This window comes from Nycticebus coucang, chromosome 9, assembly GCF_027406575.1.
Source record: "Nycticebus coucang isolate mNycCou1 chromosome 9, mNycCou1.pri, whole genome shotgun sequence".
Classification (NCBI taxonomy): domain Eukaryota; kingdom Metazoa; phylum Chordata; class Mammalia; order Primates; family Lorisidae; genus Nycticebus; species Nycticebus coucang.
In genome coordinates this window covers 36,674,777-36,790,420 of record NC_069788.1, presented here as the reverse complement: position 1 = coordinate 36,790,420, position 115,644 = coordinate 36,674,777, and the positions used below count along the sequence as shown (strand labels likewise).

Below are 115,644 nucleotides of genomic sequence, written 5' to 3'. Positions count from 1 at the left end.
CCCAGCTGCTCGGGAGGCTGAGGCAGGAGAATCACGTAAGCCCAGGAGTTAGAGGTTGCTGTGAGCCGTGTGATGCCACGGCACTCTACCCGAGGGCGGTACAGTGAGACTCTGTCTCTACAAAAAAAAAAAAAAAAAAAGAAAAACTAGCTGGGTTTTGTGGTGGGTGCCCATAGTCCCAGTTACTTGGGAGGCTGAGCCAAGAGGATCGTTTATGCCCAAGAGTTTGAGATTGCTGTGAGCTGTGACACCATAGCACTGAACCAAGGGGGACAAAGTGAGACTATGTCTCAAAAATAAAAAATAAAAATAACATGTTGATGCAAACTGCTATAGCTGCTGGGCATAGTGGCTCACACCTGTAATCCCAACACTGGAAGGTCAAGGCGGGTGGATTACTTGAGCTCAGGAGTTCAAGACCAGCCTGAGCAAGAGTGAGACCCTATCTCTACTAAATACAAAAAAACTAGCCAGGCATGGTAGCTCTCACCTGTAGTCCCAGCTACCAGGGAGGCTGAAGCAAGAGGATTGCTGGAGCCCAAGAGTTTGAGGTTGCTGTAAACTATGATGACACCATGGCACTCTACCCAGGATGACAGAATGAGACTCTTCCTGGGGGGGGAAAAAAAGCTGTAGTTGGCCCTGGGGTCCTTGTCTCATCAAGGCTTACAGTCCAGGGACAGACATGAAGACAACTAATTATTAGTCAACTAGTGTATGTGTTATCAAGGAGGAAGGGAGTTCTAGGGAAGTACAAAGGAAAGAGGAGGGAAAAGTTGGCAGGCAGAGGTGGTGCCCAGAGGAAAGGATTGCCAGGCAACAGAAAGAAACCAGGCAGAGTTGGATGGGCGACAGTTGTATTAGAGAAATTCTGAGTGAGGTCATGGGGCAAGAGTGGAGAGTCTGGAGGAGACACAGTGGAAATGGGGCTGGAAGCCTACGTCAATGTGAAATTGCTTGGATTTTGAGCAGGGAGTGAGGCATCAGATTTGTGTTTTTAGGTGAAAAGAATGGATGGGAGTAAGGGAAGTACCATTGGAAGCTATTGTAACGGTTCATTGGATAAGTGATAGGGTTTGACCAAGAGCAAGGGAAATGAAATGGAGGTTACTTAAGAATGATTTGTACTTGAAAGCCAATCTGTGAATTTATAAGGGACATGAACTGACCCAATCACTGGAATGATTCAGTTAGCTGGCCAGAACACTGCTTTTGAAATTGATGGACATTAATAATCAAAGGATTACTTGGTGAAAATGGAGTTAAGGCAAAAAGAGTTGGATAGTCTCGTCTCAAAGGACCTTAATCAATGGCAGTTCTTGCATAACAATACTAATAAAGCTTTAGTCTCTGATGAGTTGTTATTCTCTGGAGCGATAGGTGGCCACAGTAGGAGGTGCCCCCCTAGCCTGATCTTTGGGTTGCAAGAAAAGGAACTAACTGGAAGATGAGTTAAAATGAGGAATAATTATCAGGAAAAGGAAACTTTTTTGCAGTTTTTGGCCGGGGCCGGGTTTGATCCCACCACCTCCACTATATGGGGCCGGTGCCCTACTCCTTTGAGTCACAGGTGCCGCCCAGGAAAAGGAAACTTTTAGGCCCCAAGCTAGAAAGCCAGCCAGGTGTTGGGACTTCGATTATCATCAGGCACTTTCTCCTTCCCTCTGCCCTTGCACCACACTCCTTGAGAATTTGTTTTCTTCTGACACACTGACCTTCCTCTGCCCATCCACTTCCCCAGGCCCTATTTCAGCTGCTCCAAAATGACAACCTTGGTTGTTCCGGCCTTGTAGTCTGCTCTCCACAGCTGACCCTGTTTCTAGGTCCCAAGTACTAACACCCAACAGAGAGGATCGATTCGTCCAGTTGGGGCAGGCACCTAAAGATGTGATGTGACAGATTCTTTGAGAAAAAAAGTCAGTAAATGATGAATAAGTCTAGCATACTTTAAACACTTTTAGATTCATGTTAACCTAGTGTATTAGTTATCTATTGCTATATAACAAAGTACCCTAGAATGTAGCAGCTTAAAACAACAAACCTTTTATTATATCACAGCTCAGTGAGGCAGGAATCCAGGAATAGCTTAGCTGACTGTTCCTGTCTCTGAGTCTCCAGTGAAGCTGACCCCTGGGGCTGCAGTCATGTGAAGGGTGGGCTGGGGGATGATCTGCTTGCAAGCTTACCCATATAGTTATCTGGCTGTCAGCTGGAAGCCTCACTGGGTATTGGCTGGAGACCTCAGTTCCTCACTATATTGAGTCTCTCCACAGACCGAGCATCCTCATGATATGGCAGCCAACTTCTCCCAGAGAGAATGATCCAGAGAGCAGTAGTCCATATGGAAGCTGGAGCTTCTGCCCTATTCTGTACAGACCAACCCTTGTACATTGTTGGGGGAAGAGGGCAGGATGCCCAAGGGTAAGAATACCTGGAGATGAGGCTCTTTGGAAGTCATTGAGGGTCAGTTACCACACGGTCAGTCAATAAACATTTCTTTGAGCCACAGGTGCCGCCCTCAACAAACATTTCTTACTGCCTACTGTGTGCCAGGTGCTGGGAACTCAGAGCTGCATGCCTTTAAGGGGCTCACTGTCTAGGGCAGCGGTTCTCAACCTGCGGGTCGCTACCCACAGGAACTGTATTAAAGGCTCACGACATTAGGAAGGGTGAGGAAGCCTCACACAAATGCAATACACGTGTCTTCAGAGCCCTCCCTCTGTCCACTCACCTTTCATAGTGCAACCCCACTTATCCTCATGGAATTCAAGTCTGTTCATAGCATTTTCTTATTGGGTCCTCTTTGTCTAGACATTTTTGTTGTTGTTTGTTTTATTTTTTAGAGACAGAGTCTCACTTTATCGCCATGGGTAGAGTGTGATCTGGAGTCACAGCTCACAGCAACCTCCAGCTCTTGGGCTAGGGTGATTCTCTTGCCTCAGCCTCCTGAGCAGCTGGGACTACAGGTGCCCACCACAACGCCTGGCTATTTTTTGTTGCAGTTTGGCCGGGGCCGGGTTTGAAACCACCACCCTCGGTGTATGAGACCTGCGCCCTACTCACAGTATTCTGATATCTTTTAATCTAGGCTCTTTCAGTTTTGTTTTGTTTTTGTTTTTTTGAGACAGTGTCTCACTTTGTTGCCTGGGTAGAGCGCTCTGGTGTCACAGCTCACAGCAGCCTCAACTCTTGGTTTTAAGCAATTCTCTTGCCTCAGTCTCCCGAGTAGCTGGGACTACAGGCTCCCAAGGCAAGGCCTGGCTATTTTTTAGAGCCCAGGTTATCACTCTGGCTCAGGCTGGTCTGGAACCTGTGAGCTCAGGCAGTCCACCCACCTTGGCCTCCCAGAGTGCTAGGATTACAGGCGTGAGCCACCCTGCCCGGCCTAAGATCTTTCAGTTTTGATAAAAGCTGGTGCCAAGCTTATGAATTTCACAGCTGATTGCATTGTGACCAGCAGTGTGGAAAGCAGCAGCCTAAAGGGTCATCCAGATTCTTGGCCATGGTGTGCAAAGCCCCTCACCATCTGCCAGTCCCCCTCCATTTATATTTAAGGGCATCCCCACATATAAGGGCCTCTTCTCTCTTTCCCCACATTATTTGGAGAACTCTTATTCGTCCTTTAAAATCCAGCTTTTGAGTGCCTGCCCTTCTTTCCACTCCTTGGACAGCACTGCCTGCCCTCTCCTCCCCCTCCCAGAGCATTTCACAGACACTTGAGGACTGCCAGGTCCCTCCTCCCCTTCTAGCCTGCCCCGGGGCCAGCTTCCCCAAGCCGCAATAGATTTTCATTTAATCTCTGTAAGAACGTTTACAAGGACATTGAGTAAATTAGCATCACTCAAATGACGATGCTGCAAATGGGCGGTGTGCAGAGTTGGGGGGTGTTGCAGGCAGGTTTCCTGTGGATGTAGCCACGTGCCACATAGCAAGGATCCCTCCCCCTGCGGGCCACTCTCTCGCCCCGCGCAACCGTCACAGGTACAATTCGCCCCGGAACTTACCGCCCGGGTTCATTACCGCCGTTCATTTTCGCTGCTCTGGCTTCTTTTGGTTTTTGGTTTTGTGTTTTTTTTTCTACTTTTCTCATGTGTTTGTGTTGATGGGGACAGCCTAGTGAGAAATGGAGCTTCAGACAGCACAGAGAGGCCTCTGTAGCTGCACCCCCTCCCCCCTCCCCGCGGGGGTTTCCTTTCTGAAGTGGTACGGAAGGAGGGTTTTGAGGTTTTTGAATATTTGCTTCTAAATATCTAAGTGAGAGATTTGTTTGCCCACATATGCACTATCTTGGCAAGCTAGCAACTCGGCAAAATATTTTCTGATGGTTTTGCGTGGATGTGGTTTTTATTTTTGAGGGGGAGAATACTTTACACTTTGGTTAAACGGTGCTGCGATACAATGGCTGTTTTTAAAAATTGCCGTTAACTGAAGGGTGGACGCTAATGTAATTCCCAGGCCCAGCCTCTTGTGAGTTGCCAATAAACTATTCTGTGATCTGTAACCAGAAAAGAAAAAGAAAAATCGACGCCAGCAAAGCAAAGCAAAGCAATTAAAGTATTCTTTCTCCAATTTCTCATTTCTGCATTTGTTGACGGCTGTGTAACTGCAGAAAGACGTGCTGACTTGGTTGTGGTGTGTGCCTATTTGGGGGAGGGGAGTAGGGGGTGAAGACAGACTGTAAACAGATAATTACAGTAGAGTGTGTTAAATAGGATAATAGAGGTATGTATCAAATGCATAGAGAAGGGAGTCATCTATTTATTTTAAGCAGTGTTTTTCAAACGAGGGTCACCTCCATTTAATGGGTCATGAAATTCTTCTAACAGCATATTTTGAAAATGAGATAGCATAGAATGAAATATATCAAGTTAAAAAAAATAAAAATAAAAGAAATAGGGCGGCGCCCGTGGCTCAGTCGGTAAGGCGCTGGCCCCATATACCGAGGTTGGCGGGTCCAAACCCGGCCCCGGCCGAACTGCAACCAAAAAACAGCCGGGCGTTGTGGCGGGCGCCTGTAGTCCCAGCTACTCGGGAGGCTGAGGCAAGAGAATCGCGTAAGCCCAGGAGTTGGAGGTTGCTGTGAGCTGTGTGAGGCCACGGCACTCTACCGAGGGCCATAAAGTGAGACTCTGTCTCTACAAAAAAAAAAAAGAGGATCACTTGAGCCCAAGAGTTTGAGGTTCCTGTGAGTTGTGACGCCAAGGCACTCTACCCAGGGTGACATAGTGTGACTCTGTCTCAAAAAACAAACAAAAAGGCATACAGATTCATTCATGAGGGACTAGCAGGAGAGTGATTACCCAATAACCTAATGAGGTCCAGGTGCTCATATACCCTTCTTCATAGGGGGAGAGGAGCCGGTGGGTATAGCAGTTTTGAGGGGTAACAAATGATTTTTAGGGAGAATAAATGGTCCAGGAGGCAGAAATTAACTTGTAAATGATTCTCTTTGGAATTTGAGTGACAAGCAGACATTATCTTGGGGAAAAGTCCATCTGGGAATAGTTGCATTTTTCAGTCTTCTTTTCTGTGACAGATAATGAGATTTCATGGGGGGCGGGGGGCGATTGTGTTTCTCTCTGGGAGTCTTGTTTTTAGGTAGATAAGAGAACCTCAGAGAATAGATTCATCCTGTACTTTGGTAGAGAGAGAGGATTAAGAAATGGGGTGTGTGGGCAGTGCCTGTGGTTCAAAGGTGTAGGGCGCCAGCCCCATATGCCAGAGGTGGCAGGTTCAAACCCAGCCCCAGCCAACAACTGCAAAAAAAAAAAAAGAAATAGGGTGTAGGGGAAGGTTAGAGAGACCTTAAGACTGCTTCTTCAGGGCGGCGCCTGTGGCTCAGTCGGTAAGGCGCCAGCCCCATATACCGAGGGTGGCGGGTTCAAACCTCAGCCCCGGCTGAACTGCAACCAAAAAATAGCCGGGCGTTGTGGCGGGCGCCTGTAGTCCCAGCTACTCGGGAGGCTGAGGCAAGAGAATCGCTTAAGCCCAGGAGTTGGAGGTTGCTGTGAGCTGTGTGATGCCATGGTACTCTACCGAGGGCCATAAAGTGAGACTGTCTCTACAAAAAAAAAAAAAAAAAGACTGCTTCTTTAGAGGCCAGGCATGGTGGCTCATGCCTGTAATCCTAGCACCCTGGTAGGCCAAGACGGGTGGATTACCTGAACTCATGAGTTCAAGACCAGCCTGAGCCAGATCGAGACCCCCATCTCTAAAAAATAGCCAGGCCTTGTAGTGGGCACCTGTAGTCCCAGCTACTTGGGAGGCTTAAGAGAATCACTTAAGGGGGCGGCACCTGTGGCTCAGTGAGTAGGGTGCTGGCCCCATATACCGAGGGTGGCGGGTTCAAGCCCAGCCCCAGCCAAACCGCAACAAAAAAATAGCCGGGTGTTGTGGCGGGCGCCTGTAATCCCAGCCGCTCCGGAGGCTGAGGCAAGAGAATCGCCTAAACCTAAGAGCTGGTGGTTGCTGTGAGCTGTGTGACGTCACGGCACTCTACCTAGGGGGATAAAGTGAGACTCTGTCTCTACAAAAAAAAAAAAGAGAATTACTTAAGCCCAAGAATTGGAGGTTGCTGTGAGTTATGATGCTACGGTCTACCAAGGGTGACCAAGTGAGACTCTGTCTCAAAAAATAAATAAATATGGGGCAGCACCTCTGGCTCAGTGAGTAGAGCACCAGCCCCATATACCAAGGGTGGCAGGTTCAAACCTGGTCCCAGCCAAACTGCAACAACAACAACAACAAATAAATAAATAAATAAAGGAATGCTTCTTAAGTTCAGCAGGTCAGTGTGCCATATTTCTTTTCTTTTCTTTTCTTTTTTTTTTGGCCGGGGCTGGGTTTGAACCTGCCACCTCTGGCATATGGAGCCAGCGCCTTACTCCTTTGAGCCACAGGTGCCGCCCAGTGTGCCATATTTCAAGCTATCATTTTTCTTAGCCCCAATATTTTAATAGCTTGACAAACCTAAAATATCCAGGGGATTGGTCCAGGTAAATGGTGGGTGCTACAAACAGAGAAACTGGAGAGAAAGGGCAAATTCAGAAGGGAATATGATTTCCTGAGTTTTGATGCATGCCTGTGGTGGGACAGGAATAATTTACCAAGTTGTTTTTTTTGTTTGTTTGTTTTTGTTTTTTTGAGACAGACTCTCACTTTGTTGCCCTCAGTAGAGTGATGTGGCACCATAGCTCACAGCAACCTCAAACTCTTGGGCTGAAGCGATTCTCTTGCCTCCGCCTCCTGGGTAGCTAAGATTACAAGCTCCTGCCACAATGCCTAGCTATTTTTAGAGATGAGGTCTTGCTCTGGCTCAGGCTGGTCTTGAACCTGTGAGCTCAGGCAATCCATCTGCCTCAGCCTCCCAAGTGCTAGGATTACAGGTGTGAGCCACCGCGCCCAGCAACTTACCAAGTTTTCACCAGGCCCCATGTGAACCATCCCTCCAAAGCATCATGCCCTTTGCTCTGGCTCCCAGTCTCTGTACGTCTTGATTGTCTTACACCTGACTCAAGTTAACCTTACTCATAAAGGACTGATAAATACTGTATATCACACTGGTGATTGATTAGTGTGACTTATGGTGAGACAAATGTATAATATTTTGGAGTATAAGAGTACTTGGACTCAGCACCCGTAGCACAGTGGTTACACTGAAGTTGGCGGGTTCGAACCCAGCCTGGGCCAACTAAACAACAATGACAACTGCAACAAAAAATAGCTGGGTGTTGTGGCAGGCGCCTGTGGTCCCAGCTGCTTGGGACCCTGAGGCAAGAGAATTGCTTAAGCCTGGGAGTTTGAGGTTGCTGTGAGCTATGACACCATAGCACTCTACCGAGGGCGATATAGTGAGGCTCTGTCTCAAAAAAAAAAAATAGAGTACTTGTACCTTTGTTCCAGGTGTCACTTTTACAGTTAGGGTATTTGGGAAGTGAAACTAGTAATTCTAAGATTTAGGAAAGAAAGAATTATATTGTCTGAGAGGTATTTCATCATGTTCTAAAAATGCCTAACTAACATTCTCCAAATAAGAATGTGGCTCTTTAGCGATCAAAATACTTGTAGACATTACACAGTGTCTCTACTCCCTTAGTTTCTTTTTCATCGTTCAGGATATTTTTTGGTGCTTGCTTAGTACCTATTTCTTTGTCTTCAACTTGATTTACAAGTAATCTTTTCAAATGGGTCTGTCTTCAGATATCTTACCTCTTAGTGGTTTCATTTTCTGGAAGAACACTGACAATCATTGAGCCAGTCCCTTTACATGGTAGCTATCTCAGAGGCTGACTTTCTCACCAAGTTTTAAGGGTGCTTTGTATTAGCACGTTAAAGCCTGGTTATGTGACCTCCATTCTACTTCCTCTACAATTCACTGATTCTCCTGGGCATAGTGGAGTGGAAGAAATGCTCTGTTTAGAAGAGGTAAGGAGTTCTGCTAGCGTACCAAAGGGGACTGGGAGCTGTTGAGTGACGCATCCTAGGCACGCCTTCCAGCAGCATGTGGTAGCCCCATAACCTGATGGCTTCCTCCCCCTCACATTCTCTGTGGGGAAACAGGCTAGATGTGTAAGACAGGAAGGCCAGTGGGAGTGCTGAATGTTTCTCTCTCTCTTTTTTTAACATCTCTGCTATGTTGTATTAATTCCTTATCCTTGTACTAGAAGCTTGTAGGAGTTCACATTCTTTTAACAGTCTGTCAGGGAAATAACCAGCTTGAAATATGTCATGTCTGGAATAGCCTTAGTCTCTTTCTACAAAGATAAAGTGTTTTTTATATTCATATAATAATAATGTAGACAAGGTATTGAAAACATTTTTAACTGCTCCAATGAATTGCTTGTTTATCATTGTTTTGAAAGCAATTCCTTTTTTTTGCAGTTTTTGGCCGGGGCTGGCTTTGAACCTACCACGTTCGGCATATGGGGCTGGCACCCTACTCCTTTGAGCCACAGGCACCGCCTGCAATTCCATTTTTTTTTTTTTTTTTGAGATAGAGTCTCACCCTCTGTACAGTGCAGTAGCATCATAGCTCACAGCAACCTCAAACTCTTCAGCTCAAGTGATCCTCTTGCCTCAGCCTCCCAAGAGCTGGGATTATGTGCCCCCACCACAACGTCCGGCTATTTTTAGAGACAGGGTCTCACTCTTAATCAGTCTGGTCCCAAACTTATGAGCTCAAGCAATCCACCTGCCTCGGCCTCACAGAGTGCTAGGATTACAGGCATGAGCCACCATGCCTGGCCCTACCTTTTTTTTTTTTTTTTTTCTTTGAGACAGAGTCTCAGTCACTTCTGAGTAGAGAAGTAGAGTGTCATGGTGTCATAGCTCTGGTAGAGTGTTACTGGTGTCATAGCTCATAGCAACCTCAGACATTTGGGCTCAAGAGATCCTCTTGCCTTAGCCTCTGAAAAGTAGCTGGGACTATAGGCACCACCACAATGCCTGGCTAGTTTTTTTTTTTTTTGAGACAGAATCTCACTTTGTTGCCCTCAGTAGAGTGCCATGGCGTCATAGCTCTTAGCAACCTCCAACTCTTGGGCTCAAGCCATTCTCTTGTCTCAGCCTCCTGAATAGCTGGGACTACAGGTACCCGCCACAATGCCCAGCTATTTTTTAGAGACTGGGGTCTCACACTTGCTCAGGCTGGTCTTGAACCTGTGAGCTCAGGTAATCCACCTGCCTTGGCCTCCCAGTGTGCTAGGATTACAGGAGTGAGCCTCCATGCCCGGTTTACTTCTTTTTTAAAAACTCATGCACCTTGAGGGTGGTGCCTGTGGCTCAAAGGGGTAGGGCACCGGCCCCATATGCTGGAGGTGATGGGTTCAAAACCAGCCCTGGCCAAAAAAAAAAAAAATCATGCATTTTACACAATTCCATATGACTTTTAATAATAGCAACAACCACAATAATGGTAACTATTATTGAATATTTACTATATTCCAGGCACTAAAGCAGGAGTTTTATATACCTAATATTTAAATCTCACTAACCTGAAATATAGGTATTGTTATCTCCATTTTACAGATGAGGAAACTGAAGTGAGAAGTTTAAAAAAGTAGGCTAAGGGTGGCACCTGTGGCTCAAGGAGTAGGGTGCCAGTCCCATACGCCAGAAGTGGCGGGTTCAAACCCAGCCCCAGCCAAAAAAAAAAAAAAAGTAGGCTAAAATTACATGGCTAAAAAGTGGCAATGATAAAACTAACTGGAGAGAGAAAACTAATCCATTAGGCTGTCCAGTACTGCCTGTGATCAGTGGCAATGGATTTATGTAGTTTACACTGTTTTTTTTTTGTTTATTTATTTGTTTTGAGACAGTCTTACTATGTCACCTTCGGTAGAATGCTATGGCGTTATAGCTCACAGCAACCTCAAACTCTTGAACTCAAGCGATTCTCTTGCCTCAGTCTCCCAAGTAGCTGGGACTACAGGTGCCCACCACAATGCCTGGCTATTTTTTGCTGCAGTTGTCATTGTTGTTTAGCTGGCCTGGGCTGGGTATTAACCTGCCAGCCTCGGTGTATGTGGTCGTCGCCGTAACCACTGTGCTACCAGCACCCAGCTGAGTTTACACTTTTAATAGATAAAGGGTCATTAGATAAAGATACACTCTATTTTTTTATTCTTGTAGATCTTGTAGGCTTTATCCCAAAAATGTTGATTGTGAGCTCACTATATACAAAGTACTCTGCCAGGACTTCAGAGAGTATATAGATGAAGGTGATGTGACTTGGTGCCCTTGAAGAGCTCCCTATCCAGAAGCAAATATAAGAGAAAAATATTAGGTTGAATTATGAGTGTTGACATGGGAAGATTTCACATGGCTCAACTTGACACATAAGATAAGGCAATATGGGCGGCGCCTGTGGCTCAGTCGGTAAGCCACCAGCCCCATATACCGAGGGTGGCGGGTTCAAACCCGGCCCCGGCTGAACTGCAACCAAAAAATAGCCGGGCGTTGTGGCGGGTGCCTGTAGTCCCAGCTACTCGGGAGGCTGAGGCAAGAGAATCGCTTAAGCCCAGGAGTTGGAGGTTGCTGTGAGCTGTGTGATGCCATGGCACTCTACCAAGGGCCATAAAGTGAGACTCTGTCTCTACAAAAAAAAAAAAAAAAAAGATAAGGCAATATAACATTAGCTGGATGTGTTGAACTCTCATTATGTTTCAGGCACCCTGCTAAACATTTTATATGTACTTGTTCCTTAAAATAACTCTCAGAAGTAGATACTATAATTACCTCTGTTTCATAGATGAGGAAGTTGAGGCTTTGAGGAGTGAAATGACTTTCCCGAAGCCACACATCAGTGACAGCAGTGGAATTTGAGCCGAGGTCAGTCTGAGTACAGAGATAGTATGTTTAAAAGCTGAATATAAATAGCCAGGCGTTGTGGTGGGCGCCTGTGGTCCCAGCTACTTGGGAGGCAGGCGACTCGCTTAAGCCCAGGAGTTGGAGGTTGCTGTGAGCTGTGATGTCACAGCACTCTACCCAGGGCAACAGCTTGAGGCTCTGTCTTAGAAAAAAAAAAAAAAGCTGAATATAGTCTTGGCGCCTGTGCTCAAGTGGCTAAGGTGCCAGTCACATACACCAGAGCTGGCAGGTTCGAATCCAGCCCAGGCCCGACAACAATGACAACTACAACCAAAAAATAGCCGGGCGTTGTGGCAGGTGCCTGTAGTCCCAGCTACTTGGGAGGCTGAGGCAAGAGAATCACTTAAGCCCAGGAGCTGGAGGTTGCTATGAGCTGTGATCCCACAGCACTCTCCCACAGCTTGAGGCTCTGTCTCAAAAAATAAAAATAGAAAATAAAAACTGAATATAAATACCTCTAGAGGTACAAATAAAGCTATATACCTTATTTATACATATCAAGACATTTTTATTTTACAGACACTCTGTAGAACACTTACAAACTATTTTGGAATGTTTTGGTATTTTTGTGCTCTGGACACATCTATCTGATCATGCATATCGCTACGTAATCTCCAGTTTTTGCATTCTCCCCTTCTAGAATGGCCAACCAATGAAGGAGAACATTTAGAGGTAGGAAATAAAACACTCATTCACTTTTAATTGTTATATGGACACTGGGCCTGTTTATTTGAGGGGCCAAACACATGCTAGAAGATTTCAGGTATAATTACGTCCTCCTTGTTTTCTTTGTCCAGTTACCCTTCTTTCTAGGTCACATATAGAGTTGGGAATCATAGGAGTGACCATTTAATTATATATAATTAAATTGCAAACAACGCAAGATTATTTGCATCCAGTAACACCATTTTAAGAATCTTCCTCTGAAAAAATTTCCTAATCTTCCATTCACATGCCAAAATCCTGTCTCTATACATCATAATTTTTAATTTTACATATAAAAGCATATACCTTAGTTAAAATATTTTGTTATATGGGGGGAAAATTAAGCTGTTTTTTGTTTTGGCATATTATTATTATTTTTTTTTTTGTAGAGACAGAGTCTCACTTTATGGCCCTCAGTAGAGTGCCGTGGCCTCACACAGCTCACAGCAACCTCCAACTCTCTGGGCTTAAGCGATTCTCTTGCCTCAGCCTCCCGAGTAGCTGGGACTACAGGCGCCCGCCACAACGCCCAGCTATTTTTTAGTTGCAGTTTGGCCAGGGCCGGGTTTGAACCCGCCACCCTCGGTATATGGGGCCGGCGCCTTACTGACTGAGCCACAGGCACCGCCCTGTTTTGGCATATTATTAAATGATTGGTGTTAGGTGGTGAATCTGAGATTCTTCCCACTATAGTCCTGGTATTTTGCAAACCCTTCCCCCAGATTTAAAATTAGACTGGAAAACTGGCATTCTCAAAAGTAGCTCTTCACTAATTAGAAGGTTGTCCCCTCTGCCTATGCCACACAAGTGGACTCCAATGTTAACTTTCTTTCTTTTTGAGACAGAGTCTCACTTTGTCACCCTTGGTAGAGGACCATGGCATCATAGCTCACAGCAACCTCAAAATCTTGGGCTCAAGTGATTCTCTTGCCTCGGTCTCCCAAGTAGCTGAGACTACACATGCCTGCCACACGCCTGGCTATTTTTTTTTGTTGTTGTTGGCCAGGGCTGGGTTTGAACCCGCCACCTCTGGCATATGGGACCAGCGCCCTACTCCTTGAGCCACAGGTGCCGCCCTGCCTGGCTATTTTTTATTATTTTTTTTATTTTTTAAAGATGGGGTCTCCCTCTTGTTTAGGCTGGTCTTGAACTCATGAGCTCAGGCAATCCACCCACCTTGGACTCCCACAGTGCTAAGATTACAGGCGTGAGCCACCTGCTCAGTGCTCTAATGTTAATTTTGAAACAGCAAGGACTGTGTGTTCCCAAGATCCTTTTCAAGTCTGACTGAGGGCAAGTTTTGGAGTCAACCAGACCTGGGTTCTCCCATCTTCCCTGATGACCCCAGTTCAATTGCTGAAACCATTGGGAGCCTCATCTGTAAAATAAGGATAATTAAAGCTTATCCTAGGGGGTTAAATGAAGGTTCCTGTGATAATACATTTAAATATCTAGTCTGATGCACTTAGTAGGCCCTCAATAAATGTCAGTGCTCTTATAATTGGGCATTCTTTAGAAAAGCTTGCAATGCCCTAGATTCTCATGAGTATATAAATTCAGTTTTGTTCAGTCATCTTTTAAAATTAGATTTCTGAATTGAACCAGTTATTTGGGGTTTTGGCCAACTTGGGAGGGTATCTTTCTGAAATTCATTAATATTTCATTGGAACGGTGGAGCAACAGCTGTAAAACTTGCTTGGGTCCTAATTGCAATGAATAATCCATGGACGCTTTTGAAATGTAATTCTTCGAAATGGGTATTGTAATTAGATCCCAGCCAATCCAAAGGCACTTTAAAAGATGTTTAAAAATTTCTCAAGCCAATTAGAAATACCATCAAGTGTAGAGAAATATGTTAATTTATGCAAAGACTACTGTTCCAGGAAGGCCTTGGCTGCATTTGAGGCTGAGGTCTGAGAAAACACCTTGATGATACTATGTGATACTGAATCACTAAATGTATTTTTAAGGAACATTTAAATACAAGACATACATTATGAATGATAGAATGGAAGCACCAGAACAAGATAGGGTTTGTTTTTAAAAAGATTTTCTGTCAAATATGACAACATTGTATGCCAGGCTTGACACATTTATTTTGTACCATATAGTCTAGTTACAGTGTCCTTACCTGAACAAGAAAGGTATACCACCATTAAGTTTTTTAATGCTAAGGGGGTATCCAAATGAAACAACTGGAAAACACCTTCATGAAATCGTCACCTAGATTTAAAATAATTTTAATCTAGAAATAATTTTATTTAGAACTTACCAAATATTGGGGGACACGGGTTTGACCATTGCTATACACATTACAAAGTCATTTTTAAAAATTTTAGAATATTTCTGAGGCTTACATATGTATTTTTTTAAACTTGAATTACATTCTTGTACATTTTATCATTTACCTATTCTTGATTTTTATTTCAAATAAAAGACAATTAACAACCCCCCTCCCCATGTAGTTTATGGGCATTTGCATTTAATCTAGCCTTACAAAAGCACCCACTCTCATTCCATACCATCATAATTTAGACATTTGGATACTAAATTATGGAGAAGTCTCAACAATTTGAGATTAAATGCAGGTGGTAGTTAATACTTGAATCAAGGAGTGTAAAAGGTTGGGTAGATATTTTTAAATAGGGGTTATGTAATGAAAATTCCATAAATATGGCGATAAAAAGTATCTACAGAAAGAGAAGACGGTAGGAAACGAATGTTTTGAGAGTGATTTACTCAGCTCCTCACCTTCATTTTAGTCCCTGGAGTTTTGTTTTCCTTTATTAATGTTGACATACAGGTTTTCCGGCATTTTAGAATGGAAAAGAGAATGTTGTAAAGGAAAGCTTAGTACATTTAAAAGTTAAAATGAACCAGTTATTTGCAAAATAACTAATTTAAACATGGATTTAATTTTTAAAAAGGATATGCAAAAAAGTATTACTGAGGCTTTCTCTAATTAGAGTTCTAAACAAATGTCGTGGTTTTTACTTTTTGTTTTTTTTTCGGTCTTTTTCTTCCCCACCCGTGTCAAGCTGAAACTGAGGAGAGAGGGAGAGAGAGAGAGAGTGTGTGTGTGTGTGTGTGTGTGTAAGGCGTCTGCGGAGAATTAGCACGCGCCTTGTAGATTTTAATAAAAAACAAACCTGTTTCTTGGATAAACCAATACATTTGTGAAGTTAAAAAGATTCCCAAAGGAAACAGGAATTAACATCCTCGAAGCTTGATTATAAAAAAATTTTTTTTAAATTAAAATCCTAATCTCCACGTTTTTTGCTAGGCGAGAACCGAAGTTTGGAGGTAGACGAGCAGGCGAGCGGTTTGCCCGGGCGCAGAGCATGAAGGCCGGGCGGGCGCGGGCAGCGGGCGCCCGCCGCCCGGCGCGGGGGTGAGCGAGAGAGAGAGCGGAGCGCGTGTGGCCGGCGCCGCTCGGCCGGGAGCTCCCGCGCCCGCGCCCCGCGCCCCGCGCCCGCCGCCGCCGCCGCCGCCGCCGCCGCCCCTGGTGCGATGGCGCAGAAACCCCGTTGACAAGGCACTGCTTTTTCATGACGGTGAGTTTCCCTTTGAGTGTATTATAATTTTGTGATAAAAATTTCAAGGAGAAAAAAAAAAAACACACAACCTCCTTCCTCTGCCTCTTTCCTTCAGGGAGGGGAGAACCGAGGGCGGGGGGGCTGGAGATCTATCTCCAGACAGACAGAAAAGAAAGAGGAGCAAATTAAACACCGAGTTGCCAAAACCAGGATATTAGGTTTCAGCCCAGAGAGCTATTGGCTAAGGCTGTGTTTTTTTTTGGGGGGGGGTGGGTTTGTGGGTGGGTGATGGTGGTGGTGGGTGGATGTTTAATGGACACGGAGAAAAGGGGAATCGAGTGTTTATGCCTTTCCCAGCGCCGCCGGGGCCCCAGGAAGACCAAGTTCAGTGTCTGCGGCGGGGCCGGGCCGGGGGCGCCTCGCGGGGTGGGGGCCTTGGCGCCTTTCTTTCTCTTTTTTTCTTTTCCGCGGATGCAAATTTCTGGAGCGGGGAGAGGGAGAGCCCGGGAAGGGGGGTGGCGTGGCGGTTGGTGGTGGGGAGGGGAGGGGAGGGAAGCCTTTTAATGACTCATTGATTGAGCCGGTTTAAAATTAGTTGTGTGCGCGAGTGTGTGTGTTTTCCGCCCCCCGGAGCCGCCGGGAGCCGGGAAGGAGGGAGCGGGGCTCGGCGAGGGGAGGACGGCGCGGCGGGGCAGCGAGCAGGGGGCAGGGAGGGCCTGGAGTGACGGCGGGCGAGGAAGAAAAATAAGCTTTTCCAATCTCCTCCCCTCAGTTTCCCCCCCTCGTTTCTTTGCTCTCTCGCAAGCTCTAGGGTGTGAATCGCATTTTCTTTCTTCTCGGCAAAATGGACCCCCGAGTCGGGGGAGGAGGGAGGAGACGGGCTGGGGAGGTGGCGGCGGGGACAGGGCTTATTTTTCATTCCGGCTTCCTCTTTCGCGCCGCATCTTCGGGCGGTCGCGGGGAGGAGAGCTCGGGGCCGTCTCCGGCTCCGGCCCCGCCGCGCACCTGCCGGGGACACTGCCTCTTCCCGGCCGCCTCGCTGCCTTCCCGACGCACCGCCGACGATCCGCGGCCGCGCCGGCCGAGCCCCAGCGCTCCGCGGTTTCCCGCGGTCCAGCCAGGCGCCTCCCGAAGCCCGCGCTGTCCGCCGGGCCGGCCGAAAGAGACCCATGCGGCAGCGGCGCTTTTTGGGCCGAGAATGCGCGGGCCTGACGCCGTCCTCGCCCCCCACCCCGCAGTCGCCCCGAATGTGGAATGGGGGGGTGGCGGTTGGAAGGCACTAAGATGGCGCTGGGCCTGGCCCGTCGCCAGGGCTGGTGGCGCAGTTGCTCGGCGGTCGCCATCTTCCCTCGCGGGGCGGGCGGTGTCCACAGCGGACGCCTGGAGAGCCCCGGCGCCGCGAGGCCTCGGGCGAGGGGGAGCTGCGCCCCGGGTGCCCAACTCTGGAGATGGGGCTGGGGCCGCCAAACCTGGACCTTCCCCTGTCCCCAAAACCCTAAAAACGAGGCCGCCGGCTCGGAGCTGGAAGGGCCCCGGGGAGGGCGTCTGGCTCCTTTCCACGTTTTTCTGGGGGAAGAAGTGGGCCGAGGGTTCTGTCGCGGCTTATGGGTTCTGTCCCTGACCCCGCGTCCCCCCGGGAAAAATTGGCGGAGAAGAGCTCCTGACATAGCGTCTCCTGCGACCTGCGAGTGAAGGGCTTTGTCTTCTCTGGTCGGCTAGGGTAGGGCGGTGAGGCTTTTCCTTCATCCTCTCCCAGTTATTGAGAGTCAAAAAGGTTACAAAATTGTAAAAAAAAGTCGAAGATAGTGTCTGCCTTCCGGTAACACGTTCCCATGTAGGTACTCTAATTTTTTTAGTTGTTTGTATTGTGAAAAACCCTAGAGAAGCATTTATCTAGTCTTCAGGTTGTAGGAAGGTGGTGGGTTCCAGTGATTTGAAACTTCTTGTTGGCTTTCATGATCAAATGACAGTAAGTTAAAAGATTTTTAGAACTCTGATCTGAAAAGTTAAACACGCTGTGAAAGGCGACTTTTCCCTTTCTAAAAAGCAAAACTGCGTTGAAAAGCATCCATATAATCATTTGCACGTATCTGCCTGGTAGTAGCTCTCTGTAGAGATGGGGGTAGATGTAGATGGGGGTAGTAGCTCTCTGTAGAGATGGTAGAGATGGGGAAGGGTTAATTTTAAGTAGTTACTAGAAAGAGAAGGGGAGCTCTGATCTCTCTAGGCATCCTCCACAGAGATGGAAAGTAGTTAATTTTTTAGTGGATAAGCCTAATATTAATATAGTGGAGCCAGTAGGTATGTCTTTGTGTTTATTAAACATGTATATAGTGGATATTTTAGACCCTTTAAGACTTTTTTTTTTTTTTTTTTGGCTGGGGCTGAGTTTGAACCCACCACCTCCGGCATATGGGAGGCATATGGGACCGGCACCCTACTCCTTGAGCCACAGGAGGTGCCCCCCTTTAAGACTTTACTATCTGTTGAACACCAGCTGTATGCTGGGAACTGTGTGCTTGGTGCTTAAATTATTTCTCACATCAGCCCTCCAGTATTGATTATATTATCATTTTTTTAACCAGGGAAGGAACTAATGTTTGTGAAGATGTAATAATTGTTCAAGGTCTTAACAGTTTTTTTTTTTTAGAGACAGAGTCTCTCTTTGTCACCCTTGGTAAAGTGCTGTGGCATCACAACTCACAGCAACCTCCAGCTCTTCTGCTTAGGTGATTCTCTTGCCTCAGCCTCCTGAGTAGCCGGGACTACAGGCACCCACCACAATGCAGGGCTATTTTTTTGTTGCAGTTTGGCCGGTGCGGGTTTGAACCCGCCACCCTTGGTATATGGGGCCGTTGCCCTACTCACTGAGCCACAGGCACTGGCCCGGTCTTAGTTTTAAGTGGTACAAATTGGCATTGGATTCCAAAAGCAGTTCTGGGCTCTCTACCTGTAGTTCCAAATCTTAGCACCAGAATCAGCTGGGGAGCTGTTTTTAAATATAGATTTGTAACAGTCACCTCTTCCTCCATTATTTGCTTGGGATCGTTTAGTAATGTGTTAGGCAATCTGATTTTTTTTTTTTTTTTGAGACCGAATCTCACTCTGTTGCCCAGGCTACAGTGCCATGGCATCAGCCTAGCTCACAGCAACCTCAAACTCCTGGGTCTAAGCGATTTTCCGGCCTCAGCTTCCCCTAAGTAGCTGGAACTACAATGAGTGTGGCACCACTCCCACTTCTGTTTTTCATAGAGATGGTGTCTCACTCTTGCTCAGGCTGGTCTGGAAGTCCTGAGCGTCAGCAATCTACTCACCTTGGCCTCCCAGAGCATTGAGATTTCTAAGTATGAGCCTCCACACCTAGCTGCTGCTGGGTTTTTAAAAAATTTGAAGTCCATACCACTTGAATTTGAATTTCAGCAGTTCTGTTGCTTATCTCTCTCTCACTTTTTTTTTTTTTTTAATTTCTAGAGACAGGATCTTGCCCTGTAATCCAGGCTAGAGTGCAAAGGCATGATCATAGCTCAATGCAACCTTAAACTCCTGGCAATCCTGCCTCAGCCTTCCTAGTAGCTGGGACTACAGGTACCCACCACGACACCTGGCTTATCTGTCTATTTTTCTTGGAGATGAGGTCTCCACGAAATTTCTTTTTTTTTTTTTTGTAGAGACAGAGTTTCACTGTACCGCCCTCCGGTAGAGTGCCGTGGCGTCACACAGCTCACAGCAACCTCTAACTCTTGGGCTTACGCAATTCTCTTGCCTCAGCCTCCTGAGCAGCTGGGACTATAGGCGCGTGCCACAACGCCCGGCTATTTTTCTGTTGCAGTTTGGCCGGGGCTGGGTCCGAACCCGCCACCCTCTGCATATGGGGCCGGCGCCCTACTCATGAGCAACAGGCGCCGCCCTCCACGAAACTTTTTAAGGAGCAGCTGTCCAAGCTGGTCTTGAACTCCTTACCTCAAGGGATCCTCCTGCCAAGGCCTCTCAGAGTGCTAGGATTATAGGCATGAGCCACTGTGCTGGGCCCAGCGCATTATCATGTTTGATAGTTACTAGGCAGAGTGGTTAAAAAGTTAGGTTTTTGGCAGTGTGGATGGCTCATGCCTGTAATCCCAGCGTTTTGGGAGGCCAAGGGCAAGGAGGATCGCTTGAGTCCGAGATTTTGAGGCTGCAATGAGCTATTGTGCCGCTGCATTTTAGCCTGGGTGACAGGGAGACCCTGTCTTCAAAAGAAAAATAGTAAGAGTTTTGTTTGAGACAGAGTCTCTGTTGCCCTGGATAGATCGCTGCCCTAGGGGGAGTGCCCTGACATCATAGCTCACAGCCACCTCCAACTCCTGGGTTGGAGGGATCCTCTTGCTTTATCGTCCCAAGTAGCTGGGACTACAGGCACCTGCCACAACACCTGGCCAGTTTTTTCTATTTTGAGTAGAGATGGGGTCTCCCTTTTGCTCAGGCTTAAGCTGTCCACCTTTCTTGGCTTTCCAGAGTGCTAGAATTATAGGCATGAGCCACTGTGTCCAGCCAAAAAAAAACACAGGATTTTGTTTGTATATGTCAGAATGATACCATCTTTGCATATGTCCACACTTCTCTTTCCTTACACATTTGGCAAATTTTTTAAGGAGCAGCTGTCCAACACCTGTGTGCAGTCTAGCTACCTAGGTAGATAAAGTACATTCTAGTTTTTGAATGTCTCTTGTGGTTTTTCTCCCCTTCTCGTGGTAAGTGCTAAAGTAATTACAATTTGAGTAAAATCCAATAAAGCTTGAAATGAGGAGAAATCTAAATACACATAAACCTGCTTAAAGGAAAAGAATATCTTCTTTATTTAAAAGTAACTGGCCTCTTTGCCTACTTGCCCTGGCAGTGGAGGCCTATTCCCTGTGTTTGTTCTGTAAGCCTACCTTTGTCTTCCTCAATAAACTTTGTTCCATGCTTGCCTTTAAATAAATAAATAAAGTCACCTTTAGTGGAATTCAAGACAGAGAATGGAATTTACAGTATAGTGGGGAACATAGGAAATAAGTAAACACAAATAACCAAGTGAATGACAGATTAAGAAAATTTATGAGTAGGGTGGCGCCTGTGGCTCAGTCGGTAAGGCGCCGGCCCCATATACCGAGGGTGGCGGGTTCAAACCCGGCCCCGGCTGAACTGCAACAAAAAAATAGCCGGGCGTTGTGGCGGGTGCCTGTAGTCCCAGCTACTCGGGAGGCTGAGGCAAGAGAATCGCTTAAGCCCAGGAGTTGGAGATTGCTGTGAGCTGTGTGATGCCATGGCACTCTACCGAGGGCCATAAAGTGAGACTCTGTCTCTACAAAAAAAAAGAAAATTTATGAGTGGCTAGCAGATCTAAAAGGGGTATGTTGGGAATGACCCACCTTAGCAAATAAGGGTCAAGGAGAGGCTGTAAAGAGGTGGCATTTGAGCTGAACTTGAAACATGAGCTTGTGTTAGCCGTGTGAAAAGCTGGGGAGACATTCCAGGCCTGGGAACAAGTGCTGGGTGTTAGAATGGAGAGAAGTCTCCTATGAGCCTTAAACTCCTGGCAATCCTGCGCTAGGAGAGAATGGAATGAAATGTAATTAGAGCGATCCTTTAGGGTCTCTTGTATTAGATCTTAAGGGGATATTTGTATTTTATTCTAATGGCAATGAGAAGGGTTTTAATTAGGGCACTGGCTACATGGAGAAGAAGCAGAGGGAAGTTAGGCCATTGCAGTGTACTCACCCCAAGACTGTCTTAGGCAGGTAGAGTGGCAATGAGATGGAGAAGAGCAGATGGCAGGTTTCAGAGACGCTTTGGAGATTGGACAAGAAGGATTTGCTTAATGGGTTTGCTGTAGAGGTAGATGGAGGAATCAAGGGTGCCTTCAGATTTTGGGCCCAAGTCTTGGGTGGTCTTTGTTGCTGATTAGAGAAGTCTGGAAAAGAAACAGGTGGGGAAGGGGTGGATTAAATAAGAGGTCCTGTGGAACCTGTTATGTTTTTTCAAATACCTGTTAGACATCTAAGTAGAGAGCCAAGTAGGCAGTAATATTCCAGTTGGGCCGAGAGAGGAGTGGGCTAGACTGAACATAGATTTGGTAGTTACTAGCATACAGAGGGTAAGCTATGGAACTCACTGAGATCATTTGTGATCCTAGAAGCTTTAAGATCCTACCCTAAAGTACTTCCAATGGCTAACGCTTGGGCAGAGGAGACTGAAAAGGGTTAGCCAGTAAAGTCTGAGAGTGTATATTTTATCCTATTGGAGAAAAAGGAAATGGCTACCTCTGCCAAATGCTACTGAGAAGTTAACTAGAATAGAAACATGTCCGTTTGGATTTAGCAACATGGGGGTGACTGTTTCCACAAGTAGTTTCAATGGCTTATGAGGATGGAGAGATTGGAAAATGTAGAAGAGACAGTGAGAAGTGAACTGAAGTAGGTAGCTTGTTAGGGAACTTTTGCTGTAAGACGAGGATAGAAATAGCCTCGCAGTGACTAGAGAGAGAGATGGAGTCAAAGTAGAGGGCTTTTTTTTTTAAACAATGGGAGATTAATTAGCATTTTCAAGTAGGCTAATGGGCATATCTAATAGCGAGGGAGTGACTCATCCAGAAGAGAGAAGGTCAGAAGGAATTGTAGTTACGGTAGAGTTTTTGCCTTTGGGAGAAGCAGAAAGACTTGCAGTGTAGCAGAGAAGACAGACTATGGGCCTGAATGCAAGGAGCTTTACAAATTGCAGGTAGAGGGCGGCGCCTGTGGCTCAGTGAGTAGGGCTCCGGCTCCATATACCGAGGGTGTTGGGTTCAAACCCAGCCCTGGCCAAACTGCAACATAAAATAGCCAGGCGTTGTGGCGGGCGCCTGTAGTCCCAGCTACTTGGGAGGCTGAGGCAAGAGAATCACCTAAGCCCAGAAGCTGGAGGTTGCTGTGAGCTGTGTGATGCCATAGCTCTTTCCTGAGGGCAATAAAGTGAGACTCTGTCTCAAAAAAAAAAAACAGGACAATTAATGACAATTAAGGTTATGGGGGGGGAAGCAGAAAGAGGGATGGAGGGAGTGGGGTGGGGCTTTGGTGTGTGTCACCCTTTGTGGGGGCAAGACATGATTGCAAGAGGGACTTTGCCTAACAATCGCAATCAGTATAACTGGCTTATTGTACCCTCAATGAATCCCCAACAATAAAAAAAAAAAAAAAGAGAAAAAAACAAAAAAAAACAACCAAAAACAAATTGCAGGTAGAACACATGGTATCCAGGCATCCTCAAACTTTTTAAATAGGGGGCCAATTCACTGTCCCTCAGACCATTGGAGGGCCGGACTATAGTTCAAAAAAAAAAAACTATGAACAAATTCCTATGCACACTGCACATGTCTTATTTTGAAGTAAAAAAACAAAACAGGAACAAATACAATCACACCACTTCATGTGCCCCGGGGGCCATAGTTTGAGGACCCCTGGATAGGCCTTCCATTCGGATAGCTTCTGTTTTCTCAGCAAAGTCTGAGGCAAGGCCAGCAGCTTTACATAAAAGTGGTGAATGGTTTCAGGAGAGATGAACACTTAACCTTGGGCAGCAGGACAAGGCCTCCAGGTAGGATTGCTGGGGATTGTTGGATGCCTGGCTGGGGCTGTGAATTTCTATGAAACTAATCACCTGATCTAGTTGTGTTGTTTTTCTGCCAGAAACATTCAACTGTTAGGAGAGCAGCAAAGAGCAGGCAAGTGATCAGTTCAACCAAGGTTGGAGTTTTACATCACAGGTGTGACAGAGGAGGAGGGAGCTCTGGAATTCAAGGAGAGTGTAAGGGGTAATTTCAGTGATGCACCCTTGGAATGTTAGCTGAGTAGGAGAGCAAGAGAAGAATATGTGGGTGGAGCCATGAATTTAACCATGGAAATCATCCATTTAAAAGGAGTTAATGGGTACAGGGTTTCAATTTGGGAAGATTGAAAAAATTCTAGAGCTAGAAGTGACAGCTGCACAGAAATACGAATGCACTTAATGCCCTGAATTGTACACTTAGTGGTTAAAACGTGTATTTACCATAGTAAAAATGAATTAACTTTGTAAACACTTGGGGCAGATATAGATGTTATTTGCATACCCCCTTGGACTATTTGCACAGTACTGTGTTTTCTATGGAAGAAATCTGCTTTAGAAGTCAAATCTCGGGCGGCGCCTATGGCTCAGTTGGTAAGGCACTGGCCCCGTATACCGAGGGTGGCGGGTTCAAACCCAGCCCCGGCTGAATTGCAACCAAAAAAAAAAAAAAATAGCTAGGCGTTGTGGCAGGTGCCTGTAGTCCCAGCTACTCGGGAGGCTGAGGCAAGAGAATCGCTTAAGGGCGGCGCCTGTGGCTCAAGGAGTAGGGCGCCGGTCCCATATGTCAGAGGTGGCGGGTTCAAACCCAGCCCTGGCCAAAAAAAAAAAAAAAAAGAGAATCGCTTAAGCCCAGGAGTTGGAGGTTGCTGTGAGCTGTATGATGCCATGGCACTCTCCCAAGGGCCATGAAGTGAAACTCTTGTCTCTATAAAAAAAAAATATAATAATAATAATAAAAGAGGTCAAATCTCAAATTATTGAAACTAAAGAGAAAATATCCTTGCTTATCAGACCGAATTTGAGTGTATACAGTAGTCACCAGTAGACAGAGTTTCTGGAATGGGACCTATGAATCTTGCATGATTTGTTTCTATGTTTACTGTTAGAGTCAACATTTAAAACAAGCTGGGTACTCAGCAAACATATCTGAGAGAATCTAGGTAGCTAGAGTCGGATGATGGGAATCAAAAGGGAAAACAGTTATTTTATTTTATTATTATTATTTTTTTTTTTGTAGAGACAGAGTCTCACTTTATGGCCCTCAGTAGAGTGCCGTGGCCTCACACAGCTCACAGCAACCTCCAACTCCTGGGCTTAAGCGATTCTCTTGCCTCAGCCTCCCAAGTAGCTGGGACTACAGGCGCCCGCCACAACGCCTGGCTATTTTTTGGTTGCAGTTTGGCCGGGGCTGGGTTTGAACCCACCACCCTCGGTATATGGGGCCGGCGCCCTACCGACTGAGCCACAGGCACCGCCCGGGAAAACAGTTTTTTGAGATAGGTAGAGATCAGCCTTATACTATTAGAGGGATCTGTGAGAATAAGAATCACGAATATTGGGCCACGCCTGTGGCTCAGTGAGTAGGGCGCCGGCCCCATATGCCGTTCAAACCCAGTCCCGGCCAAACGGCAACAACAAAAAAAATAGCCGGGCGTTGTGGCAGGCGCCTGTAGTCCCAGCTACTCTGGAGGCTGAGGCAAGAGAATCGCGTACACCCAAGAGTTAGAGGTTGCTGTGAGCCATGTGACGCCACAAAAAAAAAAAAAAAGAATCACGAATATTTCTGAACAAAGAGGATCCTGCCACCTGTCACTATCAGCCAATATGCAGAGACAGGGTTTAGGTCAAACAAGCTTTATTATCGGAAGGCCAGTGATTCTGGAGAACAGCTACAGTAGTCTTCTCAATTCTGTTCTGCCTAATTACAATTCTAATAGTTTTTTTTTGTTTGTTTGTTTTTTTTGTAGAGACAGAGTCTCACTGTACCGCCCTCGGGTAGAGTGCCGTGGCGTCACACGGCTCACAGCAACCTCTAACTCTTGGGCTTACGCGATTCTCTTGCCTCAGCCTCCCGAGCAGCTGGGACTACAGGCGTGTACCACAACGACCGGCTATTTTTTTGTTGCAGTTTGGCCGGGGCTGGGTTTGAACCCGCCACCCTCGGCATATGGGGCCGGCGCCCTACTCACTGAGCCACAGGTGCCGCCCACAATTCTAATAGTTTTTATAATGGGAATACAGGGAATCAAGCCTAGAAAATTTTAACTTTATCTGATAAGAGGTAACATCAAAGTGATCTTCACTCTGACAGTGCAAAATGTTTAAGCCACAGAAAGGTAATTGTCACTTAACAAAACATCTAAAAATCATTAAAACATTATATCATCAAAGTAAATAACTTTTATTCTGCCAATTCACACCTGCTGTCTGTGTGACTACTTTCTCAAGTGTCCTCACAATCATGGAGAAACCTTAACTACATAACCCGGGAAGGTGTGTAGGGAGAACTGAGCAGACTAGGTCAGCTGCATTGCTTCAGCTTAGCTTCTCAGATTCCAGGGGAGAGAGGGAGAAAAAGAAACAATTGTTGAGAAAATTATGTTTTAAAGATTTAGATAATGCCATCTGGGTACAGTGGCTCATATCTGTAATCTTAGCACTTTGGGAGGCCAAGGCGAGTGGATTGCTCAGGAGTTCAAGACCAGCCTGAGCAAAGTTGAGACCCTTTAGTCTCTACTAAAAATAGAAACTAGTCCAGCATTCTGGTGGGAGCCTGTAGTCCCAGCTACTGGGGAGGCTAAGGCAAGAGGATCACTGGAACCCAGAAGTCTGAGGTTGCTTTGCCCTAAGACAGCCCCATGGCACTCTACCCAGGATGACAGAGTGAGACTTGGTCTCCAAAAATAAATAAATAAAAGGCCTTGCATGGTGGCTCATGTCTGTAATCCTAGCACTCTGGAGGGTCAAGGCAAGTGGATTGCCTGACCTCAGGAATTTAAGACCAGCCTGAACAAGAGCAAAACCCTGACTCTTAAAAAAAAAAAAAAAAAAGCCAGGTGTTGTGGCCAGCACCTGTAGTCCAGTTACTTTGGAGGCTGAGGCAGGAGGGTCACTTGAGCCCAAAAGTTTGGGGTCACTGTGAGCTATGAAGGCATGGCACTCTAGCGAAAGTGAGAAAGTGAGACTGTGTCTTAAATAAATAAATGGGTAAGTAAATAAATAAGATTCAGATAACGCCAAGGGAAAGTATGTAGAACTCCCTTAATTTCTTTTCCCCTTTCTTTCCTCTTTGAATCTGCTGTCATTCACTTTTTCATGAGGTTCCTCTGCTGCCCAAATTTGCTGCAGAATAATTAACAGTAAAGTCAAATTGGAGTAGAGGAGAATAAGGTAAATGATGGGATTCAAAATAAATGTCCGCAGTCTTCTCTGAGAGGATAGACAGCAAGATCATTTGTCAGGGAGGAGGCAAAAAGTTTTGAGTTTAAGGAAAGAGGTGCAAATCTGTGGAATGCCTCTGATGTGTAGGGAAAAGGGTAAAAACTACATGTGTGGAGGGCAGTGAGGCAACACCACGTAAGCAGCATACCCGAGGCATCTGCAGGCTCGCTTCCCTCAGTGAACGATCTGAGCACAAATGGAAATAGTGAGGGAGGGAGCTAGTAGAAAGGTGGGTGTTGGGAGAGTTAAATTGGTGTGGAGGAGTGAGAGCTGACAGAAAGGAGAAGACGGTGTGGACTTTAAAGGAAAGCTCTCCAGCGAAACGTCTGTGGTATTTGGCCAAAAGGTGAAGAAGCTCCAGAACTCAGTGCCTTGTGCTAGGGAGGGCTTTCCCCTTTGTAGTTCATTTGAAGTGAGCTCTGGGGCCTATAAAGGTGTAAGAAGGAGGTCCTGGGGAGGAGCAGTGGGGGGGGAGCTTTGTCTGTTTTTTTCTTTTTTCTTTTTTTCCCCCTTCCCTACCACCTATGGGCTTCTGATTCAGGAAAAGATCCTGAGACCGACAGCACTGGACTCTAGATCTTCTTACACCCAGGTTCCCCTTAATCCTAACAACTTAAATTTATAAAGTTGTGATTGGTTAATTATAAATCTCTTTTTAATAAAGTTGTGAAATTGAACATTTTCTGTTTTTGTGGCTTCTTTGGCTCTGTCTTGCAAACACATTATCTGAAATTAAAGCCAGGAATGTGAGAATATGAGGGAATTAACGTACAAAAGATATTAGCTCAACCAAAATCCAAGATACTTCCTTACAATATCAGAAATTAAATTTTGTGTCCTGGCCTATGAATGAGGCCTGGGCCCGCCCAACAACTATGACAACTAGAACCAAAAAATAGCCAGACGTTGTGGCGGGCGCCTGTAGTCCCAGCTACTAGGAAGGCTTAAACCCAAGAGTTGGAGGTTGTTGTGAGCTGTGACACCATGGCACTCTACCGAGGGCAACATAGTGAGACTCAGTCTCAAAAAAAAAAGCTGGATGTGGTGGCACATGCCCTGCTATACTCCTAGCTCCTCAGGAGTCTGAGACAAGAGGATCACTTGAGCCCAGGAGTTTGAGTTTGCAGTGAGCTATGATGAGGCCACTGCATTCCAGCCTGGGTGGCAGAGTCAGACCTTGTCTCTAAATAAATAAATAATGCATATTATGGTAAATACTTAAGGCTGTAACATAGTTGTTTATTATCATTATCAAGTATTGTGTATTGTACATAATTATATGTGCTATACTTTTTTTTTTTTGTAGAGACAGAGTCTCACTGTACCGCCCTCAGTAGAGTGCCGTGGCATTACATGGCTCACAGCAACCTCTAACTCTTGGGCTTACGCAATTCTTTGGCCTCAGCCTCCTGAGTAGCTGGGCCTACAGGCGCCTGCCACAACGCCCGGCTATTTTTTTGTTGCAGTTTGGCCGGGGCTGGGTTTGAACCCGCCACCCTTGGCATATGGCCAGCACCCTACTCACTGAGCCACAGGCGCCGCCCATATGTGCTGTACTTTTATACAGCTGGCAGTGCCCTAGCTTTGTTTATACCAGCATCATAACAAACACAAGTAATGCACACTAGGATGTTAAGAATTTTTCAGCTCCATTATTTTATTTGACCACTATTGTATATTGATTTAGTGTGACAATATTATGCAGCATGTGACAATATTATTAAATTCTTACAACCACCCTATAGGGTAGGTTTTATTTCCACTTTGTAGATTATGAAATAGGTTTAGAAGGTTTGTAATTTGCCTAAAGTTACATTACTAAGGGACAGAGCTGGGATTTGATTATAAAATACAGATCTGTGCATCATAACATTTTGCTATTATACTTAAACTCGTGTAAATTTAATCTGTATCTTAAGGCCTTATATCGAGAGGCAAAAAAATTAAAATCAGTTTAATTTGTGAATGAATTACCTACTAGCTAAACATTTTTTGAGACAGTCTCACTGTCACCCTTGGTAGAGTGCCGTGGCGTTACACTCAAAGCATCCTCAAACTCTTGGGCTTAAGCGATTCTCTTGCCTCAGCCTCCCAAGTAGCTGGGACTACAAGTGCCCACCTCAGCTACTTGGGAGGCTGAGGCAAGAGAATCGCTTAAGCCCAAGAATTTGAGGTTGCTGTGAGCTGTGACAACACAGCACTCTACCGAAGGTAGCATAGTGAGACTCTGCCTAAATAAATAAATAATTAGGGCTGGGTGAGGTGGCTCATGCATGTAATCCTCGCACTCTGGGAGGCCAAGGAGGATCACTTGACCTCAGGAGTTTGAGATCAACCTGAACAAGAGGGAGACCCTGTCTCTACTAAAAACAGAAAAATTAGCCTGATGTTGTGGAGGCCAAGTGCCTATCATTCCAGCTACTCAGGAGGCTGAGTCAGGAGGACCCTGCGAGTTCAGGAGTTTAAGGTTGCTGTGAGCTATGGTGATGCCACTGCACTCTAGCAGGGTGACAGAGTGAGACTCTGTCTCAAAAATTTTTTTTCTCTTTAAGTCAAATTGGTTATTTTATCCTTTTATTGATAGCTCCACTTTTATTTGCATAGTATGGTGACCCAAATATGGAGGCCGTTTTAGCTATCCTGTGTATTTTAGCATGTTTGCTGCCAATCAGAGATTGAGTCACATCTTTCACTTAAAAAAAATTCTAACTGGATGAGTGGTGCCTGTGGCTCAGTGAGTAGGGCGCCGCCCCCATATGCCGAGGGTGGCCGGTTCAGACCCAGCCCCGGCCAAACTGCAACAGAAAAATAGCCGGGCGTTGTGGCGCGTGCCTGTAGTCCCAGCTGCTTGGAAGGCTGAGGCAAGAGAATCGCATAAGCCCAAGAGTTAGAGGTTGCTGTGAGCTGTGTGACGCCATGGCACTCTACCTGAGGGCGGTACAGTGAGACTCTGTCTCTACAAAAAAAAAAAAAAAAAATTCTAACTGGAAAAGAGAGGACACTTGGGGCCTAAATTAAACATTTTATGGTATAAATCAAGTTGTTCCCTTGCTGGAAGTATTGTCACTGTAAGCCCAGTACTTAACGGTGCGCATGTGAGGGGGAAATTCTGTTTGAAGTATATAAGGGGCAATTCTCTTTAAAAAAACATTTTTATTTTTTTTCCTTTTATTAAGTCATATACACATAGATCATGAATACATTTATGCTTTCCTGGGGTACAATGTGTTGATTTTTTAAATACAATTTGGAATGGTTACATACAACTAATCAATATAGTCTTCACCTCATTTACTTAATTATTGTGTTAAGACGTTTATGTTCTATACTTGGTAGATTTGACTTGTACCCTTACAATATGCTCCATAGGTGTCGTCCCAAAGAAACTTTTTTTTTTTTTTTTAAGAAACATTTTTTTAAGGCCATAAATAGGGTGAATGTTAGAGATATTTACTAAGTTATGGCCAATGAAATAATACATCCAAAGGAATTTTTTTCCTTTTTTACTCTATAAGAAAGATTAGTCCTGATAGGCAACAGTAGGAAAAAATCATGAAACATTCTTTATGTGACCTCTCGTGTTCACTGGTGCTGACCCACAGCTCTTGAGGACCATATTTGTTGCTCTTTAAACGGTTTGAGGTACTGCAAGAACTGTTGAGTTTTCCTCCTCATCTACTGAGATCCAGCCCTCCCCACTACTTACTAGTAGTAGGCCTAGTTAGGAAAGATGAAGAATTTCAAAATCTGGTGGTAAGTCAATTATGGCAGGCTTGGTGCAGTTCATACCTGTAATCTTAGCACTCTGGGGGGCCGAGGCAGGTGGATTGCTTGAGCTTAGGAGTTCAATACCAGCCTGAGCAAGAGCGAGACCCCATCTCTAAAAATAGCTGGGCGTTGTGGCAGTTGCCTGTAGTCCCAGATACTTGGAAGGCTGAGGCAAGAGGATCTCGTTAGCTCAATAGTTTGAGGTTGCTGTGAGCTATGACGCCCCGGTACTCTACCCAGGGCATCAAAGTGAGTCTCTGTCTCAACAACAAGCAAAAAAAGGAAAATTACTCCCCTTAACTATTTACTATGAAAGAAAAAGTCACTGTACTAATGCTTCATCAAATATTAAATGCTAATTTTTTGAAAGAAAAAATGCTGATTTTTTACAAAACCCTGGGAAGGCATAGGAACACATAATCTAGGGAGGTGGATAATATGTACATAAGGAAAAATACACAACAGTATGGGTAAGTGCCAATGAGTAGTACAAATGAGAGCAAAGAAGAGAGAACCTTTGAGGTGGTGTGAGAAGATTTGCTCATTCATTCATTTAGCAAATGTTATCGAGGGCCAGGTATGGTGGCTTACATCTGTAATCCTAGTGCTTTGGGAAGCTGAGGAGGCAGGAGAATCTCTTCAAGCCAACAGCTCGAGACCAGCCTGAGCAATAGCAAGACCTTGTCTCTATAAAAACTTTAAAAATTAATTAAGTTATTAATAGTCCCAGCTACTTGGGAGGTCAAGGCTGAAGGATGTTTTAAGTCCCGGAATTTGAGGCTGCAGTGAGCTATGATTGTACTCCAGCATGGGTGACAAAGGAAGTATCTGTCTCAAAAAAGACAAAAAGATATCAAAATCTGAAGATGTTCAAATCTCTTATATGAAATAGGATAGTATTTGCTTATAATCTGTGCACATCTTCCTGTATACTTTATTTTTGTTTTGTTTTTTTAGAGATAGAGTCTCACTTTGTCGCCCTCAGTAGAGTGCTATGGCATCACAGTTCACAGCAACCTCCAGCTCTTGGGCTTAGGTGATTCTCTCACCTCAGCCTCCTGAGTAGCTGGTACTACAGGTGCCTGCCACAACGCCTGGCTATTTTTCTGTTGTTGCAATTTGGCCAATTTGGCCGGGGCCAGGTTTGAACCCGCCACCCTCGGTGTATGGAGCTGGCACCCTACTCACTGAGCCACAGGCACCACCCTTCCTGTATACTTTAAAACATGTCTAGTTGGAAACAGCCTAAATGCCCACCAACCCAGGAATTGATTAACAAGCTGTGGTATATGTATACCATAGAATACTATTCAGCCATTAAAAAAAAAATGGAGACTTTACATCCTTCGTATTAACCTGGATGGAAGTGGAAGACATTATTCTTAGTAAAGCATCACAAGAATGGAGAAGCATGAATCCTATGTACTCAATTTTGATATGAGGACAATTAATGACAATTAAGGTTATGGGGGGGGAGCAGAAAGAGGGATGGAGGGAGGGGGGTGGGGCCTTGGTGTGTGTCACACTTTATGGGGACAAGACATGATTGCAAGAGGGACTTTACTTAACAATTGCAATCAGTGTAACCTGGCTTATTGTACCCTCAATGAATCCCCAACAATAAAAAAAAAAAAAGTCTAGAGTACTTACAATACCAAATACAATGTAAATGCTGTGTAAATATTTGCTACTCTGTATTTTTTATTTGTATTACTATTACTCGTGGTTTATTTCTTTTCCTGAATATTTTTGATCTGAATTGGTTGAATCTGGGGATGCAGAGCCCACAGATAAGGAGAGCCAACTGTATTAACCATGCCTGGAGGCTGAGTACAGTGGCTCAGGCCTGTGATCCTACATTCTGGGAGACCCAGCTGGGTGGATCACCTTTGCTCAGGAGTTTGAGACCAGCCTGAACAAGTAGAGACCCTGTCTCTACTAAAAATAGAAAAATTAGCCAGGTGTTGTGGTGGGTGCCTATAGTCCCAGCTACTTGAGAGGCTGAGGCAAGAGGATGACTTGAACCCAAGAATTTGAGGTTGCTGCAAGCTATGAGGCTACAGCACTCTACCCAGTACAAGGGAGTGTAAAAAAAAAAAAAAGTGCCTGGGAATTTTATAGCCAGTAGAAATAATTTTACCTCACATTATATTTACAAATATCTTGAAAAATGACTGTCTTACAAATTGTAGTAATTACTAGACTCATTGCTAAATCTTGTATTTTTTTTTTTTTTTTGTGGTTTTTGGCAGGGGCTGGGTTTGAACCCGCCACCTTCAGCATATGGGACCAGTGCCCTACTCCTTGAGCCACAGGCGCTGCCCCAAATGGTAATTTTTTTTTTTTTTTTTTGTAGAGACAGAGTCTCACTTTATGGCCCTCGGTAGAGTGCCATGGCATCACAAAGCAACCTCCAACTCCTGGGCTTAAGTGATTCTCTTGCCTCAGCCTCCCGAGTAGCTGGGACTACAGGCGCCCACCACAACGCCCGGCTATTTTTTTGTTGCAGTTTGGCCGGGGCCGGGTTTGAACCCGCCACCCTCAGTATATGGGGCCGGCGCCCTGCGGCGCCGCCCAATTTAAACATTTTTATAGCTGCATTTCACTAAAATCTTATGTAGGTTATGCACCATGAAATACTATTTCAAGTCTGGCGCCTGTGGCTCAGTGAGTAGGATGCTGGCCCCATATACTGAGGGTAACAAGTTGGAATGTGGCCTCCGCCAAACTGTAACGACAACAAAAAAATAGCTGGGCGTTATGGGGGGCACTTGTGGTCTCAGCTACTTGGGGAGGCTGAGGCAAGAGAATCACTTAAGTCCAAGAACTGGAGGTTGCTGTGAGCTGTGACGCTGTAGCACTCTATCAAGGGCGACAAATGAGACTCTGTCTCGGAAAAAAAAAAGAAATACTATTTCATGAAGGGATCCATAGGCAGCGCTCGTAGCTCAGTGGGTAGGGCGCTAGCCACATACAAGGAGGCTGGTGGGTTTGAACCCAGCCCAGGCCAGCTAAACAACAATGACAACTGCAACCAAAAAATAGCCAGGTGTCGTGTCAGGTGTCTGTAGTCCCAGCTACTTGGGAGGCTGAGGCAAGAGAATTGCTTAAAGCCCAGGAGTTTGAGGTTGCTGTGAGCTGTGACATCACAGTAACACAGTAACATAGTAAGACGCTCTCCAAAAAAAAGAAGAAAAAAGGAATCCATAGACTGCACAAGATACAAAAGGCACCCTTTTCTGTGCCTTTTGTATCTTGTGAAGTCTGTAGATGCGTAGCTCCATGAGGCACTTGTAGTGGGCTGGTGGTCTGCCTTCAGCTCTTCACCTTATTGCTTGCTGAGGTTGGTTTTAACTGATGGGCCATGGATCCCTTGTCTTCCCTCAGCATCTATCTTGAAGCTGCCAACTTGGAGGAAGAGAATGCTTTTCAAAGAATAGACTTTTTAAAATTGTACAACTAGGCAGGGTGCAGTGGCTTAATCCTATAATCCTAGTACTTTGGGAGTCTGAGGGGAAGGATCACTTGAAGCTAGGACTTTGAGATTAACCTTAGCAACATATCAAGACCCTATCTCTGCAAAAAAAAAATGGTAAAATTAGCCAGGTGTGGTGGTATGAACTTATAGTTCCACTTGCTCAAGAGGCTAAAGCAGGAGGATCACTTGAGCCCAAGAGTTGAAGTTGGAGTGAGCTATCATGATGCTACTGCATTCTAGCCTGGGGAACAGAGTGAAAACTTAATTTCAAAAAAACCCAAAGTAGACAGAGCCTGTAGCTCAGTGGGTTGGATGCCGTCCACATACACCCAGGCTGGCCGGTTCTAACCCAGCCCAGGCTTGCTAAACAACAATGGCAACAACAACAACAAAATAGCCTGGCATTATGGCAGGCACCTGTAGTCCCAGCTACTTGGGAGGCTGAGGCCAGAGAATTGCTTAAGCCCAAGAGTTTGAGGTTGCTGTGAGCTGTAACACCACAGCACTCTATCCAGGGCAACAGCTTGAGACTCTGTCTCAAAATAAAGTAGTCAGTATGGTAGCTCAGCCTGTAATCCCAGCATGCTGGGAGGCTGAGACAAGTGGATTGCCTGAGCTCACAGGTTTGAAACCAGACTGAGCCAGAGCGAGACCTTTCATCTAAAAACTAGACAGGCATTGCTGAGGGCTCCTCTGGTCCAAGCTACTTGGGAGGCTGCAATAAGAGAATTGCTTGAGCCCAAGAGTTTGAGAGTGCTGTAAGCTAAGACACCATGCCACTCTACCAAGGGCAACAAAATGAGAATCTGGCTCAAAAAAAAAAAAAGTGCGTGAACCAGTAGTTCAAAGTGAGGTTAAAAGAGAGAAAAAAAAGTACCACTAGTTATATTTAAACAAGTCCTTACAATCTTTTTAATTTTTAATACAAATATTCATCAATACTTTATTTTTTATTGTGGTAAGTTATATATAACATAAAATATATCATTATTAATGATTCTTAAATATATATTTCTGATATTTAGCATTAATAATATCCTAATTAAATCTAATATATAGATTCTTAAATATATAGCATTAAGAACATTGACATTGGGCGGCGCCTGTAGCTCAAGGAGTAGGACGCCAGTCCCATATGCCGGAGGTGGCGGGTTCAAACCCAGCCCCGGCCAAAAACCACAAAAAATAAATAAATAAAAAATAAAAAGAACATTGACATTATTGTGCAACTTTCACCACCATCTTTTTCTGGAATGTTTTCATCTGCTCCAACTGAAACTATATCTCATGCATAGTCGTTTGGTAAAAATAACTACAAAAATAAAGTTCAGTTCACATGGCCTTTTTTTTTGGTCGGGGCCGGGTTTGAACCCACCACCTCCGGTATATGGGGCTAGTACCCTACTCCTTGAGCCACAGGCACAGCCCCATTTGTAGTTATTTTCATAGGGCTTGTTTTTCTTGGAACATGCCACAAAACCAAAATATTTTGAATGTTACTCATTGTCAGAGAGCAATGAGAGTCGAGAGTTTGCGTAATAACTTTAAACAGATTGCCAATACTAATGCTTAGTAAAAGAATAATATATTTTATTTGTAATTACTGCCATTTCCAAATATTTTTAAATAGTTCCATACATAGGGACAAATGATATATACAGATCGCACTAACATTGAGCAATGGTGTCCCTCCATTAGGCAGTTTTGATTTTAATAGCTTAATTTTTACCATATTGTATTTTAGTAAATTTTGTGACTGTGAATGAGAAGTCAAACAGCCACTTACCACCTTTTTTACTATTTATGACTGGCATCATACAAAAATGTCCTTTTTTTCTTTTTTTTTTGTAGAGACAGAGTCTTACTTTATTGCTCTCGCTAGAGAGCTGGGGTGTCACACAGCTCACAGCAACCTCCAACTCCTGGACTTAGGTGATTCTCCTGCCTCAGCCTCCCAAGTAACTGAGACTATAGACTCCCGCCACAACACCCGGCTATTTTTTTGTTACAGTTTGGCCAGGGCCAGTTCGAACCCACCACCCTCTGTATATGGGGCCGGCGCCCTACCTACTGAGCCACAGGCGCCACCCCAAAAATGTTCATTTTTAAAAGTAGAAAAAAAATCATACTTGTAGGATTGTTGGTTTTATTTCATTTAAAATGCCCTCTAGGGTGGCATCTGTGGCTCAAAGGAGTAGGGCGCCAGCCCCATATGCTGGAGGTGGCCAGTTCAAACCCAGCCCCGGCCAGAAACTGCAAAAAAAAAATGTCCTCTAAAATAAACCTCCTTTACATTAGGAAAATCATAAATAACTTAGATAAATCTTGATTATATTTTCTTTTCTTTTTTTTTTTTGTAGAGACAGAGTCACTTTATGGCCCTCAGTAGAGTGCTGTGGCATCACACAACTCACAGCAATCTCCAACTCCTGGGCTTAAGCGATTCTCTTGCCTCAGCCTCCCGAGTAGCTGGGACTACAGGCGCCTGCCACAACGCCTGGCTATTTTTTGGTTGCAGTTTGGCCGGGGCCAGGTTTGAACCCGCCACCCTCGGTATATGGGGCCGGCGCCCCACCGACTGAGCCACAGGTGCCACCCCCATTATATTTTATTTTATTATTATTTTTCTTTTTTTTTTGAGACAGTGTCTCAAGCTGTCACCTTGGTTAGAGTGCCATGGCGTCACAGCTCATAGCAACCTCCAACTCTTGGGCTTAAGCGATTCTCTTGCCTCAGCCTCCTAAGTAGCTGGGACTCTAGGTGCCTGCCACAACAACTTGGCTATTTTTTGGTTGCAGTTGTTGTTTGGCAGGCCTGGGCTGGATTCGAATCCGCCAGCTCTGGTGTATTTGGCTAGTGCCCTAGTGGCTTGAGCTACAGGCACTGGCCAATTTTTTTTTTTTTTTTTTTTTTTTTTTTGTAGAGACAGAGTCTCACTTTATGGCCCTCGGTAGAGTGCCGTGGCCTCACACAGCTCACAGCAACCTCCAACTCCTGGGCTTAAGCGATTCTCCTGCCTCAGCCTCCCGAGTAGCTGGGACTACAGGCGCCCGCCACAATGCCCGGCTATTTTTTGGTTGCAGTTCAGCCGGGGCTGGGTTTGAACCCGCCACCCTCGGTATATGGGGCCGGCACCTTACTGACTAAGCCACAGGCGCCGCCCGGCACTGGCCAATTTTATTATTTCTTTCTTTCTTTTTCTTTTTTTTTGAGACAAGAGTCTCACTGTGTTGCCTTCAGTAGAGTGCTGTAACATCACAGCTCATAGCAACTTCAAACTCTTGGGCTTAAGCAGTTCTCTTGCCTCAGCCTCCCAAGTAGCTGGGACTACAGGTCCCCGCCACAATGCCTAGCTATTTTTTGTTGTTGTTGTTGTTGTTGTTGTTTAGCAGGCCCTGGCCAGGTTTGAACCCACCAGCCCCAGTGTATGTGGCCAGCACCCTAACCGCAGAGCATGGGCACCCAGCTGGCTATTTTTTTTAAAGACGAGGTCTTGCTCTGGCTCAGGCTGGTCTTGAACTCCTGAACTCAAGCAATCCAGTGCCTTGGCCTCCTAGAGTGCTAGGATCACAGGCTTGAACCACCATGCCCGGCCTCCATTAGATTTTTGGAAAGATACCATTTTTCTGAATGAAACCAGAAATCAGAAAAGTGTCAGAGCAGTTTCTGTTTAATATTTAGATAGTTTTGGGGGAGAAGATACAAATAAGACTACTTACTTTCGGCTCTTTCAGTTTTAAATTCCCGTTTCTAAAAATTTTACTAGTATATAATGGGTTGATATAACCAAGCTCATCTTTGTCGATGGCTACTTGCTTCCTTTCACTAACTCAGCTTGTCACTGAGGACTGATTCTCCAACTGATTTTTTTTTTTTTTCGAGACACTCACTTTGTTGCCCTTGGTGGAGTGCTGTGGCGTCTTAGCTCACAGCAACCTCAAACTCCTGGGCTTAAGTGATTTTCTTGCCTCAACCTCCCAAGTAGCTGGGACTACAGGCACCTGCCACAACACCTGGATATTTTTAGAGATGAGGTCTTGCTCTGGCTCAGACTGGTCTCCAACCTGTGAGCTCAGGCAATCCACCTGCCTGGGCCTTCCAGAGTGCTAGGATTATAGGTGTAAGCCACTGGGCCCAGCGTGATTGATTATTTTTAGTGGAAGAAAGTAATAGCTATGGCAATCAATAATTAAAATAGAAATTCAACATTTGGAAGTATAATACAAAAATTAACCTTTAGTCTCAGCATCTCTAGCTAAGTGGTTAGGGCACCAACCCACCAAGGCTGGTGGGTTCGAACCCGGCCCATGCCTGCTAATCAACAATGACACCTGCAACAAAAAATAGCTAGGTGTTGTGGCGGGCACCTGTAGTCCCAGCTACTTGGGAGACTGAGGCAAGAGAATCTCTCAAGCCTAAGAGTTTGAGGTTGCAGTTCTGAGGGTAACATAGTGAGATTCTGTCTTCAAAAAAAAAAAAAAATTAACCTTCAACTGAAATTGTCAAAAAGGTAGTTTCAATTTAACATTGCTTAATATTTAATAGAAATAAGGAAAGCGGCATTCCTTTGCATCATTTCTCAATCATTTCCTGTGTATCATTTTCCATAGTTATTAAAATGCCCTCAGTGTCTTAGAAAATATAATATAGTTCTAGGCTCAGGCGATCCACCTCAGCCTCTTGAGTAGCTGGGACTACAGAAGCATGTTGCTTTGTCTGGCTAATTTTTTTAAAACTTTTTTTTTTTTGTATGGCCCTCGGTAGAGTGCCGTGGCATCACACAGCTCACAGCAACCTCCAACTCCTGGGCTTAAGCGATTCTCTTGCCTCAGCCTCCCGAGTAACTGAGACTACAGGTGCCCGCCACAACGCCCGGCTATTTTTTTTTTTTTTTTTGGTTGCAGTTCAGCTGGGGCCGGGTTTGAACCCGCCTCCCTCGGTATATGGGGCCGGTGCCTTACCGACTGAGCCACAGGTGCCGCCCCTTTTTTAAAACTTTTTTTAGAGATGAGGTCTTGCTTTGTTGCTCAGGCTGGCGTCAAACTTCTGGCCTCAAGTGCTCTTCCCACCTTGGCCACCTATGACCACTGTGCCTGGCCATAAGTCCTTTTTTAAGGAGGTTTGTTAAATATTGAATGGATTATCTTAGAACAGAATGCACAATCTGTTGTCCTGTGTGTGCTTGTTTCTTTATTTATTTTGTATTAAACCATCATCATAGGAGGATATCCTGTGTATCTTAAAAAATAGTATTTCTGATGAGGCCAAGTAGCACATAGTGGCTCACAGTGGCTAATGCCTGTAATCTCAGCACCTTGAGAGGCTGAAGCAGGAGGGATCATTTGAGGCCAGGAGTTTAAGACCAGTCTAGGTAACATAGCAAGATCTCCATCTCTTTAAAAAAAAAAAAAAAGAAATTACCCAGGCATAGTGTATGCTCGTATAGTCCTACCTTCTCTGGAGGCTAAGACAGAAGGATTGCTTGAGCCCAGGAGTTCAAGACTACAGTGAGTTATGATCCTGACACTGCACTTGAACCTACCTTGTCTCAAAAACAAAAAGCATTTCCTTATTTCTGGGAGAGTTGAACCATCTGACCATCTGATTTGGAACAGAGGAAGGGAATCAGTTGATTCCTTCTGGCTTTATCTACACAACAGAGATGCCTGGTTAAAGAGTAAGGGCTTGGTATAAGCCATTGGATCCCGGATTATGGAAAACCAGTCCTGTATCCCAAATCCTATGCATTATGATTGTGAGAAAATGCTCATGTGTAGGCTAGCTGCATGTTCTTGGAAGGTAAATAAGTACCTGACTTTACCCCTAGAAAGTCATTTGGAGACCAAGATTTTACAAAAGTAATTCGATTAAGTAAATAGTTATCAGGCATTACACTAAACTCTGATGACACAAAGATGAAAAGAAACTACCCAGGTTTTGTGGAACCTATAAGCTAATGGGGAGGTTAGAAAAGCAAAGTACAGTCATGTGATACCTAATGACAGTACACCATTAGTCGATTTTGTCATTGTGTGAACACCCTGGAATGTATTTACACAAACGTAGGGGGGATGACCTACTGCATACCTTGGCCATGTGGCATAGCCTCTTGCTCCTAGGCTACAAACCTACACAGCCTATTACTGTACTGAATACTACAGGCAACTGTAATACAGTGGGAAGTATTTGTGTAATCATAGAAAAGGTACAGTAACAATATGGCATTATCATTTTATGGGGCCACCATCTATATATGGACCTGTGGTCAGTCAGTGACAGAGCATCATTATGCGATGCATGGCTGTATTGTCATACATAGGTTAGGTGGTAAGATGCCAGCTGTGCTGTAGGATATGAGTAAGTGAATGAGTAGTTTTGCTTGAAGATTTAAATAAAAGTAAAGAAAGGCCGTATCATTTTACTCAAGGACTTAAGGACAATTAGGCATTTTTGGTTGCCCACTTGGAGGTAGGTGAGGTCTTTAGTCTTCTAAGTAAAAAGATACATGCAAAGTTAAAGAATTGAAAAACTGGCGAAGTTTTGAGGACATCAAACAGTTAAGGTGGCAAAGAGCCAAGGGTTCTCTACAGGGACAGGTGGGGTGGGTAGAGTACTAATGAGGCTAGTGCCTACTGTAATGAGCTGGTATATTCTGCTCATCAATGCCAGAAAACCATGCTGTCTAAAAGTTGCTTGCCTTTGGGATGGGAGGATTAATTACTCTCTCATTAGTACTCTCATGGCACTTTACGGTGTATTTAACTTTGGGCTCTGCTTTAGTTGGGAACAGAAGATGGACTAAGGAAGATAGTCAGACGAAGCAGTGTGTGATCAGTGTCCAAGGACAGCTGTTGCTTCCAGAATTCTCAAGACAGCTCAAGGTTGTCAGAAGTCACAGAGGTAGGAGTCAAGCTAACTTTTGAATAATGGTTGGAATTTCAGTGGCTATTGGAGAGGAAGACGAGCATTTTGGGTAAGGAGATTGTCACCTGGCCAAAAACAGATGCTGGGAGAGTGTTTGGGGGCTAGGAAGAGTGGTGGTTTGTTAGAATAGAGCATAACAGAATAGTGGGAAATGACTGAGCCCCATTGTAGGTTCTCAGCTTAAATATAAGTCTTTGTTTTCTACTTTAGAGTGTTCTCCCATAGGAATAACCTGATTGAAGTAAGAAAAATACACTTTCTTAGAAAACTGAGTTTTCAAAGGGAAGAGAATAAACGTACTCTCCCTGTGTGCCTGATTCTGTTGCGGGCCTTGTCATCTTGTGGCCAGCACATGGGGAAGGGGGATGGGTTCATTTTAAAAAATATTTACTGAGCTCCTGTTATGTGTCAGGTGCTATTCTGGGTGCCAAGGTTCATTGGTGAACAGACACAAACCTTTCCCCTCAGGGAGGACTTTGTAATGTAAATATGAGTAAATATTGTAAAGAGGGAAAGAAGTAGAGCAGGTGTCCTCAAACTTTTTAAAGGGGGCCAATTCACTGTCCCTCAGACTGTTGGAGGGCCGGACTATAGTTTAAAAAAAAAACAACTATGAACGAATTCCTATGCACACTGCACAAATCTTATTTTGAAGTAAAAAAACAAAACGGGAACAAATACAGTCACACCTCTCATGTGGCCTGCGGGCCGCAGTTTGAGGACCCCTGAAGTAGAGGAATTATTTGTGTGATGGAGTGGAAAAGAGACTAACACTGAAGTTGGATTAGAGTGATGCGTCCCCAAAGATTTTACCTACAGCATCTTCCTTTCAATCAGATTACAAAACACTGAATGCTTCAGTTCAGTGCTTGTAGCTCAGCAGCTAGGCCTGCCAAACAACAATGACAACTACAACCAAAAAAAAAAAAATAGCCCCGTGGCAGGCATCTGTAGTCCCAGCTACTTGGGAGGCTGAGGCAAGAGAATCGCTTAAGCCCAAGAGTTTGAGGATGCTGTGAGCTGTGATGTCACAACGCTTTACCGAGGGTGATGTAATAAAACTCTGTCTCAAAAAAAAACAAAAACACAAAACTGAGTGCTTCTCTTGAGTTTGGAGAGTTGGAGACTCAATTTCTGTCCTTGAGTCAACCAGAGGCCTCTGTTTATAAGTCCCACTTGACTCCAGTCAGGCCTGAAATTGGTTCTGCAGTTTGCCTGAAATTTTCCTGGGGACAACTAGTGACCCTAGATCAGGTTCCCGGGGAAGGGCAAGATTGCACAGTTTCTTTCTATTTTTTTGGAACAATCTCCTTCTGTTGCTTGAGCTAGAATACAGTGGCATCATCACAGCTCACTATAACCTCAAACTCCTGGGCTCAAGTGATCCTCCTGCCTCAGCATCCCAAACAGCTAAGACTATTTAAAATTAGCCACACCACTTGCCTAATTTTTCTATTTTTTGTAGAAAAGGATCTCACTCTGTTGCTCAGGCCAAGCCAGAGCTCTTGGCCTCAAGCAATCTTCCTTAGCTTCCCAAATCATAGTGTTTGTTTTGTTTTTGGAAATAGAGTCTTACTCAGTTACCCAGGCTAGAGTGCAGTGGCCTCAGCCTAGCTCACAGCAACTTCAAACTCTGAGTTAAAGCGATCCTCCTGCCTCAGACTCCTAAATGGCTGGGACTACAGGCGCACACCTCCATGCCTAACTAATTTTTCTATTTTTAGTAGAGACTGGGGTCTCTCTCTCTCTCTCTCTCTTTTTTTTTTTGTGAGACAGAGTCTTACTCAGTAACCCTGGGGTTGAGTACCATGGTGTCTAGAGATGGGGGTCTCGCTTTGCTCCATTGAAATTGAGCCCTAACTTAATACCCATAGCTCTTTCTCACTGCTAGCTGTGCAGTATGAGAGAATGGGCAGCTAAGAAGCATCCTCTGATACGCAGAGATTTTTTCTTTTCTTTTTTTTTTTTTATGGGCACTGGGACCAATGATCACCAGCTGCCCAGGTGCCAAAAAATGATGCTTCCAAAATCTCTTGATGTCAATTCCGCACGAAGAGCATTTGAGTTGCCCCACATGTGCCACTCACAACAGAAGCCCTTTTTTGTGTGCAGAGACCTTTTTTACTGTCCGAGCTTGATACCTCTTGAACCACCTCAGGTCTGTATCCAGATTCAGCAATGACTTTTGGGCCTCAACCAAGAGTCTCTTTTGTTTAGACCCGGTAGCCACCCCTTCCACTCAGCCTGGCACAAATTAGCAGTTGAAATTGAAGGAAGAAGCCTGGAAATGTTTTCTCTGGGGCCATTTTTGTATTAGCGAGATGATAAGCACACATAGCTCTCAGATCCTCACTGGATCTTAAGATTTTGAGAAACCTTTGGGAAACATGTTGAGCAGAATTTTTATTAGCTGAAGTTTTTTGGCATGTATATTTCTGGATGATTTTAGAATCTGTTAACATTTCTCAAACTTGAGAACACAGAGCACTCAAGATTATTTCCTTAGACCCCAGAGTTTGAGAAACACTGATCTGTGTGGCTAATGATTCTATAGTTAATAAATTTAAGATTATTAATGCTGTCTTACAGATTTATCTTTTTTTTTTTTTTTTGGCTGGGGCTGGGTTTGAACCTGCCACCTCCGGCATATGGGACCGGCGCCCTACTCCTTGAGCCACAGGCGCCGCCCAGATTTATCTTTTTTTGAAATAGTCTCTCACTCTCTTGCCCTTGATAGGGTGCCATGGCATCATCATAGCTCACAGCAACCTCAAACTCCTGGGTTCAGGCAATCCTTCTGCTTCAGCCTCTCAAGTAGCTGGGACTACTGCCACCTGCCACAATGCCCAGCTAGTTCTTCTATTTTTTAGTAGAGACAGGGTCTTGCTCTTGCTCAGGCTGGTCTCAAACTCCTAAACTCAGGAGATCCACTAGACTCAGCCTCCCAGAATGCTAGGATTACTGACAGGTATGAGCCACTGCACCCAGCTATGAAGTTTTTTTCTGTTTTACTGTTATCTTTGGCTATTCCAGCTGATATAACAAAATATATAAAATGAGTAGCTCATAAAACAATAGAACTCTTATTTCTTACAGCCAGAGGCCAGGAAGTCCAAGATCAAGGTGCTGTCAGATTCTGAGTCAGGGCCTGGTTTCTGGCTCGTAGATGGTGCCTTCTCACTGTGAACTCTTGAGGTTTATCTTAATGAAACTTGGGTCTTACATTTATAATTGTTCTCTTGCCTAGTAAAATATCATAGTTGTCTTAATTTTTATGGGTTCCTTGTGTTTCTTTGTTTTTATTTATTTATTTTTGAGACAGAGTCTCACTATGTCGCCCTCCGTAGACTGCTGTGGCGTCACAGCTCACAGCAACCTCAAACTCTTGGGCTTAAGTGATTCTCTTGCCTCAGCCTCCCAAGTAGCTGGGACCACAGGCGCCCGCCACAACACCCAGCTATTTTTTTTTTTTTTTTTGCCGTTGTCATTGTTGTTTAGCTGGCCTGGGCCGGGTTTGAACCCACCAGCCTCGGTGCATGTGGCCAGCACCATAACCACTTTGCGGGCAATGAGCCTGTTTCTTTGTTTTTAGAGTGACCACTTTTTTTTTTTTTTGTCGAGACAAGAGTCTCACTGTACCGCCCTCGGGTACAGTGCCATGATGTCACACAGCTCACAGCAACCTCTAACACTTGGGCTTAGGCGATTCTCTTGCCTCAGCCTCCCAAGCAGCTGGGACTACAGGCTCCTGCCACAACACCCGGCTATTTTTTTGTTGCAGTTTGGCCGGGGCTGGGTTTGAACCCGCCACCCTTGGCATATGGGGCCGGCGCCCTACTCACTGAGCCACAGGGGCTGCCCTAGAGTGACCACTCTTGATGGTCATTCCCTTGGAATAGAAGATAAACCATTCAATTCTGGGAATTCTGGAAGCTGGACAAGTTAAATGATTTTCAAACTTTTTTCTTCCAGTTCAGTAAGAGTTGAGTCACTTAGTTGATGGATGTGTGTGGAGGGGGAGAAGTAGGAGTGTCAGGAGTGCCGCCGCCACTAACCTTTTTAGGCCTCCAAGACAACTGGACACCTTAGGGAACCCAAGCTCCCACGGAAGAAAGTTTAGAAATCACTTATGTATTCTATTAACTTCTTTTAGAGATGGGAATAGAGGGTCCCTGAGAGATTGAACTTGTTTATAATCACATGGTTAGTCAATGTCATTATCAAAAACAGGCCCAGTGACTTTCAAGTTCAGTGTTTTTCCGCATGTGTCCCTAGCCTCTCCCTGTAAAGCCTTGCCAGACATTCTCCTAGTTGCCCTTAGGCTTGGGCACTTTTCCCTACCATGTTGTAGCACATTATTTTGCCAGCTGAATTGCTTAATGTATTGGGCTTATTTCTACCTCACCTCATTGCAATTCGAAAGGCCTTCAAATTCTTCATTTCATGAGATGAACCAAAATTTTATATTGCCAATATTAATGGTCATCTTTCCCAACTTTGAGGAATTTCTAAGTTTTTTCCTAATAATTTTTCTTAGTCTTTTTCACCTTCTCTTCCTGCTGTTAGAAGGCTGTATGTAGCTGGTGAGAAAAATGAATGAAGAAATCTTTGGTTGAATAATAACAAAAAAATCCAAGCCAGTTATGTTGAGTTGGACAGGTCCTTTTCATTACAAATGGATATAATTATGAAAATATTGTCATTTTTTTCTAGCAAGATGTCATTATTTCACAAGAGTCCCAATGACTTCACCTGAAGAAGCCTACGAACCCCTGCCAAAACCCCTAGCTTTCCTCATATCACAACGATAATGAATCGTTGCATGTCCGTCTTCCAAGAGAGAGTTCCTTCAAAGCAGGACCCATGCCAGAAGGTGAAGTCTTGCAATTACAAAATTTAACACCCCAGAACAATTACAATATAGTAAAAGGAATAGGATAACAATACTTCATATCCTTATTGACATAAGCAGTTACTTATCCTGGGTAAATGGCTATTGCAGCATAACTTTTTGATCATAACACTCATTGGAAAACTGTTTGCTTAAACACAATAGTTTACTTTTTAGCCTTGCTTTTCTAGTCCTACAGAATGTTTAGGATATTTGCATTTGTAATTACATTTATGTCATATTCATTTGCTGGTCCCAACATCTAACATAGTACCTATTGCTAATGTTTGTTAAATGAATAGTGAATATTCTCTGTACCCCTTGGAGAACTTTATTAAGGATAAGAATTCCTACTCCATAAGCTATTCTTCAGGGTAGAAAATGAAACACAGGAGAAAACTGCAAACTATTTAAGTGTCTGTCCTCCTTCCTTTTTCTTATCCTCCAAGCATATTCAAGATATGCTAATCTCATATGCTAATGAACTCTTAAAAGGTTCTTTACCTCTGTTTTGTTTTCTTTTTTTTCATTGTTTTTTTTTTGTGTGTGTGTGGTTTTTGGCTGGGGCTGGGTTTGAACCCCCCACCTCCGGCATATGGGACCAGCGCCCTACTCCTTGAGCCACAGGTGCCACCCTTTCATTGTTGTTATTGTCCTTTACCTTGGAAAGTGATCTTTTTCAAAACCTAAAAAATGACTATAAGGGGCTCATGCCTGTAATCCTAGACTCTATGAGGCCACGGCGGTCGGCTTGGGAGTTCCAGACCAGCCTGAGTAAGAGCGAGACCCTGTCTCTACTGAAAATAGAAAAACTAGCCAGATGTCTTGGCGGACGCCTATAGTCCCAGCTATTCCAGAAGCTGAGACAAGAGGATCACTTGAGCCCAGGGTTGTGAGGTTGCTGTGAGCTATGATGCCACTACCCAGGGTGACAGAATAAAACTCTATCTCCCAAACAAAAAAACAAAGAAAAATGACTATAAAGACCAAGATAGAGTAACAGAGACTAGATTTCACTTCCTGTGTAAAAAAGTTAAAAATCAGACAAAATGTATGAAACATGGTTTTTATTTTTATTTTATTTATTTAATTTTGAGACAGAGTCTTACTCTGTTGCCTGGGGCTAGAGTGCAGGGGCATTATCATAGTTCACTGCAACCTCATACTCTTGGGCTCAAGTGATTTTCCTGCTTCAGCCTCCCCAGTAGCTAGGACTATAGGTGCCTATCGAATTTTTTCTTTCTTTCTTTTTTTTAAGAGACCGATTCTTACTTTGTCGCCCTCCGTAGAGTGCCGTGGTGTCACAAGCAACCTCCAGCTCTTGGGCTTAAGCGATTGTTTTGCCTCAGCCTCCCAAGTAGCTGGGACTACAGGTGCCCACTACAACGTCATTTTTTGTTGCAGTTTGGCTGGGGCAGGGTTCGAACCCGCTACCCTTGGTATGTGGGGCTGGTGCCCTACTCACTGAGCCACAGGTGCCACCCAATTTTTTCTATTTTTTGTAGAGATGGGGTCTCACTCTTGCTCAGAGTAGTCTTAAATTCTTGGCCTCAAGCAATCCTCCTAGCTCAGCCTCCTAGAGTGCTAACGTTATAGGCATGAGCCACTGTGCCTGACCCAATGCTAGTTTTTAGACATTGGATATCAGGCAGCACAGGACAGTGACTCCTGAAATGTGGAAACAAATGTGATGAGCCCTATATTTGCCCAGTTTACTGTTAAGAGAGTTCCTAGGCCATAACCCCCAGGAAGGGAGTCTGAAGATCTTGCTGGAGTTGCTTATATAGCCAGGAGGTGAAAATGGCTTTAAGTTCACAGAGGAGAGTACCAGAAAAAGAAAGACACACAGAGAGAGAAATGCTTAAAGAGAAAACTCTGGGGATCTATGGGGGGATTCCCTCAAATCTTAAACTGATAACTGATATGCATGAGAAACTACCCAAGTCCTGGGAAAGAACCAGTCAAAAGGGTTGGAGGAAATACTAGTTGGAGTTCACACAGGGCAGAAAATAGTCTGTGTTCCCACCCTCTGCAAGAGTGCAAAAATCCTTGTAATTCGTGACATCAAATGAAGTACTCAGAAAGGTATTGCCTCTGTATATGAGTCTTAGACTAAAGATTTACAGAGCTCAAAAGATTCAAACTGTTTTTGAGTAACTTAATTTTGTCCCAGACAAAGCTCAAAAATATCTATAGGGATACAAAAATATCCAGCACCTGGTGATGTAAAATTAACATTGTCTGGCAGCCAATCAGAAATGACCGGGCATGGCAGGTCACAGCACCTCACACCTACAATTCTAGTGCTTTGGAAGGCCAACTCAGGAGGCAGCATTGAAGGATGACTTGAGGCCAGAAGTTCAAGACCAGCCTTAGCAAGAGTGAGACCCTGGGCGGCACCTGTGGCTCAGTCGGTAAGGCGCCGGCCCCATGTACCGAGGGTGACGGGTTCAAACCCGGCCCCGGCCGAACTGCAACAAAAAAATAGCTGGGCGTTGTGGCGGGCGCCTGTCGTCCCAGCTACTCGGGAGGCTGAGGCAAGAGAATCGCTTGAGCCCAGGAGTTGGAGGTTGCTGTGAGCTGTGTGAGGCCACGGCACTCTACCGAGGGCCATAAAGTGAGACTCTGTCTCTACAAAAAAAAAAAAAAAAAAAAAGAGTGAGACCCTATCTCTACTAAAAATAGAAAAACTAGGTTTGGCGCCCATAGCCCAGTGGTTAGGGTTCGAACCCAGCCTGGGCCCTGCTAAACAACAATGACAACTACAACAGCAACAACAAAAAATAGCTGGGTGTTGTAGCAGGCACCTGTAGTCCCAGCTACTTGGGAGGCTGAGGCAAGAGAATCGCTTAAGCCCAAGAGTTTGAGGTTGCTGTGAGCTGTGACACATTGGCACTCTACCAAGGGTGACATAGTGAGACTCTGTCTCAAAAAAGAAAAGAAAAAGAAAAACTAGCAGGGAGTTATGTTAGGTGCCTGTAGTCCCAGCTGAGGCAAGAGAATCGGCTGGCAAGAGGATCCCTTGGGCTGGGTGAGGTGGCTCACGCCTGTAGTGCTAGCACTCTGGGAGGCCAAGGCAGATGGACTGCTTGAGCTCATGAGTTTGAGACTAGCCTGAGCAAAAGCGAGATCCCATCTCTGCTAAAATAGAAAAAAACAAAAAAAATAACAACAAAAAACTGAGGCAAGAGGATTGCTTGAGCCCAAAAGTTGGAGGTTTCTGTGAGCTGTGACACTATGGCACTCTATCCAGGGCAACAGCTTGAGACTCTGTCTCAAAAAAAAAAAAAAAATAGACCAGCCTTGGCACCACAGCATATGACCCTCATCTCTACCCACATAAACATAAAATTAGCCATGCTTGGTGGCTCGGGGTTATAGTCCCAGATGCTCAGGAGGCTGAGGCAGGAAGATTGCTTGAGCACAGGAGTTCAAGGTTATAGTTAGCTATGATGATGCCAATGCACTCCAGCCTGGGTAACAGACCTAGCTATTTTAAGAGGCCCTGTCTCTTAAAAAAAAAAAAATAATACGGGTGGCACCTGTGGCTCAAGGAGTAGGGTGCCAGCCCCATACACCCAGGGTGGCCGGTTCGAACCTGGCCCCGGCCAAACTGCGACAACAACAATAAAAATAAAAATAATCACTAGAAATAGATCCAGTGCCAGGTGCAGTGAGTGACTCATACCTGTAATCCCAGCACTCTGGGAGTCTGAGGCGGGTGGATTGCTTGAGCTTAGGAGATAAGAGACTAGCAAGAACAAGACCCTGTCTCTTTTAAAAAATCAGTTGGGGGCGGCACCTGTGGCTCAGTGAGCAGGGCGCCGGCCCCATATACCGAGGGTGGCGGGTTCGAACCCGGCCCCAGCCAAACTGCAACAAAAAAAATAGCTGGGCGTTGTGGCAGGTGCCTGTAGTCCCAGCTGCTCGGGAGGCTGAGACAGGAGAATTGCCTAAGCCCAGGAGTTGGAGGTTGCTGTGAGCTGTGTGATGCCACGGCACTCTACTGAGGGCCATAAAGTGAGACTCTGTCTCTACAAAAAAAATCAGTTGGGTGGCCGGGTGCAGTGGCTCACACCTATAATCCCAGCACTCTGGAAGGCTGAGGTGGATAGATTGGCTGAGCTCACAAGTTCAAGACCAGCCTGAGCCAGAGCGAGACCTCGTCTCTAAAAATAGCTGAGCAATGTGATGGGCGCCTGCAGTCCCAGCTACTTGGGAGGCTGAGGCAAGAGAATCGCTTAAGCCCAAAAGTTTGAGGTTGCTGAGAGCTGTGATGCCATGGCACTCTACTGAGGGCAACAAAGTAAGACTCTGCTTCAAAAAAAAAAAAAAGAAAGAAATCAGCTGGGCATTGTGGAAGGGTGCCTATAGTCCCAGCTACTTAGGAGGCTGAGGCAAGAGGATTGCTCAAGCCCAAGAGTTTGAGGTTGCTGTGAGCTATGACGCCAGGGCACCAGGGTAAGACTGTCACAACAAAAAAAAAGGAAAGGAAAAGAAAAGGAAAACTAGCCAGCATGGCAGAGGCCTATAGTCCCATCTATGAAGGAAGATGATGCAAGAGGGTCGCTTGAGCTCTAGAGTTTGTAGTTACTGTGGGCTATGACACCATGGCACTCTATCCAGCGTGAGAGTGAGATTCTGTCTCAATAAAAAATAAATAAATATACAAAAACTGAAAGAATTCCTTATCAGTTGACCTGCCCTACAAAAAATGTTAAAGAAAATTTTATCAGATGGAAATCTGGATTTACTTAAAGGAACGAAGAACACAAAAAATGTTAAATATGTGTGTAAAAATAAAAGTAACTGCAGCTCATTATACCTTTAATAGGTCAGGCAGAGAAAACATGACTCTGAAGACTGCAACTATTCCTTAGCTCCTGGCTGCTTAAATAAAGTCAACAATCCATTTGCTAACCTCAGGATCTTGTAGAGGTAAATTCGTTTTTAAATTATTGGGAAATCATGACTCATACCATACTAAATTAATACAAATAAAGCAAACGTCAGTAATTCTTCGTACTTCGGAACAATAGCCTGTTTATCGAGTCTTGGTGGTCTCATCATCTTTGCTAGACCATGTTTTTGGAAGAAGAAAAGCAGATGAGGGAGAAAACAAAACCATTTGTAGTAGAAATTTCAGTTTCTGAAGTTTTTGAAATCCTGTTTTATGACTCTCAAAGTTCAGGCATAATTTTCTTCCAATACCACTGGCTTACAGTATCTTAAATAGGCAGAATTGATTTTCACAGCTAGCTTTCCTGAAATATCTGTTCTTGAAACCAATGTTTCTTGTTATAAGAGCTTAGATTTTTCTCCTTCTGCTCAAAAAAAAATTGAAATACACATAGTCTGTAATCTTCCTTTATATCTCTGTCTTTGAGGTCTTTGAAGTCTTTCTGTGACCTTAATGAAAATCAAACTGTTTTTAGGATACAGTATTTCCTTTCAGACAGCAGATGTAGATTGCTCTTGAGGCCACGAGGCTGCTTTAAAGTGTTCTGAGTCTTTGTCGTCTAGAGTATGCTTAATGGGGGTAAGCAGACTTGAAGTTCTTCTGTTTCACAGCGTACTCTGTCTCCTTCTTCTTGTTTTATTAGCTGTATTTCTTTCTTTGAATAGGTCTTACATGCATGTGTCCCCAAATCCAAAAGATACAAAAGGACATGTAAATGAGTGCATCTTCCTCTGTTCCCCAGCCACCAAGTTTCCCTCCCAGTGACTAGTATTAGTCATTTCTACGCTTAAAATTTTGAAAGATAGTGCTAAATTGACCTTTCTAGAGGTTGTATCAGTCTACACTCTGTCTGTGTATAAAAGTTCCTAATTTCCGGCTTGGCACCCGTAGCACAGTGGTTACGGTGCCAGCCACATACACCAAGGCTGGTGGGTTCAAACCCAGCCTGGGCCAGCTAAAAACAACAATGACAACTGCAACAAAAAATAGCTGGGCATTGTGGCGGGCACCTATAGTCCCAGCTACTTGGGAGGCTGAGGCAAGAGAATCACTTAAGTCCAGGAGTTTGAGGTTGCTGTGAGCTGTGATGCCATAGTATTCTACTGAGGGCAATATAGTGAAACTGTCTCACAAAAAAAAAAAAAAAAAAGTTCCTAATTTCCCACCCTAGCTTAGTCCTTAGCAAAACCTTTTTTTTTTTTTGACATAGAGTCTCACTTTGTTTCCTTTGGTAGAGTGCTATAGTGTCATAGCTCACAGCAACCTCAAACTTTTGGGCTCAAGTGATCCTCTTGCCTCAGCCTCGTGAGTAACTGGGCCAACAGGTGCCCGCAACAACGCCTGGCTATTTCTTGAGACGAGGTCTCCCTCTTGCTCAGGCTGGTCTCAAACCCATGAACTTAGGCAATCCACCGCGTCAGCCTCCCAGAGTGCTGTGATTATGGGCATGCGCCACCGCACCTGGCCCTTTCTTTCTTTTTTTTTTTTTTTTTGACAAGAGTCTTACTCAGTTGGCCTGGGTAGTGGGCCATGGTGTCATAGTTCACAGCACCCTCAAATTCTTGGGCTCAAGAGGTCCTCTTACTTCAGCCTCCTGAATAGTTGGAACTACAGGTGCCTGCTACAATGCCTGGCTAGTTTTTCTATTTTTAGTACACGTGGGATCTTGCTCATGTTCAGGCTGGTCTTAAACTACTGAGATCAGGTGATCTACCAGCCTCAGCCTCCCAGAGTGCTAGGGTTACAAGCATGAACCACCGCACCAGGCCTTTTTTCTTTTTCTTTTATTTTTTTGAGACAGGGTATTGCTCTGTCACCAGGGATAGAATCCAATGTGTCATCATAGCTTACTACAACCTCAAGCTCCTGTGCTCAGGTGATTCGCCTGCCTCACTCACCGAGTGTGGTGGCATACCCAACTAATTGTTCTTGTAGAGACAGGGTCTCACTCTTGCTCAACTTGGTCTGGAACTATTTTTTTTCCATTTTTTTAAAATTAAATCATAACTGTGTACAATAATGCAATCATGAGGTACAATGTGCTGGTTCCATATACAGTCTGAAATATTTTCACTGAACTGGTTAACATAGCCTTCATGGCATTTTCTTAATTATTGTGTTCAAACCCTTATACCCTACTTAGTAAACTTCATGGTCTGGAACTTCTGACCTCAAGTGATCCTCCTGCCTTAGCCTCCCAAAATGCTAGGATTATAGGCATAAACCACTTTGCCCAACCTAAATTTTTTCTTTTTTAAGATAGAGTCTCGGTGGTGCCTGTGGCTCAGTGGGTAGGGTGCCAGCCACATACACTGGTGGGTTCAAACCCGACCCAGGCCAGCTTAAGCACTAATGACAATTGCAACAAAAAAAAATAGCAGGGCGTTGTGGCAGGTGCCTGGAGTCCCAGCTACTTGGGAGGCTGAGGCAAGAGAATCACTTAATTAAGCCCAGGAGTTTGAGGTTGCAGTGAGCTGTGACGTCATGGCACTCTACCCAGGATGACAGCTTGAGACTGTCTCTAAAAAAAGACAGAGTCTTACTATGCATTGCCCTGGGTACAGAGCCATGGTGTCATAGCTCACAGCAACCTCAAACTCTTGGACTCAAGTAATCCTCTTGCCTCAGTCTCCCAAGTAGCAGGGACTACAGGTGCCCATCACAATGCCAGACTATTTTTTCTTAAAGTAGAGATGGGGTCTCAATGCTTGCTCAGCCTGCTCTCAAACTCCTGAGCTCAAGCAGTCCACTTGCTGTGGCCTCCCAGTGTGCTAGAATTGCAAGTGTGAGCCACCCTGTCTAGCCCTAATTTTTCTATTATTTCCAGAGATGGGGTCTGGCTATGTTGACCTCTTGGCCTCAAGCTGATCTCAGACTCTGGCTTCAAACAATCCTCCTTGGTTTGGCCTCCCAAAATGCTAAGATCACAGGCATGACTCAACATGCCTGGCCCTTTTTAATGAATTGATAATTCCTACTTTATTCCACAGTGATCCTGATTAATTTTTTTTCTTATTTATGGCAGATCTTTATGTTTTAGGGAGAAAAGCCCTTTGTGATATTAATTGGAAAAATTTTTCCTGGGTTTTTTTTATTTGTACTTTTTTTATGTCTTTGACTTTTCTTATGTGTTTTCTCTTTTATCATGAAGAATTTTGTTTTTGTAGAGTTTCACTTTGCTGTCCAAGTTGATCCCAACTTTGCTGTGTAAACTCCCAGCCTCAAGCAGACCTCCTGCCCCAGCCTCCTAGTGCTGGAATTACAGGTGTCAGCCGCTGCACCTGCCTGTCATGCAGAATGTTAAAATTTTATGTTGTTGAATTTGTCAATCTTTTATGACTTCTGTGTCTTAGGACAAAAGACTTTTCCCACTCCAAGACAATTAAAAGGCGTGTTACCTGTAGCAGTGGTTACGGCAACGGCCATATATACCCAGGCTGGTGAGTTTGAACCCAGGCCAGCTAAAAAACAATGACTGCAACAAAACAATAGCTGGGTGTTGGGGCGGGTGCCTATAGTCCCAGCTACTTGGGAAGCTGAGGCAAGAGAATCAAGTTTGAGGTTGCTGTGAGCTGTGACACTACAGCACTCTACTGAGAGGGGGACATAATGAAACTGTCTCAAAAAAACAAAAAGACAATTAAAAAAAATTATCCCGCATGTTGTTCCAGCAATTTAAGGTTCTTTCTCCCTACCCCTCTTACTCTTAAATTCATCTGGAATTTATTTTTGTGTAAGATGTGAGGTATGGATCCATCTTCTTCTCCTTATGGTTAATATCTTTTCCGTACTGATTTGAAATGTCACTTTTATTCCTTGTTCTCTTTCTCAATTAAACATTATTATTCAAGGTATTTGTTGATATAGTTAGGAATAATTTTAAGTACAATAGAATCCCATAGAGTGACCACCTCTCTACACTCCTACACTGACCACCTCCCTAAGTTGACTTAATTTTCATAGACTAGACATGCACCACATGTACGTATCAGTACAGTAGGCCTAGTTTCTTATGTTGACCACATCTGTATGTTGGCCAATTTGTTATAGTCCCGTGGGTGATCAACTTACAGAGGTTTGGGCGGCGCCTGTGGCTCAAAGGAGTAGGGCGCTGGCCCCATATGCCAGAGGTGGCGGGTTCAAGCCCAGCCCTAGCAAAAAACTGCAAAAAAAAAAAAAAACTGGCTCGGTGCCTGTGGCTCAAGTGGCTAAGGCCCCAGCCACATACACCTGAGCTGGCGGGTTCAAACCCAGCCTGGGCCCACCAAATAACAATGGTGGCTGCAACCAAAAAATAGCTGGGCGTTGTGGCAGGCGCCTGTAGTCTCAGCTACTTGGGAGGTGGAGGCAGGAGAATCATTTAAGCCCAGGAGTTGGAGGTTGCTGTGAGCTGTGATGCCACGGCACTCTACCGAGGGCGACAGCTTGAGGCTCTGTCTCAAAAAAAAAAAAAAAAAAACTTACAGAGGTTCTACTGTATTCGCTTTAGAGTGGTACTCAGGTGTCCAGTGATTTCTGGATTGTATTATCTAAGACTTTGTAAGAGCTACCACTCCCTTCTTTCCATGACAAATGCTGTTGTCCAGAGCTGTTATTACCAGGTATAATGAGTCTTATTCACCTTTGTTGGGCCAAGAAATAGTTTCTAAACACTCATCTAGGGATTTTCCCTCAGAGGGGGAACTCATCTTTCCCACAGACTCATAAAATTCACCTGGTGCCAGCTACTTCTCTAGTGATTCCCAGGTTATTACTTGAATTAGAAAAGAGAGTCAACAAGAGCCCAGAAGTAGAGGGAGAATCTTTTTTGTGTGTGTGTGTGTGATTTTTGGCCAGGGCTGGGTTTGAACCCGCCACCTCCGGCATATGGGACTGGCGCCCTATTCCTTGAGCCACAGGCGCCGCCCATAGAGGGAGAATCTTTCCAAAGAAAATAGAACTTCTCACTTTGAGTCATTGGCGTCTTATTTTTAGGTTGTCTTTTCAGAATCATAATCAATTTTTACAATTTTACTGAAATCAATTTATTTTGGGGGACCGTATGTCATCTCGGAGGGAGGAAACCCTCTATTAGTCTACATTGTGACTGTGTTTTGGCACTGTTTAAAGCTGGGGGTACAGGGATAAGGGTCATCTCTTTTAGTTTGAATCTTTTTAAAGTCAGAAAAGAGGGCGGCGCCTGTGGCTCAGTCGGTAGGGCGCCGGCCCCATATGCCGAGGGTGGCGGGTTCAGGCCCAGCCCCGGCCAAACTGCAACAAAAAATAAAAATAGCCGGGCGTTGTGGCGGGCGCCTGTAGTCCCAGCTACTCGGGAGGCTGAGGCAAGAGAATCGCGTAAGCCCAGGAGTTGGAGGTTGCTGTGAGCTGTGTGAGGCCACGGCACTCTACCGAGGGCCATAAAGTGAGACTCTGTCTCTACAAAAAAAAAAAATAAAAAATAAAGTCAGAAAAGAGTGTGGCCTTTTATTAATTTATTTATGTGTTTGTTTTTCTTTGTCACTCGGGGTAGAGTGCTGTGGCATCATAGGCTCACAGCAACCTCAAACTCCTGGGCTTAAGTGATTCTGTTGCCTAAGCCTCTGGAGAAGCTGGGACTACAGGCACCCGCCACAACACCTGACTATTTTTAGAGATGAGGTCTCACTCTGGCTCAGTCTAGTCTGGAACCTGTGAACTCAGGCAATCCACCCACCTCAGCCTCCCAAGTGTTGGGATTACAGGTGTGAGCCACCTAGCCCAGCCAAGAGTGTGGCCTTTTAAAAAGTATAATTCTTCATAAGTAAAGTTGGCAATATAATGCATAAAATAATAAAAATAAAAGGTAAATTCTCATAATTCCAGTACTCTGGGAGGCCAAGGCAGGTGGATTGCCTGCGCTCAGGAATTCAAGACCAGCCTCAGCAAGAGTGAGACCCTGTCCTTAAAAAATAGCTGGGTGTATGGCTCGGCACCTGTGGCTCAAGTGGCTAAGGCGCTAGCCACATATACCTGAGCTGGGGGGTTTGAATCTAGCCCGGGCCTGCCAAACAACAATGACGGCTACAACCAAAACAATAGCTGGGCATTGTGGCGGGTGCCTGTAGTCCCAGCTACTTGGGAGGCGGAGGCAGGAGAATCACTTGAGCCCAGGAGTTGGAGGTTGCTGTGAGCTGTGATGCTATGGCACTCTACCCAGGGCGACAGCTTGAGGCTCTGTTTCAAAAAAAAAAAAAAAAAGCTGGGTGAACCCAGAATCCACAGAGAACTCAAACATATTAGCAAGAAAAGAAGAAGTGATCCAATCTCAGTGTGGGCAAGGGTCTTGAAACTTCTCTGAAGAAAACAGATGCATGGCCTACAGACACATGAAAAAATGCTCATCATCCTTAATCATCATAGAAATGCAAATCAAAACTACTTTGAGATATCATCTAACCCCAGTAAGATTAGCCCACATTACAAAATCCCAAAACCAGAGATGTTGGCGTGGATGTGGAGAAAAGGGAACACTTCTACACTGCTGGTGGGAATGCAAACTAATACATTCCTTTTCGAAAGTTGTTTGGAGAACACTTAGAGATCTAAAAATAGACCTGCCATTTGATCCTACAATTCCTCTGCTAGGTATATATCCAGAAGACCAAAAATCACATTATAACAAAGATATATGTACCACAATGTTTATTGCAGCCCAATTCATAATTGGTAAGTCATGGAAGAAGCCCAAGTGCCCATCAACCCATGAATGGATCAATAAATTGTGGTATATGTACACCAGGGAATATTATGCAGCCGTAAAGAAAGATGGAGACTTTACTTCTTACATGTTTACATGGATGGAGCTGGAACATATTCTTCTTAGCAAAGTATCTCAAGAATGGAAGAAAAAGTATCCAATGTACTCAGTCTTACGGTGAAACCAATTTATAGTCTTATGAAAGCTATAACCCAATTATAGCCCAAGAAGAAGGGGACAGAGAGAGGCAGGGAGGGGGGAGGCTGGCTGGAGGGAAGGTAATTGGTGGGACCACACCTATGGTGTATCTTGCAAGGGTACATGTGAAATTTACTAAGTGTAGAATATAAATGTCTTAACACAATAACTAAGAAAATGCTGTAAAGGCTATGTTAACCAGTTTGATGAAAACATTTCAAATTGTAGATAAAATCAGCACATCATGCCCATGATTGCATTAATGTACATAGCTATGATTTAATAAAAAAAAAAAAAAATAGCTGGGTGTTGTGGTGGGCGCCTGTAGTACCAGCTACCAGGGAGGCTGAGGCAAGATAATCGCTTTGAGCCCAAGAGTTTGAGGTTGCTGTGAGCTGTGAGGCCATGGCACTCTACCGAGGGTGACAAAATAAAACTCTATCCAGGGGCGGCGCCTGTGGCTCTGTCGGTAGGGCGCCGGCCCCATATACCGAGGGTGGCGGGTTCAAACCCGGCCCCGGCCAAACTGCAACCAAAAAATAGCCGGGCGTTGTGGCGGGCGCCTGTAGTCCCAGCTACTCGGGAGGCTGAGGCAAGAGAATCGCTTAAGCCCAGGAGTTGGAGGTTGCTGTGAGCTGTGTGAGGCCACGACACTCTACCGAGGGCCATGGAGTGAGACGCTGTCTCTACAAAAATAAATAAATAAATAAAAATAAAACTCTATCCAAAAAAAAAAAAAAGTAGAATTCTCAAGGTCCTTTTTTTTTTTTTAATTCAGGTTATCCTTGACTATAAAGTCTCCTAGAGTTCAACCTACTGGGAACTAGAGGAGTATGATGTCGGGTGGGGATCCTGATGACACTGATAAGAGGTGGTTATCCCCAAGGACAAGCAGGTGCTTGTTTGGTAGAGAGGATACACAATGTCTTTTAATTTCATTCAATATCATAAAATTGTTCTTTGGTTTGGGCTACTCAAGGAATAGTTTGTCACTTTGAACTTTGGGGTAGTAAAAGTTCTCTGCACTTAAAAGTACTAGTGACAGTGACACGTCTCAGTTTGTTAGCCTGTAGGGCATCTCATCAAGCAGAGGAACTAGGTCAGAGTGTAAGGGAGAGAGGAAACCTGGGAGAGTTGTCAAAATGATTTTTTTTGGTGTAGACTCTCTTTCACATATTTTTATTAATTAGTTTACCAGAGACTGTTAAACACTTTAAAAAATAAATTTAAAAGGATACAGGTTAAGTGTTCATACTGAAGTAAAGAAATCATATCTACTTTATTGGCTTAATGATACATCATAATTGGCTTCTTTATTCCATGCGGTTGTGATGTCTGGGAGACAAGCCCGGGATGATGATGAGCTGAGGTTAATGCAATTCTATCATTTAAATATCATCAGGATTTAAGGGAAGACCTTCACACAGATTCTTGTATATTTGTTTGATTCCTATATATCTAGTCTATATATTTACTGTTCCTTCTTATCCCATTTTTATTCCTCAAAATCATGTTACACTGGTACAGTTTTGTCAGTGTGCCCTTGAGTACTCCAGGTCTGAGTCCTAAAAGGCAGCTTTCACCTAGTTGGCTGCCCTTGTCACTTTCGGCCTCGGATGTCACCTTTTGGTAAGCTGTCCCACTCTTTCTTCCTCCTTTCTCACCCGTCATCTGTCCTCTCCATCGGGTCCTATTAAAATGGATTGTAATCTCCCAGATCATTCAGCAGCTGAAGGAATTCACTCGCCAAGGGGAAGGCCCCACATCTGGGTACTTACCCTTCCAGACTTCCCGAGGAAAGCAAGTGACCTTCCATGTGGCAGGAGTAAACTGTATCTTAGTTTGGCCTTGTGTGACTGATAGAATGGGAAGTTTGGGGGAACTGGAGAGAAAGACGCAGTTTTAACAGATGAAAAACACTTAGCAGAGACTGTCCCTTCTCCTTTCCTCGGGTGTGTCCCTCTTCTCCGCATCTCTTCAGGATTTCATTCCTCCGTCCAACTGCCATTCACAACTGCCCTTTCCAACTGCTCCAGAACTCTTGGCCCTGGCATTCCGTGATGTAAATTATTCCACGCATGGCTCGAAATGGGTGTGAAGCAGTGTTGCCAGGTGTCGGATCACTAGTGTAAGTTTACCGGATCTCGGGGGAAACTGCTCTTGGAATTTGTACAGTTGTTATTGTTTCAGCCAAAGCACAGTCGTTTTGCTGGCTAAGCTTGATGTTGTCGCTGGCGGGGGAGAGAGTGACAGGGCTTGGCGCAGGAGTGAACTTTGGGTTGAGAGTTTCTATTTTAAAGATTCCAGTGTTAGGATATACATTGGAATTGAACATTGGTGGTGCTGCTGCAGAGAGAAGGCCCCTGGCCCTGCAGGCCAGAGCCTGGAGTAGTCCAACTTTGGGGACAGGACACTGAGTCTTCTGTCTCGAAATGCAGGGAGAACCTGCTTTTCTGTCTTCCTAAAGATAGCCAGAATATGGGAAGAAGTCTAAATTGCTGGAAACATCAAATAACAAAATTAAAAGACCTCTATGTCTGTGAGATCTATCCTGAAACAAAAATGTTATTTTCCCCTTGTTCATTCTACATTTTGAGGAAATTACTGTTCATGGTTTTTAGTCCCTTGGGGGAGTCTGCATGTAAAGGCAGTTGCTGCCAACTATCTGATTTGTCTGGATTCTTTTCTGACTAATAAGTTGCTTTGTTTTCAATAAAAAGTTTACTTTACCTCTTGAATGACCACAAAATTTAAAAAATCATGCAAATAATAAGCAATCAGAGGAAAAGCTCACATGAATTACACAGTTATTTATCGAGAAAAGTGTAAGGTATATTTTTATGTTGTATTAATGCTACTTCTGGCTTTAATCTGCCTTGCTGAAAATGCTTTCCTCTTCCTTTCTAGTTGTCATGGATGATGATGATGACTCGTGTCTCCTTGATCTTATTGGGTAAGATGGTCATTCCCAAGCCAGCGTAAACCAAATGAGTTAGGTTTGCTAAACTAACACAACCTAATAGCATATTAAGACCTGGTAGTGGGTTCTGGCGCAGTGGCTCACACCTATAATCCTAACACTCTGGGAGGCAGAGACAGGTGGATTGCTGGGGGTCAGGAATTTGAGACCAGCCTGAGCAACAGTGAGACCCTGTCTCTAAAAACTAGCCAGGCACTACGGCAGGTGCTTATAGTCCCAGCTACTCAGGAAGCTGATTAGAAGATCACTTGAGCCCAGGATTTGGAGGTTGCCTTGAGCTATGAGCTGTGGCATCATGGCACTCTACCAAGGGCAACATAGTAGTGAGACTCTGTCTCAAAAAACTAAAAATTAAAAAAAAAAAACTGGTAGTTTTTTAAGTAAAAATTAAACAATCCTGGGTGGCTTCTGTGGCTCAGTGAGTAGGGCATTGGCCCCATATACCGAGGGTGGCAGGTTCAAACCTGGCCCCGGCCAAACTGCAACAAAAAAATAGCCTGGCATGGTGGCAGGCGTCTGTAGTCCCAGCTACTCGGGAGGCTCAGGCAAGCAAGTCGCCTAAGCACAGGAGTTGGAGGTTGCTGTGAAGTGTGTGATGCCACGGCACCCTACTGAGGGTGAGAAAGTAAGACTCTCTCTACAAAAAAAAAAAAAATTAAACAATCATCACAGACATAGTAGACAAAGAAATATGGATTAACAAAGAGGTCATAATTCAGTAGTCCTTTATTCAATTTGTTCTCTAACAAATCCCAGGAGACGGAAATGAGTGATAACAGGAAATAGGACAACATCAAAATAAAAATAAAACAAAGAACTACTAATAAAATTGTTTTAGAATAGGAAGAGGATTCCACTCAGGGTTAACCTTTCATTTTATTTTTTACTTTAGGAAAAATTGATCTTAAATGTAGGTAATGTATTTGTTTGTCATTTTTTCTCTCTCTCTTTCTTTTTTTCTTTTCTAGAGACCCACAAGCATTAAACTATTTTCTACATGGACCTGGTAATAAATCTGTAAGTAATACTTAGAGTGTCACAGACATAAATTTTGTTTTTTCTTTGTAGTTAAAGTAACCACTTTCTTGAATTTGTACCTTTACAGAACAATGATGACCTGACTAATGCAGGATATTCTGCAGCCAATTCAAATTCAATTTTCGCCAACTCTAGTGTGAGTATTGGAAACTGAATGCAAAGATCAAGTGGTTTCTCTCTCATTGTTGCCTTCCCAATTGAGGCTTTAATTGCTTTTGTATCATGATAAGCATCCTTACCTTGTCCTTTGTAATTTCCGTAGGATGAAAATCTGTTAAATTGTGTGGACATTTTCTACTTTTAACTTAGTCAATTAGGACAAGCTACAGAAGAGTTGTGTTGCCATTTTCCTAAGCTTTTGACTTTCTTCCTAAAATGACTCAGAAATGTTATAACCTAAGAAAGTCCTATTAGAAAGTTTTGAACCTTATAAGCTTTATTTATTTATTTATTTATTTTGTAGAGACAGAGTCTCACTTTATCACCCTCGGTAGAGTGCCAAGACGTCACACAGTTCACAGCAACCTCCAACTCCTGGGCTTAAGCAATTCTCTTGCCTCAGCCTCCCAAGCAGCTGGGACTACAGGCGCCCGACACAACGCCCGGCTATTTTTTTGTTGCAGTTTGGCCGGGGCCGGGTTTGAACCTGCCACCCTCAGTATATGGTGCTGGCACCCTCCCACTGAGCCACAGGTGCTGCCATAATATAAGCCTTAAAGAAGTCATTTTCGGGCAGCGCCTGTGGCTCAAAGGAGTAGGGCGCTGGCCTCATATGCCGGAGGTGGCAGGTTCAAACCCAGCACCGGCCAAAAACTGCAAAAAAAAAAAAAAGTCATTTTCTTTTCTTCACTGCTCCTTGAAAGAAATCATTCTTAATTACTGTAATTTACAAATCATTTTCATCTTAAATAAGAAAAAAAGGTGACTGATACTTGTTAAGCATTTAATGTGTGCTTAGCACTAAGGGCTTAACATATATTAACTTCATTTATTCTTCACAATAATTCCATAAAGTGGTTCTGTTATTATCAGTAATTTATAGCTAAGGAAACTAAAACACAGAGAGGTTAAGTTACTTGGCCCAGTATTACACAGCCACGAGTTAGACAGCTGGGATTCTAACCCAGGCCACCAGGTTCTGGAACCCAAGTTCTTAACCTCTAGAAGCATCCATAACAGCATCCCCTGGGGAATGGGAGTACCCTGTCTAAAGACTATATTGAGATTACTTTGTTTAAGCCTTGTATCACCTTCATCTTTTCAATTGGCCTGGTTCACTGTGGGTGGTATCTGGAGTCAGGTTACCCAAGTTTGAATCCTTGCTCTGCCAGTTGTTAGCTGTGTAACTTTAGATGACTCCCTAGATCTCTGATTTCTGTGAGGTTAAATTTTCTTTTATGAAACCAGAATAATAATTGAATTACCTTATAGGGTGTTTAAGATTAATTTACTCATTCATAGAAAATACTTGGTATAGGCTCGGCACCAATAGCTCAGCAGATAGGGCGCCAGCCACATATACTGGAGCTGGCAGGTTTGAATCCAGCCTGGACCTGCCAAACGTCAATGACAACTAAAACCAAAAAAATAGCCGGGCGTTGTGGTGGGCGCCTGTAGTCCCAGCTACTCGGTAGGCTGAGGCAAGAGAATCACTTAAGCCCAAGAGTTTGAGGTTGCTGTGGGCGGTGAAGCCACAGCAGTCTACCAAGGGCGACATAGACTCTGTCTCAAAAAAAAAGAAAACACTTGGTATAGTATTTAGTAAATACTAAATATATATATATATATATATTTTTTTTTTTTTAGAGACAGAGTCTCACTTTATTGCCCTCAGTAGCGTGCTGTGGCGTCACAGCTCACAGCAACCTCCAACTCCTGGGCTTAGGTGATTCTCTTGCCTCAGCCTCCTGAGTAGCTGGGACTACAGGCGCCCGCCACAATGCCTGGCTATTTTTTTTTCTTTGCAGTTCAGCTGGGGTCGGGTTCGAACCCGCCACCCTTGGTATATGACACCAGAGCCCTACCCACTGAGCCACAGGCGCCACCCAGGACTTAGTAAATATTAACTTGTCATTGTCAGGGTTTTATTGTCTTTATAAAATAGAATGGTGCAGGCGGCACCTGTGGCTCAAAGGAGTACGGCCCCCTATAGTGGAGGTGGCGGGTTCAAACCCGGCCCAAGCCAAAAACTGCAAAAAAAAAAAAAAAATAGAATGGTGTTCAGAAAGTCCTTAGAGATGCACTGTTCTTTTAAGTGTTTGCATGTGTGTGAGCTATGTCAGATCATGTCATGCATAACACCCTGCCTGCTAAAGTAGTTTTAAGTCACAGCACTGGTTTCCTGGAAGGCTCATAAGCCAGTAGCATATCTGACTTTCATTTTGAATAAGTAATCACTGCATGTGACACCATTAAACCCATAAAGTAAATATTTAGCCTCTCCCTCAACTTAATGGTTTTTATTTACCAACTCTCCTTCTTCCATGTGAATATTAATTCTACTTTTCAAGCTGCATCATTCAATATGCATTTATTAGGAACTTTTTTTTTTTTTTTTTTGTAGAGACAGAGTCTCACTTTACCACCCTCGGTGGTAGAGTGCCATGGCGTCACACGGCTCACAGCAACCTCCAACTCCTGGGCTTAAGCGATTCTCTTGCCTCAGCCTCCCAAGTAGCTGGGACTACAGGCGCCCTCTACAACGCCCGGCTATTTTTTTGTTGCAGTTTGGCCGGGGCTGGGTTTGAACCCACCCTCGGCATATGGGGCCGGCGCCCTACTCACTGAGCCACAGGCGCCGCCCTGTTAGGAACTTTTATTGCATGATATCAGGTGTAGTGAAAATATTAAAGACACTCTGAAAAATATGGGTGTTTGTTTAAACCCCCATTTGTGGTCTCTTCATTTCTGCACTGTAAAAACATTAAACTGAGCAGAATGGTGGCCATGAACGTTGGAATCCCAAGAGGGACTTTACCTAACAAATGTAATCAGTGTAACCTGGCTTATTGTACCCTCAATGAATCCCCAACAATTAAAAAAAAAAAAAAGAAAGTTGAAATCCACTAGAGAGTGTAACAACTCCCCTGCCAAATCAACTAGCCCAAAAACAAACAAAGAGAAAAACATTAAACTATTTTATTACCACTTGGGAAGTATTCATTGTTGACCTTGATATTTCTCTGAAATGAAAAAAAAAATCCTCTTTCCTTTCCAATGACTCTTCAAGTCCTAAGATGACACCCACCTGACTCAGACCAGTTCACCATATTGATGGAGTGTCACATGAACTAGTCTTGGCTTTTCTCTCTGGTTCTTCCCATTATCCATTCCTACTACCTTCTTAGTCTAGGGCTGAGAATCTCTACAATTTTGCAAGTTGGAGTACTCATTCTTTTTTTTTTTTGTTTTTTTGTAGAGACAGAGTCTCACTGTACTGCCCTTGGGTAGAGTGCTGTGGCGTCACACAGCTCACAGCAACCTCTAACTCTTGGGCTTACATGATTCTCCTGCCTCAGCCTCCCAAGCAGCTGGGACTACAGGCGCCCGCCACAATGCCCAGCTAGGAGTACTCATTCTTATTAATTTATTTTTAACTTTTTTCTTCATCTCTCTCTTTTTTAAATTGTGGTAAAGTACATATAGCAAAATGTCATCTTACCTATTTTTAGGTGTACAGTATTATTAAATACATTCTTACTGTCTTCACCTTACTTTAAATAGCTGTTGATTCCATATCATTTTCTTTTTAGTTTCGACACTTCTCATAAAAGACTGTGGGCCAGTGGAATGTATTTTATCTATCATTGTCTATATTCAGTTCTCCTCAAATGCCTGTGTTGTTTTCTCTAGTTGGAATATGTACTACTTAAGGACAGAAGCTAACATATAAATAGGTGTTTAATAAATGTTGGTTGACTTTTACTTTTGAATAGGACACTTGCTTTTTTTTAAAACAGTCTGCATGAGCTAGCTTTACTTAAAGATATGTTGTTATATACTTAAGTGGTTTTTAAGGCATTTAAAAACAATAGAGACAGGGTCTCACTCTGTCACCCAGGCTGGAGTATAGCGATACAATTATAGCTCACTATAACCTCAAACTCCTGGGTTCAACCCATCCTCCTACCTCAGCCTTCCAAATTATCCAGGTATCAGCATTTTTTTTTTTTTTTTGAGTCAGAGTCTTACTATGTCGCCCTCTGTAGAGTTATGTGCCATCACAGCTCACAGCAACCTCCAACTCCTGGGCTTAAGCGATTCTCTTGCCTCAGCCTCCCAAGTAGCTGGGACTACAGGCGCCCACTACAACACCCGGCTATATTTTACTGCAGTAGTCACTGTTATTTAGCTGGCCTGGGCTGGGTTCGAACCCACCAGCCTTGATGTATGTGGCTGGTGCCATAACCACTGTTCCACAGGCACCAAGCCTGGATAATTTTTTTTTTTTTTTAAGTTTTTTGTAGAGATAGGATTTCACTGTGTTACTCAGGCTGGTCTTAAACTCCTGTCCTTAAGCAATCCTTGACCTCCTAAATCCAAAGTGCTGTGATTATAGGCGCAAGCCATTGCACTTAGCCATAAAGCATCTTAATAAGATGATTACTTCTGAGAAATCAAATGACTATTCACTTATCTTATGTTGGAACCTTGTTTTTGTCTACACTGGTCTTGCCTGGGTGGTGGAGAATAGAGACTTTCTAGATACTTAGAGCTCCCAAAATCCACTTAGACTTCTGAGGTATAAAGAACAAGACATGAAGCCGGGTGCTCGTGTGTGGCTAAGGCCTATAATCCTAGTACTCTAGGAAGTCAAGGTAGGAGGATCCTTTGAGCTCAGGAGTTAAAGACCAGCCTGAGCAAAGTGAGACCCCTGTGTCTATACTAAAAATAGAAGGAAAAAAAACAAAACAAAAACTAGGGGTCATGCCAGGTGCCTGTAATCCCAGCTACTTGGGAGGTTGAGGTATTAGGATCACTTGAACCCAGGAGTTTGAGGTTGCTGTGAGCTAGGCTGAAACCACAGTGCTCTAGTCTGAGCAACAGAAGAGACTATATCTCTAAAAAATAAAAAGAAAAAATCAAGAATGAGACATAGCTCTCTCCTGGATACACACAAACTTTGGGCTGAGTCACACTCAAGCCTTGGACTAGGCATGATCTTTTTTTTTTTTTTTTTTTTTCATTTTAACAGTTTTTTTTTTTTTTTTTTTTTTTTTTAATTTGGCCGGGGCTGGGTTTGAACCCGCCACCTCCGGCATATGGGACCGGCACCCTACCCGCTGAGCCACAGGCACTGCCCTCATTTTAACAGTTTTTAATGAAAGTTGTATATAAGATAATTTTACTCCTACAGGCGGTACCTGTGGCTCAGTGCATAGGACACCGGCCCCATATACTGAGGGTGGCAGGTTTGAACCCAGGCCCAGCCAGCTAAAACAACAACAAAAAAAGTCAGGCGTTGTGGTGGGCGCCTATAGTCCCAGCTACTCAGGAGGCTGAGGCAAGAAAATTGCTTAAGCCTAAGAGTTGGAGGTTGCTATGAGCTGTGATGCCACGGCACTCCACCCAGGGAGACATAGTGAGACTCCGTCTCAAAAAAAAAAGATTATTTAACTCCTGCATCTTCTCAGTGGTTTCTTCCTTGTACTTGCCCTTTTCCTTTCCTAGTTGGCAAGATTTGGCTTTGTGTTCAAGTTTTTTTGGTGTGTGTGTGTGTGGTCTTTGTCGAGTTTAAGCCTAGTAAAAACCATCTTGTTGGTGTGAATACCCACATAGACAGTTGTGCCCTTAGCCTTTCCCTGTTGTACCCGCTCTGTGTAGATGACGTATTTCTTCCTGTAAACCTGGACTACATTGCCAATCTGCTGACCTTTTTAGTGCCCCTGGACAACCTGAACTTCATCATCCTTTCAGATGGGCATGAACTGAACATTGTACTTCTGTCTCAGCTCTTTGGAAAGAGGGGAAGACATAATCTTCCTGTGAATGTGGGAAGGTCCATTGAAATGTCTTTGCAGTTCTTGCTTCAGTCAGAAGTCACAAAGGGATGGAACTTCATTTTGGCTGCCAAAAGGAGACTGGGCATAATCTTAAAAAAATGAAGCTAAGCTCTAGGTTGTCCTCAGTATGTTTGTGTTACTTATCTGTACTTTGTAAATTAACTCACCAGAGTGATGAATACATATACAGCAGAACCTCCATAGTTGACCACTTCCTTACATTGACCACCTCCTTAAGTTGACCTAATTTTCATAGACTGGACATGCACCACATGTACATATCAGTACAGTAGGCCTGGGACAGGCACGGTGGCTCACACCTGTAATCTAGCACTCTGGGGGGCCGAGGTGGGTGGATTGCCTGAGCTCACAGGTTTGACACAAGCCTGAGCCAAAGCAAGACCTCATCTCTAAAAACAGCCCGGTGTTGTGGCAAATTCCTGTAGTCCCAGCTACTTGGGAGGCTGAGGCAAGAGAATTGCTTAAGCCCAAGAGTTTGAGGTTGCTGTGAACTAGGACGCCACAAGACTCTACTGAAGGCAACAAAGTGAGACTCTGTCTCAAAAACAAACAAACAAAAATGGCTGGGTGCCTGGAGCTCAGTGGTTAGGGTGCCCACCACATGCTCCAGGGCTGGTGGGTTCAAACCCATCCTGGGCCTGCTAAACAAACAAAAAAAAAAAATAGCCAGGCATTGTGGTGGGTGCTTGTAGTCCCAGCTAGTAGGGAGGCTGGGGCAAGAGAATTGCTTGAGCCCAAGAGTTTGAGGTTGCTATGAGCTATGATGCTATGGAACTCTACAGAGGGTGACAAAGTGAGACTCTGTCTCAAAAAAAAAAAAAGTACAGTAGGCCTACTTCCTTATGTTGACCACCTCTGTATATTGATCAGTTTGGTCAACGTACAAAGGTTCTACTGTATTTACAAACATAATATTAAGCATTATTACTAAGGAAAAATCAGAGTAAAAAGAACAGTTCAGAGAATTATGCCTGGAAAGCAAACTCTTATGCTTTATTCATACTCAAAAGTGGGGCGGCGCTGTGGCTCAAGGAGTAGGGCGCCAGCCCCATATGCCGAGGGTGGTGGGTTCAAACCCAGCCCGGCCAAAAAAAAAAAAAAAGATACACCATACTCAAAAGTGAGGTTTTTTTTAATGTATCTTTTTCGAAGATTGGATATGCCATGTAACATACTGCTTATTTTTTTAGAATGCTGATCCTAAGTCATCCCTCAAAGGTGTAAGCAACCAGCTTGGAGAAGGGCCCAGTGATGGACTGCCGCTTTCAAGTAGCCTTCAGTTTCTTGAAGATGAACTTGAGTCTTCTCCTCTTCCTGATCTCAGTGAGGACCAACCTTTCGACATTCTTCAGAAATCCTTGCAGGAGGCCAATATCACTGAACAGACATTGGCAGAAGAGGCATATTTGGATGCCAGTATAGGTTCAAGCCAACAATTTGCACAAGCTCAGCTTCATCCTTCTTCATCAGCATCCTTTACTCAGGCTTCTAATGTTTCTAATTACTCAGGTCAGACGCTGCAGCCTATAGGGGTGACGCACGTTCCTGTTGGAGCATCATTTGCAAGCAATACAGTGGGTGTGCAACATGGCTTTATGCAACACGTGGGGATCAGTGTTCCCAGCCAGCATTTGTCTAATAGCAGTCACATTAGTGGTTCTGGTCAAATACAGTTAATTGGATCATTTGGGAATCATCCTTCCATGATGACTATTAATAACCTAGATGGGTCTCAGATCATATTGAAGGGCAGTGGACAGCAAGCTCCATCAAATGTGAGTGGAGGGCTTCTGGTTCATAGACAGACTCCTAATGGCAACTCTTTGTTTGGCAACTCCAGCTCTAGTCCAGTAGCACAGCCTGTTACCGTTCCATTTAACAGCACAAATTTTCAGACATCTTTACCCGTACATAACATCATCATACAAAGGGGTCTTGCACCAAATTCAAATAAAGTCCCAATTAATATACAGCCAAAGCCTATCCAGATGGGTCAGCAAAATACATACAATGTGAACAATTTGGGAATTCAGCAACATCACGTACAGCAAGGGATCTCTTTTGCTTCTGCAAGTTCACCCCAGGGCTCAGTAGTTGGTCCACACATGTCTGTGAACATTGTAAACCAACAACAAAATACAAGAAAGCCGGTCACCTCACAAGCATCGAGCAGCACAGGGGGCAGTATTGTTATTCATTCCCCCATGAGCCAGCCTCATGCACCCCAAAGTCAGTTCCTCATACCTACAAGCCTTTCCGTCAGTTCCAACTCGGTACATCACGTCCAGACCATAAATGGGCAACTTCTTCAGACTCAATCCCCTCAGCTCATTTCTGGTCAAGTGGCCTCAGAGCATGTCATGTTGAACAGGAATTCTTCCAACATGCTCAGGACCAGTCAACCATATTCTGGACAAATGCTCAACAACCAGAATACCGCCGTCCAGTTAGTGTCTGGGCAGACGTTTGCTGCCTCTGGAAGTCCAGTGATAGTCAATCATGCCTCTCCTCAGATTGTTGGTGGCCAGATGCCCTTGCAGCAGGCATCACCAACTGTATTACACCTGTCGCCTGGGCAAAGCAATGTGTCCCAGGGGAGACCTGGCTTCACCGCCATGCCCTCAGTGACAAGCATGTCAGGACCTAGTCGGTTCCCTGCTGTCAGTTCAACCAGCTCTGTCCACCCTAGTCTTGGGTCTGTAGTTCAGTCTGGTGCATCAGGATCAAACTTTACGGGAGATCAGCTGACCCAGCCAAACAGGACTCCAGTACCAGTCAGTGTGTCTCATCGTCTTCCAGTTTCTTCTTCCAAATCTACCAGCACCTTCAGTAATACTCCTGGAGCCCAGCAACAGTTCTTCTGTCAGGTAATGCTCCTTTTCATGTAAGTGTTTGGCTGATTATAGAATGGAAAAATGAAATGTGTATTTACTAGAATGTAATTTTCATACTAGGCTCCCAGTTTATTAACTTTACAATGTCAATTTATGGGACCAGGCATGGTGGTTTAACACTTGTAATCCCAGCACTTGGGAAGCCAAGGTGGATGGATCGCCTGAGCTTGCAGGTTCGAGACTAGCCTGAGCCAGAGCAAGGCCTCATCTCTAAAAATAGCCGGATATTGTGGTGGGTGCCTGTAGTCCCAGCTACTCAGGAGGCTGAGGCAAGAGAATCACTTGAGCCCAAGAATTTGAGGTTGCTGTTAGTTATGATGCCATGGCACTCTACCAAGGGTGACAGAGTAAGACTCTATCTTTTAAAAAAAAGGGGGGGGGCCACCTGTGGCCCAGTGAGTAGGGCGCTGGCCCCATATACTGAGGGTGGCAGGTTCGAACCCGGCCCCAGCCAAACTGCAACCAAAAAATAGCTGGGTGTTGTGGTGGGCGCCTATAGTCCCAGCTACTTGGGAGGCTGAGGCAAGAGAATCACCTAAGCCCAAGAGCTGGAGGTTGCTGTGAGCTGTGAAGCCACAGCACTCTACTGAGGGTCACAGGGTGACAAAGTAAGACTCTGTCTCTAAAAAAAAAAAGGAATGTCAATTTATGACTGATTGTCTTTTTTTTTTTTTTTTTTAATGTTTTATTCAGAATAACATAGTAGTTTAGAATGGATACTCCCAAGTCAGACTCTTGAGTTTGAATCTAAGTTTTACCATGTGGAGCAAGGTAACTTACCTTTCTCTTTTTTTTTTTGACCAGGGCTGGGTTTGAACCCACCACCTCCGTTGAACCACAGGCACCGCCCATAACTTACCTTTCTAGACTTAATTTTCTTCATCAGTGAAATGAGAATAATAATACTGTCATCTCATGGAGTTATCAAGAAGATGAAATGAGATAATTTACACAAAACATTTTGCATGGTCTCTGACAAATAACAAATATTCAATAGTGGCCAAATATTCAATATATTCATATATATGTATGTGTATATATATTATATATATATATAAATACATATATATACATACAGAGACAGTGAAATGTATTATTGTGGGCATTTAAAATGAAAGCTTATTTTAAGGCCGGGCATGGTGGCTCACACCTGTAATCCTAGCACTCTGGGAAGCCGAGGTGGGTGGATCACCTGAGCTCACAAGTTGGAAACCTGTCTGAGCTAGAGTGAGACCCTCCCACTAAAAATAGCCGATCATCGTGTCTGGCGCCTGTAGTCCCAGCTAATTGGGAGGCTGAGGCAAGAGAATCACTTTAGCCCAAGTGTATGAGGTTGCTGTGAGCTGTGATGCCACGGTACTCTACCAAGGGCGACATAGTGAGACTCTGTCTAAAAAAAATATATAGAGAGAGAAAGCTTATTTTAGATTATTTACTTACATTGTATAGCAAGACACTAGGTCCTATGACTATGGACAGGGTGAAGATGTTGCAGCTGCTTTTGGGGTACCAATCAGAAAGGCTCAAGTACTCAGTGTGACTCAGCAGTAGTTAACTGGCTCACACCAGAAGGGAGCATATAGGGGAGAGATTGAGCTCACTCTAATTTGACCAAGTATGTGAGCCTGTTGTTACTGGTGCTGGTGGGCAGATAAATTACTGTGGACAATTGGTAAAACCACATAAGGATTATGTTTCTGAAAAGGGTCAAAAGTGGTCACCAGCTTTACACATTTATCTACTAACCCTCAGCAGCTCTAGTTTTGGTTCCCATTCATTCTAAACATGCTTCGTAGTCCCACTCCCCTCCCAGGATCATTCCATACCTCGCCCCCCACCCCCCTTAGCCCTCTGTCTTCCATTTCCGCTGCCTTTCTCCTCTACATCCAGAAATATTCAAAAATTTCTGTTTCTATATATCAATATATTTCATTATCAATCTTTTAAATGTATATTATCAATCTTAAAAAACTATACCTTTGACTTAGTAATTTCACTAAAAACCCTAAGGAAACAAAGACTATTTATGGTCAAGAATGTTCAATATATTTGTTTTGGCCAGGCTGGGTGGCTCAGGGCTGTAATCCTAGCACTCTGGGATTGCCTGAGATCAAGAGTTCGAGACCAGCCTGAGCAAAAGCAAGACTCTGTCTCTATTAAAAATAGAAAAACTAGCCAGGTGTTATGGCAGGCACCTGTAGTATGGCTACATGGGAGGCTGAGGCAGGAAGATTGCTTGAGGTCAAGAATTGAAAGTTGTTGTGAGGCTCGGCGCCTGTGGCTCAAACAGCTAAAGCATTCGCCACATACACCTGAGCTGGCGAGTTAGAATCCAGCTCGGGCCTGCCAAACAACAATGATGGCTGCAACCAAAAAATAGCCAGGCATTGTGGCAGGCGCCTGTAGTCCCAATTACTTGGGAAGGCGGAGGCAGGAGAATCGCTTGAGCCCAGGAGTTAGAGGTTGCTGTGAGCTGTAATGCCACAGCACTCTATCCATGGCAACAGCTTGAGGCTCTGTCTCAAAACAAAACAAAAAAAGAAAGTTGTTGTGAGTTAAGACACTACAGCACTCTACCCAGGGCACAGAGTCAGAGTCTGTCTCAAAGAAAAAAATATAGGCTCAGTGCTCCGTAGCTCAATGGCTAGGGAGCCAGCCACATACACTCGGGCTGGCAGGTTCGAACCTGACTCAGGCCTGCTAAAACAACAATGACAGCTACAACAAAAAAGGGACTTGTGGTGGGCTCCTGTAGTCCCAGCTACTTGGGAGGGTGAGGCAAGGGAATCACTTAAGCCCAAGAGTTTGAGGTTGCTGTGAGCTGTGACACTACTGCACTCTACCCTGGGTAACAACTTGAGACTCTGTCTCAAAAAAAAAAAAATATACACACACACACTCACACAGGATGGACAGAAAGTCTGTGTGCAATTTAAAGTTATAACTTTTTTTTTTTCTTGAGACAGAGTCTTACGCTGTTGCCCTGGGTGGAGTGCCAGCTCAAGCAACCTCCAGCTCTTGGGCTTAGGTGATTCTCTTGCCTCAGCCTCCCAGGTAGCTGGGACTACAGGTACCCGCCACAACGCCTGGCTATTTTTTTGTTGCAGTTCATCTGGGGCTGGGTTTGAACCCACCACCCTCGGTATATGGGGCCGGTGCCCTACCCACTGAGCCACAGGCACTGCCCAACTTTTTTTTTTTGAGACAGAGTCTCACTATGTTGCACTCGGTCGTAGCTCATAGCTACATCAAACTCGGGCTTAAGTGATTCTCTTGCCTCAGCATCCCAGGTAGATGGGACTATAGTCGCTCGCCACAACGCCCAGCTGTTTTATTGTCATTGTTGTTTGGTAGGTCTGGGGCTGAGTTCGAACCTGCCACCTCTGGTGTATATGGCTGGTGCCATAGCTGCTGAGCTACGGGCGCTGAGCCAAAAGTTACAACCATTTTAAATTGCACATGAATTTTATGTCCACCTTGTGTGTGTGTGTGTGTGTGTGTGTGTATATATATATATATTTGTGTATATATATATATATATATATATTTGTTTTTGGTCAAAGATTTATGTATGTTTGTGTTTGGAATATTATCAGGCTTACAGAAAAGTTAAAATTGAAAAATTAGTACTAAGAATTCTTATATAATCTTCACCAAGATTCCCCAAATGTTAACTTTTTACCACATTTTAGAAATTCTCTCTCTCTCACACACACACACACACAATTTTCGGAGTAAATTGCAGCCCTGATTTGCTGCCTCTTGACCCTTAATTACTTCAGACTTCTTTGTGTATTTCCTAAAATAGAGACATTCTCCTACGTAACCATAATATGGTTATTAAAATCAAGAAATCAGCATTATGAGTGGTACCCATGGCTCAGTGAGTAGGGCGCCGGCCCCATATACTAAGGGTGGCAGGTTTGAACCCGGTCCCAGCCAAACTGCAACAAAAAAATAGCTGGGTGTTGTGGCGGGCGCCTGTAGTCGCAGCTACTAGGGAGGCTGAGGCAAGAGAATCGCCTAAGCCCAAGAGGTGGAGGTTGCTGTGAGCTGTGATTTAAAGGCACTCTACTGAGGGTGACAAAGTGAGACTCTGTCTCAAAAAAAAGAAATCAGCATTATTACAATACTGTTATCTAACTTTCAGGCCTTATTCAAAATCAGTCAGTCCTCCCAATATCACCCCAGAGCAACAGAGAAAAAAATAGTTTCATTTTGGTTGTCCTGGTCCCGGATCCACTCCAGGATCTCTGTCTTACTTCTTTGTCACGTCTCTAAATCTGTAACAGTTCCTCCATCTTTCTGTGTTTCTCATGATCTTGACATTTTTGTACTTTGTCCCTCCATCTGTGATGTTTCCTCATGATTAGATCCAAGAATGTACATTTTTGGCAGGGTTGCCACAGAAGTGATGTGTCCTGAGTGCTCATGGAGCTAATGATGCCCCACTTGCTTAAGATGGTGTCAGCCAGGTTTCTCCATGATTTTTCCTTTTTGTTTTTTGTTCTACTTTTAATTTTTTAATTGTTTTTTATTAAATCATAATTTTGTACATTGATGCATTTATGGGGTTCAGGGTACTGCTTCAATATACAATGTGAAATGCTTACATTGAACTATATTTTTCCTTTTGTTGTTAATAAGAATCTTCTCAGGGGCGGCGCCTGTGGCTCAAAGGAGTAGGACGCCGGCCCCATATGCCAGAGGTGGCGGGTTCAAACCCAGCCCCGGGCCAAAAACTGCAAAAAAAAAAAAAAAAAGTCTTCTCAGGAGATATTTTGAGACTCTGTAGGTATCCTTTTTTTCATCCAACTTGCACATGCTTATTTAAGCTTCCATTGATAATTCCTGATTAAGTCAGGTATTACTTCAGTTATTACTGAGCTGTTACTATCATGGGCTTTACATGGAGACTTTCTAATTCCTTGTTGGCATTCTACTCTAAGGAAGACTTTTTCTTTTTCTTCCTTTTACTTGTGTATGTCAGTATGGGTTCATAGATTTGTATTTTATTCAATGGGTTATAAACTGTTATTTATTTTGATGCTTAACTTGACACAGATTTGGCCATTGGGCACCTTGCACATTGGCTGCTGGTCCTCCTGCCATGTTTCTATCCTGGTTTGAGCACTTCTTCAGTTTCTGGCAAAATAAGAATTCTATACTTGTCTTTTAATTTCCCTGCCCCTGCCCTGGAATCAACAATTTCTTTAAGGAGCCTTGTTCCTTCTAGTGAAGAGGACTACTGTATGTAGAAACCACACATTATGTATGTTCATTATGACTGAGGTTGTCTCAGCTGGGAAATAAGTACATTTACACATCTCTAGCTATTCGTATATCTGTCAATCTATATTAAAAGCTATGAGTTCATATTGATACTCTGAATTCTAACTCACAACTACAGGATTCATCCAAGCCTCCCTCTTTTCCATATTTGTAACTCCCATTTCTAACAGTGACAAAGCCAGCTCCACAATGTATTTACTTATTTGCTCAATCCTAGAGTACAAAGAAAGTAGCTTTAGAATTTCACAGTTTCTCATCAAATCTGTGCAAAACAAATCTGCTAAGTAGACTTTAGTATTGGTTTACTAAAGTAATGGTTTACTAAGCCAGCATGCCTGGCCAATTCCCCACCATTCTTGCTGATCTCTTTAAGGCTGGGCACAGTGGCTCATGCCTGTAATCCTAGCACCCAAGGTGGGTGGATTGTCTGAGCTCATGAGTTTGAGACCAGTCTGAGCCAGAGTGAGGCCCTGTCTCTAAAAATAGCCAAGCGTTGTGGCTGGTGCCTATAGTCCCAGCTGCATGGGAAGCTAAGGCAAGGGGATCATTTGAGCCCAAGACTTTGAGGTTGCTGTGAACTATGGCACCATGGCACCCTACTGAGGGCAATAAAGTGAGACTGTCTCAAAGATAAATACATAAATAAACAAATTTCTTTGGAACACAAGATCCATTAGCGTGGTCCCACTGTCAGGCCTGTGCAGGAAATGGACCTGGACAAATCTTGCTCCTCCCTACGTTCCCTCACCCCTGCTCCCACCTCTCCCTTCTTTCCTGCCACCTCTCACCCATCCCTGTGTTCACCAATTTCTTTATTTTTCCTTTGTTTTCACACAGAAGAGCAGTTTTCATACGTATTTTCTCATTTCTCCTCCTTTTGTACTCAGAATATAGCATACTATAGATACTTTTTTCACTTTGGTTGCAAGAAATTTTCCAAAAATCCCTAATGTCCAATAATAGGGGAATGACTGGATATCATAAAGTACTATGTAACCATTTAAAATGTTTTTAAAAACAATTAAGGATTCAAAAAAAGACTTATAAAATATTGTCAGTGAAAAAGATATATTTAATATAAAATATTTAATAAACAAATGATTTACACTTCTAGAAAAAAAGATGGGAAGGGACAATATGGTGAATTACAAAACCAAAAACCCTCTCACTTGCAAAACACCCAGAAACTTGATTAGGAGGAAATATATCAAAAGCAGCTCTCTGGGTGGTAGAATTACAGGTTATTCACACATCTTTCTGATTTTAAAAACTTGTCCCTCACAAAGGAGGTGATGCTTAGACAGCATTTATCAAAACTTACTTATGTATTCCTTAAAAATAAGTAAAACATGTAATTGTCAAAAATGTAACCAACAGTCCTAGACTATTTCAGAGTGAAAAGTAAGTCTACCCCCCCCAACACCCTACTTTCCTCCCAGAAGAGCTGCCACTGTTTCTAGGTTCTTTCTACTCCCCTGGAAATATCCTCTACATGTACACGCACAGACAGCACATGACATCCTTATTCCTGCAACACGTTATAGGCCTCGTTACTTAATTATATGTATAACTTGAAGATCTCTTTATGTCTGTAGGTATTAATCTGATCTGCTTTATATTATTATAATTAATTATGTATAATCAGTCACAGCATGGTCATTTCCCATTTTTGTTTGCTTTGTTTTTTGCTGTATAATAAATAATGCGTCAATGGGAGAAAAGGAAATAAAAAACCTTTCTCTGACTCCCAAAAGTTTCAATTATTCAAAAGTTACAAGCTGGGTATGGTAGCTCACACCTATAATCCCAGCACTTTGGGAGGCTGCGGTGGGAGGATTACTTGAGGCCAGGAATTCAAGACTAGCCTAGACAAGATAGTAAGACCCCCCATCTCTACAAAAAAATAAAAGCACATTAGCCAGCCATGATTTTCATCTGTAATCCCTGCTACACAGGAGGCTAAGGCAGGAGGATCATTTGAGCCCAGGAAGTCAAGGTTATAATGAACTATGATTATGATTATCCTACTGCATTTCAGACTGAGCAAGACCCTGTCTCTTAAAAAAAGAAAAGATACCCTGCTCGGGAGGCTGAGGCAAGAGAATCTGGGTAAGCCCAAGAGTTAGAGGTTGCTGTGAGCCGTGTGTCGCCACGGCACTCTACCGAGGGTGGTACAGTGAGACTCTGTCTCTACAAAAAAAAAAGAAAAGATACCAAGAATCTTACGTTAGCAGCTGTGAAGTAATTTTTGTGACTTTTTATGACAAAAAGTACTAGGAACTAGGTCAGTTCCATTACTTTCAAGTATGTCCTGCTGTAAGTTTTAAGTTTTAAGTAAAATATCAAGTTTATTAGGGTAGAGTAAGAAGACATAGCCTTGGATCCAGCATGAGTTAGAACAGTAATTTTCTTTTCTTTTCTTTTTGCAGTTTTGGCCGAGGCTGGGCTTGAACCTGCCACCCCCAGTATATGGGGCTGGTGCCCTGCTCCTTGAGCCACAGGCGCCACCCAGAACAGTAATTTTCAACCAGTGTGCTGTGAGAGGATCTTAGGTGTACCACGAAAAAAAATTTTCTTTTTTTTTTGTGGCCTTTGGTAGAGTGCCATGGCACCACAACTTACAACAACCTCAAACTCTTGGGCTCAAGTGATTCTCTTGCCTCAGCCTCCCAAGTAGCTAGGACTACAGGCGTCCACCACAACGCCTGGCTATTTTTAGAGATGGGGTCTCGCTCTAGCTCAGGCTGGTCTCAAACCTGTGAACTCATGCAATCCACCTGCCTCAGCCCTCCCATAGTGCTAGGGATTACAGGCACACCTGGCCTGCCTCAAAAAATTTTAAAGATCATTAATTATTTTCAAAAGAAATTCAAAGCACAAGGTAAGTAGGTTCTTCTCTTTTTATTTATTTATTTTTTTTTTTTTCAGTTTCTGGCTGGGGCTGGGTTTGAACCTGCCACCTCCGGCATATGGGGCCGGCGCCCTACCCCTTTGAGCCACAGGCGCCGCCCTTTATTCTTTTTTTTTTTTTGATCAACATAATTTAAATGTGCCATGGAAGTATAACTGTAGGTTCAAATGTGCCATGAGATAAAAATGGTTGAAAATACTGAGTTAGAAGAATAGTATTTAGATTATATACCATTTAAACCCCCAAAACAGGCTGGGTGCAGTGGCTCAGACCTGTAATCCTAACACTCTATAAGGCTGAGACAGAAGGCTCCCTTGACCAGCCTGAGCAAGAGAGAGACCCCGTCTCTACTAAAAATAGAAACACTAGCCAGGCGTAGTGATGCATGCATGCCAGTTACTTGGGAGGCTGAGGCAAGAGGATCGCTCAAACCCAGGAGTTTGAGGTTGCTGTGAGCTGTGATGCCATTGCATTCTACCCAGGGCAACAGAGTGAAACTCTGTGTCAACAAACAACAACAACAACAAGTAATTATTAGGACCTTCTTCCTCTGCTACACAACCACATGAAATTTAACATTAATACAATAAAATTATATCAAATTTCTTCTTCCAGTTGACTCAATTATGTCCTTTACAACAGTTCTTTATTCAAGAATCCAGACAGCACTGATTTTATTTCCTTCTCATAGCTCTGTACTCTCCAGAAACCCTTACCAATTTGTTTGTAGAGTGGCGCTCAGTGTGGCATTCTGATTGTTTCTTCATGATTCTTCTTTTGTTTTTTGAGACAGAGTCTCACTTCATCGCCCTGAGTAGAGTACTGTGGTGTCATCAGACTTATAGCAACCTCAAACTCTTGGGCTTGAGTGATCCTCTTGCCTCAGCCTCCTAAGTAGCTGGGACTAAAGGTGCCCACTACAATGTCCAGCTAATTTTTTTTGTGTTAGGGGTCTCACTGTTGTTCAAGCTGGTCTTGAACTCCTGAGCTCAAGCAATCCACTTACTTCAGCTTCCTAGAATGCTAGGATTATAGGCATGAATGCCTGCCCTCTTCACAATTCTTTTTTTTTTTTTTTTCTTTCTTTTTTTTTTTGTGTGTGTGGTTTTTGGCCGGGGCTGGGTTTGAACCTGTCACCTCCAGCATATGGGACCAGCGCCCAACTCCTTGAGCCACAGGCGCTGCCCTTCACAATTCTTCTGATTGTTTCTCATCAGGCTAACTGGCTTGGTCAAGATACATAATGTCACTTGCCCTGTTAGTGGTGAGCACTTGGTTAAGGCTGCCTCTGCTGGATTTCTTCTCAGGGTACTCAAAGGTACCTTATTCCTTCCATAAGGAAGAAACAGATCCAGGTTTGATGGCTCACACCTGTAGTCCCAGCTGTTGGGGAGGCTGACATGGAAAGATCACTTAAAACCAGGAATTTTATGTAAGTTATGATTGTGCCACTGCACTCTAGCCTGGGCATCAGAGTGAAGACTCAGCACCTGTAGCACAGTGGTTATGGCACCAGCCACATACACTAAGGTTGGCAGATTTGAATCCAGCCCGGACCAGCTAAACAACAATACCAACTGCAACCAAAAAACAGCCAGGCATTGTGGCGGGCACCTGTAGTCCCAGCTACTTGGGAGGCTGAGGCAAGAGAATCGTTTAAGCCCAAGAGTTGGAGGTTGCTGTGAGCTGTGAAACTATGGCACTCCACTGAGGGTGACATAATGAGACTCTGTCTCAAAAAAAAACACACACACACAAAAAAAAAAAAGAAGAAAAAGAAGAAATGAGCTCTGTCTCTAGGATGTTGCCTTAAATCCATGTGACTATCCTCTGCCTCAGCCTTCTCACCCAGTGACTTGAGACACCTTTGATAACTCTCACCTGAATGTTATATTGACAATTACAAGATGAGCTGCTAATTATATTTCCTTTCTATACTTGTCTGGGATTTTTCCACAAACATTTTTTTCCTTTTTCTTACCACTTTTTTTTTTTTTTTTTTTTTTTAAATAAAAAGCATTTATTTCCTCACAGTCTGGAAGCTAGAAAGTTCATTTCTTACCAGTTTTTAAAAATGACATTAGCAGGCCGGGTGTGATGGCTGACACCTATAATCCTAGCACTTTTGGAGGCCAAGGCAGGTGTGAATTGCCTGAGCTCACAGGTTCAAGACCAACCTGAGCCAGAGCAAGACCTGATCTCTAAAAATAGTGAGGCATTGTGCCTATAGTCCTAGCTACTTAGGAGGCTGAGGCATGAGAATCACCTAACCCCCAGTGTTTGAGGTTGCTAAGGGCAACAAAGTAAGACTTTGTCTCAAAAAAAAAAACAAAAAACCACACACACACACAAAAAGAAACACATTATCAGATTATCAGGCAGGTCACCATGGCTCACACCTGTAATCCTAGTGCTCCGGGAGGCTGAGGCCAGTGGATCGTCTAAGCTCAGGAGTTCAAGACCAGCCTGAGCAAGAACAGGAGACTCCATCTCTGAAAATAGCCAGGTGTTGTGGCAGGCGCCTCAGTTCCAGCTACTCAAGAGGCTGAGTCAGAAGATCACTTGAGCCCAAGAGTTAAAGATTGCTGCGAGCTATGATGCTATGATACTCTACAAGAGTGCAAGAAAGTGAGACTCTTGTCTTAAAAAAAAATTATCAACTCCTACATTGCTTTTTGTTATTAGGATTTTTTTGCCTTCATTTTCTAAATTTTTTTTTTTTTTTTTTTTTTTGAGACAGAGCCTCAAGCTATCGCCCTGGGTAGAGTGCTGTGGCATCACAGCTCATGGCAACTTCCAACTCCTGGGCTCAAGTGATTCTCCTGCCTCTGCCTCCCAAGTAGCTGGGACTACAGGTGCCTGCCACAACGCCCAGCTATTTTTTGGTTGCAGCCATCGTTGTTTGATGGGCCTGGGCTGGATTTGAACCTGCCAGCTCAGACATATGTGGCTGGTGCCTTAGCCACTTGAGCCATAGGCATCAAGCCATTTTCTAAATATTCTTATTGTGTAGAATTTAATCATGAGCAAAAGTAGATAAAGCAATGTAATGAGCCCCCACACTCAGCCAGTTTCAACACTGCCAGATGGTCACAGCTACTGTTGTTTCATTGACTCAGTTTCAGTTGAGTCCATACCCCACCTGCTGTCTCCTTGCCTGGTATTATTTTGGAGCTCATCTACACATAATCAGTTCATCTATAACATTTTAGTGTGTATCTCTGAAGGATCATGTATTCTTTCTGTATTTAAGGTGTTATAATCTTTTGCTTTCCTTTTTTTTTTTTTTTTTTGAGATAGGATCTCGCTGTCGCCTGGGTTAGAGTGCCCTATTGTCACTGTATCCTCAAACCTCAAACCCCTGGGCTCAAGCGATCCTTCTGCCTCAGCCTCCCTGGTAACTGGGACTACATGTGGGTGCCATGAGACTCAGCTAATTTTTTTTATTTTTAATAGAGACAGAGTCTCACTCTGGCTCAGGCTGGTCTCAAAACTCCAGGAGCTCAAGCGATCCTCCTGCTTCGGCTTTAGGATTATAGGCATGAGCCACCAGGCTGGGCCTGTTTTCCTTATTCTTTTGATGCTTAAATTTCCCCAAATTTGATTGGTGGAGGTCTGCTTAAGCTGGTTCCTGTACTTTTGACATGCCTATGTCCCCTCTGAGCACTTCCTTTTTTTGTGGGACAAAGTATTATAGGATTGCCTTGAGATTACCTTGCCTCAAATCTAAAATCAACCACTCTCCAAGGAGCCCCATGAAGTTAAGTCTTTTAATGCAGAGAGTAATTTACAGGATTTACACGTTCTTATAAATGGATTAAAATTCAGAAGTCCGTGATTAAAGGAGGTGATTTGTTAAGAATTTATCTTATCTCGGCTCGGGTGCCTGTAGCTCAGCAGGTAGGGTGCCAGCCAGCCTCATACACCGGAGCTGGTAGGTTCAAACCCGGCCTGGGCCTGCCAAACAACGACAACTAGAACCAAAAAACAGCTGGATTTTGTGGCGGGTGCCTGTAGTCCCAGCTACTTGGAAGGCTGAGGCAAGAGAATCACTTAAGCCCAAGAGTTGCAGGTTGCTGTGAGCTGTGACGCTACAGCACTCTACCAAGGGCAACATAGTGAGACTCTGTCTCAAAAAATAAAAAAGAATTTAGCTTATCAAACAAAAGTAAACAAATTATTATAGGTACAAATCTCTTCGGATCATCAAAAAGAATTAGTTAATTTAAATTTCCTTGAGAGCAGTTGAGTCCACATGCCTGCAACAACTACCAGGTCTGGAAGGGAGTGCACAAATGATTACGCTGAATTTTTTGCTGATTCCAGCCTCATCCTACCTCTCTGTAGCCCTTTCCAATATCCACTTCTCTAGCTCAGCCTGCCTATCTTGCTATAGAACCATTGTATTTTCACACATCTTGACTTTAAAAATCTGGATATTTTTTTCTTCCTTTTCTTCTATATCTTTATTTATTTATTTTGAGGCAGAGTGTCACTGCTTCACCCTCGGTAGAATGCCAGGGTGTCACAGCTCACAGCAACCTCAAACTCTTAGGCTTAAGCGATTCTCTTGCCTCAGCTTCCTAGTAGCTGGGACTACAGGCGCCCGCCACAAAGCCCAGCTATTTTTTTGTTATTGTTGTCATATTTGTTTAGCAGGCCCTGGCCGAGTTCAAACCCACCAGCCCCGGTGCATGTGGCCGCCACCCTAATCACTGAGCTATGGGTGCCAAGCCTCTTCTATATCTTTAATAAGTTACCATATGCTATGAGTTCTTCTTTGAAAACGTCTTATCTCTATTCTTTCCAATAGCCATGAAAATACTAATCATATTAATAACAACAGGCCAGGGACAGTGGTTCATGCCTGTAATTTCAACAATTTATGAGGTTGAGACAGGAAGATTGCTTGAGCCCAGGAGTTCCGTACCAGCCTGAGCAACATAGTGAGACCCCCATCCCTTAAAATAATTGTTTGTTTGTTTGTTTTGAGACAGAGTCTCAAGCTGTTGCCCTGGGTAGAGTGCCGTAGCGTCACAGCTCATAGCAATCTCCAATTCCAGGGCTCAAGCAATTCTCCTGCCTTAGTGTCCCAAGCAACTGGGACCACAGTTGCCCACCACAACGCCTGGCTTTTTTTTTTTTTTTTTTAATGCTTGTAGTTGTCATTGTTGTTTTAGCTGGCCCAGGTTTGAACCCGCTAGCCTCAGGGTATGAGGCCAGCACCCTATCCCTGAGCTACGGCGCCACCCCCTAAATAATTGTTTTTTAATTAGGTGTGTTGGCAGGCACCTGTAGTCCCAGCTACTCCAGAGGGTGAGGCTGGAAGATCGCTTCAGCTCAGGAGTTCAAGGCTGCTGTGGGCTATGATCTCACCTCTGCACTCTAGGCTGAGGGACAGGGATGGTGCCAAAGACTATATACTTTATTTTGTGTCCTTACCTCAGGGTCACTGTTCCCATTTCCCAGTAGAAAGTAAGGAAGTTCGGAACATGGGCAAATTGCTCATGAAGGTAAACATGACCTGCTAGCTATCTATACCATACTGCTTCCCATTTACCCCACTTTCTATGACCACAGCCTAAGGTAGTCTTTAAAGAGACTGAAATATAATGAATGAAGCAGGACTCAGATCTAAGTCATAGGTCTTGTTCTACCCGTGAGTGGTTTATGATCTAAGCTTGTATCTTAATCTCTCTGAGTCCTACTTTCTTTTCTCTAAAATTAGGAACTCTAGCTGTGCAGTAGAATCGCCTAGGGAGCTTTTTAAAAATATGCCTGCCTGGACCTCACCCCCATAAATTCCAATTTAAACGATCTAGAGAAAGGGCCTTAGGCTTAACCTTTTTTTCAAAAGCTCTCCAAATGATTCTAAAGTACAGCCCGGATAGAGAACTACTTCGATAGATGGTTTCTAAAGCTCATTCTAACCCCTAACAGCTCCTAATTGGACAACTCTAACGGATGATTAATCTGCCTTCGGTGTCTTCCTGAGGCATATTTCCACCACATTAATCCTCCTAAAACATTTGTTTGATGACCTGAACCAGATCATCTGGGAGTTTACCATTACTCCAGGACAAAGTGTAAATCCTGATGGACCGTCAAGGTTCTCCAGGCAGAAACCTTCCACTTCAACCAGGCTAGGCCCCTGTTGCTCCCCAAATAGACCAGACTTGTGTGTTCAGGCCTTTACTGATGCGAATTCATTGAGTGTCCTTTCCTATCTTGTCTAAATTCTCCTCCTTCAGTCCCACCCAAAGTCCAAAGAAGAATGAAGCCTTTCTCAGTTCCTCCTCTGATCTCTTCTCTGCCTATTACACTTGTTGTTTGTACTGCCCACCAGGTACACAACCACTTACTGTTAAGTGTTTTCCTCAGGGATTCATTCATCAACAGCATTTGAGTACCTACCACATGCCAGTCCCAAGGATGTAAGAGTCTATTCCAGGCAGTCACAAAATAGTATTTTAAATCATAGTACAGAGTGCCAGGCTCCATAAAGGATCCTTTCACCCAGATGGGATGGCCAGGGAAGGTTTCCTTGAGCTAGTGGTCTCTGAACTGAGAGCTGTTTAAAGAGGAAGAAGAGTTATCCAGGCAGAGAGGTTCTGGCAAAGGAATGTTGCAAGAGGTGGAAAAATAGCTATTGCAAAGCCTGGAGAGAAAAGAGATGATCATGTTGTAGAGAAGAAAAACAAGTTCATGTGAGGTGAAGAAGACATTAAGTAGAAAAGATGAACAGGGATGAAATCATACAGTTTTACATATTAGATGTCATGTTAAGAGCCAGTGTTGTAATTTAATGGTAAAATAGACCTACAGCAGCCTCGTGGCAGGAAGGAGGATGAGAAATGAATGGATTTGAGACAATTAGGTTGTGATGATTGGTCATAGTTGAAGAATGAGGATGACTCACAGGTTCCTGACAGGGACGCCCATATTCACTAAGATAGAGAAATGGGAAGAGATTTCTGATTTGAAGGGAAGTTGTTTGTCAGGTCTGAAGTAATTATAGGACAACCAACTATACACAACTATATATGCTGAAGCTTGAGGCTGACATACAGGCTGAAATGGATTCATCAACCTATAAATTGCAATTGAAGCAGTAGGAGTGGATGAAATGGGCTTAACCTTTTAAGGTTAAAAGGGTGTGTGGAGAAAAATACCCAGAAGAGGCTTGGCGCCTATAGCCCAGTGGTTACGGCACCAGCCACATACACTGAGGGTGGTGGGTTCGAACCTGACCCAGGCCAGCTAAACAACAATGACAACTGCAACAAAAAAAATGGCTGGGTGTTGTGGCAGGTGCCTATAGCCCCAGCTACTTGGGAGGCTGAGGCAAGAGAATTGCTTGAGCCCAGGAGTTTGAGGTTGAGCTGTGACGCCACGGCACTCTACCAAGGGCAACATAGTGAGACTCTGTCTCAAAAAAAAGAAAATAAAACAACCAGAATAGAACCCAAAAGCACCTCAACATTTGGGGAGTGGACACAGAAAGAAGACAGTCTATAAGTGAGAGGCTCCAGAGAGGAAAAGTAAAACCAGTTGTGTCCAACATCTTGGAGACTAGGAAAAGAGACTATTGCAGGAAAGAAGAGGTCCATAGAGTGAAGCACCAATGAGAATGGAGGTGAAGACTGGGGCATTTCTGATAGGTTAGCAACTGGGAGGCTGCTGGTGACCTTGGAAGGGCATGTTTCTGTAGAATGGCAGGTGTGGAATCCGTGACAGACTGAGGAGAGAACAGGGTCGGGGTAGTAACGAGCATAGACAACTTTCAGGAAAATAAAGGAAAGTAAGTAAGTGATGGGTGGTAGCTACAAGGGTGTGTAGAGTTAAGGGAATTATTTTTTAAAAATGAGGATTTGAGCTTCTTTCACAGCTGGTAGGAAGGAGGAGGATACCCATTCAGAGTTTTGGTAAGGTTCTTTGTAGACAGAAGGATGCCTTTTCCAATGTAACAAGATTGGGGGGAGGGATGAATGTGGGGATGTAGGTAAAGCTAGAAGTTCAGTAGTAGAAAGCTGAAGGTCTCCTCCAGCTTGTGGATGAAATAGCGTTCAAGGGAGCTGACTAGGGGAAAGAAGGGATTGCCGGTCAGGCATGAGGTTGGACACCAGTTGAGGTTGGGCATCATCGTTATAACAAATTATGGGGCTTTGTGTTTTCTGGAAGGTAAACTTTCAGAGGGTAAAGGCAGTGTTTGGTATCCTTCAGCTGCCTTCTCTGCGATTAGTACAGTGCTTTGTGCAAAGTGGATTCCCAAACGTATTAAGGTACTTGGGATTACAAAGATCAGAAACTCACCCTAATGTGTTTAGAGAATGAACCTAAGTCCAGGGAGTAGCACCTTATGAGAGTCAGAAATCAGGTTCTCTGCTGCTCTGGGGGCCTCTTCAAGAGAGCGTAGTCTCTTATCTCTTTCATTATTATTTCATTAGTCATTATCTGGGCTAAAATGATCACCCTAAGCTACCTGCACATCTTTATTCCAAGTCACTCTGGCAAGTGCAGTGGTTTCTAAAATTTAACAACGTCCAAAGCAACTGGAGATCTCTTAAAATTATAGATTCATAAGCCCCACATTGGATTTCTGAACTGATCTTTGTGAATGAAATCCAGAAGTTCTCCAGGTGCGCTTGATGCAGCTTGAGAACCATGGCTCTTTAGTATCAGCCCCTCGTGCCCATCCTAAATCCCCCAGAGAGAAAATCAGATTAGACCAATTGTCGTTCAGTAAGCCTTGGCCAGAGGAATAGTGTCCCAGCCATCCATGAGGAAGTGGCCTTCCACTGTTTCTGCTACTCTTTAGGGGACCTTTGTACAAATTAGGAAAAAGTGCCCCTCTGGCCAAAATATAAAAAGGCACCCTTCTGGGTAGATAGCTGCTCTGCTGGCAGGACTGGCACTTTCAGATGGGGCAGGGGCAGATGTCCGGTCCTGGATTTTAGCTCTTAACTGCCCTCTGGCAAACAGATAATACCATTCTGCGTGTTTCCTTGTCTTATTACCTTAGTTAGGACCGTCAGTACAATGTTAAAAAGCATTGATGAGGGGCCGGGCACGGTGGCTCACACCTGTAATCCTAGCACTCTGGGAGGCCTAGTGGGTGGATTATTTGAGTTCATGAGTTCAAAACCAGTCTGAACAACAACAATTAAGTGAGACCTTGTCTCTATTAAAAATAGAAAAACTGAGGCAAGAGGATTGCTTGAGCCCGAGTTGGAGGTTACTGTGAGCTATGACTCCACAGCACTCTACCCAGGGTGACAGCTTGAGACACTGTCTCAAAAAAAAAATGGATTTTTGAATGTTGGACTAGCCGTGTATACCTGGAATAAATCCAACTTGGTAGTGGTGTACACTTCTTTTTACATACCATTGGTTTGGATTTGATTTGCTAATTTTGTTCAGGATTTTTATGTCTATGTTTATGATAGACATCAGTCTATAGCAGCGGTTCTCAACCTGTGGGTCGCGACCCCTTTGGACTGTATTAAAGGGTTGTGGCATTAGGAAGGTTGATAACCACTGGTCTATAGGTTTCTTTTCTTTTTTTTTTTTTATAGACAAAGTCTCACTTTATGGCCCTTGGTAGAGTGCCGTGGCCTCACACAGCTCACAGCAACCTCCAACTCATGGGCTTAAGCGATTCTCTTGCCTCAGCCTCCCAAGTAGCTGGGACTACAGGCACCCGCCACAACGCCCGGCTATTTTTTGGTTGCAGTTTGGCTGGGACTGGGTTTGAACCCGCCACCCTCGGCATATGGGGCTGGCGCCTTACTGACTGAGCCACAGGCGCCGCCCTCTTTTCTTGTAATATCTTTGGTTTTGGTATCAGGGTAATACTAACCTCATAGAATAAGTTAGGAAGTATTATTTTCTCTGCTTCTACCTTGAAGAGATTGTAGAGAATTGGTATAATTTCTTCCTTAAATGTTTGGTAGATTTCATATGTTAACCCACCTGGGTCTGGTTGTTACTTTCTGTTTTGGAAGACTATTAATTATTGATTTAATTTCTTTAATAGATACAAGTCTTCAATTTGTCTATTTCTTCTTGTGTGTGTTCTGGCAGATTTTATCTTTAAGGAATTAGTTCATCTCATCTCATCTCATCTCTCACCAATTTTTATCAAATTGGTGGACATAAAGTTGTTCATAATACTCCTTTATTAACCTTTTCTTTTTATTTTTTATTTATTTTTTCTATGTATTTAGAGACCTCAGTAGAGTGCCATGGTGTTACAGCTCACAGCAACCTCCAGCTCTTGGACTTAGGTGATTCTCTTGCCTCAGCCTCCTGAGTAGCCGGGACTACAGGCACCTGCCACAACACCCAGCTATTTTTTGTTTGCAGTTTGGCCAGGGCTGGGTTTGAACCTGCCACCCTCGGTAGATGGGGCCGGCACCCTACTCACTGAGCCACAGGTGCTGCCCCTATTTATTAACCTTTTAATGTCCATAAAATCTGTAGTGATGTCCATTCTTTCATTTCTGCTATTAGTAATTTGTTTCTTCTGTTTTTCTTAGTTAGCCTGGCTTAGAGGCTTATCAATTTTATTGATGGATTTTTTTTCTCAAAGAATAAGCTTTTGGTTTCATTGATTTTTGTCTGTTGATTTCCTATTTTTATAATTGAATGCTTTTTTTATTATTATTTACATTATATATGTGTGGGGGGGTTTTTGTTGTTGTTTGTTTTGTTTGTTTGTTCTTTTTAAGATAGGATCTTGCTCTGTCACCCAGGCTAGAGTGCAGTGGCATTGTTGATGGAATTTCTTTTGCAGTAGATTCTTGGTCTTAGAGATTAGATAGAAAGAAATATAGAGGAATAAAAAGCACCAGAGCTTCTGGCGGAGGGAAAAACCCAAGTAGGAAGTCTTGCATGGGTCTTTTTACTAGAGGGATATAAGGTCTTTAGAATTATACTTGACCAGGACTTGGTAGATGGAAGACACCTTTTCAATGTTGCTGAGTATATTAACAAAAGAATGCAGTCACTCAGCTTGGGACAAAACATCCTGCCTGACATTGCCCGGGTATAGGAAATCAGGGTCGCTATCCAGCCCTGACTGGGAGAACCCTGTATCAGTATCATCACTGCAACCTCAAACTCCTTTGTTCAAGTGCTCTTCCTGCTTCAGCCTCCAAGTAGTTGGGCCTACAGAAGTCCAGGGAACTTATAAGAACAAAATATTACTTACTTCTCCCCCTTGTCCCTTATGTTGTTGCTGTTATTCAATTCATTTTATACCTAAACATACATAAGCATATATATGTGTGTGTGTTTGTATAATATATATATATACATAAGCATATGTAATTTAATACATTGTTATTACTATTTTGTACAAGTAGTTATCTGTTAGCTCAAGAATAGAGAAATAGAGAATAGAGAAAAGCTAAGAATAAGAAAATTGGGGGCGGCACCTGTGGCTCAGTGAGTAGGGTGCTGGCCCCACATACCGAGGGTAGCAGGTTCAAACCTGGCCCTGGTCAAACTGCAACAAAAAAATAGCCGAGCGTTGTGGCTGGCACCTGTAGTCCCAGCTGCTTGGGAGGCTGAGGCAAGAGAATCGCGTAAGCCCAAGAGCTGGAGGTTGCGGTGAGCCATGTGACATCATGGCACTCTACAGAGGGCGGTAGAGTGAGACTCTGTCTCTACAAAAAAACAAAATAAAATAAAATAAAAAGAATAAGAAAATTGGGCAGTGCCTGTGGCTCAGTGGGTAGGGCGCCAGCCCCATGTACCAAGGGTGGCAGGTTCAAACCCGGCCCTGGCCAAACTGTAACAACAAAATAGCCGGGCGTTGTGGCAGGTGCCTGTAGTCCCAGCTACTCCAGAGGCTGAGGCAAGAAAATCGCCTAAGCCCAAGAGCTGGAGGTTGCTGTGAGCTGTGACGCCATAGCACTCTACTGAGGGCAACATAGTGAGACTCTGTCTCAAAAAAAAAAAAAGAAAAGAACAAGAAAATTAAGTTTTTGATTTTACCTTCGCTTATTTATTTTGTGATGCTTTTCCTTTCTTTACATAGCTCCAATATATGTAAGGGCTTCTAACATTTCTTGCAAGGACATGTCTGCCAAGAACAAATTCCCTAAATTTTTGTGTGTCTGAAAAAAATCTTTATTTCTCTCACTTTGGAAGGATAATTTCACAGGAAATCGAATCCTGGGTTGGTGGGTTTTTTTTCTCTCAGTACTTTGAATATTTCCTTCTACTCTCTTTTTGCTTCATGGTTTCTGAGCAGGAATAGGATATACAGTAATTCTTACCTTTGCTCCTCTTCTGGCTTCTTTCCAGATTTTTTCTTTCTCTTTGATTTTGGGAAGTTTGAATATGATATGCCTAGATGTCAGGGTTTTTTTTCATTTTTTTTTTATTAAATCATAACTGTGTACAATAATGCAATCATGAGGTAGAATGTGCTGGTTCCATATACAGTCTGAAATATTTTCACCGAACTGGTTAACATAGCCTTCGTGGCATTTTCTTAATTATTGTTTTCAAACCCTTATACTCTACACTTAGTAAACTTCACCTGCACCCTTCCAAGATGCACCCTAGGTGTGGACCCACCAATCACCCTCCCTTCACTCTCCCTCACCTCTCTTCCCATCCCTTGCCCCCTTCCCCAAATTCTTGTACTGAGATTGGGTTGTAGCCTTCGTATGAAAGCTATAAATTAGTTTCGTATTAGGGCTGAGTACATTGGGTACTTTTTCTTCCATTCTTTGGATACCTTGCTAAGAAGAATATTTTCCAGCTCCATCCATGTAAACATGAAGGAGGTATAATCTCCGTCTTTCTTTACAGCTGCATAATATTCCATGGTGTACAAATACCACAATTTATTAATCCATTCATGAGTTGATGGGCACTTGGGTTTTTTCCATGACTTAGCAATTATGAATTGGGCTTCAATAAACATTCTGGTACAAATATCTTTGTTATAGTGCGATTTTTGGTCTACCGGATATATACCTAGTAGAGGAATTATAGGATTGAATGGCAGATCTATTTTTAGATCTCTAAATATTCTCCAAACATCATTCCAAAAGGACCATATTAGTTTGCATTCCCACCAGCAGTGCAGAAGTGTTCCCTTTCCTCCACATCTGCGCCAACATCTCTGTTTAGATGTCAGGTTTTTGATGTTTGTCTTTCTTGTTCTCTGACCTTCCTGGATGTTGGTTTAGTGTCAGATAGCCAAGAAGTTCAAAGAATATGAATACCAGTCTCTTCAAACTGTGTTTTTGCTTTTTGGTATGCATCATCATTTTTTTTTTGAGACAGAGTCTCACTTTGTCATGCTCGGTAGAGTGCCGTGGTGTCATAGCCCACAGCAACCTCAAACTCTTGAGCGCAACCGATTTGAGCTCAAGCACTAGCCACAACACCCAGCTATTTTTTTGTTTGTTTGTTTTATTTAGCAGGCTGGGGCCAGGTTTGAACCTACCAGCCCCAGAGCGTATGGCTGGCGCCCTAACCACTGAGCTACAGATTCCTAGCCAGCCTCATCATTTTTTGTTGAAAGTCAGATGTGATGTACTAGGTAAGAGGCACTGCAGTAAATAGGCCTTTAATAATGTTGTGGGAAGGTGTCGGGGGAGGGGAAGCATGCTATAGACCAGTAATGAGCCCTCAGTTTGGTGAACTGTATCCCTGTACTGTGAACATCACCAGTGCACCTCAGTTTTTTCCATCCCCTTAACTGGGACAGGAGGGCCAGAGGGGCCATAGTTGTGGATTTCCCCTCTACCACATGAATGGCTACAGGGGTCTGGAGTGGGTATCTCCCACTTCTCTGTACCCCAGATAGGTTAGGCTCTGGTGAAATAGTCTCCCAGAGTAAACCTTGTTGTCCAGGAGCAGTGGCTCATGCCTGTAATCCTAACACACTGGGAGGCCTAGACAGGTAGATCAGTTGAGCTCAGTAGTTTGAGACCAGCCCAAGCAAAAGTGAGACCCTGTCTCTACTAAAAATAGTAAAAAAACAACTGAGACAAGAGGATTGCTTGAGCCCAAGAGTTGGAGATTGCTGTGAGCTATCATGTTATAGCACTCTACCTCCAGGGCAACACAGCTTAAGATTCTATCTCAAAAAAAACAAAAAACAAAAACCAGACTACACAGTACTTGTAAAAATATCTTCAAATGATAGCTAATTTTTATGCCTTGACATTAGATGTTCTGTTTTTGTTTTCTTTTAATCTTTTATATTGTGAAATAGAGCATATTTAGAAAAATGCATAAAACATAAACGCATGGTTAACAAATACATAGAAAGCAAGTGCCCATGTAATCACCACTTAACTCAAGAAAGAATATCAGGGCTGGGTGTGGTGGCTAACGTCTGTAATCCTAGAACTCTGGGAAGCTGATGGGGGTGGATTGCCTGGGCTCAGGAGTTGGAAACCAGGCTGAGCAAGAGTGATACCCCATCCCTACTAAAAACAAACAGGCTAGCCAGGAGCTGTGGCGGGCGCATGTAGTCCCAGCTACTCAGAAGGCTGAGGGCAAACTCTTGAGCCCAAGAGTTTGAGGTTGCTGTGAACTGTGATGCTATGACACTCTACCCTGAATGACAGAGTGTGACTCTAAAAGAAAGGAGGGGGGATCAAGCTGCCTAATGCCATTTTTGTCAAAAAATACTGTATGTTCTAAAGCCACAAGGAAAACTTCTTCTCTTTCATATAATCAGGCATATTGAAAGAAATTCCAAAAATGTATACTGAAATTCCAAAAATGTGTACTGAAATCCAGTCCCTGGATATTCTTACAAAGTCCCACTTCATATATAGCCTTGCCCTATTAAGCCACATTTTTCCAACTTTTATTTGGTTGGTTCTTTTCTTTCAGGTGGTCCTTAGTGTCCACCCTGCCAGGCACATTTGTGGGAAGGCTGCACTCAGTGTGTGCCTACGTCCATCCACAACTTGGTGCCCTCTTCCATGTGGAGAACTTCCCTACACTGCTATAGGACAGCAAGAACTTATCTTCTAGGGGACATGCTGTGAAAACTGGAAGATTTTGAGATTGACCTTTCCCTTGTAGTTTTCTTCCTAAGAATTCTACTGCCTATCTGTCTAGAATAGTGCAGGTTTGCCCTTCCCTGATAACGGAAGAATGAGAAAGGTGACTATTTCCAACTCTAATAAATCTTTAGTATTTCTTGGGTAATGTCAAATTCATTTCCATTTTTATATTAGAAAATAAAACCAAATAGATAACTGTTTAGAAGAGAAATGTTGACATGAGCTTAATTTGGCAATGATCACGCATTGCCACGATCTATATCAGCGCCACACATGAGTGGCTGTGGAAATGTTTTGCTTAGGTCAAGGTCATAGTGAAAGTTCCCAATGTGGGTGGTTAGACTAAATCCACTGATAGTACAGATAATATAAAACTTACCAAAAAAACTCTGAAAACTTACTATGTTATGAAGTAATACTAAATATTAGTATTACTATTACTAGTAGTACTAAATACTAGTTTAGTAATCCTCTAAACTAGGTTTTAGAGGATTAAAACCTAAGGATGATTTTAAAACTTTATCATCTTATTTAACATGCATTATAGAGATGACAGATTTTATTGTAGCTAAAAGAAACTTGTTTGTCCTTAAACATCATCTGGTTTGTTTTCCTCGCGTATAGAAAAGAAAAGCACACTATAGTTTAAACACAGGATTAATTTTTCTAATTATATTTTGCTCAGGCTAATATGAAACTGATGTTGACATGACACAAACTGGAGACAGACCAGATGACAGAGATAAAATGTAGTTTTCATCATCTACACAGCAAAACAATGAGTGTTGACAGTTGATTTGGGGTTGGGCCTTGGTCTCTGACCGGGTATTCGGAGTCCGTGCATACCGCACCTAGGAACTGAAGGATCATAATTGTAGTGATATAAAATTACTGAGGATGGGAACTGAATTGCCACCTTCAGCCTTTGCATCTCAGCACCACAAACACCGCAGTCCCTGGAGCAATAAAATACTCTGGTATCAATTCAGCATCCCTGCTAAATAGAGTGAAGAAAATTCAAGTGTGCCCATAGATTTCAGAGGGTATACTTTGCAGTTCTCCTGATTTGATTAAAAAAAGAAAAAATAATGTTTTAAAACTTTTGTAATCTAACCTGAAGGTAGGCATTAAGAGGCTTGGTTGGTGGCTCGGCATCCATGCTCAGTGGGTAGGGCACCAGCCACATACACCGAGGCTGGCAGATTTGAACCTGGCCCGGGCCTGCTAAATGACAAGGATAACTGCAATAGAAAAATAGCCGGGCATTGTGGTGGGCGCCTGTAGTCCTAGCTACTTGGGAGGCTAAGGCAAAAGAATCACTTAAGCCTGAGAGTTTGAGGTTGCTGTGAGCTGTGACACCACAGCACTCTACCGAGGGCGACATAATGAGACCTTGTTTCAAAAAAAAAAAAAAAAAAAAGGCTGGTTGGTGTTTTAAATAATCTATTAAAGCTTTTAGTAATGAAATTAACTTTTTCATCTTGGTAATATGTTTCACAGGCTCAGAAAAAAAGTTTGAATCAGACTTCCCCCGTTTCTGCTCCCAAAACCACAGATGGCCTGAGGCAAGCGCAGATCCCTGGGCTCTTGAGCACCACACTGCCAGGTCAGAGCCTTTGAAATAAGCTCTCCTCAGTATGTCCCTGTCCTTCCCACACAAAGAGGATATTCTTCTCACTTCTCTTATTCTGCATGAAATCTGTTTCTACTCTGATTATTCCTTTTTCCTGTATTCTTTCCACTCAAATAACGTACCATGTTGTATTAACTCTTAAGATAGCATAAATTGTAAGAAGTACCATCATTTTACATACTACCAAGAAAAAAAAGTACTTCCAGCTAATTATAATGCATTAAATTATGTGGGGAAAAAATGTGCTTCTTAGAAACAATGAAATCTGCTATTATATGACATGTGACTTTCTATTTAAAAAAAGACAAAAGCTTGACTATTCCTGGTCAGTTCCTTCTTTGGGCCTCCTTTTCCTTAAGTTGTATTTTAGGGTCCTTTAGTACTGATAAATTACTGGCTTGAGGCCTGTTTCTCAGACTATATATAATTTGAAACTACAGCATTGACAACTTCTATTTACTACTATTTATTTGTTTCCTAAACAAGCTTTAAGATATGCACTGCTCTGATCTTCTTCCTCTCATCTATGTTAAAGAAATCCCTTTCATAGAATGTTCAGCAATCTGTATACATTGGGCTCTAGGGATTATGTGATAGATTTAATCCACTGTTTCTTTTGAAAAATGTCTTATGTATTTATTCTAATAGGACAGGATTCTGGAAGCAAAGTTATATCAGCATCCTTAGGAACTGCACAGCCACAGCAGGAAAAAATAATTGGATCATCTCCTGGCCATTCAACTATGCAGGTAGAAAACTATTTGCATAGCTTGTTCTTAATGTTTAGCATAACTTAATGAAAACATAGTTGTGTCATCTGCCTTGTAGTTACTGGCTAGCATTGTGAGCTCAGATCCCTGTGTGCTCACAAAGGGTGGCCACTAAACACCTTCCTGGCTGGCCAGCTCTTGTTATGTTTGTTTCTGGGATGAATGTGATTCTCTTTCTGACATGTTTACGGTGCTTCATTAATGCCTCATTTCCTCATGGGTTAATAATGAGCCAGCACATACTAGGCACTCAAGAAATGTAGTTTACCATTACATTTGCTACATCCACAAATTTTGATACACTATGTCTTTATTAACATTCTAATCCAAATTACAGTAATCTATTATTCTTTTTATTTGTTTATTTGTAAATTTTAGATTAATATGTGGGTTTAAACCATTCCATTAGGTTATATAATTCACACATGAAAGAGTAAAGGCAGAGTTGTAGCTGTACCCTGCTCCATTATTATTTCTTTTTAATTCAGCTATTTAGCTATGTGTTGCTAAATTTTGCATTTTGGGAGATTTTACACACTTTATTTCTGGCTAATTCTAGGGTGTTTTTTTTTTTTTTTTTTTAGAAAATATAGAATAAAATTTCAGTATTTTTAAATTTATTGAGATTTGTTTTATGGTTCAGTATACAGTTTATATTAATGAATGTCCCATCCATACCTGATAAGAATTTGTATTCTGGGGCTCAGTGCCCATAGCTCGGTGGTTAGGGTGCTGGCTACATGCCCCCAGGCTAGTGGGTTCAAAGCCAGCCTGGGCCTGCTAAAACAACAATGACAACAACAACAACAAAAAATAGCCGGGCGTTGTGGCAGGCACCTGTAATCCCAGCTACTTGGGAAGCTAAGGCAAGAGAATCACTTAAGCCCAAGAGTTTGAGGTTGCTGTGAGCTGTGACGCCATCACACTCTACTGAGGGTGACATAATGAGACTCTGTCTCAAAAAAAAAAAAAATTTGTATTCTGCAATGTTTTTTTTTTTTTTTTCTGTAATAGCAACAAGGAGGGTATTAAGTAGTCCCCATGGTCTTTTTCATCCAACTTTAACTTTTAAACCTCAAAATTTTTTAAACCTCTAGTCTAACAAAGAAGTAAACATTTTTTGTTTTCAGCTAAGAACTTAGTTTCTTCTTCATCAACTTACCGATTAGGAGATAGGCACAGGGGCTCATGGCCTGTAATTCTGGTGCTTTAGGAAGCCAAGGGCAGGAGGATCACTTGAGCTCAGAAGTTCAAGGTTATAGCAAGCTATAATTGACCACTGCATTCCATCTGGGGTGAAAGAGCAAGATCCTATCTCTTAAAAAACAACAACAAAAAAAAAAAAACCCCATAGTTTAATGAAACTTGCTACAGTTGCAGCCTGCCTGTTATATATGCTGAAGGATCTGTCTAGGTCTCAGGTTCTGATGGAAAGTTTATTTGTTTCCTTAACCTGATGAAAGAAATGACCTAGTAGATCACATACCGGACTGTATGTGACAAGAGCTTACCCATTCGTGCTTCTGTATTTACTGGTCAGAAGACAGATTAAGTAATTATCTACTGAGTTTTCAGATGTTAGTGGAATTGGTACCTACAAATACACCTATATTTCTTCAAAACTATAATGTTGCATTTGGAGAGGGAGTTAGGGATTCAGGCTTTAAAGTACAAACTGAGTCCTTCTGAGGAGCTGACAGTGCAACTTTCTGTCATCTCGACACAGTACAGCTTTGCTGCGTGGAGTCTGTGGCCTTGTTTTATTTTTTTAGCAGAGCATATTCTATAGTCTTTTTAAAAATGCTGATTTTAGGTAGTCAAGACACATTTGAAATATAGTGGCCTTTCAGTGTAACTGTGTTCTTTTTTTCTACAAAAGGAAATAATAAGAAGTGTGTTTTGTCCTTAGGTGGATAGTCATCTGGGAGGACAAAAAAGGCCTGCTGCGAAACAACTAACAAAAGGAGCTTTGTGAGTTATTTTTGGAAATGAAAAAATCAATTTTGAACATTTCTCTAGGTCTCTAACCTTCGATAAATATACTACAGAAGTCAAGTTATAATAATGAGACTGTAGTAAGGCAAAAAACTCATTTAACAACAACAACAAAAAAGACTATACAGTGGAACCTCCATAGTTAACCACCTCCTTAAGTTGACCTAGTTTTTATAGACCAGATATGTGTCACACGTACATACCAGTACAGAAGGCCTAGTTCCTTATGTTAACCACCTCTGTATGTCAATCACTTTGTTACAGTCCCCTGGGTGGTCAACTTACAGAAGTTCTACTGTATTAGCCTTTTAAAAATATACTTGGGAAATCTTTTTCTACAGGGCCTATACATATATCAAATGTAACACGAGCCTACTGTCTGTTCTTTTCTTCTTCAGGAGAGAAGTTCTCTGTCTTATAGGGACAAAAAGTCTGAGGAGAAGTATGTTTGATAAACTGCTGTGTTTAGAACAGAAATATTAGCATGAGCTTAGCTGGCCAATGGTCAAGCATGGCCAAGGTCAGTGGGTGTGCCAACACATGAATAGTTGGTGGGAACACTGTGCTTTTGAGGTTAGGGTCACAATTTTAGTCCATGGTAGAAATGGTTAGACCAAATTCTAAACCACTAGGGTACATAAAATGTAAAACTGAAGAAAAAACAAAACTGCTATACTATGATTAATAACATCCTTGTATGTCTTATTTTCTTTGCATGCAAATATACATCATGATTAGATTTGATTTCCTAACATGACTCTACATTGACATTGGCCATTTCCCTTTGAAAGTATTCTCCAGCAGTTACAGAGGGACCAAGCCCACACTGTGACACCTGACAAAAGTCAGTTCCAATCACTAAGTGATGCGGTGCAGAGACTGCTGTCCTACCACGTGTGCCAGGGCTCCATGCCCACTGAAGAAGACTTGAGGAAAGGTAAGCAGGCTACATCCCTAGAGTGCCACTGTACCACCAGGCACCCTCCCACGGCCACCCCCACAGAACAAGAGCCACCTCACTCCCAGATAATAGAAAGATTATTGCTTTTAATCACAGACCAAATTCATTCCCTATTTACATAATTTCCAGCCCAGGAGGGAACTTATTCTTAGGGAGGTGATTTATTCTTCTCAATGTTTTATAAAGGGAAGCTAGGCATGGTGGCAAGTGTTTCTAGTCCCAGCTACCCAGGAGGTTGAGGCAGGAGGATCACTTGTGCCCAAGAGTTCAAGGCTGCAGTGAGCTCTGATCATATCACTTCACTTTAGCCTAGGTGACAGAGCAATACTTTGTCTCTAAAAATTAAATAAATATTTTATGAAGGGGATACCCAAAGGTCAAGAGTATTGTGTTGACAAATTTAGGGTTAGTGAATCGAAAGCTTCCTTTGGACTGCTGGCTGACAGTCCAATGGCTGTAGACTAGGTCTGTGCAGCAAGTGAGTTTAGCCCTTGCCTTTGTGCAGATTGCTGAGCTGATTCTACCAGTTTTATAAATCAGATAGAGAATTCAGCTTCCAAAAGCATTCCCTGAGGGTACAAAGTGAGCCCAGGGCATTGGCCATGAAACTGGCAAAAATATTAGGGATAAGAGCCCCTTCTCCCAACTTAGAACTCAGTCTGTCCTGCTGCCTGGCTCTGTTTCCTCCCCGAGTTGTGTGACATAGTTCTACCTCTCCTTCCCCAGACCATTGCCTAGTGCCCTCCACTGCTTTAACCCCTTCTCAGCCACTGTTAGTCTTGCTCCTTCCGGCTAGACTCCCTGATCTCAGAGTCAGTGGTTTCTGTCCTCTCTGATCTTCCCTGGGTCATCAGGTGGAGCTGTAAGATCCAGCATTAAGCAGAGGTGTGAAGACTCTGAGAAGAGTGAATTAGAAAATGTAGGATCTGGACAAAACTACATGACCAAGCCCTACAGGGATTAGTTTGTGTCTTTACATTAAACTGGTCTGCCCAACCCAGACAGTTAGACTTCATATTTCACCTGTTTTTGGTTTTCATACTACCAAAGGCAAGTAAAGGCTTAGGTCATCTAAACTAGCAAATCATTCCCCATTCACTGGTATTTATTGCTAGTCTGCTAACAAGGTTTTATTTTTTAGATGACATTCAAAGGTATTATGTTTTGGGTTTCCTAATTAAAGTTAAAATGGGATAATATTGGCTGGGTGTGGTGACTCAGGGCACCTAGCACTCTGGGCAGCTAAGGTGGGAGTATATAATAACTCCCTTGAACTCAAGAGTTTGAGACCAGCCTGAGCAAGAGTAAAACCCAGTCTCTACTAAAAATAGAAAAATTAGTCAGGCATTGTGATGGGTGCCTACAGTCCCAGCTACTAAGGAGGCTGGGGCAGAAGGATCACTTGAACCCAGGACTTTGAGGTTGCTGTGAACTAGGCTGACACCACGATACTCTAGGCTGTGACAGAATGAAACTGTCTCAAGAAGTGGGAGTGAGGGTGGCGCCTGTGGCTCAGCGAGTAGGGCGCCAGCCCCATATGCCGAGGGTGGCGGGTTCAAACCCAGCCCCGGCCAAACTGCAACCAAAAAATAGCCGGGCGTTGTGGCGGGCGCCTGTAGTCCCAGCTGCTAGGGAGGCTGAGGCAAGAGAATCGCGTAAGCCCAAGAGTTAAGAGGTTGCTGTGAGCGGTGTGACGCCACGGCACTCTACCTGAGGGCGGTACAGTGAGACTCTGTCTCTACAAAAAAAAAAAAAAAAGAAGTGGGAGTGACAATATTAATATTATAATGAGTTTCTGTGCCCATATACCAGTGGGCAGTGGGAGACAGCAGTGTAGACATGTGATGCATAATCAAGGAAAAGATAATTAAATAGAGAAAATTGCCACAGATAAACCACGTTGTTTATTTATTTACTTGGGTGTTTGGGTTTTCTGTTTGTTTGTTTTTTGAGACAGAGTATCATTTTGTTGCCCTCAGTAGTGTTGTGGCGTCCTAGCTCACAGCAACCTCAAACTCTTGTCAAGTGATCATTTTGCCTCAGCCTTCTGAGTAGCTGGGAGTACAGGTGCCTACCACAATGCGTGGCTATGTTTTTTGAGATAGGGTCTTGCTCTTGCTCAGGCTGGTCTTGAACTCCTGAGCTCAGGCAGTGCACCCACCTCAGCCTCCTCCCAGAGTGCTGGGATTACAGGTGTGAGCATCTGTGCCCAGAATGATAACCCATGTTTAAATGATAGAAGTATAATGCATCGCAGTCTTACAAAATGAAATGAAAGACCCAGTAAGTGATTTACACTTTCTTACTATTTCTGTCTCTCTCTTTTTAAAGTGGACAATGAATTTGAAACAGTTGCCACTCAGCTCCTAAAAAGGACCCAAGCAATGCTTAACAAATACAGATGCCTTCTCCTAGAAGACGCCATGGTAAAAGTCATGCTTCTGAGCATATTTGTTTTTTAAAACACTACAGGTCACAGCCACTAAATCAGAGAGAAAAAATTCAAGGAATTCTATTTTCAGAATATAGTTTAAAAGGCACAAATATTTAAGATTGTAGTAAAATTAACATTTAGCCAGTACTACAAAAACATCAGTTAACATTGCTGTACTTGGTGGATCAGTACTCTTGTTTTGTCGTTTAACAAATGAGCAAACTGGGGATTAAGTTAAGTAACTCTTCCAAGTTCATCTAGAAGTTCGTAGCATCATTACAGAGCCAGTATTCAGGCTAAGACCATCTGACCTATGGCCGCACTGATGTTGGCTGTGGCTTTTCACCAACCCAAAGATGAAAAGACGGGCTCATAACAACTGTTAAAATTAATTTTGTTTTTAATTGAGAGATCTTTAACATACTACAAAATTCATACTTAATTTTAAAGTCTACAACTAGATGGTTTAGTATATTCACAAGGTTGTGAAACTATCACCACCATCTAATTCTAGAACACACTAGATAAAAACTAAAATTAGTTTCGAAGCATCCGTTAGAGAAAGGAGGAAGGTACCTCAAGAAACGATGAAAGATAAAACTTATTCTGAGATTTTAGAAGCAGTTCTAAAATCATATGAGCTCTAACCTATAAATTTCATCTGTTACATGTTGTTTTCAATTTGAGATCAACTTTGAAAATGCACTGTGGGAGATTTATTGAACTATATTATATAATGTATGGTATATGATAAATTTTATACATATTTACTTAAAAATAGATATTTACTTAAAATTATGCCCCCAACGTCTATAATAGTTCTCATATTGACAACTGTTTCTGAAATAAAACTCTGAGACATCAGAAAAGATCATCCCTATGTCAGGAAGGGCCACTTATTTGGTCAAATTATCTTATATTTGCCATGAATTTTCATGTTAAATAAAACCCAGGAGTGTAATTTAAGATTTTTTTTTTTTTTTTTTGGCCAGGGCTGGGTTTGAACCTGCCACCTCCGGCACATGGGACCATCGTCCCACCCCTTTGAGCCACAGGCGCCGCCTGTAATTTAAGATTTGATTCTGTTAACAGCAAGGCCTTATTAAAAAGGAAATTTTTAATAAAATCATAATTAAGGCATAGCAGAATATAAAGAAAGTCATCCTACAATTCGTGTGTAAAAATAAATAAATAAAGAAGCATATATATTCTTTTATGTACCTAGAGTATCTTTTTTTGGGGGAGGGTAGAGACAGAGTCCCACTTATTAACCCTCGGTAGAGTGCCGTGGCGTCACACAGCTCACAGCAAGCTCCAGCTCCTGGGCTTAGGCGATTCTCTTGCCTCAGCCTCCTGAGTAACTGAGACTGCAGGCGCCCGCCACAACACCCGGCTATTTGTTGTTGTTGCAGTTTGGCTGGGGCTGGGTTTGAACCCGCCACCCTGGGTATATGGGGCCGGCACCCTACTCACTGAGCCATAGGCACCGCCCAGTACCTAGACTATCTTAAATTGCTAAGCAGGCAGCTGACTCCAGGGAGAGGCACTGGCTAGTGGTGGGTGCACATGGGAGACAAAGAAGGGAGGCTTCCTTTTTAGGTGCCAATAGTGCCTTTTGAATACTGTACCAATGTGTAAATTACCTTTAAAAAATAAAATTAAAAGGTGGTGGCGCCTGTAGCTCAGTGGGTAGGGTGCCGGCCACATACACCTAGGCTGGTGGGTTTGAACCCGGTCCGGGCCAGCTAAACAACAATAATTGCAATAAAAAAAAATAGCCAGGCGTTGTGGTGGGTGCCTGTAGTCCCAACTACTTGTGAGGCAGAGGCAAGAGAATCACTTAAGCCCAAGAATTTGAGGTTGCTGTGAGCTGTGACACCACCACACTCTACTAAGGGTGACAAAGTGAGACTCTGTCTCAGAAAAAAAATACAATTAAAAGAATGCATCCTATGTGACTAGGATGAACATGACTAAAGAGGACAGGCTAGAAACCAGACACCATGTTGTTATTGCTGATCGCTTCATTTGTTGCAAAGACACTGTGAGATGTTTGCTCTTGATGAAAGGCATAATGACTGGCCTCTCTCATTTTCAGCGGATCAACCCCTCTGCTGAGATGGTTATGATTGATAGAATGTTCAACCAAGAGGAAAGAGCTTCCCTGTCCCGAGACAAGCGTCTGGCCCTTGTTGACCCTGGTAAGAAATGTCAGAGTGAAAGTAAGGAAGGACTACTGCATGGTGCGAGGACTCCGGGGGCCTTTGAGATTCTGTCTGAACTGACCTTTGGGTGAGAAATCTGAAGGTAGAATATGAATTCTGGGGAGAAAAATCTGAAGAGTATATAATAATTCTGAGAACATCTCTACAAAATCAAACTGGAATTTTATACTCAGTCAAGTGATTCTTTTGCCTTATTATAAACTTAAAATTCTCATTCTTTCTCGTTTTTGAGAACTAAATTAAGTCAGAAGGCTTCCCAGAAGCAATTAAAGCTCAGCATATTATTGAGTGTCCTGCTATGTGCAAGCCACAGTTAGGAGGAAACATCAGTGAAACAGTCCCTGACCCCAAGCCAATGAATTGTGAAGCTCATGGAAGTGCTTTTCTCTCATCTAACTACTATCCTGCCACTTGCATGCATTTTAGGTTTGATTCATATTCTACTTTTTTTTTTTGCACTTTTTGGCCAGGGCCAGGTTTGAACCCACCACCTCTGGTATATGGGCCCGGCACCCTACTCCTTAAGCCACAGGCGCCACTCCATATTCTACCTTTAAAAAAAAATAATAATTTCTCTCGGGCGTGGTGGCTCATGTCTGTAATCCTAGCACTCTGGGAGGCCAAGGCAGGTGGATTGCCTGAGCTCACAGGTTTGAGACCAGCCTGACCAAGAGCAAAACCCCATCTCTAAAAATAACTGGGCATTGTTAGCAGGCACCTGTAGTCCCAGCTACTCAGAAGGCTAAAGACAAGAGAATCGCTTTAGCCCGGGAGTTTGAACTTGCTATGAGCTATGATGTCACAGCACTCTACCGAGAGCAATAAAGTGAGACTCTGTATCAAATACATATATAAATAAATAAATAAAATTATTTTTCTTGGGCAGGTATGGTGGCTCAGGCCAACATGGGAAGATTACTTGAGGCCAGGAGTTCAAGACCAGCCTGGGAGGGCGGCACCTGTGGCTCAAAGGAGCAGGGTGCCAGCCCCATATGCTGGAGGTGGCAGGTTCAAACCTAGCCCCGGCCAAAAACTGCAAAAAAAATAATAATAATAAATAAAAATACAAAAAAAAAGACCAGCCTGGGAAACATAGGCAGACCTTGTCTCTACAAAAAATTATTTTAAATAGCTGAGTGTGGTGACATGTGCTCCTATTATCCTAGATACTTGGGAGACTAAGGTGGGAGGATCATCTGAACCCAGAAATTCAAGGCTACAATAAGCTATGTTCACACCACTGCACTCCAGCCTGGGTGACAGAGCAAGACCTTATCTCTAAAACAAACAAACAAAAAGGGTGGTGCCTGTGGCTCAGTGGGTAGGGCGTTGGCCCCATATACCTATGGTGGTGGGTTCGAACCCATCCCCAGCCAAAACCACAACAAAAACATAGCTGGGCGTTGTGGCGGGTGCCTGTAGTCCCAGCTGCTTGGGAGGCAGAGGCAGGAGAATCGCTTGAGCCCAGGAGTTGGAGGTTGCTGTGAGCTATGATGCCACAGCACTCTACCCAGGGCAACAGCTTGAGGCTATGTCTCCCAAAAAAAAAGGGGGGGGGACAGTGCCTGCTACTCAGTGAGTAGGGCGCTGGCCCCATATACTAATGGTGGCAGGTTCGAACCTAGACCAGGCCAAACTGCAACAAAAAAATAGCCGGGCATTGTGGCGGGTGCCTGTAGTCCTAGCCTCTCGGGAGGTTGAGGCAAGAGAATTGCATAAGCCCAGGAGCTGGAGGTTGCTGTGAGCCGTGTGACATCATGGCACTCTACCGAGGGCTGTAAAGTGAGACTCTGTCTCTACAAACAAAAAAAACCCTCTGTACTTTATTTTATAATTTCAAAATACTAAGAGGAGAGGCTCAGCACCTATAGCTCAGCAGTTAAGGGTGCTGGCCACATACACCAAGGCTGGCAGGTTCGAACACAGCCTGGGCCTGCTAAACAACAAGGACAACTACAACCACAACAAAAAATAGCCGGGCGTTGTGGTTATTGTAGCTGGGGCGCCCATAGTCCCAGCTACCTGGGAGGCTGAGGCGAGAGAATCTCTTGAGCCCAAGAGTTTGAGGTAACTGTAAGCTGTGATGCCACAGCACTCTACTGAGGGCGACACAGTGAGACTCTGTCTCAAAAAAAAAAAATACTAGGAGAAGAAATATATATATATATATATATTTTTTTTTTTTTTTTTTTTTTTTAAGACAGAGCCTGACCAATGTCTTTTCTAATACTTTAAAGTTCTGCATTGTATTTGATGTGGCTCAAGTTTACATGCAGAACATATGATCCTCATACTCAGTCTAAAGGAAAAGTCTAAAAGAAATGCTACAGGGCGGCGCCTGTGGCTCAGTGAGTAGGGCGCCGGTCTCATATGCCGGAGGTGGCGGGTTCAAACCCAGCCCTGGCCAAAAACCAAAAAAAAAAAAGAAATGCTACATATCTAGCATGATCTTTAAATCTTTCTGAAAGGGAAGAAAAGCGGGAGTGGTGACTCACATCTGTAATCCCTGGGAGGCCGAAGTGGGTGGATTGCCTGAACTCAAGAGTTCAAGACCATCCTGAGCAAGAGTGAGACCCCATCTCAACTAAAAATAGAAAACTAGCTGGGCACTGTGGTGGGTGCCTGTAGTCCCAACTACTCAGGAGTCTGGGGCAAGAGGATTGCTCAAGCCCAAGAGTTTGAGGTTGCTGTGAGCTATGATGATGCCACACCAATCCACCCAGGGCAACAGAGTGAGACTCTGTCTCAAAAAGAAAAAGGAAGAGAATAAAGTAGGGAGTTGGGCACGGTGGTGCATACCTGTACTCCCAGTTACTTGGAAGGATCTCTTGAGCCCAGGAGTTCAAGTCCAGCTGCCCAAAGCAGTGGGGCACCACATCGTTTTTTAAAAAAAAGAAAGAAAATGAGAGAATAATGTAGGATATATTTCTGTCCCTTTTTCTTAGAACTTGAAATCTCCTGTTGCCTTTTGATGAGTTGACTTGTGGATAAATGTTCCTATTCTGTCACAAACCCCTCAACGTGGGCACCACAAGGACAGGGACCATGCTGCATTCTCTTCAGTGTAGTGGCTGTACAGCCAACGTTAGTTGGATGGAATCATCTTTTTAGATTTCAAGATCTCACATTTTGGGATTTGTGAACAAATTCATGTTCGTGCTATACATATTCTTTGTGGTTTTGTAGGTGTCATCAAAGTCCTGTTTCCTTTCCATTACTTCCAGACTTCACACTTTTTTTTGCTCTTGTATAACAGCAGTCTGTCTCCTCCATCTGTATCTTCAGTGCCCTCCATCCTCATGGACATTTCTTTGGCCATCCTCCGGCTTTTCAGACACAGTTCCTCTGTACACTGTCCTTCCAAGCAGATACTACTTTGGATGCAGGCTAACCATTCATTTTGTAGTCTTGGCAAAGTGAGGACAAGTTTCTTACATGTGTCTAAAGGGATTGACGTGCCATCACCCAAAGACAAGTAGCTATGTTCATCCTCCTGACCCCCAAATGCCCATTCTAGGGCCCTTTGTGCTAAGGAAGAAAAAGGATGATACTGCCACCTAATTTCTGTTTTCAGACTGTTTTAAGCTATCCATTAATAGAAAACTTTTTTTTTTTTTTTAGACAAGAGTCTCTTACTCTGTCGCCTTGGGTAGAGTGCAGCAAGGTCATCATAGCTCATTGCAACTTCAAATTCCTGGGCTCAGGCAATCCTCTTGCCTCAGCCCCTTCCCAAATAGCTGCGACTATAGGTGCCTGCCATCATGTCTGGCTAATTTTTTCTATTTTTAGGAGAGACAGGGTCTCACTCTTGCTCAGGCTAGTCTCAAACTTCTGAGCTCAAATTGTCCACCCAACTTGGCCTCCCAGAGTGCTGGGATTTACAGGCACAAGCCACCACACCTGGGTGGAAAACTAATTTTAAATCAAACTTAGACATCAGGACTAACTGAAGCTTTTTGTCTATTGCAGTGGTTCTCAACCTTCCTAATGCCGTAACCCTTTAATACAGTTCCTCATGTTGTGGTGACACCCAACCATAAAATTATTTTCATTGCTACTTCATAACTGTAATTTTGCTACTGTTATGAATTGTAATGTAAATATCTGATATGCAGGATTACCCCCAAAGGGTCGCAACCCACAAGTTGAGAACCACTGGTCTATTGGGTTTTCCCATTTGCATCAAACAGCTACCTCTTCAAAGAGGTTTAAGCTGCCTATCTTCAAGCTCCGGTTACACAATCTTGGTTACTTGTACAGAAGCTCTCTCAGAGTCATACTTCTGTACATGAATCAGGCTGATTCATTGGGCTGGGCTAGGTGTGCCCTCAGCACCTGACCCACGCAGGGAATATTGTATCGTCCTTACTCTCATTCACTCATTCATGTTCTTTTCCCTTTTCCAGAGGGATTTCAGGCTGATTTCTGTTGTTCCTTCAAACTTGATAAAGCTGCTCATGAGACACAGTTTGGTAGGAATGACCAGCATGGCAGTAAAACAACCAGCTCTCTACATCAGACGGCCAAGACCCAAAGCAGGGACCGAGCCAAACCAGGTGTGACAGAACCAACAAATCATGACCAATTTCATCTAGTGCCTAATCACATTGTAGTCTCTGCAGAAGGAAACATTTCTAAAAAAACAGAATGCTTCAGTAGAGCGCTGAAATTTGACAAAGTGGGCTTAGTTCAATACCGGAACACATCTGAAGAGAAGGCCAGTGAGTGCTCTCCCGGCCCTGATGGGCACCGGAAAACCTCATCCAGACCAGATCATGGTACTGAGAGCAAACTCTCGAGTATCCTGGTAGATTCACGCTTGGAGATGACGTGTAACAATTCCTTCCAGGAAAAAACTCTGAGGAATTCTCCAAAGAATGAAGTTTTACATACAGACATCATGAAAGGATCAGGAGAGCCCCAGCCAGATCTCCAGCTCACAAAGAGTTTAGAAACCACATTTAAGAACATCTTGGAACTCAAAAAGACTGGGCGGCAGTCCCAGAGTGACCCAACGGTTAGCGGTACTGTTGAGTTAGATTTCCCCAACTTTTCTCCAATGGCTTCGCAGGAAAACTGCCTGGAAAAGTTCATCCCAGACCACAGTGAAGGCGTTGTAGAAACTGACTCCATTTTAGAAGCAGCTGTAAATAGTATCCTAGAGTGTTAATAGCAGCAGTCCCTCCCCTCCCTTGTCCTGAGACCCTGCCCCAAACAAGTTACATTCTTTCCTGGCAAAAGCAAGTGGAAACGGTCTCCTGTCTCCAGTCTGCTTGATCTTTCATCACAGGTTATTCTTTCTAATCTCAACCCTGTTCTTTGTTTAAGAGCAATACTTGTCGTGGTTACAGGGAGATCCTTTAGGAAAATTAATCCTATTCGAAAGCAGTCTGATAGGCCCCACACATTTCAAGTGTTATGAAAATGCTTTAGTCTTTTTTTTTTTTTTTTTTTTAGAAAAGTTACTTAATGATACCACAGTATACTTGGCCCTGGGTAAAATTTTGACAATCATAAGTCATTTGAAAAGAACAGATTTATTAAATAAAATCAAACAGGACTAATAGAAGCTATTTTTAAAGAATACCCCACTGCATCTCTAAATTTGGTTTTATGGGTTTTTTGTTGTTATTTTGGATATTTTTTGTTTTGTTGAGGGAAGACCACATGGTTCCCCTCCTCAGCCATCTCTGAGCAGTAAGTTGCTGGCTGCTCTGCCAGGGAGTCCACAGCCTGGGTAGAAAAGCCAGTGACACCTAAGCAGAGCTTTAGCAGGGCTTCCCTGTTGATGATTCAAGTGCTTTTTTGATGCTCCAAGAGCAAAACCTCATGCTTTTTAGCATATCAGTGTTGAGTTTGATCTAGGGATGCTCTGTTCTTAGTTGCAACAGCATGACTTGAAATAATTTCAGCAGGCTAAATAAAGGAAAATGGAAACTAAGAGGCACAGTGTACAGGGGAGGCCGGGACAGAGCCATGAAGATTATAATATGTATATATGTAAAAGCATATATATGTTAACTATTGAGAAAAAACAAGAGTTTTGCATTTTATAATTGGATATAGTCAACACATGATGTATGTTTTTGTTTGTTGCTGGGTTTTGTTTAACCTCTCTTTGTACCCTCTCCCACAACAAATAGACAAGCGTCAAAAGCACTTTCATTTGAAAACTATATTGTAAATTTTTTAGTTTAAACTTAAAGGGGACTTTGGCCTTGTTTATGCTTCTTGTTGTCTGAAAACAGTAGTCACCCCTGGCAGCAATCATTACCAAAATACAGACAAACCAAAGGTAACCAGCCAGCCCACCATTGAAAGGAAAGATCTGAGACACAGGATTCCCATTTGAGAGCCAAAGGTTATGCCCTGTTACAATTTGTGTTCAGCTTGTCTGTGTTCATAAAGGTGAACATGACTTATTGCTTTATTTATTTATATTTCTTTTCAGGGAGTGTTTCCAGTTTTCCTTTCCTATATACCTGCCCTAGTTCATCACATTTCTGTTGTTACTTTCATTCTCAATGTCATTGTAACCATCACTTGTCTCCTATCATGGGGAAGGCTACATAATGGTATTTTATATCCATTCTTCTCCTCGCACACATATGCACTGTATCTGAGCTGCTTGGATCCAGAGGTCACACTGGTTACAGTGTGTGCATACTCACTCTCCCTCTTGTTGTGTGCATACTCTCTCATTTTTTTCTGTTTATGTCCCTGGCTTTAGAAGTGTACCCACTGGTCTCCACTTTAATGTGTTGCCAGGATCTGCTCTGGCTGCCACCAGCATGGGGATGACCCCCATTGTCATCATGTTGGGCATTTCTTTTCCAGATTGGCCTGTGATGGAAAGGAAAGCTTCTGATTATTAGAAAACACAGCAACAGAAGACCTATACACCCCCACCCACCCACACAAAGAAACCCTGCAAGACAGCCTGTCTTTGTAATACTTTCTTCCCAACCCCACGCCCTGGCCAATAGAAATGGGAAAATCTGGGCCATTTTAGGGTTACCATTTTTTCCTTATTTGTGCCAATGTCCAAATTGCAGATTTCCCCTTTTCCTGTATTGTAACATATTAGAAAAATAAGTTGGTATTGCCAGTTGGAACTTTCTGTTTGGGCAGCCCTGGGCTAACACCCTGCCCTAAATTCCATGATTTCATAGGCTCTTATCTTAGGGCTCATGCTCCCCTAATTCCTAGCAAGATGTAATGATAATCCCTCCTGATCAAATTCTTCTCATTGTGGAACTTTATATCTGGAAGCCTTCATGTGGGCTGCTAATGAGTTAATTACTTCGAATCAGTGGAATTCTCAAGAGACAAGATGTGCTTCATGTACATTTATCACCTCTCTCCCTGATCCTGCCCCGCTACCCCAATCCTAACTTCTACATACCATCTGAAAGGGTTTTTAAGCCCTAACACTTGTCTAGCAAATGGAGAGCCTAATTTACCAAAATGAAACGTGTAAATTTTTGTGTCCTTGTAAGTTTACTTTTTATGGAAGAAGGATTCTAGATAATGACAGACAAAGATTACGAAATGTATTTTACTCCTGTGATTAGGTTATATGCACATGGGTCATAACTCGCATGTCGAGCCCCCTCTGGTGAAGGGTAAGAGAGCTCAGCCTCGGATGGCCAATATTCACTTGTTCAGGTTTGTTAGTAAAGTTAAGTTTTACAACTTCTTGTACTCAGTAACAAAAATGATTTTCTTTCTTTTTTTTTTTTCTGTTGTTGTTGTGGAAAAGTGTGAATTTGTTATTAAGCATTTGATTTTCTGTGTCCTTACATACTGCCTAAAGATAAAGCAAATTTTAAACTGGCAATTACGAAAAAAATATTTTAGCTCTGAAGAATTTAGTAAACTCTGTTAGATTAGGGAGGCCTTACAGACTGACTTGACTTAAAGAGGACGCGTCACTCGCTGTCAGTGTGGTGTGGGCTTTATTTGCTTAAATACCTTCATTTGTATAGTATGTCTCACTTGAAATTGCTTTGTATACATTTTGTAAAAATATTTATAAAATGTTTTGTAAAAAAAAAAGTATAACAAATTGCAGTTTATTTTGTTATGTTGGATAAATACTGTTAAAAGAAACCAGTCAGTAACTATATTGTTAATCCATGGTTAGGAAATGTTTAGTTGGAGATTACAAAATGAAACAACCATTGCAATACAGCCAAAGATTTGGGAAAATGTGCAAACTGTGATTGTCTTGATTTTGCAAATAGGAATGGCTACTTTTCCCAGAAGAAAAGGGTAAGTGTTCAGTGGGAATTCTATTTAAAAGAATTTTCCATTACTAAAAATTAGCCTAACCAGTGAGGGGACAGGATTTTAACTGAATGGTCTTTCCAAACAGTCACAAATTAAATTAAGTTGGTCAGTGAGGAAATCTGGTCATGTATATCTCTGGTCTCCATCCCTACTCCTGTTACATGGGCTCTCACAAAGGAAGGAAAATGGGGGTCATTTGACAAGTTAGATAGGTGAGCCTTATTCTACAGGAAATTTTCTTCAATCGTTATTTGTTTCTGCAAGAAGAAAGAAGCTAAGGAATAAGTAAAGAAAACTATTTTACCTAAGACTTATCTCAAAGTTAACATGTTTCTCTTTGGATTCACATATTTGACCAAATTTTGTATTGAGAAATACCTCTGTAGGGCAGCGCCTATGGCTCAGTCGGTGAGGCGCCGGCCCCATATACCGAGGGTGGCGGGTTCAAGCCTGGCCCCGGCCAAACTGCAACCAAAAAATAGCTGGGCGTTGTGGCGGGTGCCTGTAGTCCCAGCTACTCGGGAGGCTGAGGCAAGAGAATTGCTTAAGCCCAGGAGTTGGAGGTTGCTGTGAGCTGTGTGAGGCCACGGCACTCTACTGAGGGCCATAAAGTGAGACTCTGTCCCTACAATAAAAAGAAAAATACCTCTGTAGCCTTATCTGTAAAATCAGCCCCAGGAGGCCCTTCTGAGTTCCTACCCTCACCAAGTGTGACTCTATCCAATTTGTTAGGGAAACTTCAGAGGTGAAATTTATTTATCTATTTTTATTTATTTTTTGAGACACAGTTTTACTATGTCTCCCTCGGTAGAGTGCTGTGGTGTCATAGCTCACAGCAACCTCAAACTCTTGGGCTTAAGCAATTCTCTTGCCTTAGCCTCCCAAGTAGCTGCAAATACAGGCATCGGCCACAACACCTGGCTATTTTTTTGTTGCAGTTGTCATTGTTGTTTAGCAGGCCCAGGCCGGGTTCAAACCCGCCTGCCTCAGTGTATGTGGCCGGTGCCCTAACCACTGAGCTATGGGCACCAAGCCAAGGTGAAATATATTTATTCACACTTATAACCTTTGTAACATAATTGCTTCCTCCTGCCCTAGAAGTAGAAAATAAAGCTTCAACCATAATCAATATATGAATAGGAAGTCAATTTCACATAACAGAATTAGAATTAATGCTAGAATAACTGCATCAGTTGATAGATCCCTAATGTCATTTATAGTGTTGCCCTGATGTCTTGCTAAGGATAAATGCAAAGGGAGTGTCCTAGAAACTCAGAAAAGATGACTGTTAAGGAACAGGATCCTTGTGTTCCTTGGGGGCACGCCCAGAGGGAACAGCAGACATCTTCAGAGGGTTAAAGTCCTCAGCCCTGTGTATGAGAGGCCACATTCCAAGAAAGGGGCCCTAGTATTCCCTGATGCAGAGAAAGTTGTGAGTAAATTACTAGGGGAAAAGGTGGGGGAGAAGAAAGAAACCTCTCCAGGAGTGATTTTCAACCAGTGGGCTGTGAGAGGTTCTTAGGTGTGCCATGAAAATTTTTAAAGATCAGTATTTTCGAAAGAAGTTCAAGGCACAGTAAATATATATTTTTCTTTCTTTTTTTTTTTTAATCAACATAATTTAAATGTGCCTTAACTATAGGTTCACATGTGCTGTGAGATAAAAAAAAAAAAAAAAAGGTTGAAAAACACTGCTCTCCCATCTGGGAGCACTGAACAGCATTGCTGAAGCAGGGCTCTGGTGCCCAGGGTCTTCTCTGCTTGCAGTTGATCATTAACCACTCAGCATTACTTGAGCAGTTGACTCTGTTACAGACACTACATGAGACATTGGTGTTTGGGGATAATTCGGGCATGATTTCTCCTCTCCAGGAGTACAGTCTAGAGGAGGAACAGGGGAAACAAGCACATATATACAGTTGGGAACTGAATGGAATTCAGGAAAATAGAAAATGGGGTGTCAAATTCTTCTGGGCTACCAGTACAAATTGCACAGAAAGCTGCAATTTGTACCTGGTATTTCCATGCCCTGGTACTGAGCAGTTTCCTGAGTTATGTTTGAGAAAACAGTATGACCATTTCTGCAGGAATGAAGATAAAGGATTTTTGTAATTAAAACATTGAATATGTAGAGAAATCTGGTTCCCTATATATTCAATTATAGCATATTTGTAGTAACGAGTGGACTCTATAATATAAATAGCCTGTATACATTGGTGCAGGTAAAAAAACCTTTGTAAGAAACCTTAACTGTATTCCTTTTGAATATGTGTTGGAGTCTGGCCTTTGAAAACATTTGCAAAGACAAGAAGTTCCTTAGAGAAAAATCACTTCTGTGAAGATCAAGAAGGCAGTGCAACTGGGTGGGTAGAAAGTCTTTTTATCAGCAAAGTGTGAAACAAGTTTTAGTACCTCACCTAACATGTAATCATATATCTTTATAGAAGTTACTTTCAGCCTCAGTGTCCTTGCTCATGAAGTAGAAGACTTGTCCTGGCCCTTTGCTTCTGAGGGTGTAAAATGAAGTGTTAGTGAAAAAGTATAAAAAGTAGGCCAGGCAAGGACCTCATGCCTATAATCGTAGCACTCTAGGAGGCCATGGTGGGAGGACTGACTGAGCTCAGGAATTCAAGACCAGCCTGAGCAAGAGTGAGACCCCATCTATAAAAGTAGCTGGGCAGTGATGGGTGCCTGTAGTCTAAACTACTCAGGAGACTAAGGCAAGAAGATCACTTGAGTCCAAGAGTCTAAGATTGCTGTGAGCTATGACGCCACACCACAGCACTCTACTGAGGGTGACAAAGTGAGACTCTGTCTCAAAAAAAAAAAAAAGGCCAGGTGTGGTGGCTCACGTCTATAATCCCAGCACTTGGGGAGGCTAAGGTGGGTGGATTTCCTGAGCTCTCAGGTTCTAGACCAGCCTAAGGTAGAGCGAGACCTGTCTCTAAAAATAGCCAGGTATTGTGGCAGGCGCCTATAGTCCCAGCTACTGAGGGAAGAGAATTGCTTAAGCCCAAGAAATTTGAGGTTGCTGTGAGCTATGACACGACAGCACTCTACTGAGGGTGACAAAGTAAACTGTCTCAAAAATAATAATAAATAAAAATCCCAGAGTTTAGTGTCTCATATCCCCTCCCAATGGGTAAATTAACTCTTTCAGAATTGAAAAGATCTTCCAAAGACCCTGTCAATTTAACTATTGGGAGGACAAGCATTTGGATTTAATATCCCCCTTAGCTGTAGACTGTACATGATGGGGAAGAGACCAGTTCACGGAATGGGATACTGTTAGGAAAATGGGAATGGATGTAAGCAGGCCAAAAAATGAACACACATTCACCAGTGAAATTTCAAGATTTGAAGACTTACCTCATTCCATACAATTTCACAGACTTCTGTAACTTATTTAACCATTCCCTAATCATGGATAACTCAAGTGGCCAAGAAGAGAGAAAACAGAGCCCTAGGGTGACAGACTAAAAAGAGATTCTTGAGGCTGAAATTAATGGCCATGCCTAATTCTCATTCATTAACCTCATTTTGAAGAAAAAAATATCTGATATCTTT

The 115,644-nt window shown here is 43.4% G+C and overlaps 2 protein-coding genes and 1 non-coding gene across 5 annotated transcripts; 2 read left to right on the top strand and 1 right to left on the bottom strand.

Moving 5' to 3' along the window:
* Positions 1-15,231: 15,231 nt before the first annotated feature.
* Positions 15,232-111,996, top strand: BICRAL (BICRA like chromatin remodeling complex associated protein). 3 transcript variants are annotated; one of them, XM_053600933.1, is made up of 14 exons: positions 15,232-15,626; positions 40,675-40,794; positions 50,544-50,647; positions 60,490-60,535; positions 61,531-61,579; positions 61,668-61,736; positions 68,814-70,490; positions 95,268-95,373; positions 96,049-96,149; positions 98,080-98,141; positions 98,957-99,102; positions 101,458-101,552; positions 103,659-103,761; positions 108,192-111,996. In XM_053600933.1, exons 4-14 carry the CDS (start codon positions 60,495-60,497, stop codon positions 108,953-108,955), a joined length of 3,213 nt encoding a protein of 1,070 aa, XP_053456908.1. In that variant the 5' UTR covers positions 15,232-15,626; positions 40,675-40,794; positions 50,544-50,647; positions 60,490-60,494; the 3' UTR covers positions 108,956-111,996. The 3 variants fall into 3 exon arrangements, with proteins under 3 accessions (XP_053456908.1, XP_053456907.1, XP_053456910.1); XM_053600932.1 differs by lacking the exons at positions 40,675-40,794; positions 50,544-50,647; XM_053600935.1 differs by lacking the exons at positions 15,232-15,626; positions 40,675-40,794; positions 50,544-50,647 and adding an exon at positions 59,423-59,710.
* On the top strand, positions 15,886-20,851 carry LOC128593157 (translation initiation factor IF-2-like). The gene has a single exon (XM_053600937.1). It carries the CDS (start codon positions 16,453-16,455, stop codon positions 17,227-17,229), a length of 777 nt encoding a protein of 258 aa, XP_053456912.1. The 5' UTR covers positions 15,886-16,452; the 3' UTR covers positions 17,230-20,851.
* Positions 42,788-42,921, bottom strand: LOC128595224 (U11 spliceosomal RNA). The gene has a single exon (XR_008382872.1). It is a non-coding gene; the product is annotated as a U11 spliceosomal RNA (small nuclear RNA).
* Positions 111,997-115,644: the final 3,648 nt, after the last annotated feature.

Bases quoted from the DNA above. Each gene is read 5' to 3' on its own strand.
- BICRAL (XM_053600932.1), top strand. From the start codon at position 60,495: ATGGATGATGATGATGACTCGTGTCTCCTTGATCTTATTGG. The intron at 60,536-61,530 runs GTAAGATGGTCA...TTTCTTTTCTAG, and splicing joins TGTCTCCTTGATCTTATTGG to AGACCCACAAGCATTAAACT. The intron at 101,553-103,658 runs GTAAAAGTCATG...TCTCATTTTCAG, and splicing joins TTCTCCTAGAAGACGCCATG to CGGATCAACCCCTCTGCTGA.
- LOC128593157 (XM_053600937.1), top strand. From the start codon at position 16,453: ATGGACCCCCGAGTCGGGGGAGGAGGGAGGAGACGGGCTGGGGAGGTG.